We start from the raw sequence: 121,541 nt of genomic DNA, 5'->3' as shown, positions 1-121,541 counted from the left end.
CAAAGTATTTGTGAGACATATTAAGTTCTGCATCAGTTATAAAATATTAATATATACTTTTAAGGCCCTTAATGGTTTAGCTCCTGCATACCTTATAGTCTTCTATTACGCTCCCTAAGGTCATTAAACTCTGGACTCTTGGTAGTACTTAGGATAGCAAAGTCCACTAAAGGAGGCCTTTTTCACATTTGGCTCCCAAACTCTGGAATAGCAATTCTTGGTTGGAACAGCAGCTATGCTAATGTTGTCTCTTATTTGCTTCTCTGTTTCTGCCACGGTATTGGCATCCCGAGGTAACTAGAAATTACACAAGCTTCAGTCCGGATCCAACTCAGATGGTGCCAACCCTGAAACAACATACAAAACTATCAAATTTTGCTGTACGTTTGATTACAACATTGCCTGTTAATAGTGTTCACCCACCGTCTGTTTGATTATCTGCATGATTTTTACTGTACATTTCTGTCATATAGACATCAACTTGACATAGTCACTCACTAATGATAAGCTACTACTAATAATTTAGAAACTTTAGAAAGTACGCATGTGAAAGGAAGGGAAAAAGCATATGTGTTGTTCCAATGTGCCCACTGAAATTCTTCACCTCAATCATCTCTGAGTTGGCAGAATAGTGGGGTTGTGGGAGAATGGTATTTGTGTGTGTGTGTGTGTGTGTGTGTGTAAGGCGTTCAAGAGCACTTATTGTGAACCAAGACCAAGGACTCATTTAAAAAATCCCCTTTACACTACTTTCTGCTAAACAGAAAAGACTTCTTCTTCATTCCTCCGTATAAACAAAACTAATTCCACTTTAATGTGAGTTTCTTGACTGCGGTCAGTCCTGTCACATCTGGGTGGAATCACAATAGATAATCTGCTCATTCTCTCTTTTATGTTAATTGTGTATGTTGTAATGTTAAACTCTGTGAGACTTGGTTTAAAAGATTATTGACCACACCCAAAGACAGAAACCTTCTGACAATGTCCTCTTAACATACATCACTCTCTTACAGCTATTCCAGTGAGATGCCTGTTTAATATTACCTACATTTAGTGAAAAGCTGACTTTTAAACATAGCTGCCATTGAATTGGCTTTGTTCTTGTGGCCTTGACTATGTTCAATGTAGAATGTCTGCATACTATTATTACTGTTTTACAACAGCTTTGCTTTGAAAGTGACTTCTGTGTGAGCTGTGCTTCATGCATCACTACTGCATCACTACTGACAATAGACAACGGACCTTTTTTGCCAACAAAATCTTGCAGAAATAAGCAATGCCCTCCTTGACCACACCCCTCTCAGGATGCATGATGCTGACCACCAACTGTAAGTAACTGATGCTCACATTGATGAATTCATAAATCAAGCAGAAAAACACCAGCATTAAAGAGAAATACAGTAACATGTAACTGCATGTGAGCAACATACTGTGTGAAATATAACATGAATTCAGCTTGTATTCTAGAGTGGATGACGACTCCTCCCTCAATTTATGACATCATTTCCTCCAGGCTGCTGTCAGAGTGGTGCGCCAGGGTGACATTCAGCTGTCTCCCTCAATGTGTTTATTGTCAGTCACAAACAGCACCGAAAATCCCTTGTGGAGGGACTGTTTCCATTGACCTCTTCAGTACTTGAACAACTGCAACACTTAAAGGAACAGTTCACCAAATAATGAACATTCTGTCATCATTTACTCACTCTCATGTTGTTCCAAACGTGTAAGACTTTCTTAATTCTGAGGAACACAAAACAAGATATTTTGAAGAATGCTTTTTACATTTTCTAAAGAGCATTTGTGTTCCTCATAAAGTCAGGTTTGGTACTACATGAGGGTAGGTAAATGATGACAAAATGTTCATTTTTGAGGAAACTATCCTTTTAAATACTTTCAAATCCCACAGCCAGACCTTCAGGATCTCTCATCCAGCAGCTATTTTATAGATATGAAGGATCCTCACTATTTGAGAAACTGAGTTTCTCATCATGCTAATTTTAATTACTACTTTCCGGCTTTGCTGTAATGAGATTTAAGAGAAAGAATGAGATCCCATTTTTCTTATTTTCACTTTTTGTCTAATCTCCTCTGGTTTTCTTTGTCTTCTCTTTATGCCCCTCTGAATCTTCCTCTCCCTTGTCCTTTGCCCTCTCCCTTTCTCTCCGTCTCTCTCTCTCTTCGCTCTGCTGAGCAGGAAAATGAGGAGAGGAGAGACAATTAATGTAGCTCTTGCACATCCAGACACAATAGCCCAGCCAGACCCTCACGCACACACCTATCAAGGCACTTACTAAGCATCTTGTCCAATCCCAAACTGACTCTTAAACACAAACCTCACACATATGCATGCAACCACTAAAACAATTTGTTGTGGAGTTTAAAGCACTCATCCGAGCTGGGCTCATCACCATGGTAACAGCAAGCCCTCTAATGTCAGTCAGGTGTTTCTTTGGTGACCATGTGTTTCTGATTGGTTGGAGGCCTTCTGGGATATCGGAAGCAGATGGCATTATGGGATACGTTAGTCATTTGTGACATGTGCCCTCTGAGAACCAGCTGGGCCTGAGCAAACTGACCAGAGTGTGTATGTGTGTGTGTGGTGAGTTAGGCTTGATGAGGAATAGCAAATTGACTCTTGCAGACCTTCTCAGTCCCCTAGGGACTCACTGGCGAGATTAGTCTGGACCCTGCTAGGTCCCGTCTAACCCTGATTCGTACTGAGGGTCATTAATGTGTAGCGCGAGGCTTGAATCGACAAGGTTTTTAATCAAGTTACGATAAACCTTGTAACCCTATTAAAATCTCACTCGAAATAAATGTGTTTATGTGTGAGGGAACGGCGTGAAATGTGAGCGTATGCTTCGGGTTATTAAAAATTGCAGTAGGAAAACAGGAAGATGCAGCAACATGATCATTTCTAGCCCCCCCTAGGCCTTGAGTGGCAGGTTGGCTGATGGATCTCTGGTCTGGGAAAGGGGGGAGGTTTCGGCTCATCGGGGTTTGATTCGTCCAGGAGGAGCAGATGGGATAGGGAAATGAAGTCCAACCACACACATACTCACACTGGAACACTTTAACACTGACCAAAACAACATTCTCCTGTGCATTTTTTGAGAATATTATATATAAATAAATATATATAAACAACTTTTTTTTCAGGATTCTTTGATATAACTGAACTGAATTTTATTTTAAATGTAATTCTTTTGTAATATTTGTAAATAGTGCTGTCAAACGATTAATCGTGATTAATCGCATCCAAAATAAGTGTTTTTGTTTACATAATATATGTAGCCTATGTGTACTGTGTATATTTATTATTTATATATAAAGACACACACATACAGCATGTTTTGAAAATATTTACATGTATTTTACATGTATATATTTAAATGAATATTAATTTATATTATATATATAATTTATATTATATATATATAAATATATTTAATGTATAAACGTAACATATTTTTCTTAAATATATACATGCATGTGTTTGTATTTATATATACATAATAAATATACACAGTACAATCACATATGTAAACAAAAACGTTTATTTTGGGTGCGATTAATCATGATTAATCGTTTGACAGCACTATAAATTTCTGTTGTGTATGTAGTAATATTGCTCATGAAATTGACATAAAGGAACATGATTGGCTGTACCTGGGCACTGAGTTGCAGGTGTGTCGTGAGTGTCATGGCTCTCTGAAGTGCTTCTGTTTTGATAAGCAGTGATGCCTGCTCTTCATCTTCCAGATTCTTTCTCCACTCATACAAAGGAAGCTGACCCTCTGCAGGAGCACAAGCATACATGTACATTCATACACAGTCAAAGCTGATAAAGAGAAGCCACAATATAATGAATAGCAGTATTATCACTGACAGTCCCTGATCACTGTTTTCCATTTAAACTGAGTTGACGTTAATTAGGATTTAATTTCTGTTTAATTTAATGAGTTTTAAATTAAGTTATGCTTTAATGAGCAGCACATCTAGGCCAGTAGCAGAATCTCCTTGTCACAAGGAGATTGTGAATTCTTAAAGGGACATTTCTGGACAAAAATAAAATGCTGTTCCAAATGCTTAAGACTTTAAGTGGAACAGAAAATGTGAATTACCAAAGAGTGTGTGTATATATATAATAATATAGACATATAGACTTTGCGCACACGGGTGTGTAAAGGCATTAATAAATTAGTCAAAATATTTTATGTGGACCTGCTCATATTAATACCACTGAAGCCAAGAACAAATTCACACACAACGACAGGTGGTAATATTTCCCAGCATATAAATTGAAAAACTATGATATAAATATAAATTGTACAACTGTAGGAGCAGCTCACTGGTCAGGATTTATCACACCCTAAAACATCTTCTGAATCAGTTCATAGTTATCTTTCTCTACCACAACCCTTTACTGTCACCCTCTTACTGTTTTTTATAGTCCAAATTGGATCTGAACCTGAACAAACCCGAACACACACATAAAGACAAACAGGGAGAAAATATTTCTCTTTCAAGACCAATTTAAAAGACCATTTTTAAAGCAGTATCTAAAATTTTCTCTCGTGTCTGTATAAGGGTTACAAACCACTACAGCTCTAGACATTTCATTAGCTGATGGCAGATGCTTGAGTGAAATTATACCACTTATCTTTTAGACAGCTTTAATAGATGCATGTCAATTAATCTAAGCAATGCTGACAGTAAGGAGGACGACATAAATGTCACTGAATGCTGTCAAAGAGACTATAAACAAGAAGAACACTGGTTCAGAGAAAAGTTTATTAAAATTTCTAACATCAGATGTGTGACTCTGCTGAAATAGGCATGTTTGAGAGCCAAGACTGACTTCTGCTGTCAGTCCTAATCTTGAAGCACATCTCTCATTTTCAGCTGCAACAACATGAATGTGTGCGTACTTCACCATCACTGAAAAACAGATCAAATACGGCTACTGAGACGATACACTCTTTGTGTAATAGAAAAAAAAATAAAAAAAATAAAATAAAATATATATATATATATATATATATATATATATAGCCTATATATATATATAAATTAGTTGATGATGGACAGTAGATCTTGGGCTAATGTAGAAATGCTTTGAATGAAATAAATAGGCTTTATAAGTATTATGAGACGAAATGACCTATGCGTTTTCACATGGAAATGTGTTTGCTGTGTTCTTCAGTGATACATAATTGTCTCGTGTGTCTGTATAGCTTACACTGAGGATCTATGTCGCCCTCTAATGGTCATGTAACTAAACAAGAGCGAAACGAGCAAAGAGCAAAAAATAAATAAATAAAAAGATCATACAGGATTCCTCAATATACATCCTACCAATATATTGTCTATTACAATTAATCATCTAGCGTTTATGTTAATCTTGAGGCAGTCAGCGAAATAAGGTAGCAATACACACAACCATACAAGATAGTTCTGAAGAAAAGATTGCCTACTTTATTTCAACACAAAATTTCTTCCATCTTTTTATATTGGCATCTTGAAACCTGAATTGAAAATATGATGTTTTAACGCTAAAACAAAAATTAAATTTTTAAAACGCATTTAATTCCTGCAGAAATATCATCATTTAACACTCACCGCTAGTTTCAAGAAAATTTTTTATTCAGTATTCTGTGGAATTCCAAACAGCAGTGAAGAGATCTACAAGACATTCTGAACAATTAGAAAGACTATAGACTTCTCACACAACACAGATGCTTTAAGTCAAATAATATTTCCCTGTAAAAACATCTTTGTCAGGTTCCTTATACTGGTTTGCTACTTTTGGCTGGTTTAAGGAGGCTTAAAATAATGGTTCACAAAAATCTGCTGAAAACTTTTGAACTTTCATTCTGACGGCACCCATTCACTGCAGAGGATACATTGTTGAGCAAGTGATGTAATGCTAAATTTCTCCAAATTCATTCAGATGAAGAAACAAACTCACATATCTTGGATGGCCTGAGGGTGAGTAAATATTCACCAAATTTTCATTTTCATAGGTGAACTGTTCTAATATAGTATACAGACTGGTATTTTTTTAAACAAAAATACAAACATATTTTAAAAAAAAATTCATATAGCCGTATTAAACAATATACACTAGATTACACCAGCAGAAAAAATATTATTACACAGATTAAGTAGATATGGTGTTTAGCAGTATTTGATACCATCCTTTTCTTGGTAAAATTACAAGAAATTTTAAGTGTGTGAGTGTGTGTAAGATAGTAACACAAAGGTATCAGGCAGACTAAATAAAGCTTTTGATATAATGAGAGCTGACACCAAAGGTCAGAGAACTGAAACATCTCTCTCCCTATCTCTCTGTTTTTGGAGATTCACAAATCCACTGCAGTGATGTCAAAACGTCCTGTTGTGTTGCATTTAAATGATCTGAAGTGAAGTGAGAGTCCTTTTGATACGTCATGTTTAACTGCTGCCCTTTGGTCACTGCACTGCTGGGCACTCGAGTACATCTGGACAGAAGGGCCTGTCATTGCAGCAAAAAATGTATCCAAGAGGCTTCTGCTGAAGTGTTCCTACAGCGCTCAGGGGTAAAAGCCTGCAGGGTAAATGAGTGGAGCGAATGCAGCCAGGCGAATGAGTGTGCCGACATCTAACATCTACAGAAAGTACAGAATCCGCAGCCTCGGAAAAACAAAGTGTGTGTGTGTGTGTGTGTGGAATAATCTGCCTCATCATTTGTAATCACAAAAGTCGAAGAAGTCTACAGAAAAGTTGAGAAAGGTGAAAAATTAACATTCTGCTGTTTTTCTTTTGCCTCACTCATACCCAAACACAAGCAAATAAAACAGCCTCTCTCTCTCTCTCTCTCTCTCTCTCTCTCTCTCTCTCTCTCTCTCTCTCTCTCTCTCTCTGTTTCTCACCCTGTTTCTGTTTCTATTTTTTTCTTTTATTCAGGCTAATTTGACAGTATCCTTGAAAGCTTAAGGTCATGCTCTAAAGTAAAAATCACCATGTCCAAACAGCATCTCAATTGGAGAATAAATCCAACAACTAGATAAATTGTGAATTTAAATATGAAAACAATAGTTTATTTAAAATGTAATAATAAACATACTAATAAGCTATGCATTATATGTTCATGCTCTCTAATTTTAATAACTAATGTAAAAAAAGTATAAAAAGTAAAATAAAGATGTAGTATAATACCTGGTATAATACTTTATTGCTATTCATCAGCTAACAATAAATAAACAATAGGAAAGGTAATTTATCGAATTACAGTACCATCAAATTAAAAATATAAAATAGACCAAATAATATATGAATAAACAAACAGAACTACAGTAAACAAGTACAACCGAACAGACAGTTTTTAACATCACTACAAATAATGTTTGAATTAAAATAATAAAGATTATCATAGAATAAGGTTTATAAACTTCACAGGTAAGAAGTGGACTATAATACATGAAATGAATTTAAGTTTGCAGAGGCAGAAGAAAACAGATACTCACTGTCTTCTGTCCACTGTATTTGAGTTCCCTTCTCCTGACAGAGACTTGGAGGAGCATCTGCCATCCTGAGTGTGGCTGTGTGTGTTATTAAATATTGTTATATACTCTTGATAGAATTGGTTTCTGTTCTGCTCTTATTCATATCCCCTCCATCTTTATCACTCTCTCTTTCTTGCTTCCTCTCTCTCTTTTACTGTATAAAAAAGGAGAACAGGCAATACTGCAAGCATCTAAGATCACTGCCCCTGGGAATGTTTGTGTGTGTCTGTTTATGTGAGTAAGAGTATTTCCTTTAAGACCCTTCTGCCTCTAATTCCAAGCTAAACTGATTTAACTTCCCTCTTAAGAGACCTCCTCCTGGGATCTTTTGTGTGATGTGTGTATCCTATGGTCTCTCTTCTTTGGTCTTTTCAATTTTTATGAGGTGAAGCGATATGAATGAGTTAAAAGAATGTCTTTAAACAATGTCTTTCAAATACTTAAGAGTCATTCCTGTTATAGTACCTGAGAGATTAATGCTGGGTTTGGAACCGCATGCTAAGAGTTTAGCATAAGAGTTACTTGCAGAATGTTGTTATTACCATACCAATTTCTGTAGTTTTATCTAAAATGATGGAATGCTTCACAGTGGCACCAACTAATACCACAAAGCATCAAAGAATACATCAAATCCACTGCTAATGCCTGTGCAGCTGTTCCCCACCAGAATGTGTCACTTCCTGTCATTAAGGAAGAAGCTTTTGTTTGTTAAAGGGACATTACAAACGATTAGAACATTAGGAAAGTGATATTGAGGACATGGGAAACCCTGTTAAATTACTTTAATCAATTAAAACCAAGAAAACTTGTTTTGTTTGACACATTTTCACTAGAGAAAGACAGAACGTGAAGAAAGAAAATATTTAAAATTCACCTGTATGTTCACCTAATTGTGATACTGTAAAGACTTTATATCCAATATTTGAAGTCATGCAGCCTGTAAACATTAAAATGTAATAAATAACAGGAATGAACCTACACACTTTTGTTATTAAGATTCATAACTACCCTCAGTCTTTAAGAAATGTACATTTTCTGTGTGGTCTTGTTGATATGTGAGAGTGAATTTGGCTGCTTTCAGACAGAAGGAACATTGTGCTCCTGTAACTACACAAATTAGCCACTAGATGGAAGCATAAAAGGGCAGCATTCACACCCAACAAATGCCTCACAGGCCATTTCAAACTTTTTTAACGGTTGAAAATGATTTTAAAAAGTATTTTTTCTCGCTCCCATGCCTCAGAATCATAAGCTGATGTGCTGGAGGATTTTGCATCGGCCTCGTGGCAGTAGACAACGATCATTTTCAAGCGTAAACAAGCAATCTGTCCATAATTACATCCTAAATTCACAAATTCCCATAATCTAATAGACCCTAGTCAGGGTGTGCGCCATATTTAATTTTACACAATTACTACACAATGTGGCTATGACGGACAGACATAACTGTTACAGTCTGTACAATAGGCTGTACTGTCTTAAGCCACATCTAATTTTCGATTATTTTTGGAAAGTACTGAAAAAATTTCAGTACAACAGTAAACCATTGATCAGACTGTCTAGCAATCACATCTGTTTATATTCACATAACATTAAATATAGCATATCTAACCTGTTCCATAAGATTATTATCATTAGCCTATTATTATTTTTGAGAAAAAGAAATGTAATGGTCAAAGTAAAAAAAAAAAGTAATATAAAAAGGTGATACTGAAGCTGTTTTCAGGTTTATATAATAAGAGAGAGAGAGAGAGAGAGAGAGAGAGCAAGACAGATAGACAGAGACTTACTTTAAGGCATAAGGGGCAGGACCACCTAACGCCAATGCCCAGCCCCCTCACCCTCTGAAGACACACTAAAGCACATTTACTCTCTCTCATTCTGGCTCTCAGTGTCTCTGTCCAGACTGCTGCTTCAGACCACACCGCCTCTTTCCATTCAATCTAACTTTAAGCCACGCTTCTGAGCGTGTGAGCCACCATTTCATCCACAGTCTACTGTGCACTTTCAGGACCCTCTTAATTTGTTAAAGTTTCATCTGGAGAAAAGTGACCAACAGTGACCATGATGAGGATCATACTGCTGCTGCTGGTCACCCTGACAGGGCCTTTCTGTACCTTTACCCAAGCAAGTAAGTAAATGCAACTACAGGGTGCTCTACGTTCTTTCAAACACTCTGGCCATTCTGTCCATCTCTTTCTGACCATATCCTTCATTCATTCAGTTAATTTTTGCTATGAATACATGTCCACTAAATGATGTTTGTTCTCTTCTGAGGTGTGTTTTGGCCTTAAGTTTCAGTATGTAAAGGAAAAAAGGAGTGTTTTACATGATTTTATTTTTCATTTGCTTATTTAGATCATTAATTTATTGTAATATTTTAGTGATCAGCAACACTATATATACACTGTTTTGAGTGCAAGAAAATGAACATGCAATTTTGAAGTAGAACGACTTTTTTATTTACCTTGAAAAATAATTTTTACAGTATGTACATCTATATATGATGTTTCAGTGCCTTCTGTTCACAATAAACATTATCCATACATCTAGGCATGTGCTGATACAGTGTTTCTTTCATGTGGACCTAATGCTGGGAAAATGATGTAATGTTGCAATGATTGTTAAAACAGTTCTTAGTCAGCACTGATCTATTTCTCGGTTTCTCCCTGTTTCTTTCACTCTGGGCAGGGTTACACATGTATTAATAGAGCCGACTCTATATTTAAGGGAAGCATTTGAGGATTTAGTATACAGGCTGGTTACATCTGAGGGCAGAGCAGGCCTGAGAGAGAGAGAAAGAGAGACGCCCCGTATGCGCTTATTTTGTAGGTCTTTCTCTCCCTCTCTTCACCCCCCTTTGCTTGTAACCATCTTTGGCGGGGTATCGAGCTTTCACCCCTCTCAGAGGTGGGTTGGAGGGGCATGTGCGTTATTTTTAAACTGCAGCGCCTCTGATTCACTGCTCAGGGTCAGTTACAGCCCTCTAAACATCCCATTAAAATGCTCAGCAAGTTTCAAACTTTAGAAAACTTCACTCCCTGCAATCAGAGGAGAGCATCAACGCACACTCTTCCTCTCCAGACTTCCTCTGTCTCTCTCATTCTTTCTCCTGCTGCCATTCGTCTCCCTTTCTTCCCGTTCTCCCAGTCTGTTGGTGCCACTCCCTGTTCTAAAAGAGGGCTTCAGTTAAACGTTTCTACTCTGTATACTCTTTTTTTTAGTATGCAGCATTGTTTATACAATTATTTTGGAGAAACAGATTAATGTTTGTGTTGTTCTGTGATCTTTTTACCTTTTCAGATCTCTAAGTCAGCCTGTTATGTGTTGTGTGTGTTATGAATAGAGTAATGGTAAACTGACACGTGAGAGCACTTCAAGGTATTGGGTGTACTGTCCGTTAATTTAGCTACACGAACCCTGAAACTCTCTCAGGGTCTCTGACTGCTACCACAAACTCAGTCCAACTTATTTACAGAGCTCAATCAACTTCATATTCAACTTCAGAGTGCAAACACAGTTTTGACAGTGTTGGGGGTAACACTTTTTTCAAGTAACTAGTAAAGTAACGCATTACTTTTTAATTTACAAGAAAATATCTGAGTTACTTTTTTCCCATTCATTGAGTGAAAGTTCTCCTGTCCCCATGTTGGGAGAAATTGGAAGTACAGATGCGTTGTGTGCGCTGTGTGAACATGATGTTACTGTAGTTCTAGACTGTGAATGTGCATTAATTCATCCCACTCTCAAAAAACAGAATGTTTTAAGTAGGTTATTCATCAAAATGCAAACTCAGAATATGACGCAAACCTGCAATAATTAAATATGTTAAACAACACAAATGTATCTAATCCCATTTTATTAACCAGTGTCTTTGCTGCTGACCTTTGATGATCCAGTTCAACCATACTAATAAGCAAAAATTACTTTAAAGAAACTAACAGCTTCATTGTTTTTTTTTATTTCTGAAAAGTCTTGAACCTTTTTCTCCTGCATTCTACTGAATGTAAGACATGAATTTACTTTTCCTTCAGCCTGAGGTTTATTCATTACACTTTTTGGTGTGAAAGGGCTTTTACATTAGCTATATATAGAACTTCTTATATTAAAAACAATCAAGCCCTGCTCATATTTAAAAAGTAACGCAAAAGCAACGTAACACATTACTTTCCATAAAAAGTAAATAAGTAACGTAATTAGTTACTTTTTTAGGGAGTAACGCAATATTGTAATGCATTACTTTTAAAAGTAACTTTCCCCAACACTGAGTTTTGATAGATCTGACTTAATTTGTTCTGCTCAAAATTAAATGAAATCCAGTCCTCATTCTGAATAGAATCAACTCCTTAAAGTCTAGAAATTAACCTGAACTGACTTTATTATGCGGTATTTGAATTAATTACATACAACACAATGTAATTTATCTTCATAATCTAAATTCACTCTTTAACAATATTGTTATTGATAACTTAAAAAATCATCCTTGTTTAAGGTGCTGTATAAGCGATTTTTCAACATGAAAGTAAGCTGTTTTCTGTGAATATGTGAGACTTCCAGTTCATTAGGAAATAAAGAGAAGAATAACAAAGTGCAGTAAACAGTAAAACACTTTGCACTACAAACCAGTTTGTTCATAATTAAGATAATACATGAAAATAATATGGTAAGAGTTTACCATATCGAGCAGCAAAACGAGCTGTTTTGTACAGCTACAAATAGCTGGAAGCGGATGACACTGGAACCCAGACATTGAACTAAAAAAAGGAAAAACTAATAAAATGAAAAAGCTCATAAGTAAATTGTAGCTTTAACTAAAATTAAAACTGAAAATATTAAAACAAAAGCTAATTTAAAAGCTAATTCGGATCCTCAATCCAAATAAACTCATCAGAGTTCTGTCTGAGGGATTTCAATCTGAATTTTATTGTGCTGAGTTATACCTCTACACAATTTAAAGTAAGTAAACTCCATAATCTGAAACACAGATCTGTCTAACAGACTAGAATCCAAATGAACATTAACTCCTCTGTTAGAGTGTATCCCTCATTTCTGAATTTGAACTGAGCTCAACAGCTTAGTGTATAAGTCAACTTCACAGATGTTTTTGAGAAGAATCTAGATTTGTGGGCAACTGTAGAGCTCAATTAGATATCAATACAGTTTTGTCTCCCTCAAGTCTGGACACCTATGTGTTCAATTTAGATTAGGATGTGTGTTAGTTTGAGATATGTTGTTCCTGGAGATTGTGAGCGTGAGAGCATAAGTATGTGTATGTGTGCTGTTCTAGTGATAAGAGTAATTTTTCACTTGCTATGTCCTCTACTGCCCACTCATGACGTGCCATGTGATGTGTGTGTGTGTGTGTGAAGGAGGGAATTTTCCTTTATGAGATGTTCTTCACTTGTTCTTCCTGAACTAAAACATTCCAGCATCTTACTCCCTCACAAGACACACACACACACACACACACACACACACGCACACACACACACACACACACGCTGAAGCAGTAGATTGAGATTAATCTGATAGACTGAGAGTAATTAATTAGGGTAAAGGAAGATCAATCTTTCTTGTCTGTAATCCAGGAAAACATTTCTGCCTCCTTGTTTAACAGACACCCCATACTGGCCTCTTGTGCTCTATTTCCCTTGTTCTCTGCTCTTTTCCTTTATATTTGTCTCCCCTTTTCCTCGTCTTTCCCTTTTATGGATTTAGTTTTGTCAGGAAACTGTTTCAGGCTTGGTCATAGATTTGAATTTGATCATCTAATGGGTGGATTTTCACTGACACACACATACCTGCTCTATTTTAGTGGGTTTTAGTGATTTTAGTGGCAAAGTTTCTCAATCGAGGCATTCAGTTGTCTAATATCACTTATTTATCATTGCCAATCCACCCTACACAGGGCAAACGGTTTGGAGAATGGATGGATTGACTGCCGCCAATGGCCATGTTGTATCCACCTTATTTTTCAATGCAAAAGCAAGGTATTTCCTGTGAATGTGTGAGACTTCCAATTCATTAGCCACAACAGGTAAATAATTACAAGAATAACAAAGTGCAGTAAACGGTAAAACTATTTGCGCTAGTGTGTTTATGATTACGATAATACATTTAAATAATATGACAACAAATTCCAGTTTGGCAATATCAAGCAGCATAAAATACCCTGACTCACACCAGAAGCCTTGCATGCTTAAGGTAAAAATGTCTGCGCTTTCTCTTCTTACATTAAAAATAATGTGGATATAAATCCGTTCGTCTAGTTAACTGAACTGGCACTACTGTCTCTCTTAACACACCACAGACTTGCTTTCGCTTTCATACAAATGCAAATTGGAAATTGCAATCTTATCGAATGTATTGCAAATTATTTCTGAAGTATCAATATTACTGTAATATTGGTGTAGTGTTTGTCAGTTAACATCATGAGTGCCCATTATAAGTAAATCTCCGCTATTCCCCAATAATGAGGGACTGACAGTACATTATGCTTTACATAACTACAATAGCTGGCCATGCTGCTGTGTACAACTTGAAGAAAGAGAGGGAGAGAACAGCTGTCTTTTTCTCCATATTCCGCTCCTCCCATCACATTGTGTGTATTTATGTGAGTGTGTGTGGTAGTGGTTGGAGGGGAAGAGAGCCATACTTAGAACTAATTGTTGGGGTCTCAAACATAATGAGCTGATTGTTAGCAGCAGTCAACAAGAACATTAATATAAACACACAAACTGACACTTACCCACATACACACAGGGCATTGTGATCTCTGACCACACCCCACACTTACATATGTTTCTTAACAGGACTGTTTTGTTTGATTGTGGCACTATGAAAAGTAACAGTGACAGATTTTTCTGTCTTTCTTTCTTTTTTTTTTGACGCCCACTTGAATAATTTTCTCCTCTCACGTAAAAGTTCTTAACTTGTTTTAATGTTTTATTTTGGGAGTCCAGTTAATTAGGTCATATAAATATGGGTTTAAAATAACAAAACCTATTGTGGAAACCTATTATTAAAGGGATAGTTCATCCAAAAATGAACATTCTGTCATTTACTCACCTCATGTCATTTCCAAAGTTGTATAACGCTCTGTTCCGTGGATTACATAAGGACATATTTTGCTAGTTGCTCTTTCGATGCAGTTACAATGAAACTTCAAAAAGAACTCAAAAGTACCATAAACTTATCATAAAAGTACACTAAAAAAATTTGGTGTAGAAGCAATTTTTACTCAGAAATTCCTAGTACTGTAATTTTCATAAAGAACATATGTATATAAAATATAATGAAATTTGTCATATTTTTAAATGATAAAAAAGGCCAAGATATTCTTCAGCAATTTCCTTTTAGGGTTCTTCAAGACTGGGGAAACTGGGAAACTGCTCACCCTCATGAGTACAATGACATTTTCATTTGAGCGAAGAACTCTTTTAATTCCAAACTGCTGAGAGTGTCTGGGTCACATAATCATCAGTATTATATAAAACTGCTTCATAAAATTATTACTAAAGAACCGAAACAGTAATTTGCTATTCACCCAGAGCTGATGTGCAATGCATGCTGAGTTTGATATTTTAAAGTGTGTAGTTCAGCAGTTGAGGTGGTGTTATTGTAAAGGGAGTTTCCCCTCAGATCGCCAAGAGAAAGTTTCTCATGTGGAGTCCATCTGGCTCAGACACTAGCACAGATCGGAGATCAGCTTTTGCAGTGTCTCTAATGGTTGCTGAGGTCATTATGAGTGATGCAGAAATATCTAAGATCAGCCCTAAGGAAACATGCCATTTTTGCCATGTTTTTTTTTTATTTCTCCAGTGCTTAATTTCCTTCTGTGCAGTTATTGCCAGCTCCACCCAGGAAGTGAGACAATTAGTCTGGCTGAAGGTATGACGTAGAAAGGAAGTGATCTCATTAGTGTGGAGCCCAATAGGCAGGGCATGACTTTTCCCCTGGCGGAGTGGCAGAATGTTTTTGTTCGTAAATGTCTAAGTGAACGTGTAAGTGTTTACTGGGTTGATGGAGAAGGCCGGAATGTTCTTGCTATTAACGGCAGGCCATGAGAAAATTCTGGCTTACCCATCCAATACAACCACTGGAGAACCAAAACAGACAGCAAACAGCGTCAGTGTCAGTGGAATTTCTCCATTTTCATCCAACTCTCTCCTCTGATGTTGAAATGTAACATCTAAGGGTTTCTAGCAGTCGATTTTTATGAACTTTTTTGTTGTTCTTGTACCAGGTACTCTGGTGGTGCCAACATCTACTGATATATCTACTGAAACAAATCCTGTATCAGAATCGCCAGAATCGGAAACAGCTCCTCAAGTTGCTGTTTCAACGTCAGAGCCTGCTTCTGAGGCTACAGAAGCAGCTGCCTCAACAGAAGAAGTGCCAGTGGGTTCCACCGCAGCAACAGTGGTACAATCAGAAGCCCCATTAGAAACAACAGCCCCAACAGATACAACGCAATCAACAGAAGGTGGACCTAAAGAGGACTCTGAAGCCACTACTGTACACCACAAAGCAGAAGAAACTGAGAAACCTGAAGATACAGAATCAAAGGGTGTAGATGCGGAGGATAAAGGTTAGATATACAGCATACTCACAGACATACAATGTAAATATTGTTAGAGTAAAGGCCTGTTCACACCAAGAACGATAACAGTCAATGTTTTTATCATTAAAATTGTTTTTTTTACAAGTTATTGCAATTATATAGTTTCTCTCTGTTGTTATCAGTATAGTTGAGGTGTGGACTATGCTATTATTTTACATATATAAAAATTTTTTTTACATTTAGAACATACTTTATTATTATAGTATCTTTAATGGTGTGAACGGGAATTCAGAATGTGCTCCAGTGAGGATGAGCAGTCATTGTCATGATACCTGGTCATTTTCCTCATTCCAGGTTTGGGCACAGGACATTTGGTGGGGATTGTAATTGGTGCATTGATTACAGTGATTGTTGTCATTGCTGTAATCATCTTGGTGGTCAGAAGAATGGGCCAATACTCGTAAGTACTTATATTATTATGAACAAGAAATTAAATAACATATTTAAGGTAAAAGTATTTTTTATACAATTATTAATTCATAATTACCTTTAAGAGTTAGTTCACCCCCCCCCCCCACAAAAAGTCATTATTTTCTTGCCCTCATTCTATTCCAAACCTATATGATTTTCTTTGCATTTTCGATATTTTGATAAATGTGTTTTTTGCCCATACAATGAAAGTCAATGGAATCCAATGTTGTTTTGATAATAATGTTTAACAGATGTTGCTGGCTGCTTTAAGAACATATTCTCTATATATGATTGCGGTGAAATTTTGCATGCTAACAGTAAATGGTTTCTATGTTGTAGGACTGCAAAGAAACGAAAGCATCAAAAACATGAGAGCATCTTGATCTCTGTAACTTCCTTACTATTTCATTGATAACCCGGATTAATTAGCGTAACCCAGTTGCTCATAAAATGTTAAACATGTTAGAGCTTGACAAAACTATGTTGCTACTCCAAAAAGTCCTCTACCAGTTTCCAACCAAATTGCAAATATTGGAGAAATACACCACTCAACCGTTCATGGATCAGAAAGCTGAACAGCGAAATTATGACATTATGGAATCCTATGTACCAGCCAAACAGAATGTTTAGCTGTGGAATCAAAAACTACAGTGGTTACATTGCTCCTCGCCATCAGAGAAAATCATGCTGCAAATGTACTGTTTTAAAATAGTGTAGCAACAAAGTGCTGTTCATGCTATATTCGTGGTACTAACATGGTGTGACACCCCCCCCCCCCCCCCCCCCCAAAAAAAAACAATATGCTAAAAAATAACTAATTGAATTAAAATTATATAAAAAAAACTTTCCAGATATTGTAAGTATGTCTGGATCATTACTGAATTAAATTTACGAATGCAACATTTATATTGTCATGTATACAATTTATTTGTAAGTTTATCTTTGTCTATGTTACATGGATACAAACAAGTTTGTGATTCTGGTGTATTTGCGCTAAATAGCTTCTCCCCTTTCCTTCTTTCCCAGCCCCTGAAAAGAAAGGCACGACAGGAAGAGAAGAAGAAGAAATCCGGGAAGTTCTGAACTATTGTTTTGCTATTAGAAACAACACAAGCAGCACACTCACCATCCATCCAGAACTATAAGGGGAGCAGGAGAGTGTCCCATCCCCTTTCCCATTGAAAAAGATGCCCTCCCACAAAAACACCTTCACAACGCCCACAAGTCCCTTTATTTAGCCTGAATAGCCTCATTTATCCCAACAGTGGGAGGCCACAGGAAGTTACAGTATCTTTTTTTATGCATATTAATGTAACAGGAGATTAATGAATGAATTTGTAAAGGACCTAATAAACAAAAACAAACAAACAGCTGCCCATGCAAGCAAAAGCTTGTATGTTTTTATTCCACTGAGTGTAAATATCATACAGAAAATAAAACAAATCCAAAATCATTATTCTTTTCCCCATTCTACAGATGTGTCCAAAAGGACTATGACGCATTATGAACAGTCTATGAACTGTCATAAGCAGATGCTGAGGACATATTCTGTTCTCAAGATGTGTAAGCGGCATTGGCTAATAAATTTTTTTAAATTATTAGTTAAGGGGAGCAGCATACAATAAGTGCTTGAGATTTATTCGTTTGAAGTGCATTAATACGGAGTGCCTTGACTGTGTTGTTCTTAACTGTCACCCATTCCAAAAGTGACATCACTTCCTCTGGAGCGCATCATTTATTGTGTGTTCCAATCCGCTTAGCTCCAGCGCACAGCTGCTATTGGCATGTATCTCTAAAATCCTGATGTTCCTCAGCCTGGACTACATCATTTTAACAGCATACAGACATTTTGCATGGTATAGTTGAGTTAGCATTTCTTTTTGTCAGTGTTGGGGTTTGTGTTTCTTTCTGAAGTTCGAGAGCGTTGCTATCCTGGGCTTTGCTTTAAGAGATCAGTATTAGGTGCACCGAATGATGAAGAATAAATGTTTAATATTGAGAAGACACTGCAGTTGTTTGCAACGATATTTTGTGTTTTTTGCTTGCCAGATTCCTCTTTATTTCCTGTTCCTCCATGATCTCATTTGATGCCAGAATCCAGTTAAAGCCGATAGTTTGTCTTTGTATTTTGAGGGTGGTGTTTTTTTGTTTTGTTTTTTGTTCTTATTGTTCAGTCAGTTTCAATAAAAAAATTTCCAAAGTATGTTGTGCTGCCATATTGTGTTGTTGTGGATCCCAGATAACATTGTCTGTTTATCTGTGTTTACTTTTCGGCCCCTTTTTACTCAGCATTCCAGCTTTTCACACACATTTACGCCCATGCACTGTCTCTTTCTCACACAAACACACACCCACACATTCCCTTTCTCTGTCTCTCTAATCCCTTAGGTTATAAAGACTGTAAAAGACAAGGGAGAGAGAGGAAGAGATATGCAGAGTCAATGAATTAAGGCATCTTTGTAAATATGACTATGCACTTAAGTGACCTCTCTGGTTAAGTAGAGTAAATAACATGAGAGTCCCAAATAGCTGCCCCCAAAACGTATTTGGACATTGACTTTTATTTTGAAGTGGACCATAACATAACATTTTTTTTCCATTCATTTTTCAAGTATCTGTACTTTATCAGATTATTTTATTTTTTATTTTTGGCATCCTCATTACTTTTCCATTTTAGATTCCAAAGATGTCTAACGTTTTACTTCACTAATAATGCACACATGTTTTATTAAAGTCAGCATGAAATAAAAAATTCACCATATTCACCATAACTTTGTACTATAGATCTTTTCCATATCGATATATTTAATTGTATTTTTGACTTTGTACTGTTTAATTTAAATGGCATATCACTAATATTTGGCAATCTTTCTGTGAAAATTGCCAAATATTAGTGGAACATGTTATTATTTAATATGCACTACGTTGTAGTAAATTGTAGTTTGCTTATTTTGGTCTTGAGATAGTCATCCAGTATTGATAATTATATAATTTTTTAACAAATATCTTATTCTCTTCTTAGTAATCAGAAAGCCCTCTAATCAAATCATGACAGTCACTTCTGCGTGTGTCTTTAAGTGGGTGAGCATATATGTATGAGGCTGAATGTGGTTTTAGGCAGTAGCCCAGCTACTCTCTCTCTCTCTAGCTATGAACAATGGACTCTTTTAGTGGGAAACCCACTATGACGTCCTGTTCACAGTCTAAGCTCTATAACAGTTTGTTTGTGATACAATGATTTCTACATTCCTAATTAGAAGGGCACTTCCTGACCAGTAAAAGCCTTCATGTACACTCCCATGAGCACACAGGAAAGACCTAGAAGCTCCAAAACACAAAAAACAATGTCTCGATATGCACACACACACACACACACCGAAATACAAATATACACACAATTTTGCAAAGTGTAAAAATAAAACCTTAATGACATAACAGGACTGTGAGCAGCTTAGGTAGAATACATGCCTGCAAAAAAAGTGAACACAGACCGTCGGAAAATACTACAAAGTCTTGCTAACACAAACGCACACATAAACATGTATGCTAAACTTAAATTACCTAAAGTGAACCATATCATATGTGTATCACAGAAGAATGTGTGTGTGTTTAAGGGAGGAGAGCTAACACAGCAACCTCATGTTTACTTCAGAGCCAGGATACACACATATGTGCAGATTCTCCTAGTATTTCTGGTCACTCCCCTGGTCTTGAGAAACAGTCACTCTCAGTGCCGTCCACTCGCTGTGATATATTTGTAGGGAGTACAGTACCAGCGAGAGACTTGACTCATCTGATGTACTGAAGGTTAAACACTCAACACTACAGTTATTCCCTTATCATATATAGTTGATTTTTAAACATTCTCTTGTTTCATTCCTTTCTGTGATTTTAAATATATAAAAATATATTTCTTATAAGTTTAATAAGTATATTTAATAAGTTAAGCTAATATATTAACTTTCAGCTTAAATTTGACATATAAAAGGTATGTTTGTTTGATGGTTATTGTGAGGATCTCATTTCTCTTAGACCGTAATGAGCGTAGATGGAGGGCAAAAAGTTAAATGGAGCTTTTACTTTCATCGTCTGGTTCTCAGAAATTTCTCCATAGAAAAAAGATCTCCATCTTTACAATCTTCACTGATGGTCCAATCTGGTGAACATCTATATTATTTTCACTTTGATTCACACACAAATAATCTACAGCTACACTAAGGTATATGAGAGTCAGTATGTATGACTGACGAATTTTACACAGTTATGCAAATGAACTGAATCAATACTGAACTGACTTGAGCTGTAGAATGACTCTATTGACTTGTTAGAGCTGCTATACAGCAGAATGTGAATTTGATACTATTGTGAAGCCATAGTGATCTATCTATCTATCTATCTATCTATCTATCTATCTATCTATCTATCTATCTATCTATCTATCTATCTATCTATCTATCTATCTATCTATCTATCTATCTATCTATCTATCTATCTATCTATCTATCTATCTATCTAATCTATCTGTCTATCTAGCTATCCTAAACATGCATACAAGCCAAGTCAGAAAGTCAATTTTATTTCTAAAGTGCTTTATCCAATATAGATTGTTTCACAGCAGCTTCACAATAGTATCAAATTCACATTCTGCTGTAAAATATATATTTTAGTATGTGGCTAATTATTTTAGAAGAGTTAAAAACAGTTTTCAATGAAGTGTTTGCTTTTTGCAAGATATGTGTAGAGTTTTGAGAAATGGAGCCATAGTTTCAAAAACTGTGTGTAAGCATTTTGAAAAAAACTGTAATACTTCTTGAGTTACAGGCATGAAAACGAGTCAAAAACACGAGACATGCTTTATGCCATCTCCATTGGCATAATGAAACTAAGATTGCTAAATTCAACCGCTTTAACTACAGTTTTTCTCAGTCGCTTTGGTACATTTCTCAGATCAGAATTGAAATTCTCAAAACTACCTGTTCAATCTTCACATCATTGTGTCAATTGTGCACATCAAAAAAGCAGTTTCTCAATTCTTTGAACAAGTTGCAAATGCTTTGGTACATCCATGCAAATGATTATGTACAATTCTCTGCTGTTTCCTACATTATCAATTGCTTATGTCGTGTTGCTCAAAATGTATTATATAGACCTCTGTGCTTGTCTTACCCCTCAAAATATCTAGTCATTAGTTCATCGTATAAGTCATTAAATGCTAAATGGTTGCTCTAGTTGTCATAAACTGTCAAGCATATTTTCTACACATCTCTATTAGACTTTTTGTAAATTTGCCATGAATTGTGCAAGTGAATCTTGACTCTCACTAATGAAGAGAATATAGATCAACCAATTATAAACAAATTCTCTGAAATAGATCAAAGGTGCATTTCATGACCCTTCAATTGGAAAGCATATATAGACAGAGGACAACACAAAATTGACAAATTCTGACACTGGATGAACATCCAGAAAACGATCAGGGACAACAGCCGAGAGGAAGAAGAGGAGTAAGGATGCATGGAAGTGTACAGAGGCAAAACAGAGGAAGAGGAAGAGGAAGAAGAGGCCAAGGACAGAGGTGCATATCAGATGAAATAATGTTGTCAATCATGGCCTTACAATGGCTGAAGGGTGCAGCTCAAAATTGGGAGATCGACCATATCCTCAATAATTCAAACATTTTGAAACAGTCTCTTTCAATCAATATCCCACATACAGTAATGTGTAAATTTGTACTTTTGAAAGGAAATATGGCATACATTCTGCATTTCAGTACAGTAACTGTCATCCAAACTGTAGCCATAGTTTACATCAGAACATCCCTCCAGATCACACTGTTATATTGACAACATGACTAAGCAATTTGACTGTCTTATCCATACACAATGACACAAGGACTTGTCATTCTGATGGCACTGACATGTTCATTGACACAGATATTTATTTTTGAGAGATGAACTAAGTATTTTGAGTGACTGAGTGACTGGCTTTTGCAGGTAATCCACGAGTTGTTTTGAGAAATGCACTTACTGTTTTGCAAATGTCAAGGATGATTCGAGAAATGTACTAAAGCGACTGAGAAAAACTGTAATAGAGATACCAATCTCTGTGTAAAAATAACATAATGATGCTGCTATCTTTCTAAAGTCAATTTGGCCCCCCCTACAAAATAGTGGATTACTCAGTAACTGTAAACCTGTGACATTTAATATTTTGGCCTTCATCACTATTTATGTTTCTCTTTCTACAGAAAAAATAAATAAATAAAATGAAAGATTTAAAAAAATAAAACATTTGAGCCAGGGAAGTTTCTGAAATTTGGTTGATTTGACATGGAATGACCCATATGTGTATATGTGTAAATTGAACATGTGTGTGTGTATATGTAAACATTTAGAATAAAGGGTTCTACTATCATGTGTATGTGTGTGTGTGTGTTAAATGCCATCTAAAAGTACAGTACATGAGAAGCTGATGTCAGGAGCCAGGCTGACATTGGAATTTATTGGACAGCTGAATGCTGGGTGTGTGTGGATGTATTAGCATGTTTGTGTGTGTGTTGAGTGGGTGTCAGGATGGAGGCTGTTTAGTTCACATCTGGTGTTCTGTGATATGTAAGTCTCTCCCCCTCTCTTTTGTTAAGCAGTTCTTTGTGCCATGTTGACGGAACACGCATTGTGTATGTGTGACACTAATGGCAGCTCAGAAGTACCCATTGTTTCGTGCGTCTGTGTATGTGTGTGTGTGTGTGGCAATGGTCAGTAGTTGTATCTACTGCATAGATAAGTGTCCTGTAAATTGTTCTGCATTCATGTTTGTATTTTCAGCACATGAATGAAATGGTTAAAAGAAATAATGGGCAATGACATTTTTGCTCTTGTTGGAGACAGACCCTTTAGCCATCTATGCACAAAAGCCCATGTAGCACACTGCAATGTGTATCCAGTGAGTCTTTGCAAAAAAAATCTATAAAAAATAAATTAATCTAATGGAGAACACTTCATTTATGTAAACTGTATTTATATATACTGTATAAAACACCACATTATAAGTCATGGCAAGTCATCCTCTTGTTTTTCTGGAGATTATTTACAGAAAATCCAGAATAATTAGTTTTGTAAAGAAAAAAAGAACGGTTGGAAACAGTTGCTATTTTTGCAATTCCCATTGGTGCCACAATGATCTTACAGTCTCTGTTCAGATCTAGGATGCAGTCATTATCTTGTAAATTAATCAGTGCTGTGTATTTCCGCACACAAGATTTCTCACAGCTTCACTTCTATGTTGGAAATCAATGGGCATGCAAATGGAGTCAGACTGAAATACTGTTTCACAGATTCAAGAAATATATCACTTTATTCCACACATTTTTAAGTCAAGCTTGCTAAATAAACAAATATGGTCAGTAATTATGTAACCTCAAAAGTGAGTATACAGATTATTTATAAGGGTTGATGGGTAATTATGAGGTTTCATGAGAAAATTGTGGGATTATGAGTAAATGCTAGTGCTCATATGTAATAGTGAGAAAATGGTGAACACTCAGTTCTCAGATTCTCACTCTTATGAAATTGTTTTGAGAATTTTGTTATTATTTGATTGATGTTGAAAGAAATGTACTTTCATTGGGTTGCATGTGTGTGAGAGACACACACAGAGAGAGACTTTGAAGCGATCTGTGGATTGTTCTAAAATGAGCAGTATCTATAATACATTAATCATTTGGTTTAACTTTACATAACTCAAGCTTCCACATAAAGAAACTCTAAAGAACTAAAATCTTCTGCAATTTCCTAAGTAATTGCCATTATCTCAAGAGCAATGAAATAAAGTGATGAGGGCAGATTTATAGCTGAATAGTATCCATAGCCATATAATCTACTGATCCGGGGGTTGAGGTCACACATGATCTCACTCATTAACATACGAGAGAATATGCATGGCACATGCTGTTCTAACACACAAACACATTCTAATGTAAAAGAATGTAGAGTACGATGGTGAGAGCGTGAGGGAGGAAGGCTGATTATGGAATAAGAGTGGGACAACCCGCAGATGAAGGATGAGTAGGTGAAGATTAATGCAGAGTAATGTGACAGTTCTATAATGGGTGATTGTTGAATAGAACTGAAGCTCGCTGACCACAGATACCAAAAGCAGGCCTATACATTCCACACATGGCCCATGTGCTCGTATAAGACCTGTGATTTCACAATACACACTGCACATTGATGTTTCCCACTCCTCTTTAGACAAAAATGTGACCCAGGGTCCTACTTGTTGACACAGAAACAATCACATGCGTAAACGTACACCAACACACACATCAGATTTGAGGTATAATCCATTGGCTTATTTTATATCTCTCATAATAGCCTCTCAAACATATTGTCATGAGCATATCCCAAGTTATTGAGACAATAATGCGAGTTATGCATGATTTCTGCACAGAATCTCTCATCAGTTCAAATCGGGACACAGCGGCCTCTAGTGGTCACTCATTATAACTAAAAGAAAGTGGTTTTTGGAACTGGACAGACTGCATCTTATTATTGATGATATTTAGGCATACCATAGGCATTGAATTATTATTATTTTTTTCTCAGAATGTCTATACATAAACATGAACACACACATACTGTCAATAAAACACCGTATCCCTTGCCTTTGCTCTTCTTTGAGTAAAATCTTTATATAAAACGTTTACATTTAAATTAGGGATCGAGATTGTAGACGTAGGAGTCCAACTAGCAGGGAACATTTTCAGAACTTTGACTAACGTCCTGGTTATGAGCAAACGTTCTTGCAGTAACATTGATAGAATGTTTGTTCAAAGTTATCTGGTTTTTAATAATGTTCTCAAAACAGTTGTACAAAAACATTATTTATATTGTATTATTATTAATTGTATGCATTATTATTTATAGCCTACATTTATACATCGTTAAATTAACGATTTTTTCCCCGAAACATTTTTGTTCTTGTTTCTGAGAACATTCAAGAGTAACACTCCCACAACGTTTGCAAAATGATCAAATTTAATGTTCCTTTAACATTTGCATAAGCAGAAAAAAACGTTCTGTAATAATAAATAAATAATAAATAAATAGGTTTTGAATGAGAACGTTGGCAAAATGTTCGAACATATTTTTGTTAGCAGGAAGTGTGTTTGCTTCTGCAGTAATCTGTTGTCTAATTTACGGTGAGGCTGTCATTTGATACAGTGGATGATGAAAACACTCCAGCAAATTGTGGGTGTTGTATAATTTGGAATGCATTTACATAAAATATTTCCTATTGTGTGGATGCCATTTTTACTGTTTATATATAAAAGAATAATGAAACAATATAAATTTATATACAAACAAGCAAATGGGGTATATAAAATGTGTAATTATAGACTAGCTATTAATTATGTGCTTAAACCATTAAAAATATTTATTAATGACAATATTGATAATTTGAAGTTTCGTTTTCATGCATTTACATTTATAGCCTAAGTGAAAATGTTAACAGAATAGGTTACCTTATCATGTAGCAGCAAGTATTCCAAACAAAATATAGGCTAGTTTCTAGATCTCTAGTCAATAAAACATCCTCCCTGAATATATTTGAGTGCATGCAGTTAAAGCAAAACGGTAATCTGCTGTGCCTGTGCTTCACGTATAATATTTCATGTAACTATACAGGTGCATGAGATCTCGCACATGCGCCTTGTCATCAGTGCAGTCTGCAGTAGCGAGCGTCCTGCGCGTGCCCACCAGACTCAAGCAGCGAGGCGTCAAAACAAAGCTGGTAAGCTGTACAGGTATAGCCAATTTAATGCAGAGCCCAAAGGGCATACCTAATCAAAATCATGTGGCGTAAAATGGCTCGCCGAAGCTTCGCGATGTCAGTCATGTTTATTTTGTCTGAGAATTAGCACTGAGATTAACCTTGTGTGCATTTGTATTATTTTTGCATGTAATTACGCCGTAAAAACCCCAGCGATATACAGGCGCACTAACTAAATGGATGTCGAAGCACTTTAGCGTGAAGCCTGTGACCTTCTCGTCTGCGCTTAGCGACAGTGCCAAACGGGGTTTGTCTTATTTAAAGGGCTGTCAGACACCCGCAACATGTGCGCCCTGACTGTACAACAGACATGTTTGCACGATTATACCCGCTTTAAACAGTTTAATCTATTCGATGATGATAACATGTGCTTGTGTTATGTAAGTGCGTAATTATTTGCGCACATGCATAAATGTAAAAAGGCCTGATATTATAAACAGCCGCTGCATGGTAAATCGATTCCCCGCATATGTACAGCGGGAATGCGGCAGTTATGGGTGCATTACGTTATTTCTTGAGCATCGCAGACAATGACTTGTGCCTGGTTCTGTTGCTATTGTGTTGATAATTTGTCAGTTTACACCATCAGGACGCCCTTTGACCCTAAGAGACGCCTGTAAAATGAGATTATTTATTATTATTATCTTAGGCAAGTTTATCTGACCCCACCCACACCTCCACAGTGTTACAGGTGGACTGCAAATGAACCCCAGGAGCTCACTTTCTTTTGTGCTTAATCTTCAAATGTTTATTCCAGTGTGGTTGTAACACTGATTGAAAACATGGATGTTTTACCTGTCATTTTAGATCCATTAACATGATCACAATTCAAAATTTTAATTTGGTTAAACTGATAGAGTTAAACTCAACTATTTTATAACAATCATCAGTTTTCCAAATGTAAATGTACAAAATGTGTACAAATTTAAATGTGTTTCTTTTGTATGTATATGTTTGCATTATTGATCATTTTAGGTTGAAGAGCAGAGTAAGTGTTCTTGGGAGATGTATGTTTTTATTATTATTATCATTATAAAGTATTATTATGTAGTAGTATTATATATATATAACCTTATTAATGTGATCTTATCTTAATTAATTAACCTTTGTTTACTCATTTTCAGACATGAAAATAAGTCATTTGATTGCATTTATGTGTATGAGTTTATCCTGGGTTAGTTAAAATGTCAGATGAGCGTGACATTGCAGCATGCCATGAATCAGCAACTGCACTGTGTCATTATTATAAGGACTGTAAGGACATAATTATAAGGACATAATTATCTTGCATACAAACATAACTTCTGATAAATAAACTGTAATTTTAATAGCGATATCACTTATGCTTTGCTATTTTTAAGTTATTGTTGTCTTTGAATGCTTGATTACTTCATAGAAATTGTCGAGAAGTATTACTGAATTTATTTCCCCTCAGCAAACAGGGGGCCTCTTTTACATACCCCAGAAGAAACATTAGAGAGAGCAGTTAAGAGATGTGGAGATCAAATGACAGTAAGTTCATTTTTTTCTTCATTTTGAACATTTAGAAATGTACTTCACATATGTTGGACAATATTGCACACATAGTAGATATATTACTAAACTTATTATTTCAGCAAATAAAAATTCTTCATTGTGTCACATGCATATTCATATGTTTCAGTTGTGGAAGAGGAGAGGCCTAGTATGCCATCAGAAGTTTTTCTCCAGCAGCCTGAGGTTCAAGATGTCCACTTTGATGAAACTGCACTTCATAGCATCTCGGAGCCAGAAGGGGAAGAGATAGAACAAGTGACAGAAGGAGGAATAGATGTGAAGATGTACTGCAAAGACAAACAGAATGCAAGCCGTGTGTCCAAAAATCTAGCTAATCAAAATCAAACCTGTCAGACAAGTGAGACTGAGCATGTTGGAATGATAAAACAGGATTATGGCACTGAGTTGCCTTTAAATGACACTAAGGGTGACCTTGACACTGGTAGTAAACCCCAAAGTGAGTTACCCTGTCCTCGCTGTGAGAGAAGGTTTGCGAGTAGTCAAGGCCTGCAGCGACACATACAAACACATGCTCTTTCAACCTGCCACAAACAGCGTTTTAAATGCAGTCGCTGCAGAAGGAGTTTCAGTACATTGTTTACTCGTCGGAGGCATGAGAAAAGACATGAAATTAGAAACAGGAAGACAGATGATCTCACAGATGGCCCTTGCACTGCCAGTCAGAATGTGCATGGCAGTGCACAACCTCTGAAAACGGCATCACAGAACCCAGAGCCAAACAAGAGCATTAATGCAGCTGATGGTGAACAAAAGGATGATAAAAACATTGATGTCAAAGCCTCACATGTCTGCAAGTACTGCAAAAAAGCATTTAGGACTCATACTAGTTTAAGGAGACATCAGCGCAGGATCCATGAGCGCCATCTTCTTCCTAGAGGAGTTTATAAGAAGGTCAAAATCATTCAAGAACCTGAAGGACAAGAGCTTGTTGAGACGGCACAAGACAACCATACTGATAACTCGCAGTGTGTAGAGGACATTGAACAGGAAAGGGAGTACATGGTTGACATCTCCAGTAACATTTCAGAGAATCTCAGCTTTTACATAGATGGGAAAATTGTCTCGACAAGTGCTGTGAGTAACTGTGAGGTGATTGAGATGAATTCTGGTGGCTCTGCTGTGATTGGATTAAATGCTGTTATAATCAGTCCAGCTCAAATTTCACAAGCTCTTAAATTAGAAACCAATACCAGTAGTTTTACCTCTGACTTGTCTGGGCAATCCTCAACCAGACGCAGGACATCTACCCCACCTTTACTCCCACAAATAAAAACAGAATTAGAGTCTGAATCCATCTTGAGTACCTCCTCATCTTCCTTGTCATCCTTGACACTGTCCTCTACGTCCGGAGCTCCAGTGGTCACTGCTCATTTACCTCAGTGCATTGAGACAGTTGTCTTTAACAAGGAAAAAACTGTCTATTTGTCTCCAAAACTCAAGAAGATCCTTCAGAATCAAGATGGCAGTAAACCGGCATTTGCACTGATTGCTGATGGCCAAAAACTGGGTCCTCCCTTATCCCTGACTGTTTTACCTGCAACAACAACTAGATTTAAGAGAAGGACAACCTCCCCTCCCAGCTCACCACAGCAAACCCCTGATGTGAATATAGAAAAGCAAGATCAGGATTCTACAAAAGCAAAGAAGTCAAAGTTGGAGAGCCACGGGATGTGCAATGAAGAACCTGAGCCTTTGAATTCACCCATAAACAGCTCTGATGGAGCTCCAGTGCAGCAACAGATCTTGCCGTTGGACTGCTCTGTGTCAAGAACAGGTGGAAACTCCTGTAATCAACAGCCACTGGACCTCTCAAATTCTGTGGTTAAGCGAGAGAGTAGCGATGCCTTAGCAGAGTCCATTCTGGACTTAAGTATTAGTGGAAAGAGTTTAGACTGTGACTCAGCTGGAGTCTACCTCACTCAACCTACTTTAAGGAAGAGTAAACCTAACTCTAGTATGCTTCAGAAGGTGCTTATGAATGAGTACGTTGGGGCAGATGTTCCTTCTGTTGAAGCTCCAGCTGCTGCAGGTGTCCTCAGTGTCCCTGAGATAATAAACCTTTCAGTTGTGGCAGTGTCTGATACGGGTCCACCAAAACCTGAAAAGTTTTTGTTTGAGTTGGCTCTTCCTCCTGCTTCAATCAATCCAACCCCTCCACTGCTTTCTTCAGTCAGTATCAATCCACCTACCCCAGTCCCTCCACCGCAATGTTCACCTTCTTCATCTCCAACTTTTGTATCCTTTCTATCGACTCCCACAGTGGAACCCAGTCAGGACATTCAAACTTTTCATTCAGCCTTTGTGGTATCTGACAGTGTAGCACCCACAGGTTCTGTAGAAGACTGCACTGATAATCCTGTACATCTTTCACAGGGTGATATGAAAATGACAATCCCTGACTGGGGGTCCTCTGGTCCTGGAGGTCTGGAAACCCTTATACCTGCAGTCCCTTCACTGAGTTTACAAAGCTGGGTTTCTGATCCTGCTATATGCGAACTAGCTCAAAGAACATTGGTTGTAGACTCTGTATTAGCTTCTGAGGCACAGATATTTTCACCATCTCTGCCTGTTAACCAGTCCAACGTCACGTCCTTGGCTTTTCCTCCAAACACTGTTGTTATTGAGTATACAGTTGCAGTGCAATCTACAGAAAATGTTCTTCCAGCTCTCCAACATAGTTCTCTTCAATGTCTCTCAGATAAAATTCCTGTCGATGCGTTACAGCAAGAACCTCATGTCTCACCTGAGCCACAACCTCCTGACACCACCCTATTGCCTGAAACCTCCACACAGTCTGCACCAACAGAGCAGTCAACAAGCTCTACAGATTGTACATTGACCCTCACTGCTTCCACCAGTGTTGTTGAAGCAGAGAGAAATGAGAATGGACAGGAAAATGTCCAGTCCTCTGATTGTTCTAAGCAGGAAAACAAAGTTGAAGAAGAGTTACCTCCCTTGCATCCTTTTTGCAAGAACTTCATGTGCAATGTTTGTGAACAGCCCTTCCAGTCCATGAAGATTCTTAGTCAACATGTTGGTGAGCACTCAAAAGAGTGGCCCTATAAATGTGAATTTTGTGTGCAGTTGTTTGAGAGTGACACAGGTTTGCTGGAGCACCGTTCCAGTTATCATGGCATTGGTAAAATTTATGTTTGTAAAACATGTTCTAAGGAATTTGCTTTTCTCTGCAACTTGGAACAGCATCAGCGAGATCTCCATCCTGGTCAAGAGTGCTCACACACCGAAGCAGAACATGGCAAGTTAAGACCTGAAAACCATAACAATCCCAAAACCGACATGGCTGACCCAGGCCTTCCAGTCACAGAAATTAAGCAAGAATCTGACAACTCAACCTCAAAAGCAGACAAGGATTCCTTGGAAAACACTTCGGAGGAACTGTTCACAACAATAAAAATAATGGCATCTGGAGGGGTCAAATCAAAAGGCCCAGATGTACGATTAGGCATTAACCAACATTACCCAAGTTTCAAACCGCCTCCTTTTCCATACCACAATCGGACACCAACTGGAACGACGGCAGCATCGGCCACCAACTTTACCACCCACAACATCCCTCAAACCTTCAGCACAGCCATACGTTGCACCAAATGTGGTAAGAGCTTTGACAACATGCCTGAACTGCACAAGCACATCTTAGCTTGTGCGAATGCAAGCGACAAGAAGCGATACACTCCTAAAAAGAACCCTATACCACTTAAGCAGTTTGCAAAAACGCAAAATGGGGTGTTATCACCTGCAAGGATTGTTAATAGTAAGCAGAATTTCTCGCAAAAGGTCGGCCAACCAAAAAAACTCAACTTTCACGAATCGCCAGTTAGGATAAAAATGAGGATCCTGAATAAGAAGAAATCTCACCTGGTGCAAAGGGGCAGACCTGCTGGGGGAAGAAAGGCCTTTGCTCAGGATGACCTGGGCATTTTTGCATGTCCTCACTGTAGGAGAGAGTTTACATACAATGCTAGTTTAAAGAAACACGTAGCTTTTAGCTGTCCCATGAGACCGACCAGTAGAAACTCAAAAAGAACACTCAGCATTGTTTCAGCCCAGGAGAACAACGGGAGCCTTCGCAGGCAAATTGCAAATATGAGCGCAAAGCCACAAAGGTCAGACCATGGGCCAAAAACAATAACAAAGAATCAGATCATTAAGCAAAATGCAGCAGCTGATACCACTCAGGATTTTAGGCTTAAAAGATCTACCATTCTGTCAACATCTGTGGTTCAATCTAATAAAAAAGGCAAGCCTATGGAGCTAAAGAGCAGCTTTATGCCACAGCTGGCTTCAAAGCAGATAGTCCTCTCTTCTGTTGCTCAGGTTAACTCTCAGGAGCCAGGTGTTCGGGTACATGTTTTAAGTAGGAAAATGGAGCAGAGAGTGGGTGACATAAAGATACAGCCCAGAAGAGAGGACCGTTTGTCTCTGAGGTTGAGAGAGAGAGTAGGAGGACCTATTACTCGCAGTGTGCAGCAGGCCAGCACCACAACAACAGTCCTTAAACAGCCAGACAGTCACAACATCATCATGCACCCTGTTGTTCTCCAAGTCAAGAAATGAGACTTGCGAAATAATAATAATAATAAAAATGATTATTGATGGCAATTATCTGTTTTCTTAAAAGCCTATCTGTAAATATGATCCATCTAAATATTGGACACTATATAAACTTAAAATAATGGCTTTTTAATTTACAGTCTCAAACACAGCAGACTATAATTTATACATTCTAAGCGTTATGAAATCCTGTTATTGTCTATTCACATAATAACACATCAACATATCAACTTCTCATTTGTAAATACATTTGCTGTCTGGAAAAATTTGAATGTGCTAATACAGGTGGCAATATTCCTGGATATTTTAGCTCCTATACTCGGCTCTAACACACCTGTGTGTGGTTTTCAAATTACCTTGATAAGCTGATTTAGGTGTGTTAAATTAAACCCTGAACTCATGCACTTTATGCTGTAGTTCGTATTTACTTGGTTTTAAATGTATTGCAATACAATGAATCCATTACTACTAATCATTTATTAATGTAAGTATTCTGTGTTTAAAAGAAGATGTGTTCAGTGGGGTTCACTGGAACACAGGTATTATTGTAATGGTTACTCACTGCTATTTTTGTAGATTGTGTTAGTTGTGTTTTATTTATTGAATAGATGCAGTCTGGACTCTTCATGCATGCCAGAGATTTCATGTTTGAGTGATATTGTGTGTTTATATATCAGACTCTGTACTGTAACAAATGCAGCAGGAGAGGAAAAAGAAGGGTCAGATCATACTGCATACTTGACAACATCTGCACCTCAAGAAGCAGGAGAAAATTATATTCTGCTCAAATAATATTTATGAATATATGTCAAAAGTCTCTATGTCTTTCACCTTTACTTTTTTGTGCTATCCTCGTACTGCAAATATTTGCTTAGTGGTCAATTGAGTCATCATATTTAATAGGTCTCTTTTTTGATGCACATGTTGGGAAAGCATTGGTGAACATATTTATTTGCGAAATAAGAAAGCATTTGACGCTGGCACCGATAGCCTTGACGGCAGCACGCCGACATATAGCTGTTGTGCTACGGGTGTCCCAACTTTGAATCGTGGCTTGAGGACCTTTCCTGATCCCGCCCCCTCTCTCTCTCCCACTTTGCTTCCTGTCACTTCTACACTATCCCATACTAATAAAGTAAAGTAAAAAAAAAAAGAATGACAAAAATAAATCTAGGTTTTGAAAATGCCATCAGGTTTTGAAATGTAGCCCTAAAGACGATTGTTAAATTTGCACAAATTTGTGTCTTGCCGAGTGAACATTCTGATGGTAAACATGGTATTATACTAAACAAAAGGCCTGGAAGGATCAATGATTTATAAATCATTATGAAGAATAGATGCAATGTTACATAATAATATTTATTTTAATTAGAAGACTTGGTTTTTAATTAGGTCAATTGTAATGTTTTAGAACAAGGGGTCAAAAGTTCATTAAAGCTAATATAAACACTGAATTGTTTGCACTATGATTGACTGTTGACTGAAAATATTACCAAAGCATGCCCTGTTTGAGACGTTTACCGTTCTAATATCAGAACGTGTCCTCTGGAGAGAAATCTGGACTCTATTTAGTCATTAACTATCTCACATCTCCATTTCTTTGTGGCATTCATATTCTTGACCCAAAATAGGTTTGCAGCCTTGAAGGGTTTCAGAAGTTTCTTTCATGTGAAATGTTTGTGCAGTCTGGGAAATGGTAAAATAATGTTCAGCATCAAGGGTTGAGTTGAATGTGTATAGTTTAGAAACCTTGTTCTTGAATGATTGAATAAATTGCTCTGTTTAAAGTGTTTCGTTTTCATTGCCTAATTGCATGATGTCACAAAAAAAGAAAGAAGAAAAAAAATGACAGCAAACCAAAGAACCTGAACATCAGACTATATGATTAGCATATAAAACACATCAGTATTTTTTTTTTTTTATCCTACCCAAACAATTATGCATCACGAAAGTGAAGGATGTTCAGATGCATTCCAACAGCTCTCACAAGCCTCATAAACACAAATAGAATGTTACGACAATACATGTTATATGTCTGAATATGACTAAAACAATATATGAAGACGGATATGCAACACCAGAACTGTGACTTAATAATCCTCTCAATTACTGGTTCAGTCCACCATTACTCAAAATATCTGGGACTGAAATTCATAAACTTTCAGTTAGCATATCAGATTTCAAGTGCTACTCTAACCACCCTAAATAAAGGTTTATTATCATATGCAGTTTAATAGATTAAATTAATAAACAGATGTGAGATGACAAAGGACGGGTAGAGTTTTTATTTAAATGTATTTTGTAAATGGGAGTGTTTACTGTTTACTTAGAAGAATGAAGAAAAAAAATCAACATTATTGTGCTATATATTTTACGTAAGAATGTTATGCTAATCAAAACTGATGTAAAGCATGTGTTGATGTTATACTAATAATAGCCACTGGGTGGCAGCATCGACTCGCCTCACGATCACATCACAATGACATTTACATCTCCGTCGCCCACATCTTCTAGTTTTCATTGTGTATAAGTAATGCATTTGCGATGCATTTGCTGAAGGAAATGTTTAATTTGTCCGTCATATTAAAGCACTTTGGTTAAATGAGAGGGTCGTAGTTTTATAAACATTATTCAGTCTGCGCAACGCATGTTGTCAGTTTCGACAGAAAATAAATAAATAAGGCGAATCACGCCATAAATGTTCCGCCCTGAAAACATTTCTTGAAAGCTGATTGGTTAAGAAATTTGGCACTGGGGGTTGATGGACGTGTTAGGTCGAGATAAAGGCAGGTTGAAATGAGGATGTACTGCATTGTGTTATTTCTATGAACGTTACAGATCACATTTGAGACAAGGCTGTTTTGTTTAAACTCTTTATTTACTTGCAGGTTCATGTCTGTATCTAAAGCCTGTTCTCTCTTCCTCCCCCTCCCCCTCTCTCTCCCTCTGGGTGTAAACAAAGCCGAAGTGGGTCATTTGTCGTGGTATGATTTCGCATGAGAATAGTAACGGTTCCGCATCCCTGACGCATCACGTACATTACCGATATATACGTATTCGGCTTTAGAACCACAAGAGAAATTAAACAAAGCTATTTACGTTGCTCTGGGGCATAACGTTAGCGGTATATTAACTCATATTTCCAGACTGACGACTGACAAGCTATCCATATCCGACATCTGCCTTTCCAAGAAAAGACTCTTCAGTGTTTTGTTGTTATGTGGTTGCCACGACACTAAAGAAAACGCTGGCTGAGCTACACAAAAGAGCAAGGATGCGCCTGCAGACGCGCTCGCTCTCCCCATCTCCTCCGGGTGGGGGATTCTTCTTTCAACCGTTTTTTTTTTTTTTTTAACCGTTTCAACACGTAGCATGAGCGAGAGGCGTTGGTATCCAAACCAAACCAAACCTCCCCGCGCCCGGTCTGAACCGGTTCGGGGGCAGCGCGCGCTCTTGGAGACTCCCTCCCCTCTCACTCGCTGAAATTCCTGCCACGCGCTCACACCAACACAAAAAAATCTTAGCAGAGAGAGAGCGCGCGCGCACCCGCGCATACGTCACCCCTCCCCTCTGCCTCGCTCCCCCTAGCATCTCCCATTGGCTCCTGCGGCCATCTCGAGCCTCCTGTTGTAATCGCTTCTTATTGCTTGGCGGTGAGGACTCTGTCCTGCGATTGGTCGATGTGAGTGCGAGCCCTTCTCGCTCATTGGCTGGTGCGGGCAGTGCATGAGCGCGAGGGAAAGAGTTGTAAACGCAAAGCGCGTGCTGGAAAAGCCGAGGCGTAGGGCTGAGAGCAGCGCGAGGCGCGAGCGCCGGAGATCAGCAGCAGGGGCATCACTCGTCACAACATCCAGCCTCTCATTCGCCCTCTTTTCATTTTGTCGCAAATTTTTCGTTTTTATCGTTGAAGTCTGAATCGTAGGGAGCGATAGGACCCGAGTTCCGCAGCGAGGCTTTTGTTAGCCCGTGTTGGGGGCAGTTACTGTTTCCCCTCAGTGGGGGAGCGCGTTATTATCTTTCGGTTATTTGGGAGGCAAAACTGCAGCCTCTCACCGCGTGTTCGTTAAAAATCGATTTTAGTTGTGTAGTTGAGTGATTTTGGATCTGGTTAGACCGGATTACCTGGGATTTTTAAAAAAACAGTGCCGCGGCTCTTTGTGTGGCTTCAGCTTCGTGTCCTTGTAGCGAGCTACCCGAAGTTCCGCACTCCGAGCTCCAAAACATGTGCTCCCGGGTGTGGTTCATCACAGACCGGCGGATCAGCCAGGAGTACCCGCAGGTCCAGATCCTGCGAGCTCTGAAGGAGCGCTGCGCCGAGGACGATGTTGAATTCCGCTATCTTCTCATGGATGAGATCGTCCTGACCATCACGGATGGACAACTCGGTAAAAACCGCGCACACACATGTAACGTACACGCATACGCATTCCTTCTGTACGAGCACGGAAATTGTTTTTGTGTTTAAACTGTTGAGTTTGCTAAATAACTGGTCAATGTGGATGGTTAGCGCGCTCGCATTGAGCGGATGTAAATCACCGTGTGTTTTGTGTAACGTTAACGTTAGATGTGCGTGTGGGTGACCGCCTAACCCACTTTCAGCCAGTCAGCCACCACAGCCTAGCCGATGGATGGGAGGCCGTTTAAAATTGTTGTAATCTTATATCGAATATTTGATATTTAAGTACTGACGTGAATGTTTATATCAGCGTTTATTGTTGCACCATGTGCGCGCGAATGAGCGGACAAGTCACGAGTGTGCGGCGCGAGCGCGTTCATTATTAACACATAAAGCCTCGAGCGCAGATGGCGCGACGTTCACAAAGACCCGTTATATTAAGGTGCGACACTCTTGATAATTTCGTTTTTTATTTGATATTGTTTGGTGTTTATATTAAAGGCGCAAGCTTTGGTCCAATAAATGAAACTGAGATGTTATGACGCATTCGCGCGAGGTACCACATACAAAGGGCTTGAATCTAAATAATCGATTCGTCACATGCAAACCTCGGTTGAAATACGATTATAAAAACGTTTAATCAATCGGAGGATGTTTGCACCGTCGTTTAGACGGTTATTGATGTAATAACATCACGGTTTGGTAGCCATACTGAAGATACAGATATTGTCTAATGAACTTGAGGTATCCGGGATGCTTAAAGATACACACACCTATATCGAATCCTGCTAGTCATGATTGATAGATTAAGATAGATTAATCTATCTTGTTTAGCTTTATAGCCACTTATATACTTAACCACTTTGAACATCTGAGACAACAATGGTTTCTATACCAAAGATGATTTCAGGTCACTTTAAGACCAAGTGTGTGAATTTGGAGCATGCAGGACCCACTAGAATATGAATAAAACATCTGTGGTGGTCATACTGTTTAAATTAAATGGACAGTTCACAAAAACATCTTTCATTTAATCACACATATGTTGTTCCAGGGTGATTTTCCTCAATGGCCTACCAAAGGAGATGTTAGGCAGAATGTTAGAGGCTGGCAGCCTGAGTCACCATTCACTTTAATTTTATCTTTTTCCATGCAAAGCAAGTGAATGGTGACAGAGTCGCTCATTCTGATTAACGTCTTCTTGGAAGCAAGACAGAGGGGTTTGGAACAACATGAGGGTGAGTAAATGACGGTGATATTTTCATTTTCATCTTAACTGTCCCTTTAATAACCAGATGACGGCGAGTTGCAAAGTGATTCATAAGACAATGGTCTGAGCCACTGACACCACTGTTGCCATTGTGGGTGGGTGGGGCTGTTTTGCTTTGAGGTGACAGCATTTCTTTTTGGGGCGGCAGATGGGGACCGGGACATAGTGCATTTTGCATGGACCTGAGGTAAAGGGAGTGGCTATGCACCAATGCAGCTATGCTTTGAATCAAGCTACTTTAATTTTAGTGGTGTGTCTTCACAACATGAAGGACAGCCAGTCTAACTGGAAGACCCAAAGAGACAAGATAAATGAAGGGTAGAGGAACTGAGACCATATTGACCTACTTTAATGCAAAGGTAGACGGCTGTCTGGAGAGCATGACAGCAGCACAACTGGTGCAGGTTGTTGGCATGTCATATTTGTGTGTGTGTTTGTTTAATCTGCTGACCTGGATCCTGTCTTGGTCCGATTAAGAGGTGGTTGACAGCTGGTCAGCTTTGGGATTTAAAACCCCAGATATCCTGACATTCTGCTGAGTTACATCATCAACGTGAGACTCATGGAACAGAGTAGGTCAACACTTGATCATGATCTCTCGTGTCAGTAAAAACACTGCAGTTAAAGACCAGCACCTTAAATCAAAATTCCTGAACATGTCTCATTTAATTGAAAGATGGTGCAAATCTATTATTGAATCTGTTGACAGGTGCTGCAAGTGTGTATAGTTTATCTTATCACCTGCTGTGCATTGTGCCACATGCGGAAATCAATGGGTAATTGGGGTTCAAGACTTGTAACTGTGATTTTTTTATTTATTTATTTATTTATTTTTTTCACTTCATTGATGGTGTGAGTGAAGTGTGTGTGTGTGTTACTTTTTGATGTCAAGTGTCCATTCCTCTAAGAGATGTGAAATCTAACACCAATTTAAAGTCTCACACATGCACAAACAAAAATACAAAAACATGCAGATAATGCACACATGTGACTGTATTGGACTGTAGTTGGTGGTAAGTGAAACTTCAGATTGGAGCGATTTAATCAACCACTTTCCAAGACGTTTCACTATATAAATGCAATCCTTGGGAGGATTTTATAGATATAGAGGGAGATGTAGTGTTTCCAAGTGTCATTGCCATCTGTTGTGCATTAAGATTGAGGTAGTTCCTCTTGATTATCTCAACTAGGAAAAAGCAAAATGCACATTCATTAACAAATGCAGAAGGCAGTTTACTTGGGTTAGGATCCTCAGTGTTGGATGACACTACTGTGAATTCACTGGATTTCGGGAATGAATATAGGGTTTCTGTGGCGTATACTAGAGTAATCATATAGGAATGAATGCCAATTCTAGCTCTTAATGCACACAGATTGAGATGTATGTGTTAATATGCGAGTTGTTTATGGTGGTCTTGTTTATGAATGAAAAGCGTTGGTTTTGTTGTGATGACTGATTGATTGGTTGTGGTTGAAAATGGGATGGCTTTAAATACGGTAATGCGGGGGGCAATCAAGTAAAACAAGTTGAGTTCTACTATTCAGAAGTTTGGAGCCAGTAAAATATTAATACTTTTATTCATCGAGGGTGATTCCAGTTAACCGAAGTTGACATTTAATAATGTTCCACAAGATTTTTATTTCAGAAAATGCCGTGCCATTGAAGACTTAATTAAGCTTTGCCATCACAGGAATAAATTGAATTTTAAGATATTCAAACAGCAAACAGTTCCTTAAAATTGTAGTATTTCAAATGATGTACTCTATAGCAAACAAATGCAGTCTTGGGGATTATGTGGTGTCGTTCAAAAGCATTAAATTGTACCAACCCTGTATTTTTGAACAGAGGTTTATATTGAGTAATTGTGTGGTATTGTCTAGACCCTGTGCGATTAGCTCTGGTGTCAGTTAAATGGGGTTACTTGTCTTGTGTTTGTTTTGTCTGTTTATCTACCTGTATCTAATACCAGCTCACCTCACCCTCAAAGCACCTCTGAAGTAGGTTACCTGTATCTATATTGTGCTTTTTAACAGTAAGTTACCCTGAAATTCTCACTTGCTCTGGATGTAGTGTGAGAGTCAGTCGTGTTTCTTAACCCACAGTGAGACAGCTGCTGCAGAATTGACAGAAGGGGAAGTGAAGGAGGTAGACGGCATGTGTGCTATGAATTCTGAGTCTATGGATGCATTTACTTATTGAGCCTCAGGCAGGAAAAAACTTGATTGTCTTGAATTAACACATACGTGTAAAATAAACAAATAAAAATGTGTCTACTTACAAGTGCTTGAGGGCTGATTTCTTGTTGTCGCAGTGAGTGTATGACTCATTTCCTCCGGAAATTAGTCAGACCGGTATGAACGCCTGATCTGTGTACTTTTTTTGGTTATAGTTGGCTATATGTAATGTACAGCTGTTTTTTTTTTCAGGTTAAAAAATTTAAAGTTAATAAATTAGCATGATCGAAACCAATGAAAAAATAATTGTGCTGCCATGTTAATCAGTGTTTTGAAATAAGAATGATGTGCTGTTTCAAAACCTAGTGAGCCACTGACACCATCCAAGATGGTGGACATGGAAAGAGAAATGTCAATTCTACACTAGCATTCAGAAGTTTTAACTAAAGATGTGCAATGTTGACCTAAAGTAACTTTTACATTAGAGAGTTTTTTTAAGTGCTGATGTATTTAACTTTGTTCATAAAAGAATCCTGAAAAACATATACCATGGTTTACAAAATATTTAGCAGCACAACTGTATTCAACATTAGTAAGAATTGTCTCGAGCACCGAATCAACCTATTAGAAGACACTGAAGTAATGCCTGCTGAAAATTCAACTGCATCACAAAATAATATTTTATAATATCAAAATAAGATCATCTTATTTTAAATTGTATAACATTTCACTCAGTTATTGTGTAAATATTTCTGTATTTCATAATTAGAAATGAATTAGTGCACCCAATATTTGTGTTCTTTGTATTCTTTTTACAGCATTACGGTTTTAGTTTAGCAGGATGCTAAAGTCAAATTCTTTTTAAAATTAATCATGACGCATTGCGAGTTTCCAATATGAGTGCTATTTGTGTAGCGTGCAGAGTAACTTATGAGGTTCTATGACATTGACATCTAGGATACTGCCTTTGTAAGGAACTCTCTAGGTTTTAGAACAGCAAAAAGATATAGAAAATTCCAAGCAGTCTATTCAGTCAATATACTGTAAATAATGCTGCTATATACTCTCAACTTCTTGGGAATCAATAATATCGGTCTCTTTATGCCTGTATAGTCCCGTCTTACTCTTTAACTGCATGCATTCATGTCCCATCTGCTTTGATCCATGAGAGGAAGAGGGAGTGCTGATGTAGCAGTTGCTAGTGAAGATGCTGAGTCGTGGTTTGTGTGTTGCTCCATCCTAAGATGGCGGAGAAGCTGGAGAGATTAGAAATTGTGACGCATTCATGTTTTTTCTCTCTCTCTTGTTCTCTCATGGCTCCTTTTATATCCTGTTTTACATTTCCTGCCATCTCCTGAATGCTCAAACGTGCTTGCCTTTACGTAATCTGTGAAATCCTTTCTTGTCGTCATCTGTTGTTTCTGTCCAAACAACAAAATGACAATTTTCATTTTTATTAAAGTTTGATTGCTCTTTTATTCATAATCTGAGTCAACGCATGATTTGTGGAGTTAAATCCAATGAGTGCCAGTTTTAATACTGATTTTACTAGGTGAAGGCTGGTGTTAAGTGATCATAAAACCTAACTGGTATCTTAATTAAAAGCAGAAAGCAGTGCAAACTGGGTTAGTGGGTCAGCATGAACGTCGCAGTAGCGAGGCAAAGGAAGCAAGCGAGCGACCTTCTGCAGTGTTGTGTAACGGCTCTCAGAAGGAGATCAGCTATTTAGTATTGCAGAGATGCTGTTGTGTGTGTTGTTTGGTAAACCATGGCCAGCTCATCTGTCATACTGAGTGTTTGTGTGTGTGATAGAGAGAAACGGGCGACGCATCCAAATGAAAGTCTGGCTCTCATTTGTTGCCCAGATACATGAGTGTAATCCCTTCACACAATACTGTGCCGGCCAAAACACAGACTGCACCGACCGTACTGCAGCATTGTGATTTTATCTTCTCTTTCGCTCTCTCAGGTCTGCGGGTTGGGCAGGAAATCGTTACCTCATACCCGCAAGTTGCTGTGGTGCGTGTTCCGACCCCATGGGTCCAGTCGGACAGTGACATCACCGTTCTGCGTCACCTGGAGAAGTTGGGCTGTCGTCTGGTCAACCGGCCTCAGGCCATCCTCAACTGTGTCAACAAGTTCTGGACCTTCCAAGAGCTCGCCGGACATGGAGTGCCTCTGCCAGACACATACTCCTATGGTGAGAGATTATCTTTATGTCTGAAACACGCCAATCCCCAATCTGTAATTAAAAGACAAAATAATACAGAAATTATATTCTTGTTACACAAAGATGCACTGATATTTAAATTCTTGCCAGTACGGACAACAAAAAATACACATTGTTTTAAAATGCACTACTGTTGAGAAGTTAGGGGCAGTAATTATTTTTAAATGAAACAAATATCTTTATTCTTCAAAGATGAATTAAATTGATTAAATGTCTCAGGAAAAACACAAAAATAGCATTATTTAAGATACATTTTTTAATAGCATTATTTTATTTAAAATAAGTAAAATTTCACAGTATTTTTTTCTGTATTTTTCATCAAATAAATGCAGCCTTTGGTGAGCATGAGATTTTTATAATTTTTTTCTCAAATGTTTTCAAAAATCATATCGACCCCGAACTTTTGAACAGTAGTGTTTGTGTGCGCACTCCTGTATTTGTCATTCATTCACACAGACAACAACCGTTTATGTGACAGTCTCCTGTTTAAAGAATGAAAGGGGAAGCCCTCATGACTAGCTAAAGAAAACCAGAGAAAGGGAGAGAGTGAAAAGGGGAGGGGGTGTATAACAGCAGTTACAGCTGCTGCTGTAGTGACGTGTTCCTGGCAGAGCCGGTCTGACATACCCTGCATTTTCTCTCTTTCGCCCCCTCCCTTAGAACGCTAGTTCATCTGCTCAGCTCAAACCAGCCAAATACATTCTGCATCCCAAAGAATCTTCTCTTCAAAAGCATGAAGAATATTTATATTTCAGCATGTAGAGGGTACAGAAACATCCAGCAGTTATACTTACTGCGGTTTGGGTTTGAGCTTAAATTATATTTCCACCCACTTCTTCACATTCTCTTTCTCCTCTCCTTATACTCTTTCCATACGCTTCTGCTTGTTTAATCTGGGACATGTTGCGTTAAATTAAAGTTTGTAATTTACCAAATACTAATGGTTAATTTCATATGTTGTCTAGCATTTTGAATATAAATACCAGGTAGAAAACCATTAAACCTATATATTTTTTCCCCTTTATCTTGTAGCCTGTTTTGTTCAGATTAAGTCTTTCAAGTCATAGACTTGAACAATTAAATGGCATTTGATTAAAGCACAAATAACAGACTTACTGAACTCTGGCTATGAACTGTCATTTTGTTTCAATATATGTTTGTATTTACTGTACCGAGATATCAAATTTTCTCTGTTTTTAAAAGGGGAAATTAAAATGAATTTAAAGTATAAAGCTAGATAATGAGGGAAGTTTTTAAGTGTTACAGACATGTGGCTGTCATGTTTCTCCTAAAACATCTTCAGGCCATTAACCTTGAAAAACTGGCCACATAGTTGGACCGAATGCTATCCAGGAAATGGGAAATGTTGTGCGAGGCAAAAAAATCTGTCAGTCTTGCAGTCCTTCCTTCTCATGCGGATATTGAATGTCTCAGTTTTGCTAGTTTCATTAGAGCTGTTTGCATCTTGCTCAGGAATCTCTCACTCAAATTAAATCTCTCTTTTAATTGCATTCATTACATATTCACTAACCAACATGTGTGTGCGTCTCCAGGAGGACATGACAACTTCCGCAAGATGATTGATGAAGCCGAGCCGCTGGGTTACCCCGTGGTGGTGAAGAACGCTCGTGGACACAGAGGTAAATCACTGATTCTAGAACAGCCTTATGTATAATGGGTCCTTTGGGGACTGAAAGAAATGGGCCACATTAGACTTCAGATCTGGGTGCTGACAAACCTTCAGGAGCCCTGAGAATTTCTCAAAGTTGTACAGCAGGCTGGATAAAGAAATCAGGCAGCTTAGAAACATCATCTCTTTTACCTTAAAAACAAAGGTTTTCTTTCTTCGTCCCAGTGCACATAAGGCATCTTTTAAGCACATTTAAAGCATGTGTGCTAAAAGCATCATTTTCTTTTCAACTGCTTTTGTTTTAAAGGAACACTCCACTATTTTTGAAAATAGGCTCATTTTCCAACTCCCCAAGAGTTAAACAGTTGAGTTTTACCGTTTTCGAATCCATTCAACTGATCTCCAGGTCTGGCGGTATCACTTTTAGGGTAGCTTAGCATAGATCATTGAATCTGATTGGACCATTAGCATCTCGCTCAAAAATGACCAAAAAGTTTTGATATTTTTCCCCATTTAAAACTTGACTCTTCTGTAGTTACATGTACTAAGACTGACGGAAAATAATCAAGGAACTTTGCTGCCGTACCATGGGTGCAGCAGGCGCAATGATATTACGCAGCGCCTGAAAATAGTCCCCAGCTATATCATGACTAGTTAACTAGCTGGGGACTACTTTCAGGTGCTGCGTAATATAATTGTGGAGATATGACGGAGATCGGTTGAATGGATTCGAAAATGGTAAAACTCAACTGTTTAACTCTTGGAGTTGGAAAATGAGCCTATTTTCAAAAATAGCAGTGTTCCTTTAATGGTAGTTGCTGCAATCTTGCAGAATTACACAAACGGCTCTGAATTAATTCTCACAGTCAGACTAGAACTTGGTTTGATGCCAAGACCAACGGCCACACCTGAAGAAAATTATTAAACAATGTCATTAACTTGTGAAGTAATATACTGTATTTATATTTGACTTTTGTGCTGAAAAATTCTCCCAGATCAGCCCAACCAACCTGTGCACACAGATTCAGAATGCTGCACTTTATGACTGCAGGTTCATGCATGTGTCGATGGTGAATTGTCATGTTGCAGGTTTCGTCAAAAATTGAAAACGTGTGAAACTTGAAAATTGTTGTTAAATAATACAATTACAATGGTATTGATTATTAATAGATTTGTATCAATTAGTTTTATTGTAAATCAAGAACAGAATATTAAAAGGGTACTTTAATTTACAATGGAATATTCACCATTCACATTCAAATCTATTAATAGTAAAAGAAAAAAAAAATTATCCTAGTGAAATTGTTTTTTTTTTTTTGTTATACTCAATTCTTAAAAACATTGATAGGCTAGAAATCTCTTTTCCTGTCTCTCTCTTTTTTTTAATCAGTATCTAGTAGTGACCATGAACTGGGAAAGTCATGGAAATTATTGGTTAAAGGTATGGGAACACTGCTTATGTAAGGTTTCCTTTAAGGTTTCCTCTGACCCATGGGGAATTGGGTGGCGGCAGCTGGATGGTTAAGCATCTGGAGAGTTCACAGCCCTGCTGTGTCTCACCTTTGTAGCCTTGAGCTAGACACTTAACCCCTGGTTGCTCTAGGGGGCCTCTCCCTGCAATTACACATCTCCTTGGATCCATTAGATGACAATTATTTAGTTTTCTTTTCTTCCCCATCTTTCTTTTCTACTCCTTTTGTTCATTGAAACCAAGTAGGACATTCTGCATGTGTCCGAATGCATGCTGCTACACCTGGCTGTGTATTCTGTGAATGGATGGGATGAATTTGACACTAATTCACATGATTGTCATCACCTGAAGCTTCATGCATTTAACCCTGGACTGTTACAGGTTGCTCCTGTTCTATTTGATTGCTATGCAGAGAAATCAATCATCAATAAAGCCATTGGCAATGACACTTTGCAACTTACATATTGCATAACTTCCTGAAGTAGCAGAAGACACGTTTTGTTTAGGCAGTTCCTAAAATTAATTCTGAGAAGTGTAGAGCAAGTCAAGGCACTTGCTGATAAATTTGCACTTGGTCATAGTTGGTCTTTAATGGTGTCACATTTTTGATCTGTACAGGTAAAGCTGTGTTCCTGGCCCGGGATAAGCACCACCTCTCAGACCTGTGTCATCTGATTCGCCATGACGCCCCGTACCTGTTTCAGGAGTATGTGAAGGAGAGCCATGGGCGGGATGTGCGAGTGGTTCTGGTTGGAGGGAGAGTGATCGGATCTATGCTGCGCTGCTCTACCGATGGACGCATGCAGAGCAACTGCTCACTTGGTACTCACCTAGCTTAAAATATTTTACTTGTGATGTAAAATTTAATTGTATAATATGTAGAATTTGTGGCTTTTTTTTTTTTTTTTTTTTTAAGTCTCCGTTATTTTAGTACAATTTATATACTATAATTAAAAAAAATTGGAATGAGCTTTTTTTTATTATACATTTAAGTTTTAGTTCAGGTTTAAGTTTTATTTTTTTATATTTCTATATGATTTTTTTTCTAATATTTTAGCTTCAATTTTAATTTGTCTAGTTTTATCTGACAACACTGCCCATAATTTCCCATTAGCCTCCCTGCTCATGATTTCACTCTTTTCTAGGTGGGGTGGGCATGATGTGCCCCCTCAGTGAGCAGGGGAAGCAGCTGGCAGTGCAGGTGTGCAATATTTTGGGGATGGACGTATGTGGAATCGACCTGCTGCAGCTAAACGACGGTTCTTTCTTGGTGTGCGAGGCCAACGCCAACGTGGGCTTCATCGCATTCGATCAGGCTTGTGGGATGGACGTGGCGGGCATCGTGGCCGACTACGCCCTCTCGCTCCTGCCAAGCCGCCTCAGCAGGAAGATGTCGCTGCTCTCGGTGGTCTCCAGCACCAGCGAAACCAGCAGCGAGCCTGAGGTCTGTATCCCGACCGAGGTGATAATCCCCACAGAGGTGTGTATTCCCAGTGAGATCTGCCCGCCTGGCGCTACCTGTGCCATCCCTGATGGCGTCTCAACCATGAGCACAAGCTCCACCTCCAGCGAGAGCGAGGCGGATCTAACCGAAACGGGTCCCGCTTCAGTCACCGCAGATCCCGCCTACAATATCAACTCCCTTCTCGCGAGTGAGATAAAACTGTTGACTGAGTGAGCTGGAATTACAGCCACAAACACACACACACACACACACACACACACATATACACAAACATCAAAGAGCGACACATACTGAAGTGGACATTATACATTCAGATGCACACGTGTAATCATACTAACCCTCCCTGTAAACCCCCATCTGAGGCTGCTCCCCTGATGTTTCTTCTCCATTGACAGACTATAGAATTATACAAGTGTACAGTGCAGTTGGACTGCACCAGATAGTGTACGCTCCACCCTGGCTGTAGTGCACCAGCTGAATATGCGTTTGCCACTGTAATTTGAGGGTGCATGCACTGTAGAGTGGTTTTACTGGGACATGATTCCCAAATGTAACCTTTCAGTTACCATCAACTGGATTCTGATGTACATACTGTGGGTTAGGGTACACACATACTGACATACACTTAAGGACATACTAAAATCTGTATTATAGAGAGAGAACGAATGAACTTTGTCTGTTACAAACCTTGTGGTAAAGCCTGGCTGAAGGTATATTGCATTGCATGCGTGGGGCGAGAAAGAGGAAACGGAATGGACCCAAATTTCAACTGACCACCAGGATACAAAGGCACATACCTCCCTACCCTCAGAAAGCCCACACAGACAGACACCTAGAGGGACAGCAAGAACAAAAACTGGAAAGCTGTGAATATTCTCATCCATCCCAACTCTTTTAAAAAGCATGAATGAGTATGAGTTCTTTTAGTCTGTTGCAGTGGCTGCCTGTAGTAAATGAATTACTGCTGATCAGACAAGCGTAAAGTTTCATTTGCTTTGCCGGTGTCAGTAAAATTGAATGACTGATGTGGGACCCGTTTTGAAAGACCTTCCTTAATGTGTAAGTGAGGATTTGGCCCATAGGAACTTAATTCTCACAAGCATCTTCTGTCTGGTAATTCTGTGAATGAGGCGGCCATTTTAGAAATCCACCATTTTGAACTGGTTAAAGCACTCCGTTTACGGATCAATAGTATGGAAGATATTGTGAGCGGAAAAACTTGCTGAGCATCTTTTTCCAATGTCTACTACGCAAATCTGCTACTGACCACATGCCCATCTGCATGTCTGCCACCCCGAAAGCAATTTCCCACATATTAGAGTCTGAACAGTGAGTTGCATAGAAATAGAGCAAGTAGACTTTTAAATACTAATGTTTTTACCACAAGGGCTGAACGATTTTCCAACACTAAGCGCTGACGATGAATAAGCTATTTGTCTTCAACGATTTGTTTGTACTGCAACAATAAAACTGAGGTGTCAACCTAAATGGGTGCTACAACTGCTCTTAATTCAGCCCAGTGGTCTAAAAGCCAATGATAACCTGAAAGAAAACCAGGAATTGTATTGATTTGCGCTAAATTTACATGTACTTGTACTCTGAGCTATATCTGTACACCACACATTTCTTATAAGTCTAATTCTTCTATTTAAACATAAGCAACTCTATTCACGTCCCTTTTTCTATCTGGGTGTTTCTCAAAATCCACAAATTCTTAATTTCAGCACATTTGCATGTAATGAAATTCACATTGAGTCTTAAAGATTCCATACAGCAAACCTAAAGTGGACCAAGCTCACAATCCAAACCAGCTCAGAATGGTTTACAATGTTAGACGTCATAGTTTAGATCAATTAAATGTGAGTCCAGACTTCAGATAAAGTCGTTTACATTTAAGATGCAATATAGATTTAAAATTTAGAATCGACTCAGGGAAGCAGCCTTGATCAAATTCCACTCCTTGGAAACATGTGAAACATTCATGCTAGACAGTCCTGCCTATGTGTATCAATAAACAAAAGGACAAAGCGTTATAAAATATTAAGAAACAGATGCTGTGAGACCTGATGGTTACATGCACTCTTTTCTTGTTTGTTTTATAATATTTAGTGTTCTGTTGTCTCTCGTTTTCCTAATTTATAATTTCTTTTTTGAGAAAAAGGAAAAACTGGTTTATATGCGATAATCTTGCTTGTGAAAGATTGAAGCGTGACGAAGGGTTTTGGTGTGAGTTTGACTGAACAGCCGTTGACCACCTGAGACGCGCACACACTCTTCTCACCGCCCCCTCTCAAGCGTTGTGATTTGCCGTCTTGTGTGTGATGTGTTCCATCATTCCATGCAACCAGAGACTTGCACCCTCCACCTCTTCCCACACAAGAACAAGTGTCCCTGTAAACTGACACTTTTCGGTGTTTGCGATAACGCACCATATGGTTGTCAAACTCTTACAAGCTCTGCCTCCACTTCCTAGGACACAACAGGAAGTCTTTTCTCCCCTTGTGTAAAGTATCAAACGCTTAATAAAATGCAAATTCAGAATGGAGAGGTCAAACTCCCTTGACAGCAGTTCAAAAACTTGCATCTGAACTGACAGCTACAACAGCACCATCCGATCTGCCATTGGTCAATAAGAAGTAATGCTCAGTCTGATTGTTAAGGTACCACTATACCCCTCCGACTCGTTCGAGTTTGCAGTTAACTTGATGTCACAACTAAAAATGAAAAACAACAGTTGCTGCTAATGAGCACTTAGCTCTCTGGTATGGAAAAGGGAAATGTTTTGAGACTCCATGTTCATTTCATTGCCTCTTTTTTTAAGTGGGAACCTAAATGCCAAAAACCAAGCAATGTTGTATAATTTAAAACAAGAAATTACTAGTGATAGAACGCTAACATTGATGTTATGTGTTATTACGTAATAATACCAATAAAGACATTTTAAAAATGTCCAGAATGTGAAACTGTGTCAGCTTGTATATTTATCTCACATCACAGTTGACAGGCCTTTTTCACAGATTTTTTTTGCTGTAGTCTGCCTCACTAAAAAGTGTGGTCACATTTACTGTTCTGTGAATTTTCGCAGGCTGAATCCAGAAATCCACTTGTTTGGTGAAAGATTTCCTTATGCGGATGGTTGAGTTGGTCACAAATTCACTGCACTGACCAACAGGAAGCTGCTTGGTTTTAAAGTTCACTGCTTCATGCATCACTATTGAGCTAGACGATGGACCTTTTTTGCCCACGAAATTTCGCAAATGTGACCTCACCTTGATTATACATCAGTATCTCCCAATACCCATTGATTGATTGAATGAATGAATGAATGAATGAATGAATATGAAGACCGTACAGTGCAAAGTCGCTGCTGTTGTGCCGTATATTGTGGTCCTTTTTGATTTTTTGTTTTTGGTGTGTAGGTTAGTGGCCAGTCTCATTCCAAGTGTTTTTCAGCATGTTGTAGTAGATTATGGATTGACTCTCTCAGTGTGTTTTGTTCACTTAACCCCTGGATCAACACCTCAGCTTTCTTCCCATACTCCAAAGCCTATATACACAAACACAAAAACATAAAAGGAATATATACCAAAAACAAAAATGACAATCTAATTTCTAAAGACAGAAAGAGAGCAGAACAATATCACCTGTTTAATATGATAGTGTAGCAAGTTTAGCTGTTTCATTTAGGGAGTATAGTGTAGTTGAATAATGGGATGTTAACAGTTTGATATAATAGCTGAGGAGCTGTGAAGTGATAAATCAGGGAATTTCGTTGTCGTCTGATATGAGAGCTGGGAGGTTGAACAAGTTTGCGATAAGAACTGGGGATTTAAGCTGTAGTCTGAGATGTAGGGGACGTAGGAGGAATCCTAAAAGAGAATCCCATTACAATCAGAACAGCAGTGGAACAGTCTGACTGTCAATTTCCATCATGGCTTTAGTCTTTAGTGTTAATCTGCACAAGTCAAAATCACTTAAACATGTTCACAGCACAACATCCATCCAAGTCAATGGAATTCAAACATTCCATCTCAGCCCTTTCAATTTAATTAGACATTTGGTTAAGGTTTGGTTATTTGCTATGATTTGGTTATGCAGGGCACTGTTGAGGAGATGAGTGCTGAATTCAGGAGCATACTGTAAATGTATCTCATGAAGTGTCTGAATGGAATACTTATAATTAGCAGATCTTCTGTTTACCTGGGTGTAGTTGCTGCATAGTAACCACAACATAGCCAGAGAATGAGCCAACATGGCTGACTGGTCAGGGCGAGGCTTCACAGACTGTTCCTCAAACTCTAAGATACATTTCAACATCTGATCAGCCTCCACACACTGGGCCTCATCTACACACAAAAGAGGAAGATCAATGTCAGTTGTAATAGTCACAGGTGAGTGCAGCAGTTTGATTCTGAGAAACCAGATATATCTGTGAAAGAGGCTGAATGATGAATTCTGTTGAATAATCTCTAGGAGATATTCAGAAACGTGATCCACCATCTAGTGTTTTGAAACATATCCCTTATAGGGAGTTGCTCCCATCTGTTATTGTTTGCCAGGCTGATAAATTAGCCAATATTTGACCACTTTGAGATTATCTGAACTGGCTGATAACCATGCCTTGGTCCATTAGGACAAGCATTAACACTCCCTTTTGCCAGTTTAGAAATATACCAACAACCACATCTATGAATAATTTGTTTACAGATAATTTTATTGCATAAAAATGTTTAATCATATTTACATTACTGTTCAGAAGTCTGGTCAGTGAGATAAAAAATAAACATGTATTTGCATGTAACAGTTCAAAGGTGACAGGGAAGACAATGTAAGAAAAACAGATTAATATATAAAAATAAATGTTTTTTTTTTTAACCTTCTATTCAAAGAATCCTGTAAAAATGTATCAAGGTTTCCAGAAAAATAACACGTTTTGAACATTGATAAGAAATGTATCTTGACCTGCAAATATGCATATTAGAATGATTTCTGAAGGATTACGTGACTGGAGTAATGACTGCCATCACAAAAAGAAAAAAATCATTTGTAGAATATATTCATATTATTTTAAATTGTAATAATATTAATCTAATTTATAAGTATTAGCTTATATCATTAGTTTTAGTTATTCTCTAATATTAAAGTTTATGTATTCCGAACAAACATAAATGCATGCATAAATGAACAATAGTTTTATTATAAATTAGCACTACACTTATTTAACATTAAATAATTTATAAACAAAGTAAGAGTAATTATGCTGATACCCATTGCATGACTAAACGTTAGCAAATTAAACTGTATTGTGAGTTGCTTGACTGAACAATGAGCATAGTTTGATGTTGGGCTTCACTAACCACTGACATGATTTGACTGTCTGCCCTACAGAGACAAAAAGAATACAACTGGCTAGTCTGTGTCCCTGATTGATACCAGGTCATGCTTGTTGTTGTTGTAGCTCTGTGCAGTCGCATCCACTAGGACATGCAGAGCAAGGCCGGCTGAGCTGTTTCCTGCTAGAGTCATCTGGTCAGAAGTTATAATATGATGTGGCTGGCCAGAGGGCGGAACCGGCGCCAGTCTACTGACCTCGGGTCAGTCAGTATGAGGCCAGAGAGCAGGAAGGATCAAGCGTACTGACCACTGACCAGCCACGTCACTGTAAGACTTAGCCAAAACACCACTGAGGTTAATAGGCTTAGAGAGAGAACTAGGGCAGGAGCGCCGCACGTACTCGCGGCTGTGTCATGTTTGATCAGTTATCAGTGGAACGAACTAGGTTTTGCTCTAGGACACAACCTCATGGCTCTAAATATAACGCTAACCTCTTGCGAAATACAAACAATACACAAACACATACATTCATGTCGGTACAGGCTGCTATAAAAGCCTATGATAAATGAAATCCACACCATACAGATGTGACATTTCATGCTACCATAAGTAGTGAGAAAAAGGACAAATCATGGGAGCCTGTTTAACAGGAGCGTCTGTAAACTTAACGGCCCAATTGTTTGGTGTTTTAGGAACAACAGTCTTTATAATTATGAATGCATACACAAAGCATGGCAAGACATCATTAGAGAAGAACAACAATGGGGAGGCTGAGAAAGTGAATGATAGGGACTCTCAACATTAAGAAGGTCTGTGTCGAAACAACATAGAACTACTTCTGCAAAGTGACAGCAAACCTCAATATCCACCTTGAAGACAGCGTTTCGGCAAAAACTGACCACAGAGAATTTCACAAAGCCGGCATTCATGAAAAAATCTGCAATTGCTAAAACTTTAATGCTAAAATATGCTGTCATGATCTTAAAACCTGGACAATTGGAGCACCAGGATGAATTCCAACATCTGCACTGGCCAGCTCAATCACCTGACCTGAATATTATCAAAACATTTTATGGACCGTTTTGGAGAGTGAAAAGCCGACTTCTTACAAGGCTCCATTTATTAAATATTACTGGAATTTAATTAAAATTAAAATAACTTCTATTTGAATATATTCTAAATCTAATCTATTACTGTGACAGCAAAGCTGAATTTTCAGCAAATCGCTCCAATATTATTCTAATACGATTTGGTGAGCAAGAACCATTTCTTATTGTTATTATCAATGTTTAAAACACATGTGCTTTGGTGGAAACAGTGATACATTTTTCAGGGTTCTTTGATGAATAGAAAATATTAAAAACAGCATTATCAATTTTACTATAAGTGATTAATTTAATGCATCTTTGGACAATAAAAGTATAAATTTCTTAGAACTAGAGAATTTTTTGCACAGTATACATATTAATATTTCACAAAAAATGTATATGCTGATTGGCTGAATAATGGATTGGGTGAATAATGTTTGTGTAGGTTTACTGTCTTTATGCCACTCACCAAAACACTCCTCTGGTTGAGTGCCGCTCTGATTGATACCATCCATCAGCTTACACAAGTGAGTGTGCCATGAATTTGCCACCTGTACACACGCACGCAATGCGATGAGAGACATTGCACAAAGACAGATGTCTGAATATGTGCTGATGTTGGTGTGCCTACCTCTGTGTAGAGCGAATGGGCAATGTCAGGCTTGTTTTGCTTCAGAAACACATCAGCCATAAGGAAATATCCTCCAGACGTCACATTACTGTCCAAACCAAACATCTCACTGGCATAGTACACCTACACATTGAAAAAAAAAAAATTACATATAGTCAGTTATGTACACACATGAAGAAGTTATTTACAAAATGGACATAAAATATGTACTTTTTGTTACAATTATACCACACAAGCACGAATCAGCAATAAGTCACAGCAGATAATTATGTACATGCAATCCAATAACAGTGTTCCACATGTTGTAGGACTCACGTCATTGGCAAAGTGAGTGAGAGCAGATGCGTATTTTCCCGTGGCAGCATGCAGGCGGCCCAGGGTTCTGTGTAGCTGATGAAGGACAGTGTGACTACAGCCTGGTGTTTTCTTTACTGTCCACTCGGCCTTAGACAGATACTCATGTGCCTGGGAGAGAGAACCCAAACCTAAACACACACAAACATACATTATGAACAAAAGGTCCTTATTGCCTCTTGAATTTAAGAGAGTCTGGCTATTAGAGGGTCTTTTTACTCAATACAACCATCTTTGATGTTTCTGGTGGAATAGACTTCCAGTGTTTTAAAGATTCATGCCTGGTTTGCTCATCTGTCAAACAGAAGATGAAAGCAGCCACTGTGATTTCTCAGCATACAAAGCATCGCATCTATCCATATAGACAGAAGCTTAATTATCAGGGGTGTGTCTCAATCCGCTCCCTAGTTCAACAGTGCACTGCCCAGGGAGTTGGCCATTCCTAGGGCCATTCTCATCATCAAAATCATTCCATGTTCACTCCCAAGAAATCCACTGAATCCACCATGAAATCCAGTGAGCATCAGCTGCTCACTATATTCACTTACTAGAAATGTGGTCATGTCTGCAGTCTCTCTAATTGTGAGAAGATGAGTGCAAGTGTAAATCCATGAAGACAAAGCTATATTTCTGTCTTTAAAACCTTTTATTCCTAATATGCACAGAAGGAAAACAACCCTGCAAAGTTTTAATGACTATAAGAGATTTAAGCACTTTTATAAAATTAATTTTAATATATTATAATATAATTACAATTTATTTGAATTAAAAACGTTAATTTATGTATGTTTTGCAGGTTTGAACTTATGTCAAGGTCTGTAAGATTCTTTAAAAGAAGTCAAATGAAACAAAAAAGAAACATTTATTATTATTATCATTATTGTACTGTTCAAAATCATGAATTTGTGTCAGAATTCTTTGATGAAAAGAAAGTTAAGAGAACAGCATTTTTTTTGAGAAGGAAATCTTTTGTAATATAAATGCCTTTACTCTCACTTTTGTACAATTTTGGATATCCTTGCTGAATAAAAGTATTCATTCTTATAAATTTTTTTACAGATTTTTTTCTTTAGAGTATATTGTAAGCATTTTGTTCCTTACCTAATTAGTTTACTGTCTGAATCTTATGTTTGCACATTACCTGCTTTACATTAATAAAAAAGTATATTTTATAACAGCTGTTATGTAGATGCACTATACGCGTTATACGGAGAGGTTGTTTATTAATACCAGATGGATTTTAAAGAGCAGTTTCTCGTCAGAAATGGAGATGCAGCTCATGACGAAGAGCTTTCAGTGCAAGAGTCAGACAGTACACATCTGCATGACTAGTCTGCCACATCCTGAATTACATAACAAGTGTCTCTCTCTACACAGTTTATGTCCAAGCACCGCCCTTGAGCCCACCAATAGACCGTCACACCGGAAGTAAACAGGGCTCTTTGCCAGCCTCGGATTTTAGCAAACGTTTGTTTCCATTCTCTCCTGAAGTGGAAGTTATTGGCTGCCAGCCACCAGAGAGCTTCAGAAAGTGAAACAAACTGTGGAGTCTACCAGTGGCTTTCAATCTAATGGACCTTAGAGAGATTTAAAATTAGTACAATACTGTGTTGCTTTTTGCAGATGTGTATCTATGCGTGTTTCACCTATATTAGCCTGTGCGAGCAGTAGATAAGCTGGTACCAGTTCAACAGCACAGGATCCGTACACTCGCATGGCCCAGCGCAGGAATAGGAGAGCGGCTGGTAACACATCCTGGAACCTCTTCTTGGACACCCACCTCTGCGCCTCTAAATGAGCAATCTCTACTAGATGTTTCTAGTGTCAAAAACACACAAAACACAGACTAATTAGATATCTGCCCTGCAGACATCCCATTTGCCCCAATTTATGTGTTGGAGTGCATACAAACCTGTTTCTTCAGTGTTTCTTTGTGGTGGTGCTCTCGGTCAGACTGCAGTGTGCCAAATGGTGCAGGTGCATGGATAGATATCAGCAACGGACAGACTTTTTCATGAACACTGGTCCAGTCGGTCTGCTGGTGGTCAGAGCTACTACACACACACACATTCCAGAGACTTTTAATGTTTACATATACAGCTAGTTATAAATACCATAACCAAATTCAAATAAAAAACTTCATGTGATTTTTACAATTAAAAAAATGTATCTTTTTAAAATACTGTTTTTCAAAACTTGGATATGGAAAAAGGGGTTTTGGGAGGTTTTGTCAGATTTAGCTCATTTCTAGGTACAAATGTGTCCTTAAGACATAAATAGGCACATCTGTACACACACATGTTGGTATGGTTTATGGGACTCTCCATAGGTTTAATGGTTTTATATTGTACAACTATTTTCGATCCCCTTACCCTGACCCTACCTCTCACACGCGCACAAAAACACAATTTAGCATGATTTCAGGCCATTTGGTTTACAAGTACATAGGAAGTGTCCTTGTAAACCATGTTCACATTGTAATACCTATGTCATTTTACACATTTGTGCCTCATAAACCTTTACTCACTAACACAAACGTGTTCTAACTTGTTTTACAATCTCCTTTTGTAAAACAGACATAAAGCAAACCACAGGCCTACAGGTTCGAAACAAAATAGCTGAGTAAATAAAGACAGCATTTTCATATTTCATTTAACTATCGCTTTAAGAGCCGCCCGTCAACGAACATTCAGTTTCTGTCCAAGATATATAGAATATATTTGCATGTAGACACTGTTCTGACTAGACCGTGGGGTTGTGAGGATTGTGGCGTCTTTAAAAACAACAAGTGAAAACTCCACGCATGCACACAAAACACATACATTTTCCAGTCATATTTCTTTCTCTTTTTTTCCTGGTTGGCTTTAAGCTCGCATGGCTGGCTATTCTCTTCCCTCTGCACATAATTTCTCCTCCAGCTGTTTGAACTCGTTCAACCTTTCCATCTCTGCAGTAACGCGGCCAAGAAGAATGTGCGCACGACTTGTTTGTCTACAGTGCCACCTGCTGTCTATATGCGCAGTTACACGATAGAGCATTACGTATTTACTAGTTAAAGGCCGTTGGTTAGTTAATATAAAGACCTAAACACATAAACCAGAACAGACTCACCAGTAAAATGTGACCAGGCATTTTGTGCACTTAAGTTTAGCAGGTTTCTGGCAAAGTTCGCACAACTTCTTCACTCCTCTAGGATTTGCTAGTGGGTTGATGGTGGCCGACATCCCAAATACAATTTCTCGCAGCTGTTTCAGCCCTCAAAATGTGCTTAAATCAGTACAAAAATGTTTGTTTTCCTTTCTGACCACAAGCCGTTTAAAGAGTTTTCCAATGACAGCTCAGCTCACGCAATAATTCTTCCTTTCAGTCTGAGTTAGTAGTGTTTTTCAAATTGGTTCCCATGGAGACGACCTCGGGGCAGCTGACGAGGATTTGTCTGCCCTGTGATTTTAATGTTTTATATAGCCTGCCCTACACGATTTATAGTTTTGTATTTGACAATAGCGTTATTATTGTGTTTCAATATATATTTTACATACTTATATTTAAAACGCTTCATTTGCAAAATCTTATTGTCTCGAAATACAGGTAAAACAGGATCTGCAAGTTTATAGCCACCTGGTGGTGAAGTTATAATATCTATTTCCGTGATGATTAAACTTCACTTAACGATAAATTATTAATCTAACTGTAGTATAATTTCCCTTTCTTGGCCACTAGATTTGAGAGACCGGGGCTAGTTGTCACAAGGGTATTTGTCAGCAACCTTAAAGTTTTCAGTCAAACGTCCAAATAAAATGTAAACATTTTCTGTGTTAAATGCAACTGCATTATTTTGTTGATATGTGAATTAGGCAAATGTCCAATGTCCACTGTATTTGCTTCTTTGTAATGAGTATTTGTTGTATTGGTGTACCTGTGGAGCGTCCTTGAGCCTGGGAAAGGCGCTATATAAATTAAACATATTATTATTATAAACAGTGATTTTATTTTTCATATATATCTATCTGAAGGTAACCCAAAGACTGAACAGTTTTCAGGCATGCTAGGGCAAGTTGTCAAACATTATAAATATTCAAAGTTTACATTTATTCAGATGCTTTAATCAAAGCAACTTGCAAATGAGAATATAAGCAGATGCATTTAAAATAAACACATTAGTATTATAAATAGTGATACCATAAATAACATACTACAGTTCAGTGGCCTTTATATTTTCATAATTGCGATATTAATAAAGTTTAGCTGAAAGGTTGATTGCCACATTTTAATGTGACAACTTACCCCATACAGTGACAACATGCCTTATTATCATTAGGCATGCATTTGTTCCCCCAGGGAAATAATGATGAAAATATTGAATAAAGTTCTGTAAGACTTAAAGGTAGAAACTAACTTTAGTGAATATTTATCAGAGTAGGTTTTTGTCATAAATTTGTTTTATATCTAGTCAGTCCCATCATGGTGCACACAGCCTGAATGATTATTTTATCAGAATTTATATATTTCACTCACAGTAATAACTCCTTTCCAATAACAAAAAAAAAAAAAGTTTATTGATTTATTCATCCACACAAAAAAACATACAAAATTTCACACGTGATATTGTTTAAAATACCTAAAAATATAATTATTTTTCCTTTGCCCTGAATACCTCATAAGGGCCAGACTCTACCCACTCTCCTAAATTAATCATGAAATCGTGAGTTTGCATGGAATCTCTGTGCACACACACACACACACACAAACACTTCCTACCCCTGTCTCTCTTCACCTCAGTCAATTATCTTTCTGACAGGAGACATTTTAAAAGCAAGCTTGTTAGTGTTACTTCTGTTACGTCTACCCACAATTAATACAACGATGGAAAAATGAGAAGAGAAGAGTAAAAGATTTACCCTTTACAATGCATTTTCTCAGGGTGGTCCATTTTCTCTATACAGCAGTATTTTTCCGTCACACAATTACCAACACTAATAAGAAATCCACCTGCACACACAGATCCTGATCCTGTAAACAGAAGTGCAGTCTGAGCAGCGATACGGATCTTATCTGAGATACTGAAAACGAGTCGTTAACACTGCTCTGATTCTCCTTCTGCTTTTTGTCTCACAGCTGCTATTATTCAGGCGAGCTCTGAGATTACATTACCAGAGAACTGTGTACAAGCGCACATCCCTAAGGACCCACACTGATACATTTCTACTCTAAAAAAAAAAAAAAAAAAGTAAAATAAATTGTCTTACACCAAGAACCCAAGAGTATGAATTTCAACTTAAATGTACCTAAAGTGCACGATACAAAAATTGACATCTGCTGTGACTAAACAACGACACTACAACAGATTTACTACTTTGTTGAAACAAAAGTTTCTAAAAAAAAACAAAACAAAAAAAAAAATACTACACAGAAACCACATATTTGATTCACCCGCTATTTGACTGCAGTGTCGCAATGAATCACAGCAGCCAGCAAGTGGTGGTGTTTCCTCCCTTTGTGTCAATGTTTTCACCTGAAATTGACTCGCTTTAGAGAGCCAAAACGGTCACTGATATGTTAGAGATCTGCTAAATCTGGTTATTTTCGCAGACCTGAGAGTCGTGTTGTTTTTCACATGTTTAGCGAATCTAAAAAGCAGAAGGAAGAAAATGGCTTGAGAAACTTCGAGAATATTCCTTCACCTATTTCAGTTTGTAAAAAAACAAAAGAGCACCTTAGTGAGTGCGGGTTAACACTAGCAGAAGTTGAAATGAAGTCGTCTTTACTCTTCCTTAATATGACACAAAAAGCTAATTAATATCAGACTAGCAAATTAAAATCACTACACATCCTTTTGACATTGCGAAAAGCTCTGTCAAAAAGGGTCAGTTGTTAGTATTGTTACACGTATGGCTGTTAAATACAAATAAAACGTGTATGTAGATAGAAAGGCACCTAATCAAGGCACAGGTTCGGTTGGCAACCATAATTAAAAGTTTCTAGACATTTCAAAACAACGTGGTCAAAAAAGCAAGTGAACACACACTTGTAAATGGATCCCCTATTTAAATGTACCCTAGTGAAACTCATCATCTTCATTAATGCCAAATTCAAAATAAAAGCTGAAGCACATCTCTAGCAGTCTTTTCATGTGAAGAAGTGAGAACTGCCTCAGACAAAAACAAGACCTTTGCGATATTGTGTCTGCTGTAGTTCCTAAAAATGGTAATCACAGAAATCTTCGTGGTTACAGTACAGAGAGTAGAGTTTGATAACCAAAGTGAGATCATGAGATTACCAGAGAAGGAAGCAGCCTGTCAAAAAATACATTAAACAGCACTTGGAAACAAACCGTGAATTCTTCTGCCATGCAGAGGCAAAACACAGTAATTACACATTTTGGCCTATTTCATGAGTGAATTCGAGTCCAGTGACAGAAGGGATTTACTAAATAATCAGAGCACAAAAGCTGATATCAAATCAATCCAAAAACTGTCTTGACATAATTTCTGCGTTTTGCCTTTATATGGCAGTCTAGCAATGCCTGGCACTTCCAGCCAATCAGAACAGGGAAGACTACATACACATACTAAACAAAAAAAACTTCAAGCTCAACTTCAAGAGGAAAAAAAGTGTATCCTACATATAATAATGACCTTTAGTCAAAAAACACTATATTTCTAAGATGAAAGAGTATTATTCTTTATTATCGGTGTCCTGTCCTGTTGCTGTCTCTCTGTTGCACCGTGGAGCTTCTGTCACTAAAACAAATTCCTCATGTGTGTAAACATACTTGGCCAATAAAGCTCATTCTGATTCCATGTCTTTCACTGACAATTTCTGTGTGCGTGTTACCTTAAATGTCACACATCATAATTCTCATTAAAAATGTTGAAATGTGCATTTTGTGGTTTCATTTAAAGGTGTATAAACTGCATTATTCTGGCGTCAAAAACTAGGAATGCTCTCATAATGGTTATAATATATACTAAAAAAAGGAGAATTGTGACATTAAGGTATGGAGACACTCCCGTATGAAAGTTGGGAGAATGACAGTAACATTTGAGACGTGTGTGGGATTGCATAAAGGAGAATTTCTTGGCATCACAGTCCTTTGTTCTGTTTTATACACTCACTGAATCAATAAAGTGATGCATTAGAGGGGAAATGATTTGCGTTTATCATTTTGGACGGTCAAAACCGGAAGACGCGGATTGTTGGTTTTTGTGCACATATTGTTTCCTCCATTTGGCAATGTCAGCTCATGCATCCCATGTGTCTCCATCCACCTCCTTTGCCTTCTCGATCAGGGCATTGTCTACATTCGTCTCTGCATCCTTCTCTTCCTGTTTAGCTCTTTTCTCCTCCTCCCTCTTCTCTTTGTCCACCAGATGGTAGTTGATTCCCATTCCCACGAACAAGAATATGCTGGCAATCACCAGGATGATTCCACAAGCCTGATATGTGTATTTATAATCACCGTAATCATCATTGAGTTTTCCTGCAAGAGAAGAAATGGAAAAACGGGTTTCTCAGGCTCTTTTACACACTAACTGGAACAGAATGTGCTATAATGTTCAGTGATTTATGTAATTAAAGCTGAAAAGTCCATCCCCAATCTCACACCATTGGTTGAGCTAATGCCATGACAAACTGGTCGGCATTCTCAAACAAACAGCAACGTTTAGATGGCGTCACAGAGCCAAAGAAGTGCCCTTTTTAACTTTTTATTTTTAGTATTTTAATTCTGATAAAAAAAAAAAAAAAAAAAAAAAAAAAAAAAAAACTTTAAGCCATACTCATTTTTAGTAACATAATATGTACATAATACATAATGTAAATAACATTAGTTAATGTTAAAATTATATACTATGTATTTTATATTAAATCTTATGCATTTATATTTTTAATAAAAGTATTCTTTACATTTAGTCAATATTATTTGTTTTTGTATTCAAGCATTTTACATAAAATATTCAAGTATTTTACATCATTTTAATAATCATCATTTTTAAAGATATTTATTATCTTTCATTTTTAATATGTATTTCTATATTAATATTGTGTTTAAAACATACTGTCAATACTGGCATGTCATATTCATTAATTTTAGAAGTAACTTTTTAGCTGATGAGAATGTAAAATGAAACTAAATATTTAAGATTCTTTTGTATTATTCAACATTAATAATATTAATATAATAGTAATTAATTTTATACATCAATATGTTTGACAAAAATATACTTTTATTTTTATTTTATTTTAAAATTTAGACAATATTTTGTCATGTAAAATCATGATAAAAAAAATTTGTTGATGAGAACGTAAAATTAAACCAAATATTCAAGCATTTTTACACATTAATTATTATGAATGAATTAATATGACTTTTTAAACTATATTATTTAATTTAAATATTTCATTGTATATTCACATTTTTATTAAAAAAATATAAAATGTATTCTTAAAATGCTCACGTTCAACTAAAATGTTACTAATTAAAATGAATGAATTTATTAATCATAATACAATTAAACAGCACATTCAAGCACTTTATATATTAATTTAAAGGTGTGTCAACATTTAATAAAACTAAGTGTTAAAGGGATGGTTCACCCAAAAATTGTACCCTCACTTTTTTCTGTGGAACATAGAATGTTTAATGCTAACTAAAACTGTTTGCTTACCAACATTCTTAAATATTATTTCACAGAAGAAAAACATGGCACTGTTTTGAAATGACATGAGGGTGTGTACATTGCCATTTCTGTGTCCACTCAGCCTTACCCAGTATCGGAGGCCCCAGCAGCACAGGCCCACACTCCACGATGGTCACCAACCCCACAGCACTGGAGAACCTCTGAGCACCCACCAGGTCCATGAGAGTCTCAAACAGCACGGAACTCAGCCAGCCGAATGCCACACCGAAAAACACTGCATAAATGGCAAAACCCACGTAATCTGTGGAGAGTGGTGCCAACAAGTGGCAGACACCATTATACAGCACAGATGCGGCGAAGAAGTACTGGATGCGTGGACGGACCCAGCGAGTGTTGGCCACCAGGCCCATGGACGGCCGAGCAATCATGTCGGTGAAGGCCAGGATGGACAACAAGAACGCAGCCTTATCCTTGGAAATCTCTTTACTCTTCGCATAGTTACTGAGGAACACAAGAGGCGTGAAGAGGCCAAAGAACATGATGACGTTTCCGAGCAGGTACAGCAGGAAGCCTCGATGAGTGAACAGGGTCAGATCCAGGAAGCTGTTGACGGTCTGCAGGCATGTCTTTTTCTCTTGATGTTTGGGCTCGCCATCCTCTTTTGGATTGGCAGGCTGTGGTTTTGGTCCAATGGGCCGCATTAGCGACCCCGCAACGCAGCAGTTCAGCAAAGCTCCACCCAGAATGAGGAAGCTGCCCCTCCACCCAAATTGATCAAACAGCCAGCTGTTCAACGGGGCAAGGGTGGACAAGAACACTGGGCTGCCTGCCATCGCGATGCCATTAGCTATTGGCCGGCGCTTGTAGAAGTATTTGCCAATCATGGTCAATGCTGGATTCAGATTAAAAGCCAAACCCAGGCCTAGAAACAGATGAGAGAAGATTATTTGATTATTTATTTGTACTCACTCGGTCTTTAGGTCTCTGAATAGTAATGATCAGTGTCATTCAGTGTACTTACCGCCTATAACTCCCACACAGAAATACAGACCCTCCACTGTGTTACAGAAGGATGCGGCAACTAACCCTGCGCCAGACAGACAGCCCCCAGCCATCATGATTGGCCGACTACCAAACTTATTTACCATAATACTGCTGATTGGTCCTGTTGAGAGAAAACATGTTAAGTAAATAAATAAATTAACGAATTAAATGGTTTATACATTGTAATGTTGATGTTTAATATTTTTTGTTAGAAAATAGCTAAAATAAAGAAAATATTACATAAAAAATAAAGAAAACATTAAATAAAACTAAAATAATTTTGTAAATAATGTTTTATATTCTATTCTTCTGTTATGAGGTTTACAAAACTTAAACCTTAGAGAAAACAGGTGGGTTAAAAAAAACAAAAACCTACACTGGCTAAATTAAAGCTAAATTTGTAACCTTGTTACCGTTGTATGTGTGTGTGTGTGTGTGTATGTATATATATATATATATATATATATATATATATATATATATATATATATATATATATATATATATATATATAAAATATCAATTGAATACATTTACCCAATGTTTAAAAAGCAGCAAAATAAATGTAATAAAATATAGAAAAAAAAGAAACAAATTTGTAATTGTTTTATATTCTGTTCATTTGATATGTAGTTTTTCAAAACTCATCAACTTGAGTAAAAACAGTTGGATTAAACAGAGTAAAAACAAAAAGCTAAACCTATAAAAAATTTGAAATTAAATAATTATAATTTCTACATTTTAAAAAAAGTTTTAAAAAGTATAATAAAAAAAAAAAAAAAATGGAAAAGGCAAAACCACACATATAGAAACACACCACACATGGTTGCAAAAATAGTCTCTTAATCAAATAACTAGAATATAAAACAGCTCATATAATATTTATTTTGTCTTCCTGATGCGGACAAATCAAAATTTTACCTGAAAAAGAAAAATCTCTTTCAGCCCTTAAACAAAAAATGAATGATGGTTTTAGGACAAATAAAACGAAAAAAAAAAAAAACTTTACTATAGCTAAAAGAAATTGTAACCATGTTTTTGCTAAACTAACAAAGGTTTAACCATGGTATTTGTGGTAAAACTGTTTACACAACTGGTAAAAATAAAAGGTTATATTATTTCACTTTTACTATAATAAAACCATGGTTAATTTTCGTAAGGGAGGCCGCATTTCGTACACTTTTAATGTTGCAATCATACAGTTCCACCACAAGAGAGCATCAGAACAGCAGTCATTCACACCACTTGGACTGCAGGAGGACATAGGAGACGATTCAGAGGAAGGAAACTGTGACACCATATGCACACACTTCACTACATGACATGTGATCAACTGAGGTGCTGTGAAGGAGAAAATCTTAATCAGCAGAATGAAGCTGACCTCCAGCAACCAGAACAGGAACTATTTCTGTGTGTCTCAGTGTGTGGCAGACCAGTGTTCATTTCAGTTAACTCAGCTCCAACATTCTGCAAATCAGACCAAACGAGCAGCCTTATATGACACCACCTTTACTTGACAGAATTACTGGAAGTTCCCTCACAAATACACAACTGCAAGCTATACTAATGAAATACTTAAAAATATAGTATTTATTTACTCCTGAGCTGTATTGTGGCAGTAATAAATGTAGGTAATGTATACTAAAAAACAAAAAGAAAGAGGCCGGCTTTCTTGGTGAATAAATAAAGAGCTTGGTCAGTGCTCTGCTTTTCTTGTGAAAGGCCCCATTTAGAGCAGCATCACAGTTGAATAACTTCACTTACAAGGCCAGACACCACAGCCTTTAAAAAGTAGTTGTTTGTTCAACATGGTAACTAAAACTTTTAAATGATAAACACAGAAAAGACGCAGTGATGTTTGGCACGGTTCCTATAATAACCAAACCTACATTAGACAAATCTTTCACAGTGTTATTGAGAGAACCTGAAACATGGTGCAGAAGAATCTAGTGCAAACGCCATAAAAACGTCATAGCAAATAGTACTGTGTACATATAACCCCAGCTAATGCTTACATGTCAGGTAGCTTTACAAAAGGCTTGATGAATAGTGTACAGAAATGCATGGACACCAAAAATGTTAAACTCTTTATATGTTTACAAAATGAAATATCTACAAACTCTGCACGTGCCGGCTCACCATAAAAGCTAATCTATCATCAGGAGGAGAAACTCTCTCGTATGTTTCACGTAGCCAATCAGAGTTCAAAGCAATTTGTCCGTCCCCCAGTCACATTCCTCAAATTAATTTATTCTGACAGGCTTTGTGTAGCACCAAACGGGCCATCCTTTCCAGCCCAAAAAAAGAAACAAAGACAACAGTGATTCAAATACACACATACACGATTATATAAACTGGTTCAGAGAGACGTGAGAGTCAGCAGAGGATAGGTTTTAGATATTCAGTCTGAGAGCTGCTTGTACTTTTATGAAGAGAATTTAAAATGCACAACTTACAGGAGCAGCAGTGGGAGTCCCCAACATTGGAGAAAAATCTAATGCTTTGTAAGGCTGAAAACAGCCAGGGATGTGGGCACAGATCACATGGAGATATTATATGGCATAACTTCAAATCGGTGCTGACATGAGCCAAGGGAAACGGGTGAGAACACACGCGTCTGTGGGAAGTGTCCAGGACATCTCGCTCAGAATTATTCTGGATCTGGATCTTGGAACATGATTTCCCAAAGGGTTTATCAGGGAAGGTCATGGGGTGGGGGGGGGGGGGGGGGGGGGGGGGGTTTGGGAGTTTATGAAAAGCAAACCATTAAATTGTGTAACAATATGTTGTTACATTTAAATATTAATGATGTTTTATTAACAAGGTTCGGGAGGAGCACGATCAGATAATCAGTCTGGCCCAGGTGCAGCTCGTCAGCTAATCACCTTAACAAGCACATCAGGTGTATATATACACAGCCAACTCACCTCTGTTCTATGACAGTTTTCCAGCATCCCGCCTCCACCCCAACTCCCCACTCCAATTGAAATTTCATCCCATTCTTGGGATGAGGGGGGAGTTCTCCGGGTTCGGGCTCCATCCCGAGCTCGGAGCCCTCCCTCCAGACAGCACGCCAAATATGCTTACTAATTGCTCAATCATATTATATGTTAGTGCGAACTCGTGAAACATAAAATGGGGAGTAAAGTATATTTTAGGTCAAAAGGGTTCAGCAGACAAAAAAGTTTGGGAATCCCTGGTACTGACTCATCCCTGGTATTGATCTAATTTTGCTTAAGTTTGGTGAACTCTCACCTGCAAATTCTACAGCAACAAAGTGTTTGACCAATAAAGGGTCTAAAGGTCACAGACTGACCTCTTGGTCAAATGAAAGATGTAACTTATTTTTGACAGTTTCACATTACTACAATTTTTCAATTAGAAGCTCCATGTCAAGGCAGTGTATTTTAAATGTTTAATTAATATCATTTTTTTTTAATAAAAGGCAGACAATACTACTGTTCAAAATTTTGGGGTCAGAAGTCTCTTATGTTCACCAAGGGTACATTTCATTCAAAAATCAAGTGTAAACAGTTATGTTGTTAAATACCATTACAATTTAAAATGACTCTATTAATATGTTTAAAAATGTAATTTATAAGTGCTGGCAAAGCTGAATTTTCAGCAGCCATTACTCCAGTCTTCAGTGTGACATGATCTTTCAGAAATCATTCTAATGTGCTGATTTGGTGCTCAAGAAATATTCAATATTATCAAAGTTCAAAAGAACAGCATTGAAATATAATTCTTGATATTATAAATGTCTTTGCTGTCACTTTTGATCAATTTAATGCATCCTTGCTGGATAAAAACTGAACCTGAACTTTATAGAAGTAAAATCATATTCTGTTATCCTGTTGTTCATATTCTTAAAGAGAAAACGATTCATTAATTCGCCAGGTTACAGCACATTTGCCTAACATTTACTACACTTTTCCTTTCAAAGATATGCACATTTAACTGGTGAAAAAAAAACAAAAATCTCGTTTGCTCACTCTCGCTCTCTGCCTTTCTCAGGTTATAGGTGCCTGGAAGAGCCTCTCTGTTGAGTTCAGGCTACGTGCAGAGTCACATGAACATAATGAAGTCAGTAAATGGAAACCACAGGCACGTTCTCTTTCAGGAAGTGACATCATCAGTCAACACCATCCTCACCCGAATGTTCTTACGTGGTAGTTTACTGCAAATATTAGTCATACTAGATGTTCGTGTTTGTCTCCTCCCTAGTGTGGCATCAAGTGACACAGCAAATCTTCAAACCAAAAACTCTTCCCGGCATTCCCTTCATGCAATTAACTACACAGAAGTAAAGAAGTGTGTTTTAACCATCTGATTAGCATAGCACTCTGGGTGATTACCTGGAAGAACATCAAGTTAGAAAACCAGTTTAAACATGCCTCTACCAAACCAGCTTGATAAAAGGAAGACTTGTAGAAATTCAAGCAAACAAACAGATGCACAGCAGTAGCAAAAAGTGTGTCAGGGTTTAAACACACAGCTGTGTTTCAGTTCTGACCTTATTTCACTCAACCAGAACACAACCCCAACACAAATAAAACATCTACATAGAGAGTGGTACCCAAATACAGAATTTAACAATTCACAGTTTTCAGTCATGTGACGGGCACGGAGACCCAGAGGGCACTCTGCAGCACAGGAAAATTCAATGAATTTTCCATCCATTTCAAACCATAAATATTTAGATAATCTCTTAAAAGAAATATACGTGAAATTAAATATGCTTAAAGTGGCATAATGTACTAACGCCACACAGCATACACTTTACTGATGATGCATACGCTATACAGTACAGGCGAGCAGATGACCCCAGAATATGAATGCAATGCACTAAATTGCAAATTAATTCTGTTATGGTTTTCTATTTGAAAATGCTTAACATGAAATGTTTGCTCATCGCGTTCATTGGGTTTATTGGCTTTTCTGTACAGTACATAGTATGTTTTATTAATAAGCTGTGTATTGTATTTGGTTTTAGTACATTAGTACTTTGTACAAAACCTTGTTTTGCCCTCTAGGTGCACATAAGGATGAGGATGTGATGTCGAATAAGGATATGATGTCACATAAACTACAATTTGGCCCCTTTTAATGTGTGAACTTCAATTGGCCACACCAACTGGATGATTTTCAATTATGACAGGAAGAGAAATGTGCTAGAAAATGACATGATACAATTAATAAATCACAAGTTTTTGAGACAAAAATACGTTATTAAATATGCACGATTAAATAGACATTATTTAAGAGAGTTTTTGTAAACTAAAAATAATCTTTTCAACCCCTTTTAGATGTATTTTTTCCTACTTATCCAAACACTGATTATCACTGTAATAAATTATCCCATAGGGGTGTAGGAAAGTATTTTTATGAGTAATTTGCAAAATAAATAAAAAACTAAAATTCTCAATTTAATACTCACAGAGAGATAAATGAGTACAGTAAGTACCAGGATGGACAGAAGTGACAGCAGTAAATGGAACTGACCTCCTGCATACATGACAGCCAGCATAATCGATGAGATCCATGACACTTGGCTGCTGGTGGCATTGAAGATCACCTCGATCTCTTTGAAGAACACCGTGATGGACTTGGGGAAGGCATAGGAGAAGCCAATGCTGATAAAGGCCCCTACCACCACTGCCCAGCCCCAGCCTCCCTCTGGAGGAGTGTAGCCCACCGGCCCTCCTGTCGCTGGTGGCATCTTCACAAGCACACGCTGACGACGACGAAGAGGAGATGGATCAGCTGAGCTTCAAGCACACTGGATCAGTCTGTGAGAAGAAAAAGAAAATAATTTAGAGCAGAACGCACACAAGCACCGACTGAAAAAGAAGATTCACACAGTATCTCTCAACCCTGTGAACTGTGTCAGATACTAGTCCACACTGGATGAGATCCAATTCAGGGAAAGTTATCCACGCAGACAGAGCAAGCACACAGCATGTGAATGAACAAAGCGTGAACACAAACACTGTGTAAACAGTTTGTAGTTTGAATGTAACTGCTTTAGTCAGTTACTATTTAACTGAGCTGATGTCAAAATACACAAACAAGACCTAGACACATCAAACGTCCTTTCCCCCACAAGTAATATAGGGAATAGGCTCAGATGCCTTCACACACAGTCTTTAATTCCAGTGAACAGAGTCCCTTAGGCTCCAGAGCACAGAAAACATTCATTTAAGCATGAAAGTCATGTTCTCAGGCTGGTATGTGTATTTGAGAAGGTGGACGCTAAATCACTCTAAGTGCCTCAGAGAGGAGAAAGGGTTGTATATCAGAAAGGATAAAACAGATGGGGGTAACCGCTCCAATTTTAATTAAGTCCTCTCACTGTTGCTTCAGGCAGATCTTACCCAAGCACGCCAATAGCTGTGCATTCATACTAAATGTATTTAGACTACTGTTATTCATACAAATACCTAATTACATTTCTACCATGGTATTGAGGTGCTATGTGCGTGTTTTATAACTCTGGTCATCTTCATCATGATCTAAATGTATGATACTATGGAAGAGCAACAGTTCATTTTAATAAAGCTTATATTTCACCTTATAAAAATGAGATTGTTACAGCACAACCCAACACATTTGATTTTTTTAGCAAAGCATAAGAAGCGAAGCAGAACGATCTAAAACAGTTTGGAGATTAAAATAATTTGTGAAATAATTGTAGAAATAATAAACAAATCTCTCATTTTAGATAAACACAATTTACTTCAGAGAGATAAATTTACTTTTGCAATGGTTCAGCAATATCTTCAAAAGATTTTTGAAATTTGGCACTTTTTTTTAATCTATATAGTGATGATATAGCAAAGAAATAATAGGAAATTTTGTAAATTTTCTAGCGTGTAGAAATGTTTAAATCATGTAGTGTTACAATTAACGCTCACCCCATAGATGTGAAATGCTTCTTACAGACCATTTCCTTATTGGTAGGTAGCCAAATGCATATGAAAGACCGAAAACAGCGCCGAGTTCAAACAGACAATAGAAATGAATGAACATAGCCTCCCTGACACAGTTTTCGTAACATTTGAATTTTCCGGTGTGTGCAATCTCATGCAGAATACAGCACAGTGAAGTGAGTGAGTTTCTTCTTCTTAATAACCCAGACCGAGCCTTTTAATAATGATGTTGCTCTGGGACCCTCACTGTTATTACAGCTTATGCGCCCGCGCTTCAAAACACGCCACGCATGTTTTAAATCACGGCCTTAATTGCACTAAGAATATAGCAATTCGTAATTACTGTTGGTATATAGTGCAGCCCTATAACTATGTGAGAGTGTGCGCCATTTAAAGCAAATTTAGCAGCAGCCAAGCGACTTTGTGTGAGCCACCTTATCCCACTCTGCGACCCACGGTTTGAAAACCCCTGGTTTAAACTGCAGTTAATAATTTGGTTTCTACAACTTTCACTTAGGAGCAAAAATCTGCCTTAAACTTGAAATAAATAAAGATTTGAAATTTATCGTGATCGATGGAAATGAAAACTTTTTATCATGATAATTTTTGGCCCCATCGCCCAGCCCTGGGGGAAATGGAAAATAATATAGTTTATGTCTGACAACGTAGCCCATGACAACATAGTTTCATTCTGTGTTAAACCGGTTTAAGAATAAGGCCATATGGTATTTGCAGAATCATGGGAATTGTCAAGGCTTGCTGATGCATGTCTGAAAAAAACTAAAAGCATGACAGTGTACAACACACCCCTGCCATTCAAGAGAGATTCAGCAGTTTTGGGTAATTGTTGGTGAAATCTAGCGTAGTGAGCAGTGTTTGTTGGCATAAATAGTGCGGTGAGGTTTGATGTGAGCTGGTGCTAAAGAACGTGTGCTGATTAGTTGCCAAAAGTTCAAGAGAGATGAACTGAGACTAACCCTGTTACTGCATGTTAAGCCAGTACAAATATTAGAGAAAGCAAAGTATAGATACATCTGTATTTGGAAAAACGATCAGCACATTTTGTTTTAGTAGAGAGCACAGCTTTTGTCATGCCGCCAGACACAGCTAGAACCTCTAGTGTCAGACCACCTGACTGACATCAAAATTGACCAACAACTTGGAATTACGTAAAAGGCATGTCTCTCTTCTGATATTAGGGCACATAATGTTCTTATAAGAGCATCAATGTGATGTTTTACACAGTCAAAATATTGGAGAGTTGCACAGATAACAAATGATTTATGAGACACTGAAATATCTAAGCAGCTGTTCACTCTTCAAGAATTAGGACACATTTTACATCACTGCCAACACTGAAATCCCGAACACTCATGTTCTGAGAAAGAAACTCCCGCTGAACTCAACAATTTCAAAGAGCAGCTTCCACTGGCGCCCAGGATAAAATCCTTACTGGCTCTCACAAATATTTACTGTGAGAGCCAGTAAGGATTTTGGACCAAAAAAGTACAAGCAGGAAAAAAAAAATCTTAAACTCTATGTGAACTGCCACTTGCAAACCATTGTAAACTTCTTGCTTCTGGGGATGATGAAAAAGGCAGGACTTGACTATTTATATTATATTTTTTGCATGAAAATTGGTAATCACATAAGAAATGTCAAGTTTCTTTGGAATAACATGCCCAAACAATTGTTCACAAACAGACCAGAAACCTGCATTAAGAAAATTGAGTACATTTTGATTTTATGTCAACATGCATGTGACCATCTCAATCCAGTATGTGATGTCATCCTCTTGTATTTATGCTGTCTAATATAGAAACATCTGCAGTCAGATGAGCTCATAGACACACTAGCTGGATTGTTCTGGAAACAAACCGAGAATCGAGACTTGAGTGTGGTGATACGAGGCTCTCAATTTCCCTGTGATGTTTTATTGATGACTACTGATGAACCTCTATTTGGTGCATTATTTTGATGCATTAACCCCTCCTCTTAATCCTAATTGGTCTGCAAATCTGCCAATTAACTTCACAAGTTGCTGATTTGTGATTTTTTGGTGATTTCATTTGGATACCATTACACAACCTAACAAAACCAATAAGTTTCGAAACATCCGCAGACTTGAGGACTTTAAAATGCTCTGTTTCCTAACACACTTCGAACTGAAACCCCAGCAGAATACCAGATCAGCTGGAGCCAGATCACCACACATAAAACTTGTGCATTCCTACCTGCTGTTCTTTTAATGCTGCAGAAACGTATGCATTTAATCTTGCTGAAATCTGAGACAGGAACAACTAAGGTGTGTGTGTGTGTGTTAAGACCTAAAATAAGCGTTTTTGTTTTCCGCTGACTTTGCAAATGCCCTCATAAGGGCAGTGTAGCTTAACTGGCGTGCAGTTATTTATAAATCATTAATAAAATGTATGACAGCCTAGCAAAAACATAAGCAAAGATTAATGCTTCTGGTTACCAAAGAGCCACCATGCAAAATGCAAAAGTCAGAAATGCATTTAAATGCAGCACAATGTTACTGCAACATTTATATGATGTACGTGTCCATATTTATGTATAAATCGGCTTGTTTTAATCGCTCTTAAATGGGTTATGGGTTCCTTTTATAGACTTTGAATACTAGGCTAATATTAAATTGATTGTAAATCTCCCAGCATGCTTCAGTATGGCCCAATTAAGCCATGAAGAGACTCTTTCCTCCAGAGACAGCAGTATTGGACAGACTGCTGGTTCACTGGTCTCCTGAGAGTCTGTGGATGTCCTGAACTGCTCTCCATTGTGGATGTGTGTGTGTGTATCAGTCAGGCTCTCAGCAGTAAAGGTTATGGCCTAATATTTCTGCAGGAGCTGCAGGATGCTGACTAGTCATAGGTTGAGAGATGACAGTCTTGTGCTTTTGACAAGAGATCAGCACTAAAAGAGAGCAAATGTCCATTAAAACTTACCCACTCAGTGTAGATCAGGTGTTGTGTTTAAATCTCAAATAGGGAGAGGTCAGGATGGTCAACCAGTCAGTCAGCATTAATTAAACTACATTAAACCTGGATCATTTCACATGCGTGCTGTTTTATATCAAAGAAAATTTTTATAAAAGGTACTAAAGTAACAGTTTCTGTTCACATTTTCAAAGGAGTTTCACATTGTTTTCTGAAACTGAAAAGTAACTATGGCATTTTCAACAACATTTGGTGTTGCAATTTCAGCTTTTCCATTCAAATCAGAATTGTTTCCAAGAAGCCATTTACATTTTTTTAAATCATTATTATTCAGTACGCAACAGATATAATTTGACATTCACCTCGATGTGTGCTGGGTAGGGAATATCAATGCGAGTACAGGAATAAAACTAATTTGGCACATAAAATGCTGTCTGCCATCATCGACTGTTCTGAGACCTACATGTGACTGAACACGGGTCCCATACTTACACATACCCTCCTCCATCACTTCTGCTGTGTCCTGAATTCAGCACATCAGAGGACAAAATCACCCTGCATCATGGTGAAGCCTACATCACCGCTACAGCGATCCATGTAGATAAACCAAAGACTAACAACAATACCCAAATCCAAAGATCTGATGTGAAAAGTCAATTATTTATTAATATTCTAAATAGGTATCATACAAAATGACCACAATGCAAATCCCTTGTTCTTACTGGCACTTAATGCATGCGTTTTATGTTAGTACTACTATTGTATATCCCCAGACATCTACATGAGCAACTATCATAAACACTATGTATGGACTTTTAAGTTAGCATCCATCTGCCAAGGTTCATTTGTATATGATGTTAAATCAGATGGAAAGAAATTACATTTCAAACACTGTGTCCAATCTATAACCTTCATCTGTTACGCAGGTGACATTCAGCCCAAACTCCAAATGGTTCACATAAATTTGTAGAAGTGGATTTTCCAATCCTCTCTGACACTGACTGTAACAGATCACAGCGAATAAACCCAGCCATCATCAAACCTGAAGCTTTAAATATGCTGGACATGAGTATGCATTTCTGAGATGCTTGAAAGAATAACAAAACCCCAAGAATTTTAAATAAACTGCTGTAGTGAATCTAAATAAATCTTCAATTCAACCTTGATTCAACCATCAAAACATCTGTAAACACCAAATGCATCTTCCTGGAAAGTATAATCAGCAGCGCAAAAGGCCACTGACAGTATACAATCTGAAATGGCTGGGAAGATTAAATAAGAGAAAAAAAATGGATGACACAGTCACTCACTTATACTATAAAGGGTTTAATTATGGCCAATTGTAGCTGTCTAGAGCTCTGAATACTATAGACATATGCCAACTGTTCAACCAGTTTCCATAATTTTCTTTATGGAAAGATAGTGAGATAGCCTATTTGCAGAAATGTGTGGGATACTGTATTTTACATCCAGCCTGATGGGGCAATGTCTTTGACTCATTATATGACTCAATACTGGACTGCCCAAAGTTAAGACAATGTGAAATAACCATTTTAATTTTCCAGATGTTAGCTGGACACCACTTGCTTTATTTAAATCAAAGTAGACTGTGCAGTATTCAGCAAGTCAGAAGCTAGTATTGCCTATTTTAGTTCATAAGTAGTGTAAACCCTCAATTTAATGACCTTCTCTAAAAAAAGACAATAGATGGATGACAGCTGGCTGCATTTTAAAAGAAGGAAGTGAATGTTTCCTGAAACGTCTTGATCTGGGAATTTACAAGCATTAATGATTAGCCATTTACTAGTCAAAAAGTCAGGGAAAAGTGTGAAAATGCGTACACAGGCCTTCAAGTGCAATCCTTTAGCTTAAAGACGTCATGTCAAAATTGATTTGACAGTAGAGAAGGATGTATTGAACATTAAAATAGTGTGACTAAACTACACTCATCCTCATGTCATTCCAAATCTGTATGAGTGTCTTGCACACACAAATAATATCATCACAAAGGAGTGTTGAAGGTTCAAAAAAGCAAAACCAGTATTAAAGTATCACTACATTCCAAGACTTCTGAACCCATACTGTAATTTTATGTTGAACATATGTAAATTTAAGTCTTTATTTATTGAAAATACTCTCCCTTAAGTGGGCTAATGAGATAATTGATTCATGAACGAATCATGTATTGTGTGGCTTCAGAAGACTTATATATGTATATATGTATGTATTTTCATATACTATATGAAAATAATGTATAGAATATAATTAGCCTATATAGAAAAGAACAACCAGAACATTATTTAAATTTCTCCTTTGGTGCTCCATATTAGAAAGGAAAGCATAAGAAAGAATATGCAATAACAACATGAGTAAAAATTACATATTTTCATTTCTGGAATATTTTTTGCAACAACCCTGAAGAAATCTTGACACCATTTCCTCTTCTCCAGAAATCTGACAGAGAACGCCCAACTTCTATGTGACAAATAACAAGTGAATCAAGCATGAAATCAGTTTATTGCTACATAATGTGTGGCCTTTGATCAGAAACCAGACTTACACTTGCAAAGTTTTGTTGACATTTATTTTATAGTGTATGAACTACAGGTTGTACAGTTCATTGAAGCCAAAGACCTTGTAAAGTCTGTCAGAAAGATGGCATTTTTCACAGTCCCTCTTCTCTCACTCTCAGCAAAGTAGTAATGACTTAATTCATTCATACACACAACCAAAGTACACACACACACACACACACACACAAAACAGTTCTAAAAACAATTAACTGCTCTGTATAACACCTGATGGAAAAGTGGGCCCACAATTACTTAATTCACAAAGAACCGTTCTTATGACCCTGATCAATTATTAACAGTGAAACAAGTAACACACAGTAACAAATAAGGAATAACCACAAAAAAATCTATTTAACAGGCACTTACACATACACAGACATTAACATCACTTGCCTTCTCAAAGTCTTGAGGCCTGAGAGATGGGTTTAAACACTCCCCCGTCATTCATTGGTTTCTGACTTCACAACATCTGTCTCCTCAGGACTCCGACGAGGAAACATTTGACTAATGCACACTAAACGTTTACATGTGAGGAGAGGCTGCGAGTTAAAGCTATATTTTAACCCAAATATGAAAATTACTTTGACAATGATAATAAATGGGGACTGAAGCTTTAAACTTCAAATCAAAAATGCTACAAAGACCATAAAAGTACTCCCTGATATATTTCAAGTTTTCTTGAGCCATACAATAGCTTTGTGTGAGGAACAGAATGAAAATATTTAAGTTTCTTCTAATTGAAATGACATAAAAATGCACCGGAAAAAAATGGTAACACTTTATTTTAATGTGTCCTTGTTACTTATGTTAAATGTACTAACTATACAATATGTAAACAATAATGTAAAAAATATTATAAACAAATTATGCAAAATTTTGCAAGTAACCCTAAACTGAACCCTAATCCTAACCCTAACCATGTAGTAAGTACATGTAGTTAATTAATAATACTCTTGTACTTAAATGTATAACTACACTGTAACAAGGACACCTTAAAATAAAGTGTATAAAACTCTTATCCAGTAAATCACAAACAATGTGAAAAGTCATGAGGCTTACGATTATTGTTAGGGATAGTGGGGGGGTTTAGAGTCAGATAGGTTGAGAACCACTGCTTTAACGATGTTGACAAGAGTTTGCATCTCAAAAGAAATAGCATTTATCACCAAGAGAACAGTGGAATAGCCAGACAGACCTGCCCCAAGCCATACACACCTTCCTTGCCCTCCATTCTCATTCAAATTTCCTGCTTTCCATTCTCCAACTTGACTTCTCACCCTCTAATTAATCCATGGAGTCTTGTCTTAAAGCTCATAATATATCCCTCAAGTATTTCATCTTGAATTTTTTTTTTCCATCAAACCGCAACCTTTAAGTTACCCAATATACTTACTGCCACAGCCAAGACTGAATGTCACAAACATCGACTCAAAGAGTGGACACAGTCAAAATCTCTGACATGCAACAGTGAGTTTGTAGCATAGCTATCCAACAATAGAATGACCTTTCTGTCATATTCAATTGCCACCTTATACAAGGACACATAATCATACACACAAACCACTACTGAACACCGCCTGTGACACTATACATGTAGATCTGCCAAACTATCATAGGACGAAACTATAATTAGTTTGTGGTTGTATTAGCAACAAACATCACTAAACAATACCTGTAAAGAAACATAATAGCCATAACTGTGTGCTAGATGAAGAGTTTGGCACCTTATACAAATCAATTCAACTGTGTGCTCTTCATCGGTCTTGTGACCCCTTTGAATTGCTGAACCCGTTCCTCTCCCTTCTACAACTTCAACATAATTTTGTCCTTGTGTGAATTACAAATCAGACGTGACTGCTGAACTTTACGTCAAATCACGCTGAATGTTACGTCAGTGAAATGAACATCAAACAACACAAAAACACCCCAGTCAGATGGACTTTAAAGCAAACATTACAGAGCCAGTTTCATTGATGGGAGATTATCGTCAGACTGTCAATGGGGGAAAAAGTTGAACATGAGGTTGCATCAGAACGCAACTACTGATAAGATGTATAAGTTGCTCTTTTGAAAAGTACTGTTTTTAGATACAGGGTTAGGGGAACTGGTGCGCATCTTATGCCTGAATCCACTTCACATAGACTCAAATTCATATCAGGTTTCTAGCATGCAAATACCTGTATTTTGTACCACACAGAGTCTTAAGTGGAACCAATTGTGCTCCATAACACAGTCTGACCTCTCTGACATCTCTGTACCAGCCATTGTTCTTCTCCATGCTAGCCCTACATTGAGTAAGGATCAATGTGATTCAATCTGAGGTGACCTACATTCAACCTTGAGCTTGATGATACCAATAAGATCATGATGCAACATCATAGCGATGCAACATTGACCTGCAATAAAAAGCTGATAAACTAAATCAGATTCTCTTTAAAGGAATCCATTGTCTATATAAAAATGACTTTCATGCAGTTAGTTAGCATTTTAGTTTTGGCGTTTCAGACCCAAATATACAAGTGAAGCGGAGTGGAGTTAACTTAGAACTTTTTATTTGTTAGTTCAAAGTGTTGGTTTCCTCTCATGAATGCAAGAAGATACATCATTTAGCTTAACGCAAGTAGTGGGTTTCTGAAGTCAGGCCATCAGTGTTTCCCCAGTGTTTGAGTAACGTTAGGACTGTAGAAATTTTCTCTGAGAAGAAAGCTGCTCAATATAATGTCTCAAAAACCTTTTAGATGCTTGCCTAGACGGAATTTTAAGGCACCATATACCCTAAAACACTGCACAGGGCTGAGTTGCTAAATATTTTAGGTAGGCATAATTTCGTCATACCTCAGAATAACCCTCAATATTCAAATAAATAATGAAAATGATTCAAAATGATAAAACAACTTGTTTTAATAACTATTATTCTTTTTTAGCTTTACTTTTTTCATCACTCCTTCATTGCGCATGTGAACGCGTGACACGCGCGCTCGTAGCGATAGATGAGACAATGGAGATCCGCTTCTTGGTTTTAAGAGAAGGGTCTTTTCCCATGAGAAGTGGGTTACAAACCTCGTATTCACCCACCAGTCTGTCTCAAATCGGCACAACGCCTCAATCTGCAAGTTTGCGCGTACTGCGACATCGCGAATGATGTAACTGACCCGAAACATTGAGAGGCTATCACAAAGAGTGTTGCTTGCAGCCTCCAGAGTTCAGGTTAATTCATTGTGTTAAAGCTCAAGACGCGCAGTTAAATTGACCCCCACTCTCTCCAGTAGGACCATGATGTCCACACAATTCGCTTGCAAATACGCCCATGAAACACATACCTGCGCTTTTCATTCACCAGCTCCGGTTGTAAGTTCGCGCTATCCAGGTCCACTGAGCAGCATGGACGGCTCTGTATGGCTCCGTGGATGTGTGGTGCGAGTTCTCCATCCGCTCGACTCTGATAGAATCCCTGCTGCACATGCGCACAACTGTGCACAGCCCCACGAGCGCTATGTGGCGCAACAGTCTCCAATTACAAGGACACAAGGAGTTACGACTTTGACCGTGATGTTAAAACCTCACCGGGACCTTTTAAAGCTTAAGCTATATATTATTTGCAATTTTACTGTAATTTAAATGATAATGAGGGGAAAAGATCAAGACAGTAAGTAACTTGAACTCTTAAAGTTGTTCAAAACTCGAACTTTTTGTTTTCAAGTAAACATATCTAAACATTCTTAAAAGAAAATATATAAAATTCAGAAGACAAAAATAAGATAAGTACTTAGTAAATATTTAAGATGAATGTGTGGATACTTTTGACTTTAACTCAAGTATTAGGCCTATGTATGTATCGGCTAAGACTTTTAATTGAGTAATATTTTGACATAGTATCTTTACTTTAACTTAAGTAGAGTTTCTTCATACTTTTACATAATTCATATTAAGACTTTTTTATTTTTGATGTAAGTTTGCTGGTTAAGTAAACCGAAAAAAATATATATTGTGTATCTTCCTTGTACATGCCATATTGTCTCTCTTTCTTTCATTTCCAGTTGACAGCATGTGAAATTGCTGTGCTGCACCAGCAGAGAGTCTTTTGTTAATAAGCATGGGCTCCAGTCGTGGCAGTAAAGAGAACAAATTTCCTTCATACTGAATCAGAGATTGCCATTTGAAAGAACACTGAAATGAAAGAAGAATATGACATTGAGTCTTGGTAAACCACTTGTTCTGTTTATATGAATATTTCTGGTGTGCACAAGCATGCAAACACACATAGTGGCCACAAATCCTTAACCAGTGAAGCTCTTTGCAGAATCTGTTTGTATAAACAACATAACACATTAATCTTTTGCACATTTAGATTAATTAATCTAATCACCGATTAATCACAGACAAACGCAACTGACCTACGCATGCGCTGATTTGTGACTGCGTGTTTTGAGTTTGAGCTCCATCAAATTGATTCTTTATCGTCTATTTTCTATCTTAAAAACAATTTTATACACTATAATTTTCGTTTCTATAACGTGTGAATATATCCCCTATAGCATTCTAAAACAAAACCAATCAGAGCGCCTTGTTATCACTAGTTTTATTTTGATTTCTCCAGTCTGCTATTAGCTTACAGCCCGTTAGCATCGCTAATCTCGCTTAGATTGCTAATACTCTATTCACACACATTACCATTGTTTCACTGTTACTTGCTTAAATGGCGGATTTGTGTTTACCTTTGAGTGCAGGTGAGGACACATTCGAGCTGCATTCGGTGCAGCTGGAGCTGGAGGCCGTGGAGAAGCAGATCTGCGACCTGGTGGAGAAGCAGGCCCAGCTGAGAGAGCGGAGAGCCGTGCTGGAAACATCCCGGGCTGACGCTCACAAGTCCGGGGTAAGTATACAGCACGCTGCTAACACTCCCACCACCTCTACTCTGTGTGTTTCTCTGCACAGACCCTGTGAACCCAGGACACGATCTTCCCAGATGTCCTTCACTCCGGCTCCAGGACGCCATGGATCCTGGGTGCACCAGCAGCGGAAGACGCGAGCCAGGCCCCGGGCGACGACCTCCCCCCCTCTGCCGTCTCCGCTCTTCGAGATCTCTACCCGGAACCGCTTCGCCCCCCTCTGCGAGACAGAACGCGACGCTATGATCGTCGGAGACTCCATCGTCCGGCACGTCCGTGCTACGTTAGCTGAAGGTAAAGTGTGCACTCACTCTTTCCCCGGTGCTCGTGTTCTCGATGTTTCTGCACAGATACCCGCGATCCTAAAGGGCGACGAGAGCATCGGTGCTGTCGTGCTGCACGCGGGGGTTAACTACACCAAGCTGTGGCAGATGGAGACACTGAAGAGGGACTTCAGGAGCCTGATCGAGACGGTATGCAGCACATCGCCAGCGACGACGATCATCGTGTCAGGACCGCTTCCCACGTATCGATGAGGACACGAAAGGTTCAGTAGACTGTTTGCTTTAAACAAATGGTTATTGTCATGGTGTAAAGAACAGAAACTGCTCTTTGGAATAATTAGAATCTTATAAATAATTAAATAATTGGAATTCTGGGAGCTTCCTAGGCTTTTTCGTGCTGATTGCCTGCACCCCAGCAGAATCGGAGCGGAACTCCTGTCGGACAACATCTCCAGGACGCTACGCTCCATCTGACTAGTAAGCCAACTCTCAAATAACTGCTATGATGACTTTTGTTCTACCCACTTAAATGATAGAAGTACTTGCGTTGTCCAATCTATACAGATCTCCAATCTATACAGTGTCTGTTCCCCCGAATAGCGAGGTCAAAATATAAATTTAATGCAGGATCTAGAAAAAATCTGATCGTGATTAAACCAGAAAAACGCAAAATAAATGAACAAAAAACATTTTTAAAGCTTGAGCTCCTAAACATTAGATCACTCGCACCCAAAGCAGTTATTGTAAATTAAATGATCACAGATAATAATTTTGATGTACTCTGTCTGACTGAAACCTGGCTTAAACCAAATGAATATTTTGGTCTAAATGAGTCTACTCCACCAAGCTACTGTTATAAACATGAGCCCCGTCAGACTGGTCGTGGCGGCGGTGTGGCAACAATATATAGTAATACTCTCAATGTTACTCAGAAAACAGGATACAGGAGGTTTAACTCATTCAAACTACTTCTGCTTAATGTTACACTGTTAGATATGCAAAAGAAATCTCTCCTATCTCTTGCTCTGGCTACTGTGTATAGACCGCCAGGGCCATATACAGATTTTCTAAAAGAATTGGCAGATTGCCTCTCAGATCTATTGGTTAATGTTGATAAACTGCTAATTGTCGGAGATTTTAACATTCACGTTGATAATACAAATGATGCGTTAGGACTTGCGTTTACTGACCTAATAAACTCTTTTGGAGTCAAGCAAAACGTCACCGGGCCCACTCATCGTTTTAATCATACGCTAGATTTAATTATATCGCATGGAATTGATCTTACCGATATAGATATCGTACCTCAAAGTGACGATGTTACTGATCATTTCCTTGTATCGTGCATGCGTATTACTGATATTATTTATATGGCTCCGCATTATCGTCCGGGCAGAACTATTGTTCCAGCCACCAAAGACAGATTCACAAATCCATTAGAATACATTAGAAGCTGTTACCCCCCTCAAATTGAAAAAGGTTAGAGAAAAACGTACTGCGCCATGGCACAACAGTTATACCCATTCTCTCAAGAAAAAAACTCATAATCTTGAGCACAAAATGGAGAAAAACTAACTTGGAAGTTTTTAGAATTGCATGGAAAAACAGTATGTCCAGCTATAGACAGGCTCTAAAAGCTGCCAGGGCAGAGCATATCCGCAAACTCATAGATAATAACCAAAACAATCCAAGGTTTTTATTTAGCACAGTGGCTAGACTAACAAATAAACAGACACCACCCGATCTAAATATTCCCTCACAGTTTAATAGTAATTACTTTATGAATTTCTTTATTGATAAAATAGATAACATCAGAAATACAATAACACATGTATATTCTACTGCGTCTAGTATTTCAGCTTCATACATCGCACCCAAAGAAAAACTGCAGTGCTTTACAACTATAGGACAGGAAGAGCTAAATAAACTTATCACTGCATCTAAACCAACAACATGTTTATTAGATCCTGTACCCTCTAAACTACTGAAAGAGTTGTTACCTGTAACAGAAGAACCGCTTCTCAATATTATTAACTCATTGTTATCTTTAGGTCACGTCTCAAAACCATTCAAGCTGGCGGTTATTTTAGATTCTAATGAACTGGCAAATTACAGACCCATTTCAAATCTTCCGTTTATGTCTAAAATTTTTGAAAAAGTTGCCTGCTCAATTGTGCAATTCTGTAAAAACATACAGAATTACCAAATTTTGTCATAAGTGAAATATATTAAGGTTCTGCAATATATAAATATATTGTGGAAACTTAATTTCCTGTAGAGCTGCTTTGCAACGATTTGTATCATAAAAAGCGCTATACAAATAAACTTGAACTTGAATTAAAAGTTCAATTTGCAGAGACTGAACTTCACCACTGAATTCCAAACTGTATATTGTGAAATAAATGAACCATTTGTGTGACCTGCAGTTTACAAAGGACCTTTACATAGTGGGCATGTCTTTAGTTTATATGCTAGACAGCAAGGATCAGGATTTGTTACAGGATCTGATATTTCCATAGAAGTCCCCTGGTGTGTTCCTATATAACACACCCTGAGATCAGTTTTGATGAAACATTCTTAAAGACAGCACCTACCAAACATCTAGATGTGATTGTTTATTTACATTCCATATTTTTTATTACATTTTGAGTCTCTGAAGAATGCAACGGAAGGGATGGAAAAGCTGAAATTCCAGGAAACTCCCCTCTAAAGCATTCCAACTTTAAACAGAAGTGGAATCTCTCAAATCTCTAGCCATGCGCTACAGGTATGTATGAAAACATTATTGATACCATGATCACGTGCAAATCAATTAGATTCAAAGGTGAAATAACATTTTAAACACTACTCTTATAGTAAGTTGGAGAGTTAGCATAGCTCAAAATAAGCACTTCCATTATTCATTCAGTGCATATATAAATTATTAATATGCTAACCTTTCTCTTTTTCTTGCACTCTCTCTTTCAAAACAGATACTGGCATAATTTATATCCTGCTTTCATCATCTTTCAGGGTTCAAAGATCATGAGCACAGCTTTATCAGAATCAGACACACCCATGAGATTTCACAGGTGAATTATTATCTTGGCAAACAATAATTATTTGATGAGTCAAAGTCAAGAATTGCCAGAACCACATAGTGATACAATTTTCTTTGGTTAGCGCTACATACTAGGTTTAAGTTGCAATCAGATTTACTGTTGTTTGGCAGTAAATGTTTGTGGGCATAATCCAGTCATTTCAATAGAAATCCATGCAATTGACCCTTTGCAAAAACCCGCCCTCCTTAGATACTGTTGCTGTGCCTGACAAGCCAGGCTGCTCTCACACTACAGCATGTTCTCACGCAGTAATAAATACATCACAGGGCAAAGAGGAAACTGACCACACCCTGACAGACAGGTCAAAGCAGGTTACTTCTAGTTTGAAGCAAGGACTCAGCTTTAATAATAATAATAATAATAATAATAAAAGAAAGAAATTCAAACAATAAATACTGTTTTGTGGCTCTTTAATGTGTCGTGACAGAATACTGTACTGCCTCAGTTCAAGCGGCACACATGAACTGATCGTCATGTATGTATACACTCACCTAAAGGATTATTAGGAACACCTGTTCAATTTCTCATTAATGCAATTATCTAATCAACCAATCACATGGCAGTTGCTTCAATGCATTTAGGGGTGTGGTCCTGGTCAAGACAATCTCCTGAACTCCAAACTGAATGTCAGAATGGGAAAGAAAGGTGATTTAAGCAATTTTGAGCGTGGCATGGTTGTTGCCAGACGGGCCGGTCTGAGTATTTCACAATCTGTGAAAAGGGAAAAACATCCAGTATGCGGCAGTCCTGTGGGCGAAAATGCCTTGTTGATGCTAGAGGTCAGAGGAGAATGGGCCGACTGATTCAAGCTGATAGAAGAGCAACTTTGACTGAAATAACCACTCGTTACAACCGAGGTATGCAGCAAAGCATTTGTGAAGCCACAACACGCACAACCTTGAGGCGGATGGGCTACAACAGCAGAAGACCCCACCGGGTACCACTTATCTCCACTACAAATAGGAAAAAGAGGCTACAATTTGCACGAGCTCACCAAAATTGGACGGTTGAAGACTGGAAAAATGTTGCCTGGTCTGATGAGTCTCGATTTCTGTCGAATTTTTGAGTCAGAATTTGGCGTAAACAGAATGAGAACATGGATCCATCATGCCTTGTTACCACTGTGCAGGCTGGTGGTGGTGGTGTAATGGTGTGGGGGATATTTTCTTGGCACACTTTAGGTCCCTAAGTGCCAATTGGGCATCTTTTAAATGCCACGGCCTACCTGAGCATTGTTTCTGACCATGTCCATCCCTTTATGACCCCCATGTACCCATACTCTGATGGCTACTTCCAGCAGGATAATGCACCATGTCACAAAGCTCGAATCATTTCAAATTGGTTTCTTGAACATGACAATGAGTTCACTGTACTAAAATGGCCCCCACAGTCACCAGATCTCAACCCAATAGAGCATCTTTGGGATGTGGTGGAACGGGAGCTTCGTGCCCTGGATGTGCATCCCACAAATCTCCATCAACTGCAAGATGCTATCCTATCAATATGGGCCAACATTTCTAAAGAATGCTTTCAGCACCTTGTTGAATCAATGCCACGTAGAATTAAGGCAGTTCTGAAGGCGAAAGGGGGTCAAACACAGTATTAGTATGGTGTTCCTAATAATCCTTTAGGTGAGTGTATTTGTGATGTTGACCAACAGAAAGCTGCTTGGTTTTAAAGTGACTTCTGTGTGAACTATGCTATTCACAATGAGCAAAGCCCCAAAATATATTATCATAAATTTGCAAATGTGCACCTTTAAAGATATTTAGATTAGATAGCTTGGAGCCATTTCCATAGACAATTAAACTATTTTTTATAGGGATGTTTTGAATTTGAATTTTTATTTGAATTTAATTTTCACTCTTATATCATTCCAAACCTATATGACTTATGTGGAACACAAAATAAAATGTTTTTTTTGTCCAATCAATGAAAGGTCTATAGTGTTGCTTTGGTCCTTACTGACATTCATCATATGGACAAAACAGTCCATTTCAACAATTCAAGTATCAAAACATCTTTTTTTTGTTCTGATAGTGTATATTTTCCTTATTTCACAGAACCAGCATGTTCCCTCACAAATCCTCTCCCTCTATCTGTTATTTTTTCACTACTGCATATGTAGAATGACCTGTCTCTGTTTGAACAGATCAGAGGTGGGAACTTTAACCCACAACCCCACAACACAAGCAAACTAGCCCACAGGCTTGTTTATCCACACTGAACTTCTTCTCTGCATAAGTCCCTCTCAAAACATCCCCTGCAGTTCACGAGGAAAACCGCCTGTATCTCATCCTGTTTCAGTACCACTTATGATCAACAGAAGCCTATTTTTATGTACACAAACCAAATATTTACATCAGCATTGGAGATGGGTGGAGCAGTATTTTAACAGAATAATGTGATTAATACTGAACTGTGGATACAAATCATTAGAATCATTTGAGCCTTAAAATCACCAACCCTGTATCACAAGACCCTCAGTACAACAGAAATATCAAGTGCAATACAGTTCGAGAGATATGCATTTATTACAACAGACAGATAGCCGTCTACAGAACCATAACTGTCACCATGACACTGACCAGAGACATGCAGAGAAGTTGTGCTCTTTTTTTCTGTTACTAAGGGGAGACATGTGGAGTGAGAAGCATGTGACATGCTCTAGATAGTACAGAATGTAGTATAACACATCCCATTTAAATGCCTAATTCACTTGCACACATATTTTCCACCAAGTGAAAGAACGTGTTGGTCCCTGATGATGTACTGTGTATTGAAAGGATATTCTCAGCACTCACAATGATCAAGGCCAACAATAATCGCTAAATACCCATCAACATGTATCCTGAGCACAGTCAATGCTGGTTGAAAAACAGGTTCTAGCCCCAAATGTGTAATGAGATGTGATATGAGATGAGTGTATCAGCCAGACTGTCTCATCCTCTGCTTTATGTGCAAAAATAAAAATGATAGCCTTAAGATGACTTTAACATTTAAAAAACAAGCTTTAATATAAGCTAAGCCAACTAAAAATCATGCTGTTTCTCATTTTAATTCACCTACTGAATAATTTTTTTTTTAATGAATTACCAGGATTCCTGTGGTCTTGGAAACTTGAGGTAGCTTAATTTTAAAAGTGTGACCTGGAAAAGTTACGTGAATTAATATAATCTTAAAATGCTATGGGCATTTTATAAAGAATATATGTTTTTCTAGCTATGCCAAGTTCTAAAACATTTAATCGTGTATAAATTGTGAGTAAAAAAAAAAACTTGTGTGTGTGTATATATATATATATATATATATATATATCCTTTAAATCCAGCAAATGTATCCGGTGAATTACTAAAGTCATGTAAATTCATTAGTTTAAAACGGAGGATTTTGAACAACATTCAGCTCTTTAAACTTCTGTAATCCTGAAATTTAATTTTTAATAACAGATGTTATGTTAGGGCAATTGCAATTTTATTTCTCTAACAATTTTTTATTTTTCAGGATTTCAACAATATTTCCTGTAACTGCAACGCAGAATTGCAGTGCTATACAACTTTATTTTATGCATGTGACTTTATATCTGATACATTAAACTCACAATGACCTGTTGTATTTCTTTTCTCTGGCACAAAAACAGCCTCCTAGAAACCTCAGCTACTTGAGGAGACAAGCAGTGCTGTATTTCTAGATCACTAATTGCCTTAAAGCTGTTGGTGCGTGATTTCTGCACCACTAATGTCACTAAATTAAACAGCAAAAGATACAATTGCTTTCAGACAGATTTCTCAAGCAGTCCATTTGCCTGTGAGATTGCTCAAACAAACACAGCGACGTTTTAATGCCACTACACATCCACACTATTTACATTTTTTGGATAGCTGACTTATGAATGGCTTACTTATAGTTGTCTCTGCACAATAAACATCACGAAATGACACACTTAATCTTATAAGATTAAGTGTGTTATTTTGTGATGTTTATTGTATATATATATATATATATATATATTATACAGTTTTGTTTTTTTTACCTTACATGGAGTATTGTACTTTATACCAACTACTTTCCAAGGCACTTTTTCAGAGTTACTGCTCTAAACTACGTAAGAGCAGCTGTATCCATCCATGCAGCTGATCCCTGTCATGTGTGTATAGGTGTGCATGTTTATTATGACTGTCATGCGTGTCATATTTACAACACAGAGGGGCTGTTTCATCTCCACATGCACTTGGTCACCCTTCAGGCCTCTCTGTACAGCGGGAGGTGGAGTCTCCTCCCGCCTCTACTGTGATTGGTGGACAGGAGATGGGTGTGTGGCCATCTGTGTCTGATTTAAGGGAGGGATTTGAAAGTGTAGGGGGTGGTGGCTTTTCAAAAAGCTTGTGAAGGAAATGAGAGATCTTAGCCGCTGGCTTTGACCTTAGACAATGTGTTTGTGTATGTGTATGTGGTTAAACATGGGGAGATCACAGGGGTTTTGAATTGCTTTAGATGTACATGATTTGATCATGGCCTAAATGAGCATTTGGAGACTGACCTCTGACCTCTGTCAAGACTACCATGTTAAGATTTCTTGTCACCTTCAGAACTGTGTAATATATATATATATATATATATATATATATATATATATATATATATATTGTAGATGCATACGTGTTATTTAGTGTTTGTAATGAATTTGTGTGTAAGTGTTTAAACTTTACATGTTACTCCTGGTATTGGAAGTTTCAACCAGAACCAACAGGTTGGAGTCGGTTTCACTATGTGTGTGTGAGGTGTTGTGTCTGTAGTCCTGGTGGAACAGCGCATGACATAGTGAGTGAGATTCTAATATACTAATTATAGCAACAGTGCTGCAGATTTTCCAATGCGTTGACAAGTGCAATCAGCTTGAGAACATGAGAATCAGTTTGTCATTCAGTAATACTCTGTTTTACCCAACTAAAATAATTGTATGGAGTGAATGAAAGATGCATTTCATCAAGTTCATAGTGACTTAATTCAAAGACAAAAATACCATTAAAGCACCATCAAAGTAGCTCTATCTCCCCTTGATGATCTACAATCTGAACCCTCTAAAGCCTTCTGTATCCTTTTCTGTAGGCATCTAAATTATCAACATAGTTCATATTTTGTAAGAAAGTAAAAGGAATTTTAGTATCATTCTAAGAATACCCACCTTCAGGCCAAGGTTCATCTGTCTTTTTGCTGTGAAATCTTTATTTAATTTTATTCAGTATAAGTTGAACACTTACTGGACTGAAGCAACAAAGGGTTACTTGATTATCCATGCAATTAAATAATTAATTAGTTCATTTTTTAAAGAAAAATAATGTTAAAATGTGAACATAAAATATGATTCATCAGTCTATCATAAAAATATTTAGACATCATATTATCTTACTAACACGTATTATTGGAAGATATAGTGTGACAGCTTATATTTCTGTGCATTTTATGTAAGTAGTCTGCTATACGGTTTTGAAGATTGCATTGATTTACATCACAAGTTATTATTAGAATGTCATCCTACTTTTTGGCCATATAAATATCAGCAGCTGCACCAAATTGCATATAAGTGCACAGTTTGGGCCTCTGAATAAAACAGTTTTTTCCCCTCCTCAAATATGATTCAAATATAGATTTTAAAAAATGACAAAAACACCTTTCCCTCTTCCAGGCAAATGACCGCAGAAGTCTGAGGTCATCCACAAATAATATGAAACACATTTGTAGTCCATTTTTGTTTCAGAGAAAAAGGAATAGCAGCAATACTATACTTAAGCGCCTTGTTCAAGGTCATTATTGTGATAAAGCAGGACTCTGATATCTCCGGTTCATAGGCCACCATATTTAAATGTCTGTTAATGGTTAAATGACCTTCCAAACTCCACCCGAGCAACTGACAATAATCAAGAAACACCTGAATAACATATAAGCCTTATTTAACCCTTATAATACTGAGTGAATAATGAGTTAATGTGAATTTATTGAATTCAAGCTGTGCTCTAATGGAATTCAGAGTTGACAGAGTATTGGAAGAGATGTAGCAGGATGCTAAGGTGAACTGTTATCCAAGAATGGTCCGTTCCAATAGGAAATCCGGACTAAGCAGTGCCAGACCACCACAGCTGTGGTTTATGTTAGCATGGTGACATCTAGTGGAGATCAGGAGTTTCACAGACGCTTGGAGGCTGTGAAAGTACTTGATATTCAAATATATTGCCAGTGTTAGATAGATGACTTAGAAACTGTATTATGCAACTAATTACAAATTACATGATAAAAATCCTATTCCATATGAGCTGATGAAAAGCTAATAATCAATTAAATCATTAAAATGTGAAGTTAAAATGAATAAATTAAATTACATTTTTACAATTGAAATGTTTTGCTTACCTGCATGTCAACGAACCATTAATTGGTATCAGGGGTCTTTGAATGTGAATGTGCCGTTATATATATATATTTTTTAAAAATTTTATATTAACTTCAAAGGGGTTGACTCTGAAAAAGGTTTAGGAATAACTGCATCATGTGAACATTAATAAACATGAAAACAGCAATGATCTGGTCAAAATTTTCCAGGTTATAAATATATTAGTTATACATCAGCTTTAACTTGTGTATTTATCTGTCTCATACATGGTATAATTGACTAAGAGGTGCTTTTGTCTCCAAATTCAAAAACATGGAATGCAAGTGAATTTACACGACATTTCATGGCCATTCTATATTGTGAATATTCAAAGCTAAACAATATGACACACAGTAGAATTTTTTTAGATGGGAAAATTTAAAAGAGAATCAAGAAGGTAATTTACTGCAATTGTGTGATTGTAATCATGCAATATATAAAAAGTAACTGTAATCTAATTACCAGCATTTTAAAATGTAATATAAATTACAAGTACTACATTTTTTTGGAATCTGATTATTTATTCCAGATATAATAATCTACCCAGCACTCAGTACAATTGATTAAAAAAAGTGTACGATTGATAAATATATATTAGTAAATTAGGAGGATATTCTTGAAGAAACAATGATTTTGTTTATAATTTAGGAAACATTTCTACTCGCATTTCAAATATAACAATGCAATAGCCTATGCTATTTTTAAAATCTCTCACTGTTTAGTTGCAGAGGAATGACAGCAAGCAAACAGATGTTTAGATTCTGACGCAGTTTTTCTGTCAGCTCTGGATATTGCTTGAACTGTCGGTTAACCGCTGGGTTTCTTCCTGTTCGACTGGCAGCTTCATGCTCATTACTCAGCATCAGATGTTCACACCAGGTGCAACTCAGAGAAATTATGATTCATTTTTCAACTAAACACCACTGGCTCTCTCTCTAATTTGGTACATGCAAAAATTAGGAGGTTTCAATTTCACCTTTTGAATTCTTTTGAAGATTTATTGAGGACTAAAGTAAAGTAAAGTAAAGTCGTGACGTATTGTCAAGTATGGTGACCCATACTCGAAATTGGTGCTCTGCGTTTAACCCATCCAAGTGCACAGACACAGCAGTGAGAAGTGAACAAATGCACGCACGCACACGCACACGCCGTGAACACACACCCGGAGCAGTGGGCAGCCATGCTGCAGCGCCCGGGGAGCAGTTGGGGGTTCGGCACCTCAGTCGTGGTATTGAGGGTGGAGAGAGCGCTGGACATTCACTCCCCCCACCTACAATCCCTGCCGGCCGGGGACTCGAACCCGCAACCTTTCGATTACGAGTCCGACTCTCTAACCATTAGGCCACGACTTCCCCTTAAGTGAAGTACACTTAAGTGGGCATTAATTTCATTAATGTATATTTACAGTTAAAAAAAAAAAGATTTGAAGTACACTACACATGTATGTTCAATACAATTATGTGCACTTGTTTTTTTTTTATACAAGGGAAAGTGTGGAGATAAACCTCTTTGAATTATCAAATGTAAAGCAATCGTCTATCCACACTATTTTTAAGTATGTTTTTAATGTATTGACACTGACAGTCAACCCAGACTTCAACAGCTGAATCTACAATTAGCAACCTGCCCCTTCTAGTGGACAAAGAGAAATAAAAATATCTTGGTAGGATTTGAGTAAAAATAAGAAAGGGCAGATTATATCACTTCGGGCAGAGGGATTGTGAGAATATCATACAGCATTCACATAATGACAAAATATTGATACATTAACTTTGCATAGATACTTGCTGTCTTACTCTGTACATAACAGATTTAATACATTAATATATTTCATACAGATACTTACATAGAATTTCCCATAAAACAGATTCAATGAAACCAAAGAAAACACTCACCTAAGCAAATTCTTTATATCTCTAACTATCTGAACTATGAACATACTAGAGATGTCCCAAAACATATTTGAACACGATTAGACACGTATAATTGTCATTACATTTCATATTTCATCATACTAACTATGATGTTCCACAAATATTTGACAATAAGAAACTTTTATTTTTTAAGTTGAACAATATTATTATTTATTAAATTATATACATTATTGCATTCATTTAATTTTAAATTTTATTAATTTAATTTATTCTACATTTTTTAATTTTGCAAGTGTTCACTTTCCTTCTGCGGTTACCACATACAGTGCCCTCCAAAAGTATTGGAACAGTAAAGACAAAAATGCTCTGTTGGCTGTGGAGTCATTTACAGATATGATTAAAAGATGAATATGAGACAAAAGTACAGAATTTCACATTTTATTATTGGGTGATTCAACACATAGATGTTTTACCAGCTAAGAAGTTCAGCACTTTTAGAGTTTCATCCTCCTATCTGATGTGAGCATAAGTATTGTAACAGTTGCCTCACAGGTCTTTCTGAGTGATCAGCTGTGTCCCGTTGCATTAATTCTTCAGATATTAAAAGCAGGGAATGTGTTGTATCAGTTATATTCATTACTTCTGTATTCTGAATCTTGCATTCGATGATGACACACAAACCAGGATGAAGAAGAGGGAGCGGACTTTGAGAGAAAAGCAAGCAATTTGGATGCTAAAAGAAGAGAGGAAGTCAGTTAGAGTTCTAGCAAAAACAAAGGGCATGAAGAAATCAAGAGTTTGGAAACCACCAGCGATACCAGCAACCAACAACGACCTGATCGGCCGAGGAAACAACAGTAGTTGATGACAGACAAATCATAAAAGCTGTGAAAATGAACCCTAAAAGACGTGTCTGTAAAATCACCAACAACTTCCAGAAAGCTGGGGTGATGCTCTGACAATCTACTGTCCTCAGGAGACTTTGACACAGAATTACAGATGCTATACAGCAAGATTCAAACCTCTGACCAGCACCAAAAATAGAAAGGCAAGATTAGAGTTTGCAAAAAAGCACAAAGGTGAGCCAGAAGAGTTTTGGAACTGTGTTTATGGACCAATGAGACAAAGATGAACCTTTATCTAAGTGATGGGAAAGCAAAAATGTGGAGAAAAAAAGGGAACTGCAATGGATCCCAAGCATACAGCCTCATCTGTAAAGCATGGTGGAGGTGATGTCATGGCATGGGCATGCATGGCTGCCTCTGGAACAGGTCCTCTCAACTTTACTGATGACTTAATGTATGATGACAGTAGCAGAATGAATTTGGAAGGGTACAAAACCATCTTATCTACCAATATTCAAGAAAATGCCACCAGATTCATTGGGAAGTGCTTCATATAGCATCAGGACAATGACCCAAAACACCCTGCCAGTTCAGTCAAGGAATTTATAAGGGCAAAGAAATGGAAAGTCTTAGATTGCCCAAGTCAATCTCCAGATTTAAATCCGATTGAACATGAATTTCACCAGCTGAAGAGTAAAGGCAGAAACTCCCCAAAACAAGCAACAATTTGAGTTGGCTGCATTAAAGGCTGGGAAAGTCTGGTGATGTCTATGGGTCACAGACTCACTGCTGTGATTGTGCACAAGGGATCTGCAACTAAATAATAGCTTTTAATCTTTTATATCTGCCTTATGTTCATGTATGTCCCAATACTTATGCTCACATCAATGAGTGGGATGAACTCTAAAAGTGCTGTTCTTTTTATTTGGTAAAACATGTATGTGTTGAAAAGGTTAATAATAAAATGAGACATTATGCAGTTTTGTCTCATATTCAACTTTTAATCATATTTGCAAATGTCTTGACTCCACGGCCAACAGAGCAATTTTGTCTTTACTGTTCCAATACTCATGGAGGGGACTGTATATGAAATAGAATCTAATCGTAAGCTTATATGAAATTTATAACAATCTTACATATAACTAACTCTGTTAGTTTCAGTGTAATTGAGTTATATTGATATATCCGACATTCTTTGCTGATTTTATACACTTAAACATGTACCCCCCCCCCCCCCCCCCCCAAATTTTTTTTTTTACATGTACTTTTAGGCCAAAAACAATAAGATCTGCAGTCTTCCACAAAATCAGTTGTTTTCCAATCTGCCTATAGAACAACTTGCAGAAAGTCAAATTCCTTTGAGTGCTGATTTTGGCTTTCCCATAATGCAACAACTAGATGATTGAGAAAACTACTTCCAGTGAAAGCTGGTTAAGGTCGGACAGGGTCAGCGTTTTGACTGCAGACCTGCAGGATTAGATTATAATAGATTAGATTAGATTAGATGAGATTAGAAGGATTAGTGCAGAAAGTCTTCTCAGAAGAACAATAAATCATCAACATATTCTGCCTTCAAGATTATAAGATCAGGGATTCAATATTATAACACACTAACACTGATGGCCATTTCTGGATGCAGCTTTACAATTAAATGATTTGTTTTTTAAATTTGGAACTTTAAAACATTCCTGATTTTCAAATAAAGTTTTAAAGTTGTCAGAGCCAGTAAGACTTCTTTTACAGGCAGACAGAGACAGATAGAATGAGAGAGAGAATGTCTTCTCTTCAGTAGTGGTCCTGACAGACTCCGAGTCCATCCTGATGAGGAGATTAAAGGTCCCAAATTCAATAAATGCAACACACAATTGCACCTGAGTGCGCGCGCACACACACACACATATAAACTCACAAACACACTCCTAACTGTCACACAGATACGCTCACTGACACGTAATTAAGATAAGTGGACAGGGGCATTATTGCAGCCCCACAGAGACAGACAGGTGAGAGCAGGAAATTAACCCCTGTGTGTGAGACAGAAAGGGAGAGGGAGATCACTGGGCTAAAAAGAGACAGCAAAATTGACCTTTGAAAGAGAGGGAGAGTGCGTGTAATTGAATAAAGAAAAAAAGAAAAGCATACAAGAGGGTTTCTGTCTGACATTGATAAAATGTCCTTCTCATGACTCAAAAACATATTTCAGAGATAATGAATAATAATGGATGCCATTTTATTTAAGGGAAGCTCTCAGTTGGAGTGGAGTGTTCTGCTCAACTGCCAGGTGTCTAAATTCATAATAAACCATGGCTGTATGTGTGCAACTTTGTGACCGTTTCAACATCCAGGCCAAACTTACACCTTCATTGATGCAATAGGAACAATGAAACAACTAGTCACATATAATCCATCTACAGCTTCTTTTTTCCATTTTCAATAACTAAACAAAAAAGTAAAAAAAAAAACATTTTGAATATTTTATGTAATGAATTTTAAGTTAAAAAAGTTTTCACAATATTTTTTTTTCAGTATTTTAAAGTAAAATTAAATTAAATTAACAAAACAAATATAATAATATAAAATGAAATAAAACCTAAATAATCAATAAAATAAAATAACAGATTTTCTGTGATTTGTACTATATTAATTTGGTTTTGTCAGATGTAGACTCATTTTAGAGGTATGCAGTGGATTTGTATAGGACATGATATACAGTGAGAGCATAATCATGATAACTAAGGATTTCTGTCTTTATCGCACCCTTTGTTCTCTAGTTTTGTCCTCCTCTGTCTTGTGTGTTTCTGTGACAGTGTCCTATGTGTGAGAGTGATGTGTGGGGAGGTCTTGGATGTCAGGCCGTTGTTTAAAGTGCTATCTGTGGCCTCAGAGGTCTGCAATATTAACCACCACTCATCGGAGGATCTCTTCCACCCATTTCTGTCTTTATAATAGTGTTATCAGAAAGAAATGCTAGACATATAGACTTTTTGTTTTGTATGCATATATGTGTGTATATGAAAAGACAATGCAGAAAAGCTGAGCGGATGTGGCGGAAGACGAAACTTGAAATTCACTATAGCATCTATAAAGACAGCCTTCATGCTTTCAATGTGGAACTAGCCACAGCTAAACAGACCTTCTTCTCAAACCTCATAAACAGTAACTTAAACAACACTCACACTCTTTTTGCTACTGTGGAGAGACAGACAAACCCCCCCAAGTCAGATTCCCAGTGAAATGCTCTCCGACAGCAAATGCAATGAGTTTGCTTCCTTCTTTTCTGAGAAGATCAATAATATCAGAAAGGAGATTGGCACATCTTCTAGTTATGCAGAGGTCACACAGATGTGACCGTAATTTCAAAATGAAGTGACTATGTCTGTTTTTGAATCAATTGATAGCACAATTTTGGAAGAAATAGTGCAGCACCTTAAATTGTCAACCTGCTATCTTGACACACTTCTCACATCTTTTTTCAAAAAGTGTGCTTAACTGTTTAGAAGCAGACCGCTTAGAAGTGGTGAACGCCTCACTTCTTTCTGGGACTTTTCCGAACTCCCTGAAAACTGCAGTTGTTAAGCCCCTTCTGAAAAAGCGTAATCTTGATAACACAATGTTGAGCAACTATAGACCAATATCAAATCTTCCTTTCAGAGGTAATATTATTGAAAGGTAGTTTTTAATCAGCTGAACAACTACTTAAACTCAAATGGATACCTGGACAATTTTCAATCTGGTTTCCGAGCGCAGAGACCGCGCTTATTAAGATAATTAATGATATTCGCTTAAACTCTGATTCTGGCAAAATATCAGTGCTGGTACTACTAGATCTTAGTGCTGCGTTTGACACTGTCGATCATAACATACTTCAAGAGAGACTGGAAAACTGGGATTTCTGGGATGGTAATCAAATGGTTCACATCATACTTAGAAGGGAGAGGTTATTATGTGAGTATAGGAGAGCATAAGTCTAAGTGGACATCTATGACATGCAGAGTCCCACAAGGCTCAATTCTTGCACCACTCCTGTTTTGCCTGTATATGCTCCCACTAAGTCAAATAATGAGAAAGAACCAAATTGCCTATCACAGCTATGCTGATGATACCCAGATTTACCAAGCCTTATCTCCAAATGACTACAACCCCATTGACTCCCTCTGCCAATGCAATGATGAAATTAACAGTTGGATGTGCCAGAACTTTCTTCAGTTAAACAAGGAGAAAACTGAAGTCATTGCATTTTGAAACAAAGATGAAGTTCTCAAGGTGAATGCATACCTTGACTCTAGGAGTAAAACAACTAAAAATCATGTCAAAAATCTTGGGGTGATTCTGGAGACAGACTTTAGTTTTAGTAGTCACGTCAAAGCAGTAACTAAAGCCGGGCTCACACTGTGCGATTTTTAAAAGTCTCTTGCGATTGTTGCTTGTCACACTGTACGAACATGATCCCCATGTCAGACTGTAGGATCTCAGTTGTCTTAATGTCAGACTGTACGACAGTCAAGACGCGACAAAAACGGACGTACTCAAGAAGACTTGTCCGGAGTTTTACGTCATCAATACGTGACCCGCGTTCTCTCGCTATAATGGTAGCTAGCAAACAACAGCAACGTGTAGCGTTAGTTTTATTAATTACATGCCTTGATGTAAAAAAAACCCCCGAAAAAGACGACGTGTGTGGAGCAAGTCATGGCTTGGCAAAAGAGGACTTTATGGACTTCCAGTTCTACAGAGCGAACTTGAGGTAATTTTGTTATTTGAGTTTAAACATCCTGACCCTTAATAAGTCAACTTTAAGTAAACTTTACTTTGTATATATTGTTTTTACAAATAACGAAGTTGAAGTTTGAAGTTGTCGCGCTAATTGCGTCATCAAGTTCAGTGCTCCTATTGGTTCTTGGTTTGATGGTCGTCGTAGGAGATGTCACACTGCAGGAAAGTGTCTGAAATCTTCTGACACTGCCAGAATTTAATCGGAGGAAAAAATTGATCGCAACGGCCATTAATCGGCTGTCGGTGAACATGTCAAACCAGCGATCTAGACAACCGATTTTAGCCTAGGATTATAGGAATCTTTTAGGATTTTCAAAATTTGTCTCAGACGACCAAATCGTGGCCAAAATCGCACAGTGTGAGCCGGGCTTAAATCAGCATAATATCATCTCAAAAATATTGCAAGAATCATGCCTTTATCACCAGCAGGGTGGATTACTGTGATGGTCTCCTCACCGACCTTCCAAAGAAGACCATTAGACAGCTGCAGCTCATCCAGAATGCTGCTGCCAGGATTCTGACTAGAACCAGAAAATCTGAGCATATCACACCAGTCCTCAGGTCCTTACACGGGCTTCCAGTTACATTTAGGATTGATTTTAAAGTACTTTTACTCGTTTATAAATCACTCAATGGCACTCAATCACTCATTTCTTTTTCATTTTTTTTTTTTTTTTGTTAAAGGTCATTTTTAAACTCTAAAAAAGGAAATATTTCCAATCTTTCATTTTTCATTTAATTACATATTATATAAAAGTAGAGCTCAGAAGCTCTGTGGGGACAGCTTCTATCAACCAACCAATCCATCAATCCTTAATTTTCAATTTAGTTTGTACTGTATATGCTGATTAATTCACTGTCTAATGAAGATTCACTCATTTTTTAGGTATGTGACAGATTTAAAATAAAAATCGAATCACATGGATCTCACAGAAAACAAAAAAAAACTAACAAAACAAAAACAAATAAATACATAAAATAAAATATTGAGGTAAGAAAGAAATGGTTAGGGTTATGTTAAATCTGTAGTAATGATAATTAGTTAAGCAATACATGACCTAAGGTATGTCCTGTTTTGGATTTCTAAGTAAATGCTTGTTTGTGTCTTAAAGACTCCTCTGTGACTGACTGAGTAAACGTCTGCCTCTAAACTGTTCTGCATCTGTTCCTGCTTATGTGAGTTGGCATGACAGCAGGACAACCCCATCACTGTGATGCTAAAGTGCAGCAGAGGAGGTTTTCAAAGTTGTGAAACACAGAGACGGGATACGAGTAGATTACTAGCTGATTCCAAACTGAGACATTTTAAAGCTACAATCTCAGGAAGAACAAAAGATGGCGGGATGTCATCTAAACTAAGAGTCCCTCTGTAAACACCAACAGCTGGAATTACTCTGTTTATTTCAGACTGTGATTTTAAAACAGAAAGCTAATGGAAATGGGGGACATGGTTGGCTGTAAACGCAAATAGTGAATATTTTCTCGGATTGTCGGAAAGCCGCAAGCGGAGGCTCGTTAGCTAGCGGAGGTTAGCGCGGGCTCATTAGCTTGTGTGGGTTAGTGAGGGCTACTTAGCTCACTCCGTGGGGTGTCTCTCAAGTCTGTTGGTAAATTACTCCCCATTCATCTCTCCTTAACAGTCAATTAAATAATTAATGTTTGATAAAGGTGCGATGTCAGGCTGATCTCGCCTGTGAAATATTAATTAGATTAGGAAAGTAATTTATGAGAGTAGATTAGCTGAGTAATTTTCCTCACCCATGAGAGAAAGAGTCGAATTCTAGAGATAGAGACAGAGAGAGAAAAGGAATAAGAGAACTGAATATTCGTCCTGAATTCTTTACTGTGACCAACTTCATACTGACCACTACAATTCGGTCGAAGTAACCTGAAACAGGTTATATTTGATGTTTCAATAAATTTAAATGTGTTATTGATCAGTTATTTTGCAGTTTTTTTTTCTTGATGTTCACTACTAAAATCATTTGAGAACCGCTGCTCTAGAGTAAGACACTGCTGAAGAGTCAAGTTTCCTATTGTCCCAAATAAAGTAAAATTCAATTAATAAACTTTTTATCGGTAGTCTATTTCTGTAGATTTTAAAGCGTAATTCTCTTGGTGATGGTACCACTTCAAAGCTTTCTAGTAAGCCTCAACCATCTCTTAAAATAGCTAGGATGTGCTGTCCTCTTTTATTTATTATTATTATTTAATTTTAATTTTCTTTTTTTATTACATGAAAAAAACTCAAAATCTTTAAACAATCCCCCAGCTGGACTCTAAGGAGCCACTTTACTGTTCAAGGTAGCTATGATTGGTGGATTTAAACTGACATCTGGCAACCACAGCCATGAATGCTTGTGGAGTCTTGTTACCAATGCAAGATAATGCAAATAGCAAGTTAAAAAAATAATTTCAGGATAAATAACCAGTGGTCAAATATCGCAAGCAATTATGCTTAAAGGGCGCATTCCCTTCAAAGTAATGTTAATCCTCTGCGTCTTCAGTGGCTCAGATGTCAGGAGTAAATGACGACTGCTATGTTCATTATTACATCCAACAACAAAACACAAAACAATCGCTAAATCTGAGACATCTGGTCTTCCACTGGAGTCGATACAATGGCGGACTAATGACAGCTCACTCAAGGTAAGACGGTCTTGTCAATCAACTATCATGGGAGCGGTCTGTACAGAACTACGTTATTCTGACAGGGATCTCAGAACAGCCTGATTTGAGAAAGAGGATTAAAAAATAAAAAAAAACACTGGGTGGATTTTTATCATTATAGGATGGATGTGTACACACACTTCCAACACACATTTATGTTAAAACAACTTTTTTAATTTTTTAATTAATTTTGCATCCGACGAGCCCTTTAATAAATTGAGAGAAGCAGAAATCATGATCACAATTAAAATATTATTCATCATGCAGCCCTATCTGAACACACCTAACACTGAACTGACTAAATGATGACACTATTGTCTTTTAGAGCTGCTTTACAGCAGAATCTGAACAGTTTTCATAATTGATTTTCTGCTCTTTTCCCCCGTTTATCACTGTGAAGCTGTTTTGACAATTTGTATTGTATGAAGCACTATAGAATTAATGGTGACTTGACTTGGCTTAAAGTAGAATGATCTGGCAGAATGAGTACCATTTGTGTTCATAATAACAAAAATGTTATAAAATGGTTTAGAGACTCAAACAGATCAATTCAAAATGAATTATAAAACTTATTTTATTAAAAAACAATTTCATGATGATCAGATCATTTGTGATGTGTTTTTGAAAATAAATATTTTACTAAGGATTGCATTTTTCATGTCCATATAGCAGCCACAGAAAATCATATTTAATATATATTTAACAAATAAACTGTAAAACCAAAACACCATGAAACATGTATACTAGTTTTCCCATTCATAATCTCAGTCTAATGTATTTAAAAACATAATTTAATGTCTCTGATTTAAATCTGTTTTGATTACCTCATTGATATCATGTTATTTTGCTTAAAAATAACATTACATTTAAATTAAATGATGAAAAGGAAATGACAAAAGTAGACAAGTTCTAATTAGTGTTTTTCATGCTTGATATCACCTTCATCCCTCCATCACAAGTCCAAAATATACAAATATATACCAGTATCAAAGCTTGAAATGACACAATGACAGAATATTTCAACTTTCAGAAATGTACTTTCCAAAAAAACAAAAACAAAACAAAATGCTCCCTTTTGTTAGAATGGAGTAATATAATTAGATGTTGATTGTAGAACAGCATGTGAGGACAGGCAAAGTGTCACTACACCCTTCACTATCAAACACAGTCACTTACACACCAACAATTGTTCTCCGATTCTGGGAAAGGATAATATCAGCAGGAAGTGGTGGCAAGGGCCTCAGATCAATGTTCTCCTAATAACAGCACAGCACAGATCAGGACGAAGCTCTTCCTCAGAGCACCGTTAACTCACACACACAGCACTGCTGTGCAAATGAGAGAGAGATTGGGGAGTTTATAGACTGTGTGCTGATGCACAATATGTTTGGGCCCAAAACTTGCTCCAGGCCGTGAGTTGAGAATAATACCAAGGTAACAAACGGCTGTGTACGTGAATGCCTTTCAATTGCTATGGAAACGAATCTCCATCCTCCCATCTCTGTGGGCAACAGGAACCCTGAGAGAGTTATTGGATTAGCATAAAAGCTTTCGAAATAAAAAGCACTTTTATTGCTCTGATCGTTTTATTTTCTAATGAAGTTATGGCCAGTGGGAAATCTCTGACCCGACCCTGCATGGCCTGCTCATCTTCTTTGGCTCTTTCTTTTCATTAAGAAATTCAAGAGTCCTCTCACATAAGACAGCCAAAGTTTAATTAAAGGTTGAGCCACCATATATCTCAGCACATATGCTTGAACATTGGTGAGACAGCTTTGAATGTAGACAGATAGACAGACAGGCAGATTGTAGGGGTGTATCTCTACACATAAGCGTACCGAAAAAATTGGTTTATTACACAGGTGTACCGAACAAATACATCACTGCTTTAACTACTGCATGTTTGGAACTCCTAGTTAAAACTCCTTGTTGAATATATTCTTTTTAACGATTCGATATAGATTTTTAAATCCTAAAATCGTTTGTTTAGTCTATGCTGTTTCAGTTAATGAGTGAATAAAACTTCTTTAGACATTCTATAGTGTGCCTCCTGTACAATAATGGCAATACATTTTTTGTTACTTTTGATAAGAAACAAAAAAAAAGTTCAGTATAGATGGCAACATTGATAAAACAATGTTTACACAGATCTGAAAATGACTGAAAATACTGTATCTCTTATGATATCTCTTTGTGATATCAGTACTCTACTACATGTTTGCACACATACCTATAGACTGAAAATGTAATACACATAATGTCAGCATTTTCACAAATTCACATTTTTGTAGTTTACACAGAGATGATAATGGTATAGTGTTCAAAAACATGGACTTAGAAACCTGTTAACATAAATGTATGTGTTTTTAGTTGAAAATGGTGTTGTGTCAAATTCTCATCCTTCAAATTCTGTAAATTTTATCAGGAAATTCAAACAGTTATTGCTTTTTTGGCACTATTTGATGTGTTGTGACATCACAAGGTCCCTCAGTTCAGTGAGTGAACACGATAATCTCTTTCTCTTTATTACTAGTTACAGCATGAAACAAACAAATGAATATCATAATTTGTTCAGGAAACTACTTTTTAATAATATAAAAAAAAAAAACTATTTTATATTTAGTTATTTTCTTCCTGCTTGACCGAAAACACACAGAACCATGACTTAAAAACTGAGGTACGTATCAAACCATTATTTTTGTGTACACCCCTAATAGATAGATAAACAGAATGATCAATGGATGGGTGGATGAGTGAATGGAAAGAGGAATAGATATATAAGATTACAGTGATTCAACACAAACTGTGATGCAATGTAAAATATAGGAGCCTCTCTCACACACACTGCGTTTGAGTCACACACACAGTTTTCTGAGGCGGTATCAGGCTGCTCTGAGATACTGAAAGCCGTTCTGTTGTGTCTGAGCTCTGGGGTTCAAACCACATTTTCCTCTAAGTATACTAAACACTAAAGAATGCTACACATTTTGTTTCATCGATTCTTTGAAGAGGTAGTACTATTATGTGTTTGTGAGGTCAGAAGTTCCTGTTAGCTCAGCCTGGTCTGTGATGATAACTGAAATCCTGCGGCCTGAAGCTCCTGTTTAGCAGTGAGGATCACATGTACCCCTCTGATGTTGCAAACATGCAAGGAAGTCTCTCATGTCTGGAAATCACCTATAGAAGACACCTGCAGGATGTGCTGTTTTTAGGATAGTTTCTACCAAAAAGTCTGTGTTTGGTTTGACTTGGTGATTATTCAAATTCTACCTGTGCTGGAATATTTTTCTCTCTCTCTATATATATTTTTAAACCATAAAATGGCAAAAAAATAGAACAAAAATCTGTGTGTGTGTTTTTTTTTGGAGGATCAGCTGAGACAGCTGTGAGGCTGCCAAAAGATTCTCTGGCTAAAAAAACAAGTTTTGCTCTATACTGTGGGGTAGCATTACACAACAGAAATCTCCAGTCAAAGAAATGATGAAGGATCTTTATAAAGCATCTCTCTTCTCCCCAGAGAGCCAGTTCCACCTGTCTGAGAAATATCTGTAAAGAATGTGCACTAACAGCATTGATCTACAGTATGTGCTGTCAGCCCTGATCACTCAGAATTATTCAAAACATTCTCTGTTCTCTGATTTATTTATGGCTGAATGGATTAAAATAAAATAAAAAGTTAAGGACTGTTTTTTATTTGGGCTTAGGTTACAGTCTGAGTAATACATTTGTGAATGATGCTCCACTGACAGCATTTTCTGCTTTGGGACTTATCAAAAACTCCCATTGTGTTTGACTCCCACGTTTCAGATAGGCAGCAGGGAGTGTGTGTCTGTGTAGAGAAAGAGAGCGAGAGAGAGAGACACATATCATAGTGTTTTTGCTGTTTGCTGTCACTCGATGATGTTCCAAGCTGGATCAATATCCAATCAGACCTGCATTTCTCACCTACCCAGAATTCCCTCTTGCTGTCGGAGAGCAGCATCCTGAAGACTAGATGAGAACAGCTCTGTGGGTATATGAACAAAATATAAGACAGCTACAAGGACTTGCTTCCAGAGATCAGAAACTATCCCGCTTTATTAAAGAACATTTAGGTTTCTCCGGCTGAGATCTGTTCTCCAAGACTTCATGATTGTTTCCATTTACTAATGTCCAGTGTTGGGAAGTAACTAACTAAAAGTACCAACAACTACTTTAGTTGAAAGTCTGATCTTTTACCTTGTCAAAAACAGCTTTGTTCATAGAGACCCCTTTTCAGTGAATGTCTCTTTAAAGGAACACTCCACTTTTTTTGGAAAAAGGGTAAAGAGTTAAACAGTTGAGCTTTACCGTTTTTGAATCCATTTAGATGATCTCCGGGTCTGGCAGTAGCACTTTAAGCTTAATTTAGCACAGATCATTGAATCGGATTAGACCATTAGCATTTGGTCATCAAAAATGACCAAAGAGTTTCAATAATTATCCTATTTAAAGCTTGACTCTTCTGTAGTTACATTGTGTACTAAGACCGACGGAAAATGAAAAGTTGCGATTTTCTAGGCCGATATGGGTAGGAACTATACTCTCATTCCGGCGTAATAATCCAGGAACTTTGCTGCCGTACCATGGGTTCAGCAGGCGCAATGATTACGCAGTGCCTGAAAATAGTCCCCAGCTAGGTAACTAGTCATGATATACCTGGGGACTACAGGTGCTGTGTAATATCATTACGCCTACTAAGGGAAGTCGTGGCTTAATGGTTAGAGAGTCGGACTCGTAATCCAAAGGTTGTGAGTTCGAGTCTTGGGCCGGCAGGGATTGTAGGTGGGGGGAGTGAATGTCCAGCGCTCTCCACCCTCAATACCACAACTGAGGTGACCTTGAGCAAGTTACCGAACCCCCAACTGTTCCCCGGGAGCCATAGGATAAATGGCTGCCCACTGCTTCAGGTGTGTGTTCACGGTGTGTGTGTACACTTTGGATGGGTTAAATGCAGAGCATAAATTTGGAGTATGGGTCACCATACTTGGCCGTATGTCATTTTACTTTCACTTTCACTTTTTTCAAATGATAATGAGCCGCTGCTCACCCTGCCCCTTTCTTCCGCTTTTTATGTATTCGGAGGCACGTTACAATCAAAAACAAAACTAATCCACTGCGTCATAATAAGTGGCGCTGATGTTGTGAGAAAATTAAGACTCTTATGTTCACTTTTACATCCAATTACAAAACACTTGCACTGCTTACAAGACTTTGGCTCCGTTCACACTGAATACGTTTACATGGACAACAATATTCCGAAACAAAAGAGCATGGCTTCAACAATGCCGTCGTCTGTTTGCACATATAGCATGACAAAAAATTAACTGCACTAGTGCACTTGAAGCTTTCTGTAAATTTAAAATGAAACACTCAAAACTGTATATGGCATCATAACGAAGACAAACTATATGTTTATATGTGAAATTCTGGAGCGGAAGTCAGATGACGTCATGTGGGGACATAATGACGTTTGCCATTAATCGATCTATGTACTATAACATGTAAAACGGGAACATGAAAGGAATATTCTAAAAGCAAGTCATGTCAACACCTTAATCATATTGTCTTATTCAGAGTAAGGTAAATAATTAGACTGATGTCCATGTAAACGTAGTCACTGTCAGTTTTTGGCATCCGCATTTACTTACAAGTGTGAGTCTCGAAATGCCCCCTTCACACAACAGTCTTGAATACTGTCTGTATGAACATGCAACAGGAGTCAAGGCCCTATTCCTTACCAGTAACCATAGCAACAACAGTGATATAATAGTAATATCAAAGTAATATCAAAGATGGCGACGTCCATAAAACTGAAAATCTTATCACTTTCTGATACAACGAGAGTCCAATTGAGCCGTGAGTTCATCCGTCAAACCTTCATTAACCGACAGCAGCTTTTAAATTTGAGTGGAGAGCGGAGCATTTGAGTTGTGCGCAGAACACAAAACTGATGGGAGCGGCTCTGGTGGACTGGATATAGCTTAAAACTTTTAAGATGACACACATCTCATTTCTACGTCACTGTAAATTCCAGAAACCACAAAATTAAAACGTTAGACGTGTGTTTGTGCGGCAGAGTGGCTCTCTCGCACTTTATGACATGACGGACATCTAGTTGTCCAGTCCTGTTCTGTTCACACAGCGCCTGTTTTCCAAGAATGCTTTAGAGTCCTGAAAATGTATAGGTGTGAGTTCGGTTACAGAATACGGTTGTCATAAATAACCATACTGAGTTTGAACATAACCATATTAAGGACTCAAATACAGGATTGACAACTGCATTCTGCTGCTGTGCGAATGTGGCCATAGTTGTTATACAGCTGCTTGATCACAGAGAAAATGGCGAACAGCATACAACTGGCTGAGGGTGGAAATATGCTAATAAGGGACAATCCATCAGCACTCGTGGACAGGGCCAAAATTCACTAAAGAAGGAAAAAAGGAGTGAATGGATATGTATCATTGTAGGGTGGTTGTGTCCACACACTGCTAAGACACATTTATATGCAAACACTATGTAAAAGTGAATTTTGCATCCAATGTTCCAATTAACTATATTTTGTAAGTAGCTTGTAGTCCAGCTAACTAGCTTTTCCAAAGAGGCTGGTATCTGATACTCAAGACATACAGATAGATAGGAATCATGTGACATTTAAAGCTCATTTCTCTTAAAGCACATGAGTTTTAGTGATCAGTGATGTTTCATAGATTGATCACTTATGCATGTGAGACAGTGAGTCATAGCTCAACTGAACACACATCACTCAATATCCTGCTTATTGCAACTGAATGTGACATCTCATTTCAAATACAAAAGACATGCTGATTATCTCACTTCTTTCCTTTTCTTTCTCTCCATTCCCCCTCCCATGTGGGGTCGGGTCCTGGGCGTCAGATCTGACCTCTTTTGTGTACACTTTTTAGGGGGGATGTGATCGATTAATGAGAAATTCTCAGCAGAATAATGAAGGATGACAGGAACACTAATCACTCTCACTGTGATTGATCTGCATGCTAGAGTGATAAATTAGTAGCTTCACCCTTTCTCGCTCGGACGTATTGTAATCACTCTCACTAATTAAAAGCTATTGACGAACACAGCAAGGGGCGTAACCGGGCTGCAGCGACAGAGATGAACTCTCAGTGACACTGTAACTCTGTCTGTACTGTCTGGTGTGTTTGCCTGTGAAGTGTTTTGTAAGTGTCGCTGGGATGGTTTCATTCTTTCAGAGTGAAATGTTTATAGGAGAATCACTTAGTTAAGACTTTCAGGCTCTGAAGATGATTAAGGGTAATTTTCAAAATATGGTAACAAGCACGTCTCTTGATTTTTAAAGGGATAGTTCACCCAATTAATTACTCATCCTCATGTCATTCCAAACCCACAAGACCGTCGTTCATCTTCAGAACACAAATTAAGGTATTGTTGATGAAATCCGAGAGCTTTCTGACTCTGCGTAGGCAGCAATGCAACTGAAATGTTCCCAGGCCCAGAAAGGTAGAAATAGTCCATGTGACATCAGTGGTTCAACCGAAAATTTACAAAGCTATGAGAATACTTTGTGCACAAAGAAAACTAAAATAATGACTTTATTGTACAATTCTTCTCCTCCAAATCACGTCTTCCACCATTATCGAGAGTACCTCTAAGTAAACAATGCATGCGCCGATCATTGTTTACGTGTAGAGGACCAAATGCGCATGCGTCATAGTACTCTCGATAAATAAGAATTTTTGAATAAAGTCATTATTTTTGTTTTCTTTGTGCACAAAAAGTATTCTCATTGTGGTTGAAGCACGGATGTCACATGGACTGTTTTACCGATGTCCTTACTATGTTTCTGGGCCCGGGAACATTACAGTTGCGTTGCTGCCTACGCAGGGTCAGAAATATCAAAAATATTTTATTTTGTGTTCTGAAGATGAACGAAGGTCCTATGGGATTGGAACGACAATAGGGTCATCAAAAATTGACAGAATTTTCATTTTTGGGTGAACTATGCCTTAAATAATGAAAATTATTTCATATATTTTGTTTTGCATATTATTTTAATTTTCTAAGTGCTTAAAAAAATCCATGTCCCATTTTTTATTTTTATTCAACTGAATTAATATTTTACTTGTTTTATTGGTAACACTTAATTTTACGGTTACACCTATTAGTTTCTTATTAGCATGCATATTACTAGAATATTAGCCACGTATTAGTGCTAATTGAGCACATATTAATGCCTTATTCTACATGACCTTATTCTACATCCCTAATCCTACAACCTAAACTTAACAACTAATTTACTAACTATTAATAAGCAGCAAATTAAGAATTTATTGAGGGAAGAGTCATAGTTAATAGTTAGCAAGTGTTACCTATTCTAAAGTGTTACCATTTTATTTTAGTAAAGCATTAGTGCAACAAGTGTTTAAAAACAAAACAATATAAGCACTTAATAATAATAGAAGAAAACTGAATCCAAACATTTTGGATGTCACCATATGGGAATGACCCACAAATTAAACAAAAGCATATCGCCACTTTTCTGTCTGTTTTCCCTCTCTCTTTTTCTTCCTATGAAGAAAGATATGTATATGTATGTGTGTGTGTGTGTAAATCCCCAATTCAGCACAGAGGCTCTCTCATTCCACATACACATGCTGCTCTCACTGGGGAATTTCTGTTAATTAATGCTAGATTGGAAAAATTAATTTAGCTGCAGGGTAGCTAATCAATAATCATGTCCCAAGTCCATTAAATGTCTCTTTCACTCTGTCTTTACCCCCCTCCTCTGTTTCTTTCTGGACTCACTAGGTGATTTTCTCCCTAATTAATCATACAAATCTAAACCTCTGTTACATCCACTAATGCAGGACAATCAAATCAATAGACTCATTTATGGACGACACACTCCCAATATATACGTCTAACTCATCCACAATCTCTCTGTTTCAGGGGTATTTTAGAGGTTGAATGATTGATCGGTTTTGCAGATTAATCGGCACCAATAATCGATTGCTGGAGTTTGTTCTGACACATGATACAGTGTGCTGCACAGAGCACTTCAGATGTGGATTTAAAACAGATGTATGCAGTACATTTTCATATCATTATAAAGTCATTAAGATTCAGATTGTGCTGTAAAGCAGATCTAAAAAAATATCAATGGCTGGCCAGCTTGAGTATCGGTTATCGGTCAGTGGTTATCGTAATTTGTAAAAAACAATTTCGATTGACCTCTAAGTGTGGTTATAAAGAAAAAATAAAGAATATCTTTTGCACAATCTCTACGTTTTGATATATATTTCATATGGTTGAAGCTTCGTTATATTATTTTATATTATTTTAAGTTAATTTATCTTTCCTCATTTCCTTTTTGTCTAATAAACAACCCTGGTTTAAGTGAAAACAGCATTTGAGATGCATGTGAGGAATATTAAACTCTTTGCACTTCAACCACTTTGAAGCTCATTAATCCTTCCTCAGAGCTCATATTTTCCAAGCAGGTTCCTCTCTTGAGGGCTGATTTAAACTTAGACATTTAATATTGCAGATTTTTTTTCAGCTTCAGCTCCAGCAGACAAAATATGTATTCTGACATGAATGACTCAACATGCATGCTTAACTATTTCAGACATACTTTCACATCTTTAGAAGATACTGTAAGTATGTCTGGCAAGGGAGTCTATCTGTCTGTCCATCCATATATTCGTCCATTCATCCTTTTATCTAACAAGAGCATGTGTGTTAAAAGAAAACCGACAGGTGTTGACTGAGCTATTTATATCATTCCAGACTATTGTTTGTAACTCACTAGAACTACAGTGTGCTTCTGCAGATGCATAAATGCTAACAGACATGAATTATCAAATCTTTTTCAGTTTCTCAAAACAAGCTCATTTTGTTGCTAGTCAACACTTCATTAACACAGAAAACATTTTCTTATTTAAGCAGATTAAAATTTTTATTTTACTGCAGTTTCTGAATTTATCATGATTTTTTTATCTTGTTTATTGAGTCAAAGGACTACATCTTTGTTGCAAATATGAGCATTAACATGAGAAAAGTAAAAAGCAACAGAACATTTATGAAACACAAAATATAATTACTTAACAACAAACAAATAATGAAATAAAATAGCATATAAGAAAATAATAAAAATGTATAAAAAAATTACACTTTTTATTAGTGAATAAAAAAGTAGTGACATTCTTAAAGAATATTTTTTCAACTCTGTCAACTTTTTTTCTCTCTCTCTGAGCCAGCTGCAGTACACAGCGGGATTACCTATCCACAAAGAAGGCATGTGATGCTGCCTCAAATTTAGGCAAAAATTAGGTTTCCATTTACTTAATTTTGAAGCAGCTGCCATATGCTTCGTATCAGCTCACATATGGCGGATAAAATTCAGTCTATTTAGGCAGCTTCTTTTAGGCAGTTTAAAGTAACGTTTCAAACCGCATTTGAACATCCCTCGGGATGTAATTCCTCAGGGGAACAGCTACTCACTATGAGACAGAAAAAAACATCTGCAGAGTGTTTCTCAAAATTCCACACCCCACCATCACAAACTAGGTGCGAAAAGATATGATGAAAACAATCTTCTGTGCAGGACTGATTTACTTAAAATTTGATTGCTAACACATTTTTGAATCATTGTTCAATGATCCTTTTAATGTAGGTCTACAGTCTATACCACCTTATGTCTATACCTCCTTCTCTCCCTCCCTTACCAGCTTGTACTTATTTGAACAATGACTGAGACTTGGTGTTACGAGCACTTCCTCTGTCTGATTGCCTCTTCAAGATGAATCGCTTTTTGTATTCCCCAATTGTAAGTCGCTTTGGATAAAAGCGTCTGCCAAATGACTAAATGTAAATGTAAATGTAAATGTCTGAGATCCATACTGATGGATTTCTCCATGACAACCTGAATATATATATATATACTGTAAGATTTCTGGTCTTTTGTTTATTGGAAAGTTTTCCTTCTGAAAGTCAACTGAGGTCAAACTCGATATGAGATTTCCATGCCTGTGTTTATTGCCTTTCCTACGATATCTTGTGGTAACTAGTGTGCTTCTCGCATTGGAATTTACAGGATTATTAACTTGTGTATCATTCAGAGCTCTGAATAATCAATACAGCCTCTCACACAGGCAATGCACTAATCCAATCACACAAAGCCTAATATCAATTACAGTTGCATTATACACACCTGCATCGATCTCTCTCGCACACACAGATCATTACCCAAGATCAATCATCAATCAAGACCATCATGGGATTTTGCATTTCTGAAAGATCTAAGAATTCATTCACCTAAGAATTTATAAATGAGAAAAAAGCATTAATTGAGATTCTCAGTTAACGTGATATATTGGTATATCCTTAAGAAAATCACAAATTCAATCCACAGGCGGAACAGCGACAGGGGTTTGTGAACCAAAGTTCAACCTCTTGGTCTAAATCCATTATTTTTGCCACGGGAGATTCACTTTATTAAGTCATTTTAGGTTCAGTCATGCCAGTTCTCCTCATACTAATGTTTCTAAATAATCCTGTTTCTGAAAACAGGCTTTAAGTCTTTGCACCCGTGGGATGGTGGAACTCAACCACAGAGGCCCTCGTTAAGCTCGTTAAGCTTGTTAATGGACTTTTCAAAGCTGCTAATTATTTACTTTGTGTAGAGCTGCCAGGATGAGAGAAGCCTTAACACACAAAACTCAGCTTCTGTCTGTCTTATCTGTACAACATTAAATGACAAGTTTGCTAAACAGTTTAGTGTGTGGTATTTCAGTGCAAAAAACTGCATAATTTTGTCTGTCAAAAAAACAACAACAAATAAAACTGAGTTATAACTGAATGTGCGATGGAAATCTTCCTCTGTCTCATCGGTCTAATAGGAATTTCTGTTCTCCTATTAGAATTTCATTATGTGTCAGCAAATGAGAGATTTATCATTCTGTTTAGTCATGTTTCTCCATATTCTTTATTTCCGATGGGAACTAAATAAGTCTGTAATAGCTGGGAAAACCACTTTAAGCCAGCGCTGCTTAATAATGTGACTCTTAGAAAAGTGATTCTTTCTCATTTGGCACTGAGGATTAGAAGCCATGTCCTCTCTGTGATTTTACGTTCCACTTCAAGAAATTTACAGTGAAATTAACCATAGAAATAACCCCGGCTTCACCTCTCATACTCTCCCTGAATATTATGAAAAAAGACTCAGAGAAGTGATATAGTAAAGTACAGTACAACTCATTTCAAAGTGCAAGCATTGGTAAATGTGTGATATTTATGAAAGATTATTATCATGATGATCATTATCATTATATACTCCAGACAGTGAAATGGAGTCATTGATGCACAACCAATAACACAAGATTGTCTCATGCATTCTAAAAACGCTGGGCTATTTTCTGCCCAACCGCTGAGCCTGTTGGGTCATGTGTTGGGTAGTTTTTTTTGTTACCCAGCCGTTGGATTAGTGGCTGGGTCAATCTCACTAACAGCTGAAACTATACACCTCTTACATTTCTATGCTACATTTATTTCTAAAATGCTTGTTTTTCTAGTTTAAATGTATGTAATATTGTTAACTATGTTGTATTCAAATAAATTCAATTTGCCTTATATTTTTGTCCATGGGTGACCTTAATGATTAATAGATGTTCAGCTTTTGATTATAACTGTTGCCTGTAGTGATTCGGCATGCAATTTTGGTCCCACTTTATATTAAGTGGCCTCAACTACTATGTACTTACATCAAAAATAAGTACAATGTACTTATTGTGTTCATATTATATTGCAAAACACTTCTGCTGCTACTGAGGTGGGATACGGGGAAGGCTAGGAACCGGTTTGGTGTTATGGGTAGGTTTAAAGGTAGGTTAAGGTGTAAGGGATGGGTCAGCATTGTAAATATAAATGCACTTACAGAAATTAATTACAGATGTAATTACATGCAGGTATTTTTAAAAATATAAGTACAATGTAAAACCGTAGGTACACAATAAGTGTATTGTACCAAATGATGAATTTAAATTTAGGTACATGGTGACTTAATATAAAGTGGGACCGGTATTTCTAATTTCCAACCCATTTTAAGACAGTATAGTAATCTTTAAACAACAGCTGAGTTAAATAAAACAACCCAGCATGTTGTTTAAAAACTTTTGACCCAACCAGCTGGGACAAAATAACCCAGCAGCATGTGTTCTGTCCAATATTTAAATATTTAACCAGCACTGGGTAGCCAAATAACCCAGAAATGGTCGTTTTTAGCCCAGCATATTTTTATAGTGTGGATATTCCCTTTTGCAAACAAGATAATGAAGATTTCTTTTTTTTTTTTAAGATTCTTCGATTACTAACAGTATTCATTTGAAATAGAAATCTATTTAGAATTATACATGTCATTTCTAATCAGCTGAATGCATCGTGGCTAAATAAAATGATTAATTTGCTTTTAAATAATTATAGTGTAAACATTTATATCAATTCAACTTTTGCAAACTTTCAGAGATAAATCTGGACTGAAAAAATCGAACTAAATGACCCCCAAAATAAAAGCAACCAGGATTCATTCTTCAAAACATCTTATTTTGTTCTCCACTGAATAAAGAAAGTCAGAAAGTAAGAGTGAGTAAATAATGAAAGAATTTTCATTCTTTGGTGAGCTGTCCCTTTAATAGCAGAGGATTGTGGTTATTAATAGAGCTGTGGCAGTTGCAGGACACCAGCACATTTGAGATAATTTCACATCTCCATTACACAAATGAGAAAAACACTGATAACTCAGCCAGCAGGCAACAGCTCACACGTCTGACACATTCACATGCATACTGTAATTGAGAATGAAGTACACCATTGCCTTTCATAAAAGAGATGATGAAGAGATCATTGGTTGTGATTAATAGGTTTAACCTTTGTCAGTGCAAATAATCAATATGAATAGATTTTGATTGCACTGAATTGTTCGTCTTGGCTGCTCATTGATTTACATATCATTTTTCTTACACACTGAATAATGTCTTTTTAAAATTTGTCTTATGCCTCAGTATAATCATAAAGCTCAAGTACCTTTATAAGCACTTGTTCATTGACATATATATACAGTGTTGGGAGTAAGGTGTTACAAAAGTAATGCATTGCAGTAACGGATTAATTTTTGCTGTAACGCAGTAGTGTAAGGCATTACTAATCTATTTTCAGTAATATTTTACTCGGTACATGTTCAGTAACGCTTGCGTTACAACACACTTTTAGCCCCAATCTTTTTTTTTTTTTAGAGAGAGGTGCATCTTCACCGATAACAATTATATTAAATAGTTTTTGTTTTCGTTTTTATTTATTTCGTTAAGTAGTAATTTAAAGCTTTCTATAGATATATTTATCATGTCTGTGTGGCATGTATTCGCTGTATTTAGGTTCATTTTTGTGAAGCGCTCCTGTTCAAGATAAAAGCACAACGTTTTATTGACATTGTGAGTGCACACAAATAAAAGTAGACCCTTTACAGTTACGAATGATGTATTACTCTTACCTTTATGATAAAAAATTACGGCGTAAGGTGTTTCCATTGAAAAAAAATTGTAATTGATTGCGCTGGTGCCTCCATGTCCTGCGCTTTAACTTCCACTCTCTGCACAAACTACTGATGCAGCGCACATTTATCTAGGTTTAACGTTTAGACATTGTTATATGCTTGAACTGTTTTAGTATATCTATAGATTTTATTTTAGGCGAGTCATGATGATTTGAGAAGGCTAAATTTATCAAACATAAGCTATGATCAGCCTGCCGGTCTGCCGCTGGCCACTTGGTCATTACTTTCAGAAAGAAAAAAACTTATTTAATGAACATAAAATGCTCCAAACGTTTTTTTTTCTAAATGAACTTAATAAAAAGCCGGAACGAAATATAAATACTTTGCCATTAGGGCAGGGCTCTAGTACATTTTGTCATTTTTACTTTCAAATAACAGTAACAAGTAATCTGTAATGCATTACAGTTTGGAAGTAACTTGCACAAAACTGTATATATATATATATATTTGATCCATTTCAAATGTTGACTACTGTGTGTGTGTGTGTGTGCATTCATTTAACAAAACAAAATCCAAATCGAAATCTCTTCAACATAAACATTGTGTTATGCAGTTTTTGCATTTGTAAACAGATGTTTTGTACAAAATTTCGCCTCAGGGGAAAAACCTTTTCATTGTGTCTGGATGGCTGTCTGTCTATGTGAGAACTTTACCAGCTGCTGAGTCCTGCAGTGCTGTCTAAAATGTTGCATTGGGATGTAATAATTCCATCTGCCTTGGAGGAAATGATTATTGAAAAGAGACAACATTCCTTCAGAATCCCAGAGCATGGAGAGGTCAGAGTCTCAGACAGCTGTCTGACCTCAAGGCTATTCACACAGATGAAAGAGAGCTCGGAGCAACACATGGATAGATATAATCCATGTTCATCACACCATACTGCTTGCATTATTTCCTCTTATTTTGCCTGATTTCACCCCCGGACATTAAAGAGATTCAGAGCCACTAACATAAACTCTCCATCTCTCTCACAAACTCTCAGGCACTCAAACAAACACTTGTCCTCGGGGAGCATCTCTATCTCATTTCAAGTTCTCACTCAAGAACGACAGTAGATACATCCGCATAAGAGGTGATGTGTTTGTGTGGGGGAGGCTGAAGTGTGTGCGTGTGAGTTCGAGTGTGTGAGAGACAAAGGCAATGTGCATATGCTAGTGAGTGGGTAGTTGTTACTTCAACTATGGGCGCTTTTATGTCCAGGAATTGATTTTTATTCAAACTAACATACTTCAACATTTTTACAACTTTTTTTGTTATATGAAAGGGCACATTTACACATTTGAACTTTTTTTAAAAACTTTGCTTTTATCATGGTTCGAAAATGTAACCTATATGAAAAAAAAAAATCATATCTATAAAATAAAAATAAATTAACGGTAATACTGTAGTATAGGGACCAATCCTCACTATTAACTAGTTGCTTATTAGCATGCTTATTATTAACATATAGGCTGTTTATTAGTACTTATAAAGCACATATTCTGCATGATCATATTCTACATCCCTAATCCTATCCAATACCTAAACTTAACAAATACCTTACTAACTATTAATAAGTAGCAAATTAGGAGTTTATTGAGGCAAAAATCGTAGTTAATGGTTTGTTAATAGTGAGAATTGGACCTTAAAATAAAGTGTGACCAAATGAAGAAATAAAACAAACATGCAAATAAACAATAAATAAACAAATACATAAAATGTAACTATAGGTATTCTGTCTACTGACAATGTCCAACAGAGGACATGCATCTCACAGGACATTTATGTCATGTTTGTCTATTTATTTATTTATTTTTTCTTAAATAATTCCCATCACAGCTCTAATGATGAATTGTATATGTGTTTACTTTTATTTTGTTACTTTTGATATTTTAGAAATGTGATTGATGTTTCAGAAAAATTACAAAAATCCTGTGATTCATATACACTCTTAGACATTGGTAGTCGTCAAAATAATTTATTTTCTAGATGTCCCCAGGCCCAAAAGTGTCCATACACCCAATATTGATACTTTTTTCGAGTGATTTGTGTGTGTGTACATTTTATGGGTTTTAGCTGAAGTGTGTTCACAAATAGGCCTAATCTGTGATGTGATATGTGTGTGTGGGTGAGTGTGGCGGTGTCATTTCCTCCCCAAAAATGACAGCCATGGTGCCTTTGCTTCAGTTCTATTTCCTCTTTATCCAACACTACTGTACTATTGATGAGCAGATGTGCTCCACTCCCTCAGTGAATGGGAAATTTGAGAGATGGACTCCTCTTTTAAAGGAAAAACTAGTGCTTTATGCTGCAAATTTTCTGGGAATATCAAAAATGCTGTCATCCTAATCAATAAAAGAACAGGCACACAGAGGACGTGACCACTTCAGTCAATAATCCTTGAGGTTTGGGAAAAAATACGCAAATGTCAAGTATTTGAATAAAAAGATGAAATTTCAGCAGTTGTTTTAGTAAGCTGTTTATGTGCTCAAGCAATATGGAATATTAAAAAAATACATTATTATAAAAAACAGCCATTTTTCCTGCATATGGTGAACACTTTATTTAAAACTCACAAAAGATAGGCATAAATAAATGCAGCTTTGATCCTCTTTTGTCAGCATGAAGGGGATAATAAGCCTTCTTATACTAAAATGACCATAAGTTTATTTCTGAATGGCCGATATGGGGCCATAACAGGGTAAATGAAGGAGAAAATGAACAAATTAGCATGTAAATGTAATAAGATGTCATTAGAGATTTAAGAGTGGGTTAAATAAAAAAGGCCCACAGGCAGTCCTTCAGACAAATGGCTATCTACACAGAATTGCATTAGAGTTTTTATTTAATGGGCTTAATAAAATGAGCATATGATCATAGTTATTATAGATATGCACAGGAAGCGGCGAACTGCGAGAGCAAGCAGGGTTAGATGAATGTTTTCTAGTGTATTCATAAAAGCAGACTGCCTTCCCCGCTCAAAGCCCAATACATCTCATCCAACTATGCGGCAGCCAATGGCACATCACTCAGAGAAAGTGACAGATGCCCCCGCACTGAGTTCCGGAACATTCTCCCGAGTTCTGAGTTCCACCTCGGGTCAATCTTCCAAACGTGATTACGGCTCAGGATAACTGAGCCTGCCAGCGCTCTTCCACGGCCAACATAACTACTGATAACCCACGAGAGTGCTTCGCCTCACCCTTTCTGTCTTTTCCCATTCATCTGACATCTACAGGAAAAAGAATAGTTATCTGCAGCATAACGGAAAATAAATCTGCTCAATTAACAGTGGTAGACAAAGTTCTCTTCCCCAGGTGATCCATTTATCTTTGGCTCTGTAAAACGAGAGCAGCTTTGAGTTAAAAAAGGAAACAGAAGCTTGAAGACGCAGAACCAAAATGAAAGGAGCCCCAAAAAACCCCAAAATGACGGTGGGGAAATGGACTAGATTTGTAGTCTGCACACAAATAAGGATGAAGAGAGTGAAACAAAAGAAGGAAATATGAGATGGATGAGTGGACAGCAGGATTGGGGTTCGCAGCGGGAGCCAATTTCCAGCCCAGTGAGACAAACCCATCTCTATTTCACACCTCTGAACCCTGCATTCGCTTCAGTTCGGCTCTCACCTGCCCGCTGAACCCAGAACGGCGTGCCGTTTCCTCGTATAGTAGACTGGAGAGGCGTAAAAGTGTGGGAGGCTGATCCTGGATCCATGTTTATGTTATTGCTTTAGCCGGAACAGGCAGGAAATCAGCACAGCAGTGGAGAGCAGAGTGCATTTAGGGTCCTGGCCTGGCATCATTTCAACTGATACTGCAGTACCTGTCAGTTTTCCCATATAGCCTATGTAGTAAATTAGCTCAAAATGAGATGAACATAATTTATCATAACGGGTTGTTATCAATTATATATTCATTTTCAGGAATTAACTGTAGCATTAATAGTACAATAAAATGATTTGTTCGTCCGCAGTATGGACAGTTTCAATCGTCTATTGACTCTAAGGAAAATAATTTCTCTGGTCACGAAAATAATTTCCTTATTAATACATCGCTCATTAGCATGTAACAAAACCGGAACATTAAAGTGACCTCGTTTCTGTGAGCTGCAGACACAGACAACCAAGTGTGAATACATATGGATGTTTATTAAACTACACTACAGGGGAACATGTAACATTGAACTAAACACAAACATACACACATTAAACATAGATGCCAACGGAAGGAAGGCATGGAGAGAGAGAGAGAGAGAGAGAGAGAGAGAGAGCGCTCGCCCGCAAGAGAGAGCATAATGGCAGGATTTGCACATCAGCTAAACACAACCTGTTAGAACCATCAAAGAATTACATCACCTTAATCAAAAGTGGTCGAAGCCTAGAAGCACATCTAAACAGTTAACAAGCGGTTACTTGCACTGGTTTGTTGATGCTGAGTAAAGTGTCCTGGTGCATGTATAATGCGTAGATTCTTGATGAATTCCTTTAGGAGTGAAAGCTTCGTCATTCCAGCCACGGGTTGATTGGTCCGAAGTTAAGTCACCAAAGTTACTGAACTGAAAACTGCCAGAAGCACGGAAAGGGGAGTCACGAGGTTTCCACGGTGATGAGTGTCTCTATAGGGCACCCAAGGTAAAGAGAAGAACTCGCCTTTTGGGTGTGGGAGAAGTTTTATCTGACCCTGTTACACCCATTATTGGTCAGTCTGACCAATAACAAGGCACATTGTTTCAGCGGGAAAGTGTTTCTTTGTCTCATTTGACACCTCATTTGCATGTTTTATGACTGTTCTGCTCAATCGGTGTAGTTCTTCCCACAGTACCATAAGAATAGTATGATGCATTTCATGAGGTCACAGTGTACATCGCTGTTTGAGAAATAAAGAGCAGATCATTTTGATATCAAGCAGATATTAAACCAGAGATACATTCATACACCTGAATATGAGTATTTAGAGCTTACTAATACAAATAACGAGTGGTCACTAGGCTAATATAATAAGGAAACATACAAACAACACGTGCCTATACCAGATACCTTTGTAACTGATTAATTATGGTCTAAATAAAGGAAATGTCTCTATGCGTGTGTGTTGTGTGTTGTACTCGTGGAGGTAGTCCACTGGTCAGCCAGGCCGCTGGTGTCTGGTGTCGAGGGTCATTTAGTTCTCTGGAATGTGTTTGAAGTCCCATGGAGAGAACAGATCTGTCTGTCTAACGTCTTTTAGACAGTGGGGGCAACCATTGGCAATTTAGCACCCATATAAAGGTCGAATGTGGGGCCAGGTCTGTGAATTATATGCAAATGTCCAAAGGCTAAAAGGGGTCTCTTAAGACATAAAGTCCCAATG

At 37.4% G+C, this 121,541-nt stretch overlaps 6 protein-coding genes across 8 annotated transcripts; 4 read left to right on the top strand and 2 right to left on the bottom strand.

Annotated features, from left to right (window-relative positions):
- The first annotated feature begins 9,401 nt into the window (after positions 1–9,401).
- Positions 9,402–19,348, top strand: pdpn (podoplanin). Its single transcript, XM_079383241.1, has 4 exons — positions 9,402–9,678; positions 15,793–16,137; positions 16,465–16,570; positions 17,608–19,348. Exons 1-4 carry the CDS (start codon positions 9,612–9,614, stop codon positions 17,612–17,614), a joined length of 525 nt encoding a protein of 174 aa, XP_079239367.1. The 5' UTR covers positions 9,402–9,611; the 3' UTR covers positions 17,615–19,348.
- Positions 19,349–26,340: 6,992 nt separating this feature from the next.
- On the top strand, positions 26,341–34,325 carry LOC306848128 (PR domain zinc finger protein 2-like). The gene is made up of 3 exons (XM_079382495.1): positions 26,341–26,373; positions 27,848–27,924; positions 28,076–34,325. Exons 2-3 carry the CDS (start codon positions 27,906–27,908, stop codon positions 32,542–32,544), a joined length of 4,488 nt encoding a protein of 1,495 aa, XP_079238621.1. The 5' UTR covers positions 26,341–26,373; positions 27,848–27,905; the 3' UTR covers positions 32,545–34,325.
- Positions 34,326–36,137: 1,812 nt separating this feature from the next.
- Positions 36,138–50,138, top strand: LOC306848447 (beta-citrylglutamate synthase B). 2 transcript variants are annotated; one of them, XM_079383000.1, is made up of 5 exons: positions 36,138–36,926; positions 42,352–42,582; positions 44,166–44,252; positions 46,332–46,535; positions 46,859–50,138. In XM_079383000.1, exons 1-5 carry the CDS (start codon positions 36,764–36,766, stop codon positions 47,389–47,391), a joined length of 1,218 nt encoding a protein of 405 aa, XP_079239126.1. In that variant the 5' UTR covers positions 36,138–36,763; the 3' UTR covers positions 47,392–50,138. The 2 variants fall into 2 exon arrangements, with proteins under 2 accessions (XP_079239126.1, XP_079239127.1); XM_079383001.1 differs by lacking the exon at positions 36,138–36,926 and adding an exon at positions 37,999–38,175.
- LOC306848449 (zinc finger MYND domain-containing protein 12-like) lies at positions 50,072–58,023 on the bottom strand. Its single transcript, XM_079383002.1, has 8 exons — positions 57,697–58,023; positions 56,498–56,639; positions 56,232–56,403; positions 54,547–54,716; positions 54,232–54,354; positions 54,070–54,151; positions 51,379–51,524; positions 50,072–50,725 (listed from the first exon to the last, which is right to left on the bottom strand). Exons 1-8 carry the CDS (start codon positions 57,807–57,809, stop codon positions 50,612–50,614), a joined length of 1,062 nt encoding a protein of 353 aa, XP_079239128.1. The 5' UTR covers positions 57,810–58,023; the 3' UTR covers positions 50,072–50,611.
- Positions 58,024–59,109: 1,086 nt separating this feature from the next.
- Positions 59,110–80,183, bottom strand: LOC306848446 (monocarboxylate transporter 1-like). Its single transcript, XM_079382999.1, has 5 exons — positions 80,048–80,183; positions 69,774–70,060; positions 64,246–64,389; positions 63,352–64,146; positions 59,110–62,065 (listed from the first exon to the last, which is right to left on the bottom strand). Exons 2-5 carry the CDS (start codon positions 69,988–69,990, stop codon positions 61,827–61,829), a joined length of 1,395 nt encoding a protein of 464 aa, XP_079239125.1. The 5' UTR covers positions 69,991–70,060; positions 80,048–80,183; the 3' UTR covers positions 59,110–61,826.
- Positions 80,184–80,222: 39 nt separating this feature from the next.
- LOC306848610 (uncharacterized protein) lies at positions 80,223–88,267 on the top strand. 2 transcript variants are annotated; one of them, XM_079383256.1, is made up of 6 exons: positions 80,225–80,373; positions 80,765–80,928; positions 81,455–82,377; positions 84,551–84,667; positions 84,873–84,971; positions 87,154–88,267. In XM_079383256.1, the coding sequence occupies exons 2-3, from the start codon at positions 80,913–80,915 to the stop codon at positions 82,150–82,152; spliced, it is 714 nt and encodes a 237-aa protein (XP_079239382.1). In that variant the 5' UTR covers positions 80,225–80,373; positions 80,765–80,912; the 3' UTR covers positions 82,153–82,377; positions 84,551–84,667; positions 84,873–84,971; positions 87,154–88,267. The 2 variants fall into 2 exon arrangements, with proteins under 2 accessions (XP_079239381.1, XP_079239382.1); XM_079383255.1 differs by lacking the exon at positions 87,154–88,267 and having other exon boundaries at positions 80,223–80,373; positions 84,873–85,345.
- The last annotated feature ends 33,274 nt before the right edge of the window (positions 88,268–121,541 follow it).

Source organism: Barbus barbus (assembly GCF_936440315.1).
Source record: "Barbus barbus genome assembly, chromosome: 28".
NCBI lineage: Eukaryota > Metazoa > Chordata > Actinopteri > Cypriniformes > Cyprinidae > Barbus > Barbus barbus.
This window is presented reverse-complemented; position numbering and strand designations above follow the sequence as displayed.

Bases quoted from the DNA above. Each gene is read 5' to 3' on its own strand.
- pdpn (XM_079383241.1), top strand. From the start codon at position 9,612: ATGATGAGGATCATACTGCTGCTGCTGGTCACCCTGACAGGGCCTTTC. The intron at 9,679-15,792 runs GTAAGTAAATGC...TTCTTGTACCAG, and splicing joins CTGTACCTTTACCCAAGCAA to GTACTCTGGTGGTGCCAACA. The intron at 16,138-16,464 runs GTTAGATATACA...TCCTCATTCCAG, and splicing joins TGTAGATGCGGAGGATAAAG to GTTTGGGCACAGGACATTTG.
- LOC306848447 (XM_079383000.1), top strand. From the start codon at position 36,764: ATGTGCTCCCGGGTGTGGTTCATCACAGACCGGCGGATCAGCCAGGAG. The intron at 36,927-42,351 runs GTAAAAACCGCG...TCGCTCTCTCAG, and splicing joins CATCACGGATGGACAACTCG to GTCTGCGGGTTGGGCAGGAA. The intron at 42,583-44,165 runs GTGAGAGATTAT...GTGCGTCTCCAG, and splicing joins GCCAGACACATACTCCTATG to GAGGACATGACAACTTCCGC.
- LOC306848449 (XM_079383002.1), bottom strand. From the start codon at position 57,809: ATGTCGGCCACCATCAACCCACTAGCAAATCCTAGAGGAGTGAAGAAG. The intron at 56,640-57,696 runs GTGAGTCTGTTC...GTGTGTGTGTAG, and splicing joins TGCCTGGTCACATTTTACTG to TAGCTCTGACCACCAGCAGA. The intron at 54,152-54,231 runs GTAGGCACACCA...GCGTGTGTACAG, and splicing joins CCCATTCGCTCTACACAGAG to GTGGCAAATTCATGGCACAC.
- LOC306848446 (XM_079382999.1), bottom strand. From the start codon at position 69,990: ATGCCACCAGCGACAGGAGGGCCGGTGGGCTACACTCCTCCAGAGGGA. The intron at 64,390-69,773 runs GTCAGTTCCATT...TTCTCTCAACAG, and splicing joins GGCTGTCATGTATGCAGGAG to GACCAATCAGCAGTATTATG. The intron at 64,147-64,245 runs GTAAGTACACTG...ATCTGTTTCTAG, and splicing joins CTGTGTGGGAGTTATAGGCG to GCCTGGGTTTGGCTTTTAAT.